The following is a 144,179-nucleotide window of genomic DNA, read 5'->3' as shown; positions in this document are numbered from 1 at the left end:
TGTAAAAGAAACCAACAGGTTTTGATAGCCAGGTGGTCTTGAAGGTTGTCCTGGTGCAAGGGATCTGTGAAGTCATACTTGTGTTTGTTGCTGGAACAATAAATACGATAAACATGTGCGATTAAAAGTTACGAGTCCATTGTCACAAGCAAAACAGCCATACATTGTATCTATTTGTCTTCATGGCCTCCTTAATGTTTTTCTTTACATATGAGCACCAGAATATCTTCTCAAAACTAAGATCTTATTATTAGTTTATTATTAGTTTTATCCAAATCACTGACTTTTCTGGTCAATCGATCACTTGATTGTCTGTTTTTTTGTTTGCAGGCCGCAGTCGAATGACAGGAGTGCTGTTGTGCAGCTACAGACAATACATACTTACCTTCTGATGTAAATTGGGTGAATGAAAATTTTCGCGAACACCTCCTGTCGTCACTGATTTTCAGTGGTCCAATATTATTTTCACAGCCATTTTGCCCTTTACGTCAAATGTAATTTGTTTCTTAGGAAAATCAAGCCAGGTTATTCTCTTGCGTTAACGTTTTACATTCAAATGTGAATAATCTTCCAATAGCGACACAGCTTTGTAATTTATGATTATACCCAGGAATCTTCAGAAACGATGCTAAAATGTTTTGGTCATCATGACACAAATAAATCCAGATCCTGGGGGCTCCAAGAGGGCCTTTATCATACCTTATTTTTGGTTAAAACGGTTACTAGGATACAGTCATGAGTATTATGAAGGTCAATAGATAATAGTCACACTGCTAAATACACAAGATGATGATTAATGTCACCTGGTAATATCAATCAAAACTATGGCTGGTCCTTAATCTTGTGAGACTCTAAATTATGATACATAACAAAGTACAAATTAAAAACCACATGGTCAAGTATATCTAAGTACTTCGGATTTGATTACAAATAGTGATGATGCCAAGTGTTGCGAAAGTGAGTGCGTATCCTGCCCCACCGTCGGCTAGCACCATTTGTTTAACGCTGCATTTAGCAATATTCCATTTGTATCATGGCAGTCTGTTAAGAAGACAAGGGGTAAACCAGTAATTAATACGCCGTCTGGTACATAACTGCCTTGTCTATCAAGTCACAGAACCTAAACCCAAACCATTAAGTCGACTCGTTCGAAAATAATTTGTTGCTGGGGCCAATTCTAACCCGTCTCCTCGGGGTTTTGGACATACACTGCATACTAAGTGATCTTGACCTTAAATGTTATACAATTACAGCAGATAACTTGACGTGTTGCAAACATCAGTGTTCTTTGATTTTAACAAAGACCCCTGAAAAACGTCGTCTCAAAACATAAATGAAGACTGAAATGTGGTGGGTGGAATTAGCACCAAATGTAGTTACAGGTGGAACATGCATGTATACTGGGAGCTCAACATATATGTTCCTTATTTTATGAATATATAATGTTTGATCTTGTTTTGCCCAAATGTCTTTGATTCCATCTAATCTTCTGATGTTGCAAACCGAGCGAGCTAAAGGTTAGCTTGTATATGAATGTCTCGCCTTTTGATCATCAGATTTAAGTGTTAGTATATAGTCATCAATATAGTTTTTCGACCTTACTCTTAAATTTCCCCAAAAACGTGCCAGACAGAGGAAGCTTAACTTTGACATTCATGTCTCTTCGTTAGATGACATTATATTTTGTGGATATCTGTAGAACTTAGTCATCAGTATTTATGCAGAAAATGTCTACATATCAATGCTGCCTGCAGCGTTTGTAAATATGAGTTATGCATGTTATTTAGGATGCAGCCTATATACCAGAAGAAACGGTCACTGTGACATTGCCTGGAAGAATCCCTGGGCCGGCTGACCTGAAATAATAGAATATGGTTTTATACTACCAAAACATCCTGACACCATATATGCACCAACAAAAAGACAATGATATTCTGCTTTGAATTGAGATATATGTAATGGTGCTCATAATTACACATGATATATTATATAAATACTTACGAAAGATACCATTTGTTGTCAGGCCTGGCTGGTATCGGCAAGTTCCTCTGTGAAGTGATCCCAGTCCAGTCGCTGCACTGTATTTCTTTCTTCTTAGGTTTATAACAATACAATGGAACACCATAATGTTTGTCTGTTAAATTACAAACTTGTCCCATTTTCACAAATGTGTTATCCATATATCCCAATGTAGTCTCTGTTAAGTTGTATACATTAAATAAGCATTCGATTCTCTTTCCAGTATATCCATTGTTAAATTCCCTGTATACAAAAGCCATTTTTTCTCTCGAAGATAATATCGCTGCACGGATGACAGCTTGTCCGGTCCACAAGATGCGCAGAACACCAGTATATGTCCCGTTGTCATGGTCAATAACAGTTCCGGCTGAAGCAGCTCCCTTACCATTGTCTCGCATCCATACAATTAGCATATCGCCACCTCGGGTTTTTGGTCTATTCCTGTGGTCAAATAGCACAATCTTCAAACTGATTGTTTCATTTAGTGCATACACAACTTTTGGCTCTACAAGTGACATCGCTGAGGTTGTTGCAGACGCATGACTATTTGTATCATTTATTTCGGTATCGTTTATTTCTGGAATTATTTGTGTTTCTACTAAGTGAGTTTGCTTTTGGCTTCCAGTTCTTGAACGGTATGGGGGCTCTGGTAAGATTTGAAATCTGCAAGAATAAACCTTCTTTGTTGAGTAATATGCCATACAAAACAGGTAAACATGTGCTAGACATTGTGACATGATGTACATTTTGATTTCATATATGATATCCATTTATGTAACATCAAGTAATGATTCCGGGTCAGATATGGTTCCAGTAACCCATGCTTGTCATATAGGAACACATCTCGAGCTTTCTGTCTGTACTTGTAGTCAAACAGACTGACATTCACCTCTTCTGTTTTTCGATCCTTAAGCACAACACACAGTGTATCATCTATGTAAGGCATCAATAGTTGACTTTAAACAGTTATATGTACATGCAAACTATACTAAAGTATATGTTTAAATAACTCCTGTGTTCAGAAAAACATACCACCCCTTGCTTAAAAAAAACCTTGCCCATCAATTTTTGACCAATAATATGCTTCTTTATTTCAAGTTGAGACCACGTATGCTTTTTACAAGCATCTCATACACAGAGGATATTATATGAGTGTTCATGTCACACTATGGTTACGACATGAACAAGTATATAATGTTCTATTATTACCGAAGAAGATGTCTCCATGCAGTATCGAAATCGAGTGTTTACCAAGGAGGACAGCAAGTCGCAACAGCAGCGAAACCACAATTTGTCGAATGACGTCAACAATCGTCAACTATGATGTCGTTTCTAGTGTGACGTCATTCCGACCTCACGTCACAATAAGATTCGAATGACGTCAACAATGCCGACCAGAGGAGGGAAACAATACACTGTTGTCTTGTGACGTGACATGACTCTAGGGCACATATAGAGAATACTACACTCATTTCGCTCGGTCAGATACCATTCCACTCGTTTCTTAAAAATGGTATCCAACGAGAATGAGAGTGGTATTTTATTTATTACCCACGCTAAATATATATTTAAGTGTAAAAACATAATAACTTACGTTCGTTGACAGACCAAACTGAAACCGGTAGCAAAATCTGGTTGCGCATGACTATTGACAGGTGTATGCCCAAATATGGACATTGTTGGCATTTCTATGCATACGCATTAACAACATGCTCTTGTTTGGAAACATAACAGCACCGTCGCTCAAGATCCTTTTGGAAGAACTTCTTCAATTTATGGATATTCAAGCGCATCGTTGTTAGTACGCAGAACAACTATAAGAAGATTTTGAAAGTCACATTAGCGCCGCGCTTTGAATATCGGACAAACGGTCGGTTGCTCGCACTGCCTGGGTCCCGGCTATGCAATCAAAATGGTTCGGTTCTTCTTATATCATGTCCGTACCATTTTGGAAGAGGGAAATCAGAGTGTTCGACAAAAACGTTCATGATAACTGTACCATCCTATGCTGAAGACGTGAAAATCAACAAACTCAAGTCTGTTTGCATGTCAGTGACAGCTTCGAACGAAGGGCAAGGTCACCACCGGAATAAGAAAAGACAACCGTGATCTACTCACAGCGTTTTACGCTAGAGATAGGGATTGTTATTGTTCACATTTGGGATGTTTCGGATCACATAATCAGAAGTCAGGCACACTTCTATGGAGTTTTCGAATGATTTGTATCGGAAATGTTCACCTTTAGTGCAGTCATGTATATTCATTCATGAACAAACTCCTCCGGAATCAATGTCACGAAATACGCTGCGAATGGAGATACTGGTGGCACAACATGAGCATCGAACGTAAGTCTAGATATCTGTCCAGATAGTTTAAAATGACTTCATTTCACCACGCTTAACCTTTTACGTTAAATCAAATTGAAAGTCGCGAAAGTGGTCGGCTGCGTCACGCTAATTGGGACCCTCTATCCATCGGTAGACATTGCATATGGATATGCATGGCACGATTTTATAATGTCTGCAATAGCTCTATGCATAACTGACCCGTGAATATTTCCGGGGAAGAATAGATCTTAAAAAGTGACCACGCTTGTCGTAAAAGGCGACTAACGGGATTGGGTGGTCAGGCTCGCTGACTTGGTTGATGCATGTCATCGATCCCAATTGCGTGGATCGATGGTCATGATATTAATCACTGGTCTGGTCCAGACTCGATTATTTACGGACCGCCGGCATATAGCTGGAATATTGCTGAGTGCGGCGTTAAACAACAAACCAACCAACAAACCAACTATGCATAACTAATATAATGGGCATAGCGAACATAATGCGCGTGACGATCTTCTTTGGTTTAATAAAGTGTGTGCTTTCATGAGATTCCTTTAGTTCTGCTTTGTAGTTGAGAAAGCGAATAACGTCTCGCGATATTTTTTATGAATGAAAACAGAAGTTCTGGTGTGACAGAGGTCACGGTTATCCAATCAAGACGAATAAAACGATGTCAACCTTGTACAACACACGTGTGACGTACGGATTTAGTATCTTACCTACTGTATCTTCACAACGTGGGTAATAAATTATTTTTATGAACCCTGATATGTTTGTCATCGTAGGTAATAAAAACACTAAGGGTGATTCAGTACGCAAAGAAGCAAAACTCCATACGAATGACCATTACAGTGACCTAAACTTTAAATGACGGTTGCCTTACTAATTAAATGCCTAATCCTAAGAATATGTACCAAATTTCATCTTACCTTCAGTATTTGACACAAGTATGTCAAAATTAATCCAAATTATTGTCCAGCAAATACTAGTATCATGTCCCTACGTGGAATTCAGCGTAACATTGAAAAAGCACGTTCCACATTAACAGTAGACAAGGTCCCTACCTCTGATGTCATTATTTCATCTTGTCATACATAGGAAATATATTCGGGTCATTCATAAATACATGCTCATGATATAGTCGGAATGGTAATCATTTCTGCTTTTGGCAGATATTTCTTATGTTTTAATCGAGTGGACCAGACAATCCAGTGATTGACATCATGATCATCGATCTACGCAGTTGGGATACAATAACATGTTAGCGAGCTTTACCACCCGAGTCCGTTAGTCGCTTTTACGACAAGCATAGTCACCTTTTACGGCAAGCATTGGTTGCTGAAGACCTATTCTACCCCGGATCTTCACGGGTCGATATTATATATGAATATGGGTGGAAAGGATGTTCTTGCTTTTAATCAAGAACGATGGTGGTTGGGTTACTTCCATTTTTTAATGCAGCATTGGAACACCTTCCTAGTTCATTCATACAACAAATGAAGATGTACAGACATATATCATTGAGTACTGAAGAGTTGTAATATAAACTAATCTAAGAAGAAGATAAAGAACCCCCTATATTTCGTATGACTATAGCTAATCTGTCCTTGGCTGGATGATGTTGCAACACACAGCATTTCAATTGTGTTTTTTGTAACTTGCTTTACTTTGTCATTGAATATCATATCATATATACTTACTCGTCATAGTTGCCCCACAATAAGAACAAGGATGTGATCAGAAGGACAATAAGTAGATATATCTGACGTTTTGTACTGTACATCTGAAACAAAATGAAAATGTAAAAGTCATGACAGATATGTTTTATGAGCATTTCAAAATAGAGAAAGCAAAAGATCCTCATGTGATTGGGTATGACCATATTTAATGAACTAAACTCTTCTGTGTTTGCTATGATAAGTGAATATGATTTGTTCTTGCATAGTTTTTCATTATGTTGTTGATTGTGTTTGTTTTTTCACCATACCCTGAAAGGCGGTGTCAAAGCAAACTTTCTCACTTTCTCATTACAGGGTGCCGTCGCACAGCTGGAGTGTAACCTGAAGCAAACATCAACATGGCAGTTAAATAAACCTCCTTTGATAGCAGAAGAAGCATGGACTTTGCATGCTAGTACTTGCATAGAAAATCTCAACAATTTCTGTTTAAGTTTAATTTACAAAGTGTCATAGATCGAAAGGTCGAAACGCTTGATATCAATTTAACGTAAAACAACATTCACCAATAATCATATAAGGGAGCTTTAAGATTCACATTTACGGAATATTTCCAAAATATATTCAGCGGCTAAATGCCCGTTTCCTTAAGGACGCTACTTTAAATTGACAGCCTACTTGAGGTTCTCTTCGAGTAGACGACGCAACGGCACGGAGTACATATGTTCACGCACAGGTTACGCCACACCATATACCCCACGGGATCGGTTGGCAACGAATTTATCTCACCGACATCCTTTCAAGCAGGTCCGCAATATATGCCCGCAGTTTCGCTGAGTTAGCAAAACTCATAGCAGACGACGCAAACGAATCGAGTTACTTGTATAAACATCGGTTCATTTCAACTCAACGATACTTGTTCGAGATATGCAAGTTGCCGTCATTGTGTTCCAATTGATTTCTCGTCGGGCTACATGAGCAGGCTACATGAAAAATAATTTCCCGCTCGTTAACCAATCAGAAGCTAGTATTTTCGTGTGAGGCGAAATAAAGGAACAGTCAATATCATACAGCTGGGTTGATCGTGAGTAAAAGTGAGTGCAATGTCACGTGCGCTGAGCAGCTGATTAAATATCGCGTAAATTTGTTGTTATTTGAGCTGTTTCATAAAATGGTCACCTGCAATTAGTTGTGTGTTTAGCACTTAATAACTACTGCGGTGAGTTAGTTAATGCAGAGGGCATGACATGGTTATAAAATTACCAAATGCCAATAAATGTATGCAGAGTTGGTTAGATTTCGTCTTCATCATATCAATCATCAAATTCTATAGCATCAGATCTTTCAGCTCGCCTTCGCCATGGAACCATGACATCTATATGCCTTGAAACACTTAATTGCTGTTATTCATAAGATGCTAATCCTAATTGTTAATCCCCATTTTTGTGTACATCGACCGTCTGCCATCCTGCTGATGAATTACTGTTTACATTTATATTTATTACTCACTAAATGTCAGGTGACCTTGGCTATATAAGCTTTGGTCCAGGAAGGAAAGAAAAAAAGAAGAAAGAAAGGTCTTACCCTTAGCTTAGCTAGGGTTAGGCTGGGTGCTCATAACTCCCCGTACAAAGCTTCACTTGTTGGTCACACGATGGAGTTGAAGTAAATGGATTTCTGAAAGACCTCCGAAATTGTCCCTCACTAGTTAATATTTATGCGAATCCCATTTGAAGAAGGAGCCCCCATTTGAAATGATAAACTGTTCAATAACACCTAAGGGACAAGTGCACAAAAACACTCAACGCTGTCTGTATGCTGATTCCATAAGAACATTATATATACTAGGTTACCTGTAGATTTAACCGCGCTAAATTGAATTGGGAACCGAACGCGCAGCATATACATATTTGTATAATACCAAGAGACCTACCATGTTTTGTTCCCACTATAGAGCAAGACCATGTAACATATATGCATAATAGGCCTACCATTTTATGGTTACACTGTAGAACATGAAATATTTATGCATGATGAGCTTACCATGTTGTGTTTACATTATAGAACATGATCATGAAACATGTTTGCATAATAGGTCTACCAGGTTTCTGTCTACGTTATATGGCATGACCATAAAACCTATATGCATAATAGGCCTACCAAGTTTTCTGTTTATATTACATGCCTTGACCATAAAACCTATATGCATAATAGGCCTACCATGTTTTCTGTTTATATTACATGCCATGACCATAAAACTTTTATGCATAATAGGCCTACTAAGTGTTTGTTTACACTATAGACTACAATGAAGAAACATATATGCATAATAATCCTACCAGGTCTTTGTTTACAATATATGGCATGATCAAAAACCTATATGCATAAGAGGCCTACCAAGTTTATTTTTATATTTTATGCCATGACCATAAACCTTATATGAATAATAGGCCTACCAGTTTTTGTTTATATTACATGCCATGACCATAAAACCTATATGCATAATAGGCCTACTAAGTGTTTGTTTACACTATAGACTACAATCAAGAAACATATATGCATAATAGACCTACCAAGTCTTCTGTTTCTATTACATGCCATGACCATAAAATCTATATGCAAAATAGGCCTACCAGGTTTTTGCTTACACTATAGACTACAATGAAAAAACATAAATGCATAATAGTCCTACTAGGTTTTTGTTTACATTATATGGGATGACCACATAACCTATATGCATAAGTGGCCTACCAAGTTTTTGTTTACACTTAATGCTACAATCAAGAGACACATATGCATAATATGTCTACAACGTTTTCGGTTTATAGACCATGGCCATGAAACATATATGCATAATAGGCCTACCAAGTTTTGCTTACATGATAGACCATGACCATAAACATATTAGCATCATAGGCCTGCATTATGCTCTGTTGACATTACATATCATGACCATAGAACGCATACACAACGCAGGACAACCAAGTATTGTTTAAATTACAAACTATGGCCAAGAAACAAATATGCCTATTTGCCCTGCCATGTTATGCATAAGAAACCTACAAAATCTTGTTTACATTATATGCCTGAACCATGAAACATATATGCACAATTGGCCTACCAAGTTTTCTTGTTTAAACTATAGATTATGGCCAAAACACATGTATTCTTATTTGCCCTACCTTGTTTTGTTAAACATTATAGACTATCGACATGAAAACCATCTCCATGTTTGCCCTGCCATGTTTTATTTTTATTATTGATTAGCCGTGATAAAGCTGGAATATTGCTAATCTCGGTGTAAAAACATACTCATGAATATCATGATGTACGCGTTCCTGCAATATTTAGCGTGTTGTATGTTGTACAAAGAGGTATGGAAACATTGAAATATTATGTGTACATCTCACTGCAAACACATTGTTCAAGTCATTTATTGATATCTAAATGCAAACTATATGCTACCACACTAGTATATGTTTCAATGCACTTAGCACATGTTGAAGTAAATTAAACAGAAATAATATAAATGTGTCACCTCCAATAAGTAATAGCCACCTCAACAAGAATCCCACCAATCCACACATCCAAATAGTATAAACACAACATGCTCCATAAAAATAGATATTCTTCCCACAGCATAGTTATCAATACACAATATATGCATAAATTGCAATAGAATAGATGCTCTTCAGCTTACAACAGTAAATTGATTTCCACACATCATTAAAGGTGGTGAAATGGGGTTTAACGTCGCGTCCAAGTTTATTGCACTTATATAGCGACGTGCATGTACGTGTGTGTGTTTGTGTGGCTGCTTGTACTAGTCCGGACTGATGCCGATTTATAGTGCTAGCTCACTGAGATACCATTCCGCAGTTTAACATAAATACCCCACTCAGACACAGTATACTGACTCCAAGCCGACCAGTCCTTGTTCAAGCACTTTCATGCCGAGCGCCAGACAGGGTAACAACAAGTACCATCTTTTAACGTCTTTTGGTATGACGCGGCCTGGGATCGAACCCCGGACCTTCCGCTCTCCGGGCGGACGCTCTACCACAAGACCACGGAGGCGGTCCACACATCATTAAAAACTGTACATATAACACATGAACAACATACACATGGCATGGAAACTCCACACACGAAACATCCTAAACATACAATACAACTCTCCTATAGAACCAAAATATATGAAACATATTAATTAAAAATATACACAAATAATATGAATAATTGCATGTAATTTAATACCAAAGCATGGTACTTGGGGATAATATTGTATTAAATGTTGCTTACATTTCTACTGTAAAAATCCTTTTATTGCAACATGCATGCAAAACACCATGACTTACACAGATATTAATATGAATAGCAGACCTGCTTATATTGAAAAAACATAGGCTAAACATAATGCTTTAACAACATAAACAATCTAAGATATCAAATTCACTTTAATCACATTATTATTCATAATTATTGTCCCTTACAATTGGCAAGACCAATGTATGGAAGTATGCATAGAAATGTTTATGTATGTAATAGGTGTGTGTGTGTGTGTGTGTGTGTGTGTGTGTGTGTGTGTGTGTGTGTGTGTGTGAAGGCATATTTTTTATATGTATATGCCAAGAGGTAAGCTAACCTAGATCTGAGACGCACGTGCCGTACCTTTTCCTCTGGATCTGTATTCGTGCGGATCTGATCACTCCACTCTCACTGAGCCTGCACTTAACTATAACAACTACGCCGCCTGTTTCCCAGTGTCCAACAGAACTGTCAAAGACTCTGGAAAAACTCCAACTCAGCACCATGGTAGATCATATTAACTTGTGATTAAACGTTTTTTTTGTGTCCTATCTGCTTCTTACTTTCCTGTTCTTTCATTCCTTTCTTGTTACAGAATATACCGTGTACACAACATACTCTTATATATCGAGTTCACATGCAAAATTATGACATTGCAAGATCAGATAATGGTTGACAATATAAAAATAATCAGCACAAACTGCCAAGGCCTGAACAACAACAAAAAATGTATAGATGTGTTTCAAAATTTTAAAAAGCAAATATATATTGCCTGCAGGACACGCATTTCACTAAGAACATAGAAAATATAATTAAACAAGAATGGGGATCAAAACATTGTATATTTAGTTGTTTTAAAAGTAACGCCCGAGGGGTAACTACCATCTTTGAAGAAACCTTTGAATTAAAATATTAAAAGAAGTCCATGATAATAAATTTGGTAATTTTCTTGCTCTTAAAATGCAATTAAGAGAGAAAAAAAACCATTTACTTTAATCAACCTGTACGGTCAAAATACCGACACGCCAGCATTCTTTGAAAAAATAATAGATATTGTCAATGTGTTAGAGTCTGATCACTGCTCCATCTGTGGCGATTAGAATTTTATCCAAAACCCAGACATTGATTTGTATAACTATAAAAACGTCAACAACCCAAACGCCAGAGATAAAATATTAGATTCATAGATAAACAATCCTTTTTTGAACCCTTGGAGAGATATGAATCCAGAAGAGAGACGATATACGTGGAGACAAACCAAACCCATAAAACAAGCCAGATTAGATTTCTTCTTGTTGTCAAGACACCTTGAAAAAGCCGTAGATAAAGTTTGTATAGACCCTGCTTACAGATCAGATCACTCTATACATTGGATCTCGTTAAAACTTAATAGTATCGAGAAAGGAAGAGGCTATTGGAAGTTCAATAATTCCCTACTAAACAACAAAACTGTTGTTGAAAAAACTGAAGAAGTAATTAAAAATACAATAGAACAATATAAAACAGGTGTCGATGAACAAGGCAATGACATATTTAATATATACAACCAACTTTTTTTCGAAACACTAATGTTGATGATAAGAGTTCAAACTATAACATACTCCTCGGAAAGGAAACGAAAGCGAGAACAGAAAGAAAATGACTTACAAAAACATATCGAAGCATTGTGAACCAATCTAGACACATCAAAGGATATAGAAATTAAAAACGAAATACTAAAGAAACTTAAAGAGGCAAACACTGAACTGGAAGAAATAAATAACATAAAAACAGAAGGAATAATCATGCGATCTAGGGCAGAATGAAGAGAAATGGGAGAAAAACCAACAAAATACTTCTTATCCTTAGAAAAAAAGTACTATCTGAAAAAGGCAATAGCTAAACTAGAAACAAAGAATGAACATACCATAACTGAAACAAAAGATATCAACGAAACCCAGGTATATTACCAACAGTTGTACACGACACAGACATGTAGAAACGTAGACCTAGATGATAATTATGCTTAAAGACTTTAATATTCCAAAACCAAGCACACCACGACAATTAAGCCTCGAAGGTGAGTTACAATATGAGGAAGTTTTGACATCTTTTAAAAATATGAAAAATGGACTTACTGTAGAATTCTACAATTGTCAATTTTCATTGGACGACGGGACAATTTTTCGGAATACGAACCGTCTACTCTGAAAGGGATTAAGGCTAGCATTAAGCGTTGCCTCAAGCGACACGATTACAAAGATCTGCTGGCGGAATCTATCTGGCAGAAACTGAGGGAGGTTTTGCAAGGAAAAGGAAACTTACCCCAGCGAGCTGATCCTGTGTCCGGTATGGAACTGAGGACTCCGTGAATGCGGACAGCTTGGCACTAAGTCTCCAGATGATGTGTCAAACACATTGTGGTGGAACAATACAGTCTACTTTGAACTGAGGTCGGCCACGCCCCACAGACGCATGCAGTGGGGCGACGTCACACTCAAAACTGATTCTGATAATAAGGAATATTTACAGTATTTGGAACGTCAGTCAAAAACACGACAAGGTGATCAATCCTGTGACTTGGCACCAAAAGCGTGGGCTCAACCTGGGGACGAATGTTGTCCGGTGGTAGTTTACAGGTTGTATCGGGATGTTCGCCCGCGAGACTTTAGCAATGATGAGAGTCCATTTTATCTTGCACAGTTCGGGGTAAAATCTGAAGTTAGGCTCTCTCATGAAGACCATGGCATCCAGGGCTAGACTGTCCTCAGACAAAAGGTTGGCGAACCACAGCACTAGAAAACGAATGATCCAAACTTGATCCGACATTGGTGTCCCAGCGCATCAGATTATACAGGTTTCTGGTCACAAGAACGTCCAGTCCATCAAAAGTTATTCTACAATTAATGAATCACAACATCTAAATATCAACAAAATCCTGTCATCTTCTATGTCCACTCCACAAGCGTGTTTGTCAAGTCCTCCCAGAATCCCAGATGCACTAGTTTCCCATCAGTCACACTTGTCACAAATCACACACGACGTCCATTCGCTGCACATAGTGCACATCCTGTTTTCGGGGCCCATATATGGAGGGTTTTTTTTATTTTCACCATTTCTCCTTACGACGCGGGTCACTCCACTGTCGACAGTCATCTACCGGCCCCAAAGAGAAGACTACTCATTGATACTGACTCTAAGTAGTCTATAGAACTTGTTGTCCGGAATAAACTTGCAACTTGGTTTCAGCTGTCTCAAATCTGGGTCAAGTCGGGTCATTCTTTCCGACACTGACAGCTATCGTATTTTTCAAAGTTTACCTTCTTTTCGTAACTTTTCTCAATCACACATGACTTCTGTACATTCCTTCTGTGTTGTTGATACATGTTTTGGCATTTTTATCGAATGGCACATGAATTTTTTTTGACAGGTTTACCGTGTTTCCTCTTCTCAATGTGAAATTCATGTTCATGCTAATGCACGACGGCTGTTGTCTTGTCAATGAGAGGTTTTGTCAAAACAAGCCTTGATTAAAAAGCCTGTTGAACCTTTTTGAAAATTGTCTGCTTTTATAAATGCTTGATAGTCTACGCAGTGTAACTCAGACAGAAATATAACTGCAATAATGTGATCTTTAAAGTTTTGTTAACAGAACCATATTTCTACGCGTAGCAAGACGTTGATTGAGTAATGCGGTTGGAGTGAGTGGACAGTGTTTTTTCACACGCGGATTGATACAAAACAGCTGATTCTTGATCGGCGACACGTGATTGTTTTTTTTTCTTGAACCATCTCTTTAATATGAATATGGGTAATAAATAGAATAACCCACTCGCTATCAAACAGCACCCTCACTACCAAACACCACCCTCACTACCAAATACCATCCTCACTACCAAACAGCCGCCTCACTACCAGACACCGACCTCTCTAGCAAACACCACCCTCACTACCAAACACCCACCTCACTACCAAACACCCACCACACTACCAAACACCACCCTCACTACCAAATACCATCCTCACTACCAAACAGCCGCCTCACTACCAGACACCGACCTCTCTAGCAAACACCAGCCTCACTAGCAACCACTGCCTCACTACCAAACACCCACCTCACTACCAAACACCAGCCTCACTACCAAACAGCACCCTCACTACCAAACAGCACCCTCACTACCAAACACCCACCTCACTACCAAACACAAGCCTCACTACCAAACACCCACCTCACTTCCAAACACCCACCTCACTACCAAACACCTCCCTCACGTCCAAACAACCGCCTCACCACCAAACCCCACCCTCACTACCAAACACGACCCTCACTACTAAACACCTCCCTCACTACCAAACACAAGCCACACAACCAACACCCGCCTCACACCAAATACCCGCCGCCCCAGGCTTGGGTTTAGTGATTAAGAGGCTGACAAGGTTAATAGTTGTTCATGTGGTCACCAAATAGAAGACGTCACTCACTATCTGTTCACGTGTAAAAATATACAAATGTTATGCACGATATGTATTTTTACTACTTTGGATATAATTTACAAACAGTTCTTAATGGTGTCCCGAACCTGAATAAGTTGACACACACTAGCATAATTGCATCCGTTCATATGTTCATTTATAACTCGGTTAGCCATCCATACAGTGTTCTTTAACGGTCTATATGTTAACTACGAAAGTGTTTAAGGAAGTAATATTTTACTTGTTCTGTAATAGTCGTGGGGGCACGGGTGGCCCAGTCGTCTAAGGCGCCGCGATTCGCTGTGCAGAGTTGCGTCCCTTTGGGCACGCCAGAAACCTATGATTTTGGGTGAATCCCGGTTCGCTCCGATTATGTTTCTAGGTTTGTCAGCACCATAGCCATGCTCGTGGGTTTCACCGAAGTGGTAAACGTCTGAGACCCGCATCACTTCGGACTTTCCTCCCACGTTAAGCTGACACGCTGTGATATAACTGGAATACTGTTAAAAGCCGCGTTAAACCCAACTCACTCACTGTAATATTCGTAAGAGACGCCTAACGAGATCGGGATGCATGTCATGGTATCCCAATTGCGTGGATCAATGCTCATGATGTCTGTGACCGGATTGTCTGGTCCAGATTCGACTATTTACAGATAAAGCTGGGATATTGCTGAGTGCGGCGTTAAACAACCAAACAATAACAAAACAAAACAAACGTTGGTGGTACATGAGCTGATCATTAAGTAAACCGTTCTGTTATGTTGTTACATCGGGAGCGGTATTGATCAAAGCATTGATGCTTGTTTTACAATCCCCATTTCATTCTGCATATATGTGATGAAATAAATACGTGTTTAAACCAGAAAAACATAAATGAATAAAATCACGTGTGAGAGTTAGTAGTTTCCCTCCAGGTTACTTTCCATGGGGCAGGCAGGTAGAAAACCTTTCCCTGTTACCATTTAGCTTATCTATTAATTACCTAGAACTGTATCTTGAAAGTCTTAACCGTGAAGGAACAAATTTATCCTCTATGTTAGGAACCATCCACATGGACAGGTAGCACATCCTGTCACACGATAGCGCATTTTACTGGGGTTTTTTTAAACGGAAAACGATATACTTAGTATTAATTTTGAATAACGTGTGCTGTGTACAAGTGCTGAGATTTTCAACTTGTCTTACGACCGACTAAAATTATGACAATAATCAGAAGAAGTATTTTTTAAACCAACGCGTGACTTTATGTCATCATTCAGGTTTCTTATCAAGTTTTTTTTATCAAATTTATACTGTAAGTAACCCAAAAGACGTTACCTAGTGGCTTAAAGGGGTCATAAAAACACAAATATGTTTTAAACATTTTCCATCGTTTGCATGAGTATAAGCATTTTATCAAAACTTAATAAGCCATCTGCACCTATTCGACTACCAATATTATCTTCTATGGCAGAGGTAAACATTGGATTTTAATCTGAGCATTACGTAATTTCAATGTAAACAGAAAAGGACAGTGAACATCCGAGAACATAGCATTAGATTCCAAATTTTCTCAATTATTAAATAGGGATAATAGCGGAGGTGATGGAATAACATATTCAATTGTGCTCTTATCCTTACAGCTTGTCTCGCCAATATTTACACTATTCAAAACAAGAAACGCACAGGTAGATTTTTAGTAAATTTATTGTACCAAATAAAGTCGATATATTTAATTTAATGTCATAGATACAAACATGAAATTTTGGAGCTTGATAGTCACATGATGTCGTTGTACAAAGGCAAACTCTTCATTGTCATGTCACATAAGGCCACAAGGTTGTGCCGCCCCGGGTAGCAATCACAGCTCTGCATCTCAGCAGCACTGATTGGATAAGTGTACGAATTCTGTGCTGCCTAATTCTGTGCCATTCTGCTTGTAACGCTGTGACCAGTTGTTGGAGTGTCTGCGACGTGTTTTGACGTTCACGTACACGTACACGTGGATCGAGTTCATCCCAGAGGTGTTCGATTGGGTTGAGATCTGGAGACCTGGAGACGGCCAGGGCAGAAGGTTGATGTTGGCATTATGGAGGTAGTCTACCGTGACACGAGCTGTGTGCGGTGGAGCGTTGTCCTGTTGAAATAGCTTCTTTTGGTGGTCAATGATTGGAAGATGATGAGGTTGAAGTATTTGAAGTATCATATAGCGATTTGCTGTCAAATTTCCCTGAACCACAACCAAGTTAGATCTCGTGGTGTAGGTTATGGCCATCCACCCCATAACACTACCGTCACCGAAATGGTCGAATTCACGTACACAATGTGGGGCAAAACCCTCATTTCGACCACGATAAACACGTTGTCTTCCATCTCGCCGGTGATTCATCGCTAAACCACACTCGTCTCCAGTTTCGCAAATTCCAAGGCTGTAAGGTATAGCACCAACGCAAGCGTCGCTGTCGATGGATCTGTTGCAAAACAGGGAAGATACCTGGTCTTCTGGGTCGGATTACAGCCTCGCGAAGATGGTTCCTGACTCATGACAGTCTGGTCCGTAATCCTCCTCAAACCAGGGATACGCCCTGCAGTCTCCGTAGCTATGGCGTTGCGATCATCGTATCATCATTGCGATGATAGCTCTTGGTCTGCCAGTTCTCGGACGGTCTGCAGTGGAATTGAACTGTGTGTATCGGTCCCAAAGGCGGCAAATGGTGCTGTGGTGGACGTTGAAGTGGCGTTCAACAGAAGACAGCGATTTCCCTCTTTGGATGCGTCCTATGGCGATGTTCTCGGCATTTTCGAACTTGAAAATTGTTGTTAATTGAATGACAACTTATTGGCTTATGCTTGCCTTTTTATAGCCACTAGCACGATTTACGAATGTCATTACTTGCACGTGCATTTTTCTTTACTGTTTTCTCCAAGACATTTTTGAACAATTGTGAAAACAATGCCATTTAAGACATTGCAAATCGACAATGGCTGCGTTTTGACGCACTATGTGTCGAATATCAGGCCACCAACATTTTCCAATAACATATACTGAGTCAAATTACAAACTTCACATTTTTAAAAGTAATCCCATATATGGTATACAACGGACAAATGTATCAGAAAAGGGAATTTTTAATCATTAATGTCCAAAGAATGATTGTAATTAACGGTGGTAATCTATAACATACTATCACCATCGACGGTATACGGGACCGAAAGTTTACACTTATAAATATAGCAACTTTCGGACGAATGATCACTGACCAAACACAATGCAATGAGCGTGTACCGACTCTCAGAAACAATGTAGCACCGGTGAATCATTGTTTACAACTGATTTCATGGACGGCAGGCATATTTAAAATGTGTCAAATTGCCAACGTAGGTGTTCCGTGCACTCTATTTTCCTTGTAAAAAACAAAATCTATATTTCCTGCAATTTGATCCAAAATAACAGTACAATTCAAATTTATCTGTATTTGAACCTATGCCACAATTTCACTAAATCATCACACCATCAACACAGAAAGCTGTGCTCCCCGAAAGGGGACATCGCTTTCTCGCCCTCAGTTTCGGCCGCGAGAAAACGATAAGGCGACAACAAGAGACGAGAGAGTCATAACACGTGACGAGTGGGTCATAACACGTGACGAGTGGGTCATAACACGAGACGAGAGAGTCATAACACGTGACGAGAGAGTCATAACACGAGACGAGAGAGTCATAACACGAGACGAGAGTCATAACACGAGACGAGATTCAAGATTCAAGATTTTTTATTCAGTATTTTGGGCCATGAGGCCTAGAGTACAATTACAATTACAATAATTGCTGCGTCACGTGATGTCAGGAAAATAAATACAAGTAGTCTTATTTCACATTAAATACATGATTTAAGTATAAGGCCAAAGCCTTTACAATGTTGATCTTTTTGGAGTTAAGTAGATTACATAAACTGTGATTATCATGATGGACATTGGATAACCAAGGCAAATAGTGGTTTCTGACAGAAGAATATTTTGAACATATAAACAAAACATGAAATTCATCCTCTAATTGCCTCCCTGTACAGTGGGTACATAGATATAAACTCAAGTCTTCATTTGTATGTTTTGACTTTCGTAGCATGTTAATCTTAAAACCGTGTAGCGATATTCTGAATTTACAATATGCTCTCCTGAGTGATTTATTCGTGAGATTACTGATGTAAAATTCTGGCTGTAAAAGTGATTTCAAATTTGCATAATGTGACAGATATTTTGATGAAGAAATAGAGACATGCCACTCTTGAGAATACATATCACTCAGCCTTTGTTTTATTTTTAGCAAAAAGAGATTTTCATCGCCAATATGTTGAGAGATCCATACAAATGAAAAGCCTGAAGAAAACAAAATATATCTTACATCAGACACCCAGGTGTGTTTATCATTATCATCTAATTGTTTAAGTAGATTGTAACATTGTTTTGGATATCGACATTGATTCATACGTAGCAATCTCAACCAGTATTTAAGTACCCTTACTTTGCTAAACACGAACATATTTAATCGTCCAGTTTCACCAAGAATAGCTTTATTAGAGGCATATTTTCCGATACAAAGATAATTTTTAAAATAGGCGTATGTACTTTTTCTATACATTCATAATATTTTGCCCCCCAGATTTCAGCCCCATAAAGTAATATAGGAGCAATCTTACAATCAAACATTGTACAAGCTGTTTCGAATGTTATATAGCTATTTCTTTTGAAAACATGATAAATGGCTCTAGTGGCTTTAGAAGCCTGTGATGCTAGGCTTTTACAGGCCATTGACCAGATTAGCCTTGAGGAGAAAAATACTCCAAGATACTTGTAGTAAGTGACAAGTTTTACATTTATAGAACCATAGAACCATTTTTCATTTTTTCGTATAATGCCACTGTTTCGGAAAACAATTGTTTTTGTTTTATCAAGATTCACACTTAGGCCCCAGGTAATGCAAAATTTTCTTAAGATATCTAATTGTCTTTGTAGACCAATAACTGTATATGATAACATAGTCACATCGTCGGCAAAAAGTAGTAGCATAATATCTTTAATACTTTCTGAAACAAACACACCATGCCAGCACGTTTTACAAATGTCAGTTACAGGCTCATTAATAAAGAAGATAAACAGAAGCGGGCTTAAGATACAGCCTTGTCTTACACCGGAGCTAGTTGTAAACAAATCTGTTCTGCCTTTGTCTGTTTTACACAAGCCTTAACAGCAGAATACATACTAGCTAAGACATTATACAACTTGCCATGGCAACCTTTTTGTAAGAGCATATATAATAATTTTTTCCTTTCCACAAAGTCAAAGGCTTTCTTGAAATCAATGAAAGCACAATAAAATCGCCCCCCTCGCTTTGATAAATATTTAGTACAAAGAGCCTGGAGTGTGAAAATGTTGTCTGTTACTGAATAGTTGGATCTGAATCCAGCTTGTGCTTCATGTATTAAATCGTTTATATCCATCCATGATCGTAGTCTTTTTTCAAGTATTGACGTGAATAATTTCCCAGTTGCATTTAGCAGGGATATTCCTCTATAATTGTTGAGGTCAGAGGTAACACCAGATTTATGTATAGGTATTATAAGTCCAATGTTCCATGCTTCAGGGAATATACCGGTATCTAATATTTTATTAAATAAAGGTCTCAAGTATTTAATAAGAATTGTTTCTGAATGTTTAAAAAATTCTGGAGGGATTCCATCTTCACCAGGAGATTTCCCGAGATTAATCTTTTTAACGCTTCAGCTACTTCTTCATCAGTAATAATATCTGATAACAACTCATCTGTAATGGGTACTAAGCTATCACAATTATCACAAGAGTGACTGTCAATGAATTCATTTACAAGTACATTAAAATCTTCATTCACTTCTGTTTTGTTAGAGTTTAACAAATCTTTAAAATATAACTGAAGAATATCAGGAAATATTGCACATTTAGAGTGTTTGCTACATAAAACCCGTTTAAGGGTGTTCCAAAATGTTTTACAATTACCATGTTTTGCAGCATCTTTCAAATCTTCAACTATTTTACCATCAAATTCTTTCTTTTTCTGACCACAGCATATTTTGAATTTTCTTTTGGCTGCAACATATTTTTGCAAATTTTCATTACATTTGAACTGCTTAAATAAATTAAGATACCTATATTTTTCCTTTTTCAGTTGAGTACATTCATGGTCAAACCAAATTGGTTGATTTCTGGATTTATTGTTGAATAGTGTACAAAAACCTCCAGAAGAACAAGCAATGTGGATCAGTATATCTCCCAAAGTCTTGACTGCAGTATTTACATCTGTTTGTAAAGCTGTGTAAAATTCTTCAAATATATCAGTAGACTGTAGTAATTGTTTATATTTCAGAGCATGTTGATCGGTTAATTTATATCTAGGAATGAGTGATACTGTTGTTATATGGTCAGTATTAGTAATCACATTATGAAACATGTGAGATATAGTACAGATCAGAGGCATGTGGTCTGATTCTGTTCTTGAACACACTTTGAGATCTACTAGTTTGGGGAATATGTCTGTTGACACAAGGAAATAGTCTACAACACTTGTGCCTAGATGCGAGACAAACGTGAAATTGCTTGGAATGTCAGACTTCATTCTACCATTAACAATATGAATACCAAATAACTTGCATAATTCAAGTAGACAGATTCCATAAGCATTTACATCTTTATCACAAACATCCCTTGAAAGGTTAAATGAGTCGCTAGTATAGACGAGATAGTCATAACACGAGACGAGAGAGTCATAACACGAGACGAGAGAGTCATAACACGAGACGAGATAGTCATCACACGAGACGAGATGGTCATAACACGAGACGAGGAAGCGAGAAAGCGATCGAACGAGACAGCGATAGAGCTTGAATGAGATAGGACTATACGAGAAGGCGAGAAAGTGAGTGAGTGAGTGAGTGAATATGGTTTTACGCCGCTTTTAGCAATATTCCTCCAAAATATCACGTCGGGGGACACCAGAAATGGGCTTCACACATTGTACCCATGTCGGGAATCGAACCCGGGTCTTCGGCGTGACGAGCGAACGCTTTAACCACTAGGCTACCCGACCGCCCCTGAAAGCGAGAAAGCCATAAAAAGCGACAGAACGAGATAAAGCGAGAAAGCTATGGAGCAAGGAAGTGATATTTCCTATAATTCCGTACACTAAAAAGGTTTTTGCTGATATTCAGTGTTCCATTCATGTAAATTTCCTTTTTAACATTTTGTAGTAGAGATAAATTTGTTAGATATAGATACAGAAAGCTATCACGTTTCGTCTGCATACAAGTATGCCTTTACTTTCTTGTTTTGTAGTAAATTAGAAAGATTCACATACACTACAGCGACAAAGTGTTTTACTCCGCGGAATTTTTGCGAAACTTAGTTGCTCCTTACATACGCACGCACGCACGCACGCACGCACGCACGGACGCACGCATGCATGCATGCATGCACGCACGCACTTACATGTATTTCTTTTAATATTTCTGTGAGTTTAATTTCACTGACTGTCCTTTTGCCACTCTAGCTATGTGTTGAGGTGAGGTGAAATGGGGTTTAACGTCGCGTCCAAGATTATTGCACTTATATAGCGACGTGCATGCACGTGTGTGTGTGTGTGTGTGGCTGCTTGTACTAGTCCGAACTGATGCCGATTTATAGTGCTAGCTCACTGAGATACCATGCCGCAGTTTAACATGAATACCCCACTCAGACACAGTATACTGACTCCGAGCCGACCAGTCCTTGTTTTAGGCCCTTAATGCCGAGCGCCAGACAGGGTAAAAACAAGTACCATCTTTTAACATCTTTTGGTACGACGCGGACGGGGATCGAACCCCGGACCTTCCGCTCTCCGGGCGGACGCTCTACCATCTAGCTATGAGATGAATTGAGAAACCTTAATGGTGTTTGAAACATCATTCAGCCCATGGGTGGCCACCAAAATTAACTGTGCAGAGCCGCTTAATCGTGTCAGGATTATTTAATCGTTACTTCGATTCCAAGATTTGCCCTGATAATGATATATGGTTTGTCAGCACCGCGTACGTTTCATGGGCTTTAACAATGTGCTGAACGTTTAAGACCTGTATCGCTTCGGGCTTTCCTCCCTTATTGAGGTGACAAGCCGCTCTATAACTTAAACATTTGTCGGCGTTATATCAAACTATCTCACTCAGTCTGAACTGCTGAATTTCCTGATCATTTCTCATCCGTGAAGATCCGGGTTCGAATTGGTCTCAGCAACCCATGCTTGTCGTAACAGGCCACTAACGGGATCGGGTTGTCAAGCGCCCTGACTTTGTTGATGCACAGTTGTGTAGATCGATGCTCATGATGTCAATCGCTTGATTGTCTGATCCAGACACGATTAGTTAGTATTTGCAGACCACTGTCATGTAACTGGAATATTGCTGACTGTTGAGTTAAACAACAAACCAATGAAAGCAGTTTCACTTGTAGTGTTAATGTCGTTGTCAATGTGAGTGAGTGAGTGAGTACGGCTTTACGCCGCTTTTAGCATTATTCCAGCAATATCACGGCGGGAGACACCAGAAATGGGCTTCACACATTGTACCCTTGTCGGGAATCGAACCAAGGTCTTCGGCGTGACGAGCGAACGCTTTAACCACTAGGCTACCCGACCGCCCCCGTTGTCAATGTAAACAACGACGTTTTCGGACTATTTCACATAGACATTGGTGGTATCCTTTTTTGCATCCAAATTCCCTCCTTCCGTTGAACTAGGGCCATTCGTAGGGATCAGTGTTGTTCAACACCGTACGAAGGGCAGTTACAGTTGAGTCAACGGGGGGGGGGGGGGTTAATAACATTAGTGACGTTAAGGCTGGAAGGAGGTAAGAGTGGGGCGGTTAAGGCTGGATTTTAGTCAAAATTGTGCACTTTGGGTTAAAAGCACCAAACTTGGCACACTTATACATTGAAACATTCCGAACATTTCTGGATATGGATCCATCTCAATATTAGTCATTTATATCAAATTAATTGCGTCAATATGGCGACGAAAATCCAAGATGGCCGCCAAAGTGATTTAAAAAAATGTCAAATGTTTGTCCACAATATCAGTATCATTTGCTCATTGCAATCATTTCAATCAAATCTTTGTTTAAAACAATTCCAAGTAATGCTTTACTGAATGTATAAGCTTTGGGTACTAAAATTCATTCATTTGAAGCAAGATCTGTATTCCGTAAGGCAGATTTGGGGAATTTATTGGACTGCATGAACTTGGTTAAAATTCTGTAACTGAACTTGGAATGTGATAAAGACATTGGACCAGCACTGAAACATGCCTTTTTGATTCTGAATCATTAAGGCTAACTAAACGAGCAACACTTATCCACAGACGTGATTTAAGGTTGAAACAAACTTTCAGAGGAACATTTCCTTCATACTGTCTCTCCCACTTTTGGGGACGGTCGGGTAGCCTAGTGGTTAAAGCGTTCGCTCATCACGCCGAAGACCCGGGTTCGATTTCCGACAAGGGTACAATGTGTGAAGCCCATTTCTGGTGTCCCCCGCCGTGATATCGCTGGAATATTGCTAAAAGCGGCGTAAAACATACTCACTCGCTCACTCACTCTCCCACGTTTGGATGCGATCGTTCGGCCACTGCATTGTTCTGCGTTGCCCGGCTCAATCCTCAGGGAACAACTCACCAGACACTTCCCTCTCAAAATTACGTCGTCCAATTTAGGAGGTCGTCAAGTTGCGAGCACATGTTCGAATCTCCAGAAATGACGTCATGATAGAACAATATTTTATCGTAAAATAAACCAGTGCTTCCTTCTTCGTTGTTCTTTGCGATTTATCGCGTAGCTGTCTTATATCAAATAATACTAACAATACACATGAGGGAGTGGACCGAAAGGCAGTGTGAGATACCACTTCAAGTCCAAATGGATCGTATCCTGACAACCAAATGGCAGTTTCTGAAAAGTGTTCAACCACGTGCAGCAACACATTTCTTCTTCACACGTGCACATGTATTTCCACACAAATGAAATCCTACATAAGCAATTTTAAACAGCCTAACGTGAGAAGAAAACTAACAAAAGATAAATTACCTGAAACCACCATATCAAAATTAACTCCTCTGTTGTGACGTGCCTGCTGGCGTCCCCCCCCCCCCCCCCCCCTTCCCTCCCAAGATGGCTGAGTATGATCATCATCTGTGGTATCATTCCGCGTTTTCTTACACATACCTCGCTCTTTAGTAAACACTGACAAGAAAAGAAAAAAAACATTTATTGAATGTATATGTAGGTGAGTGCTTTAAATATATTCCAAAGAGAAATGCTAAAACTATAGAAAAGTGCATTGATATCATGGAATGACAAACTGAAATATACGTGTTCGCCGATTCATAAAATATAAAACGTCAACGCCCGAGAATAACCAGTCTCGATTATCCGTCGAAACATAATCCATTGGGCGTAAAAGGCAAAATAGGAGATGAAAAGTGTGTTAATGGAACACTGAAAATCAGTGATGACACCTGGTGTTTGCGAAAAGCATGACATTCACACTTCTTTTGTGTAACTGTAATGTGACTACAAAGTGTTTGAGAATGGATACATATTTAGAATCATTTGAGAGTGCAGTGGAATTCCATGTCCTGTTATCAGATCAGAAGAGCGCCATACGGTACATGGCAAGTGAAATAAATGAGGTTTTGTCACTGAACTACCAAACATACAGCCATCGTCGCGACAAAGATATTGCATTGCTTTTTTCGAAGGTGCCGCAACTCGCTATCCAGAGTGTCTTTTGGGCAAACCAGAAACCGGTGTTCGTGGGTTCGAATCCCCGGTCGCCCGGGTTACGTATCTGGGTTTGTCAGCACCATACCCGTGCTCGTGGCTTTCACCAAAGAGGTAAAGCTCTGAGACCTGCATCACTTAGGGCTTCCATCCCACATCAAACTGACACGTCGTCATATCACAAGAATACTGTTCAAAGCGGCATTAATCTCACCCAATCCCCCTTTGCGCACTACCAATCAGACAACAAACACCTCGTTAACTTCACACACTCGTTCATTAGCGGCCGTCTTGCATTGTAGGCGGAGATTGGGTTTGTACTGCAAGGCATTACTTATAAGCTCCTAATCATTGACACTGAAACCACACGTCTTTCTCACTAGGAGGCTGATGAACAACATTATACACAATTGTCATTACTGAAAGCAAATTTCTTAGACCCAGGTGAGAGGAAAGTCCAGTAGTGATACAGGTTCTCTGGTGTGGGTAAGTGTCTTGACGAGCGGCACCGTCAGACAAAGTGCATGTAGAGCTTAACACTATAAAACCACGTTTGTAAAAGACAAATCCTCGATGGCGAACCAGACAACGACGCTCCCTGACAGGGAGAGTAACCCTGTCCTTGGTGCTCTCTACATCAGTCTGGCTGTAACTATCATGGCCACCAATGGAATCATCATTTTCGTTAATGTCAAGTCACTGCATCTTCAAATACCAACACTACATGTTCTGACGGGTATCGGTGGTACTGCTTTTGTGACGGGATTTCATCTGCTCATGTATGACGTTCCATTATGTTTTTCTTCACAATTGACCTGTGACAACACGTTTATTACTGCTGGAGCAGTCATGGCAGGTGTTCTTCAAGCATTTAACTTATTCCAGGCCATGTTGGCTGTACTTGATCGTTACGTTGCTGTCTGCCACCCTCTCCACTACATCGCCGTAGTCACAGGGAGGAACATTGTGGGTGCAACAGTTGCATATGCTGGATTGTGTTTTGTCGTGTTTTTATGTGCGCTTACAGTGTCATGGACAGGATTACATACACAAGGATTCCAATGTGTCCTCGTTATTTCTAACCACTATGTTAAGTTACTGTATACCATCCTTCTACTTGCCATCCCGGTTTTTGTCATAGCATTGTCGTACATGCTATTGTGTAAGGAGTACAGAGCCAAACGTCATACCGGATCGTCAGTGGCTCAAGGTGGGGCACCAATCAAATTCCCATGGCTGATCACGAGTTACCTGGCTTGTGGAGCCATATCTTTCTTTCCTGTATTTGTGGTAAGACTGTCTGGTTTAGCTCCCGAAGATTCCCCTATGAGCTATGGTTTGCAGATTATTCAACGATTAAGCTGCTTCATGAATATTTTCATCTTCACTGGAACATTCAGACCATTCCGGGACCAGGTCTCGAGAATCTTCTGTCCCTCTCACTACAGACGTCAACGTCGAAACAGTGCACTTAGAGCGGCATTGGAACACAACACAAACATGCACGTCACCCCTCCACAACCTCCATGTGATCTCTCCACAACACGCACAACTGACATCCACGCTGATGTATTCAGTGCAGTCTCTTAAGACACGGTGACACGGTGTGGTGCGAAGTGGAAAGAAGGTAAGTACTGCTGGCTAAATATTTCCGTATTATCTTGCGATTATATGAAATTGTATCCTGTGCAATTGTCGTGGGAAACGCATTAATACAGAAACAGGAGTTGATAATCTGATAGGTTCTAACATTTAAATGAACATTCAAATTTAGAATTTTACTCCTTTATAAGGTCAATTTTCACAATGGAAACGTATTTACTTCACGTACACCAAAGCGACCAAAGAAGATATTTAACATTTTAAGTGAGTGAGTGTGGTTTTACACCGCTTTTAACAATATTCCAGCAATATCACGGCGGAATTGGAGACTTACAAATTATGAAAAATATAGTTAGGTGGGAGGGTGTAGCTAGAAACCTTAGATTCTGTCCTTTTTGTAAAAATATTATAGAAGATGAGTTACATTTACGTTCTTCTTTAATATAACTTAAATTTGGACTTTAGCTGCACATTGTTCCTCTTGTTATTGTACCACCACTTTATATATAATACATGTATCTGCATTGTACTTGGGCCTGTGGCCTTTATACTTAAACAAACGTATATTAGCTGTGTTCTACCTATTTCATCATCAGAAGTCTTTGACTTTCCTTTCAGTGGTTTCCCCTGCTTCCTTACAGCATATGCCATGACTGTCATGCGCCCACCCGTAGAAACATACAGCGTTCAACATTTCCTCATATTGGTTTTAGACCCGTGAAGATCCGGGGTAGATTAGGTCTTCGGCAACCCATGATTGCCGTAAAAGACGACTATGCTTGTCGAAAGAGGCGAATAATGGGATCGGGTGGTCAGCCTCGCTGACAAGATTGGTGTATGTATGTCATCGCATCCCAATTGCGTGGATCAATGCTCTTGATTGTACAACAGACACAATACAATCAAACAAAATGTTACAAATACAAATTATTAACTAAGGGGATTTGAATACTAATGCCTTTACATAGATACTTTTCAAAACAAGAAACTGACACATTGACGTATTAAGATTTTATTGATATCTATTTACTAATGTAAATGCAAATTGTTGTTTTCTGTTTCCTTATCTACACTTCCATAAGGCACAAAACAAGCTTAAATTTAAAACAAATTTTCAATAACTATAGTGACATACTCTGGTTATTGCCAAAAAAAAGAATAAAGTGCCTATCGAAGTGAACAGTATGCAATCAAAAACATTAAACTTGCCCCAATGTTATGCAAAGCAATCATATGGTATGTCGCAACTGATAGTTAAGAATCAAGCCGTTTGTCAACATAATGATATCAGTGGTATTAAACTTCATACTTATATACTGTTATATTTGCACAGTAATTGAGTTCATGCTTTCATTGGCAGCTTCGAGGTGTTGAATGAGATACATTGTGTCTGATTAAAATAGATGAGAGAACAACAGTATCGCTATTTCGTGCATATTTACTAAATTACCTCCCGTGTCGTACCTATTTTAGTAAACGAGTGAACAGTATCAACTCAATGTTTTGCGAGGTTCATAAAACATGGTATTACAGACAAGTTCGTTTCGTATTTTATTACTTGCCTTGTTTATGCAAACTCAATTATCGAAATCAAAGGAAAATTCCATGCTTGTTTTTCTGCGTGTGAGAAGATACATTTATTTATTTTTTAATAAATTAGATATTAATTTATCGTCACACCAGAAATCACAAATTACATACGTTAGAATAGTATCTGCAAATGTTGAAAAAGACATGTTGATGTACCTGCAAATGCTGGTAATACCACTTTATGTGCATCTGAAAATGTTGAAAAAGACATGTACATGTATCTGCAAATGTTGGAAAAGCCATGTTGATGTATCTGCAAGACGAGTGGTTAGTGCCAGAACTCATTATCTTGTAAAATATTAAAATTGACTTTATGACTTTCAAAACATTGTATGACCATATGTAATCCTACGCCAAAATATCTATGTACTACGTTGTATATTTTAAAAGATATTCAACAAGACATAAACATCTTATCACCTAGCTCGTGTTGCGCCAGGATGTTCTATACTAAAATACTACATGCTGGTACGCACAACGTTAAAGTTTTCACTCAATTCTATTAAGCCAGAAAAACGTATCAAGAATTGACACATTCTAGCACTCTGATATAGGCTTCAGACTCCTTTAATTGGAGAACTGTAACAACTGATAAGCATTTGAGATGTGCTGGCTGTTTGTGTTTACGATTGGAGATAAGCGCTCCCCCGCACCAGACGATGTTAACTGGTGCTAGCCTTCTATGGCCCAGGATGTTTATATCTGATCTCCGGGCTAAATTCCAGTCAGCTTATATTAGTGGTCATTACTTGGTCCTGGCGTCGAAGATAAACCCGACTACACAAACGTCTTACAACGGAAATATTATAGTCCAAATTATTTTCATCAACATAAATACGTTTAAGGTAAGTAAAACTGTAAATTGAATTAAATTATCAGTTATTTTACTCATTTTTTAAATTTGATCTCTTATATTGTTATAAATTTACGACGCAACAACACGTCTGATGATTTGTATAACCTATTTTTATGTTTAAGTCATTATCAAATCAGTGTTCGTTACTTTTAGTGCGTTCTTGGTTGTTTTCAGATAATCGCAGGGAAAAAATAGTTAATTTTGCTATAAAACAGTATGTAAATGACATGGGTGAGACTAGTGTTTTTAACATAAACATCTTTCATAAACACAAGTAAAGTTTACATAAGAGTAAATATATGATACATGAAGTTAGATTGTAAATTGAGAAATAATTTCACATACACAAATATTTCAAGACCAGTGCTATGTATTGTTTTCTTTAAATTTATTTTTTGTTTTCTTTCTATAGGCATTGTAAAATGAGTGAGTTTGATTCTGACCTCGAAGATCAAGACATTTTGGAAGCTTGCAATATTATCGAGAACAATCAGATATTACACCATAATGTGCCACAACCACCCACCAACATGGAACCAAATCCGCTACCAACCACTGACAATGCAGATCCATTGATGGCAACCAACATGGATGCTAATCCGCTACCAACCACTGACAACGCAGATCCATTGATGGCAACGAGCATTGATGCTAATCAGCTACCAACCACTGACAACACAGATCCATTGACGGCAACCGACATGGATGCAACTCAGCTACCAACCACTGACAACCCAGATCCATTGACGGCAACCAGCATGGATGCTTATCAGCTACCAACCACTGCCAACCCAGATCCATTGACGGCAACCAACATGGATCCTAATCAGTTACCAACCACTGACAACGATGATCCATTGACGGCAACAGACATGAATGCTAATCAGCTACCAACCACTGACAACCCAGGTCCATTGACGGCAACCAACATGAATGCTAATCAGCTACCAACCACTGACAGCGCAGATCCATTGATGGCAACCAACATGGATGCTAATCAGGTACAAACTACTGACAACCCAGATCCTTTGTCGGCAACGCATATGACAGTCCCTCAAGAGTACATAGAGCCACTTCCCAGTTATACCAGTAAGGATCGAAATGAACATGAATTTGACAGCTCTGATGACGAACCTTTAATTTATTTGGGGAAATATAGACATACACATGTTGAAAGTAGCATCGAAACATCATCAGAAGAGTACCTTCCGATTGAAGTAGATTTATACTCGTCTGACACCACTGAATCGGAAACAGAATTGCCAATACCAAATCAGAAGAATATTGTTCATAGCAAATTTCATGAAAGCTCAAGTGGGGAATTGGAGGAAACTGTTGTTCTGAAGACATTACATGAAAATCATACCAACTACATGTATGAATCTAAAATGAAAAAGTTTCACACGGAGAGATTAGAACAACTTCTGCATTGTAATGGATACAAGTTACTGAAGGTACCGGCTGATGGAAATTGCTTTTTTAAGGCTTCTGCACTTCAACTTAATGTGAGTGAATGTGAACTGAGGAAACAACTGTGTGATCATCTTGATGATAATATCATCACTTATTCTGATTTCTATGCTGAAGTGGAGGAAAACAACCTGGAAACATGGCAAAGTTATTCGCTGGAAGTGGAACATCTTCGCAGCAATGGATATTTCACCAATAAGGTTGCTGATTTCCTGCCATTAGCACTTGCTAACTGGTCAGGTCGTGGTGTCCGTATTTTCTCGAGCAAGGCATCAACTCCTGTAATTGATGTCCAACCTACAATTCGTCAACAATGCACTGAGAGAAGAATAATCCTCGCATTTACATCAATAAAAGGTATTGAAGATCATTATGATGCATGCACACCACTGGCTAACCATTGTCAAACACAATGATAGAAAATAACATCACAAAATCTTCTCAGTACTCAAGTACTCAACATGAAACAACAGAAGCAGGTGCTTCTAGAGCTACCTGTCCTGGAACGTCCACATCAGCTGCAAGTTGTCTCCAGTCCATCAGCATCTTTCCTGCTGTAAATGAACGCAACCATGTAATGCCAGAAGGTCCCGTGATAAGTTCAAATACTTCAAGTCCAGTTCCAAGATCTTCACAGCATGGTGATGACACAGTGTCATCAGGTAATATTGCATCAAACCCAAACAAACAGAACCCATCTCGATCTGCAACTCCAAGAAAGTCGGCAGCCTTCCATACACCTCCTAGAAAGGTGCTGTTTAGAAAGAGACGTGCGACGCCCGAGACATGGTTAAAAAATAAAAGGAAACAGTTGAGATTAGGTGGAATGGAATATGTAAACCAGCAAGGGAAGACCATGAAAGGAAAATCGGTTAAAGCAGTCGACTGCTCAAAATGTAGATATAAGTGCTCCCAGAAGATCACCGAAGAAGCTCGACACAGTATATTTAAATCGTTTAGAAGCTTGACATCATATGCAAGGCAAAAGGATTTTGTTTGTTTGAACACTGATGATAAGAAAACCCGTACATACCTGATGACAGTGAAAAAAAGGTGGAAAAGAAACGCCAAGTCTATCGGGCATTTAATCTACAGTGGGGAGGAACAAGACATCTTGTTTGCAAGAAGTTGTTCATGAAGACTCTTGACATTGGGGAGTCATACATCAGCCGTGCCTTACAGCACAAGAGCCAGGGAACCTTTGGGAGCACTGAACGTCGCAGTAGACATAAGCCACACAATAAAACTGCCAGTGATCGCTTGACGAAAGTGAGGGAACACATTCGGTCATTTCCTAAGATGGATGCCCACTACACAAGAAAAGATATAAACAGGCAATTTTTAGGCCATGAATTGAATATTAAAAAGATGTATGAACTTTATAAGGAAAGGTGTGCTGAAAACAACAAAGAACCAGTGTCCTCATCACTCTACAGAAACGTCTTCCAAAGAAGGACCAGTGTTCGCTTTGTCAGCAATATTACAGAGAAAGAGACACTGGTTGCCCGACAGAACAATTAACAAAGGATTTCAATGAACACCAAGCCAGAAAAATCAGAGCTCGAGAGGCAAAGATTAAGGACAAAGACTTGCCTTGACAGAGCCCTCTGTCTTTGTGGGAACATTTGACCTTGAAACAGTATTGTACACGCCATGTTCGCTAGTTAGCGAAATTTTATATATGAGAAAACTGAGTTGTTATAATTTCACAGTGCATGATGCTGTTCACAAGAGCGGTACATGTTTTCTGTGGTCAGAGGTTGATGCCCAGAGAGGTTCATGCGAAATTGCATCATGTTTACAAATACAATTGAAAGAACTGCCTCCTAACATCAAACATGTTATCCTGTATTCAGATACATGCACAGGGCAGAATAGGAACCAATATGTTGCTGCTTCCCTACTTCATGCTGTCACTACCACTGACCACATTGATGTCATTGACCATAAATTCTTGGAGCCAGGACACACCCAAATGGAGTGCAATGCAATTCACTCCAGTATTGAGTATTGAGAGTTAACTGGCTAAATGTTCGCTGGCTGCGGTTTATGAAGACTAGCCCTGACAGCGTTTACTTCAAAACTGAACACAATGATGAGCAGTTCAGAGAAATTAAGGTTACAGCAGGCAGTAGACGAGGTAGACCTCTGAACACAATCAACTCCCTTACTTGTAGGTACATTGAAAAGCAAGAAATATTACATGCGAAGAAGAAAGACTTGTTATCTCTTTGTAGATCTGGCATTATTCCTAGCGAATATCATGAGTACTACAAAGCTCTCCCAACTGGTAACAGATCTGATTGTCTACCGGGACCAGATGCTATGGAGGAAGACTATGACACAGACATTGCATAATATGATGTGTGACTGTGGTGTTGTGTTCATTATCGCACTAATATAGCTATGTGTGCCTACGCGCGTGCGTGTGATTGTACTTGTCCGTCTAATGCCAATGTTATTGTGCCAGCCCGCTGAGATGCTATGCCGCAGTTAAACATGAATACCCGACTCAGATTTGTGGAAGTCTGACATTGCTGAAATGCTGATCCTGGCTTTATTATATCTGACAAGTTCCTGCATTATTTCCTTATTAATTTCCTTTTTACTGAGCCACAAAAATCGCGTGAATGATCAAGCTAAGAATTCCATTTAGGAACGTAAAATGATTGTAACCACATTAAACTGTCTTATGACAGCTAGGTTGGATATCCGAATACAATCTGAGATAACTGATCTTAAGAATTGCAGTATTTGTATGTTCATAAATTGACTTTGAATGAAGCTGATCTGGAAAAAGTATTATATTTTTTGTGAATACTGCGAGTTATGTCACCATTTTGAAAATTGAACGTTTGGTACAGATCTGTCTATCTATTTATCTATCACTCTGTACATATTATATACTGGTATATAGATAATAAGCTAAATATGTACCCACTGTTATATACATGAATATATATTTACATAAACAAATAATTGTTCAAAGGTTTTAAAAGGATCTTCTATTCATCTATAATTTATAGAATGACGTTTCTCCGTTAACTTTGTGTGAACACATTTCCAATCATTAACATCACAGCCTGACATTAACTTAATTTTGCAGACTATTTAGCATTTTAGTTTTGAAACAAACAATGCAATGTAAATGTGCAGCATTTAATTAAATGAACAATGTGTAAAGGCAACACTGACATTCCTTTAGTTCTTTTAGGCAATGCCAGATAATCGTTAAAGCTGGTAAGTGATTATAACCACGTGTTTGTAGCAAGCGATGCTTTAGAGTGTCAGCTTACACCAGGATAATGGTATCCGCCTGTTTGTCACGCAGTCTCTGTGGTTGAGCCATTACCAGCTGTCGGGAGATAAGCTGTTATTGCTATTAATTGGCTTGCTCATTGAGAAAGTTTCTGAAGCATAAACGTATGTCCTGTGTTTGAGGTAATTTGACACAAGCAGAAATGTTATCATTTATCAGGGCCACAATGTATTACTTCTGTTTACAAGGATCTGGGCCTCACATTTCCCCTTTCCTGTATAATGTTTATGCTGCCAGATAGAGTTGCCTTTATTTACTTCGCTTTGGCTGAAAGTCTAGCTGAATTTCTTTGGGGAAGAGATATGCCAGAACATCGTATATATTTCAGGTTGTCTTTATTACATGTTAATATCTATGTTATGTTGAAAAAAAAAGATATACTGTTTGGCACACTTACTGACAATGGCTGGAAACAATATTGTTAATAAAACTTCAAGTGGTGCTTTTTATCACCATTTCAAACTTTTAAAGTGGGATTTCTCACATTTAGGGAAAGTGTCGAAGTGTTGGTAATACCAAATTTACATGTACCTGCAAATGTTGGAAAAGACATGATGGTATAGGAGCAAGTGTTGGTAATACAAGTACATGTTTCTGCAAATGTTGGAAAAGACATGTTTATGTGTCTGCAAATGTTGGAAAAGACTGAAAACAAGCCATCATGTCTCCGAGTATTTACAATTTCTGTGTTATGCCACACCACACGTTATAATGCAAGTATTCGTGATAGAAAACGTATGATGTCCGAAAACCTATGCTGGTGAAAGCTCTGATCGAAAACAGGACAATCCGCGACAGGTGTCTGGTTTTCGATCATATTTTTCCGAGTGTTTTCTTTAAAAATATTATTAATTTTTTACGCGGAAGATGATTTTTTCCGAGGACTACGGTTTTAAAAAACGCGATTTTCCGCGTTTCCGCGGAGATTTCACATCCCTGTCTTATTAAGACATGTTTAGGTGTCTGCAAATGTTGGAAAAGACATGTTTAGGTGTCTGCAAGTGGTGGCAATCCCACATGTACATGTAAATTCCACTCTGTCGTGGCAACAGACATTTTGACGATCCCTGTAATCTCTGAAACTCGGATTATTTCACGATCCCTGTAATCTCTGAAACTCGGATTATTTCACGAAGAATTTGGTGTGATTAACTCTGCAGAGCCAACTGCGGCACCATAGATTTGGCCAACTGTGACCAATAAAGAAAGTATCACAATTTAGAACATGATAAATAATAATGAAAACTTGTCTTAGTGTTGGGTAGTGTGTTTTTAAAAGTATCCAATTTAGCATACCCCTAAATTATATAATGAACATTAAAAGGTGAGCTTAGCTCCTCTTGTGGTCATGTTTATATGTAAGCTGAAACACAAGGTCTTATTTTTGTTTTAGTCAGAAAAATCCATAACCTTATCCACAAAATTCACAACAAAAAGCATTCTTTCATCATGTTTAATTGTTCATATCTAAAAAAAACAAAAACAACAGTTATCATTGTGCATAATTCTGAGAATACTACCTCTATAACATCCTTTATGACAGCAAGACACTATTTTCTGTACAACTGTTAATGGATAGTTGACACTAAAGAGGACTTCTGTTTTATAGTGTGATGACAGCCCAAATACAGGATTTATGGCAAGGATGAAATAGAGGTAGGATATTCGCAGGAATTATATATATGCAGCCATATTTCATTACATTCAAACAATCTATCAGCGAAATGATAACTGATGAAGATATCTTTGATGCAAAGTAGATGCATTTGTGGACATTGAAAAAATATGTACCTTAAAGACACTTCAGACAGGTTCCCTGTTCCACAAAGCCATCTTAGTGTTAACAAGTTCGTAACACCTGCAATTAAACATTATCTTATGATAATCATAGCAACAAGATTGCTTCCTGGATATATGGAAAACAAAATTTAAATGTTGTAATAGAAAATATGGACATTTGTTACCATCAAAGCCAAATGTTACCAAGATCATGTTCTTGTTATGATATTGGAACTTTTCTAGAAGCACTTAATTCAAAACTCTTCTCTTTAAAGTTTAAATTAGTACTGATGCTTAACTGGGTCGAGGATGGATCCCATTGACTTTCTTTAGATTTTACATTTGTTTATCAGAATGTTTTAATCCAACTACTTTCCAAAAATCATGGTGAATGGTCCATTATAGATAAACATGTACCAGTACATCATTTGGAAAAGGAATGTGTTGTTAGGGTTGGACTTCCTCCCCCTAAAATGCATTATAAAATAGCAAAATCCATATCATACTTAACAATATAATTACTATTAATTAGTATTTTTATGTTAAGACATTGTTATCATGGTCATAGAAAAGAAACTAAAAAATTAACTTGGCGAAAATATTGTTGTTTTCTGCAACGTGAAGCATTTACTAAGAATATTTGAATGTCTGAGGGCTGGTTAATTCTATGCAGGGATAATTCACTGCATATCTTCAAATGTTACAAGGAAAATGGCACCATCTCAAGCAGATGTGTTGGCAGCATACATTCCAGCCATTTGTCAGTGTAGCACTTGCAAAGAAACAACATCAATAATAATGAAAAACTCAAACATTCTACAATCATACAATTTCATGATTGTGGAGAAAATTGCAAAATGTGTTCTTGCCTGTGGAATTACAAATGTAATAGGTGAAATTGGGTTTAAGTTGGTTGGTTGGTTGGTTGTCTGGACCAGACAATCCAGTGATTGATATCATGAGCATCGATCCACGCAATTGGGATCGATGAAATGCATCAATCAAGTCAGCGAGCCTGACCACCCGATCCCGTTAGTCGCCTTTTACGACAAGCATAGTCGCCTTTTACGGCAAGTATGGGTTGCTGAAGGCCTATTCTACCCCGGAATCTTCACGGTTCGAAATTGAAATTGGGTTTAATGTTGCATTCAAGATTAGTGCACTTAAATAGCAATGTGCATGCACATGTGTGTGGCTGCTGGTACTAGCCCAGACTAATGCTGGTTTTATATTGCTATCCCACTATAAGATACCATGTCCCAGTTTAACATGGATACCTCACTCAGAGTATGCTCACACTGAGCTGGTCAGGCATGGATCAGGAAATCCATAGGTTGATATTGTGAGCAACATCCTTAAGTGTCATGGCGAAAATCGGGTCCAATGTATACACTGATCTAGCTCATGAGTACTTATTTAAAACTGGATGCCAAGGCAAATTAAGTGGTATGCCCTGATGTGTGTTTGTGTGTCAGTGTGCACAAGTGTGTGTGTGTGCATGTGTTTGTGTGTGTATGTGTGTATGTGTGTGTGTGTGTGGAGAGTGGAAAGAGAAAGAGGAGTTTTTTGCACCCTCAACAATATGACGCAGGATGCGATCTCAATTAAGTGATGTGATGCACATATAGATACTTTTCATATTTACACCTCAGGTCAAGATCAATGTCACTATCTTACATTAAACTTGCATGACTGGTTAATTTAGGCTGGTTCTCAAAGAAGCCATTATATCTTTTGATGGCAGTAAGATATTTAAACCATTGATTGCTTCATTGGTAAGCATATCCTGTTGTGAAAAGCCAATTCATGATAACACTGTCAAGCATTTAGGCAGCACTGTCAAGTATACAGCTTTGTATAGCCAAGCATACAGTATTCTACGGCAAAGCATACAGCATTGTATAGACAAGCATACAGTATTGTATAGACAGGCATACAGCATTGTATAGACAAGCATACAGCATTGTATATCAAAAATCATTTCCCACCAGATGATAGGTACCTTTCTGAATATGGCATTAGAAGAGACATCGTAAAGGATCAGGTGGTTGGTCATGCTGGTGACTTGTCATCACACTCCAACTTTCTCAAAACATCAATCACTGGATTTCCTGGTTCAGACTCGACTATCTACAGGCCCCCATCACACAGATGGAAAAGTATTGATTGTGGTGGGAACTTAACAAAAAATATGATTTGTCCTTCGGTTTCACCCCCCAATGTTACTTGTTAGCTGGACATGTCCTGGAATATTTTGTTGGGACAAAAAATATAAATTGCTCAGATCCTCCTTTTATAGAAAAGGTTGCGTACATTGACACAGGGCCCACACATTATCCAGTGTCTAACAAAACTCCCAGGTCCTCCTCCAGAACTTCAAATGGTGGTTGCCTGGGCAATATTCCAGTTATGCAACTTGTAAATAATCGTGTCTGGACAAAAAAATCTAAATTGGTTTTCAGATTTTGATGTCTGTGACAGAATAATATAACACCCTTCCATTTTTATGTTCAGTAATATGAGAAAACAAATAAATTCAAATTCTCTTATCTTCATTTATTTTTTTCTGAGAAATGTGACAGTTTTCATAATTGTTAAAGTTACTGATAACACTACAGAGTGAACACGCCAGAAAGGTTTGAGTATTAGATAAAGTAAAAGACATTTGTGGATCACTGAGAAATCACTTGTCTGGATCAGCTGGTTATAAAATTTGTGATTTCAATTTTTGAACGTGTAATTATCATGATTATCATGATTGGTGGTAGTAAATAAAGCTGTACAAATGAATTATGTTCTTCTTCCACACTCCTCACGTACATTAGGTTCATTACAACCTCATCTGTAAACCAAAGAAATAAACATGAAATGCCCTAGGTTACCCAATCTCATTAAAATTAGATTTTAGTGCCCGCCACCACGACACCAAAAATCCAAAGACATCCCATTCCTCCAGGTCACATCAGAATGACCATTTGCGAACTTTGACCAACTAATGAAAAACCAACAGGAAAATCAACATTAGCCAATCAGTTAGTAGTTTTCTCGAGCTTTAAGGCACTAGTTTCAAATGGAGACTTCTATTCCAGACTACACTCACAAAATGTTTTCACAAACTTTCCTGATCTGGCAAGTGACACTCTGATTGTTCGGAGGACAAGTCGTTCTGATGGGACCTGTAATGGGATATCCTCAGATCTTTGTTTACCGGTAGTGAGAGCAAAGATCTAATGTTAATGACATTGAAGGCAACTCTCAAATTGTTGTCTTGACTTTTCCCTCTGCAATCCACTGTTGTTTCTTCCTGTCTTTGAGGTTGGTGAGAAAGGACTCCAGCTCACGTAGTGACTGTCTTTTCTCCTCAGTCATTACTTCATCATCTGCCTCTAACACAGGCTCTGCTGCATCAGTGGCAATTGGAGGCGCTACAACAGTGCTGGGTATTGCTGGTCTTGCAACATAAGTATCAACTTTCGTGGGTTCTTCTTTCCTCAATGCTTGCTTCGGCGAGGGTCTACTTGCTTGCTTTGACGAAGGTCTTCTTAGCGGCGATCTTTCGCTTGACCAACTCCTTGATCGGCTCCTTGACGACGACAACGACGATGACAACGATGATGATGATGATGATGTGTATGATGTGTATGACCTAGACCTCCTCCTTGGAGGACTAATTGATCTACTCCTATCTCTGTTTTCAGTATTACTTGCACCGATATCTTCACAATGATTTTTTCGACAGTATCTATCACATCGCCGAGTTCGACCGATTCGTGGTCTACAGTCTTGTCTAGTGTAATCATAACTATCATCGTCAAACCACTCCTTGCCTTTATTTCGATCATTCCCCCTTCGTTTATCCAAAGAATAGTCTTTACGACGATGTTCATCATCGTATCGACTTCGTCGACCATCATCATATCTGTCTTGCCATCTGTCACCATCAGGATAATGATCATCTTCATGATCATCACGACTGTGTCGATGATACTTTCCACGATGATAAGAGTTCCGTTTATCCCTTCCATCACGATAACGATCAGTTTTATATTTGTCATATTTATTGTCATCGCTGCTGCTGTCCTCCTCATAGCGTCCCTTTCCCTTCGTCCCTTTCCCTGGCCTGAATATAGCATCATCTTCTCTTTCAGACTTTGACCTGTCTTTGGACACTTCCCGGCTACCCCGACTGTCCCTCCTTTCTGAATTTCTGTCGGAACTTTGTCTTTCAAAATTCTCACCAACCAAAGCCAGAGATTCATCCTTCTGTGAAGGTTCTTGAATCTTGGCTTTGGCTGCTTGCAATTTCTTCCCCTTTGGAACTTTCTGTACGCCCTTCTCCTTGAGAAACAATCGCTCAAGCTCATCATCATCTGAATCATTCTCTTCCACATGTTTATCAGCCCGATACTTTGACAGCTGTTTCCCGGAAAAGATATGAATGCCACTGGGATCACTTGGAGTGACAGACTTCCCACTGGTGGTGATACTGATCTGGATATTCTCATACTTCTTCCCCTCTGGTTTGATCTTGATGTCGACGGGTGGTGAGTCGTCCCACTTGGAGGCCACATGGAACAGAGATCTGCTGGACAGGGCTGATGGTGGGGGACCTTCACCCTTGCTGTCGTCTCTGGGCAACTCATCAATCTTCCCAAACCCACCTATGGTAACAGAAGGATCTTCCCCTTGAGCCTTTTCTAACTTCTCACTGAAGGAAGACACACTGGAGTCTTGAAGCACCTTCTCGGGGGACTTGGATCTTTTGGATTCTTCTGTCCATCTTTCTTTTGAAGTAGAGCTTCTTTCTTCACCAGATGGTTCTTTCTTTCTCTTGCCATCCTCGTCTTCTCTGTCAGACATTTTCTTTGTATCAAGCATTCTTTTCTTCTTTGAGCTATTTTTGTCAATACTAGAACCCCTGTCATCCCTTTCAACTTTCCCTACCCATTTGGAGTCATGTTTACCTTGGTTCCTTGACTTTGCCAATTTATCCTCTTTGTCCGAATATTTTGCTGACTTAGCATATTTACCCTCACTATACTCCCTTTCTCTTGCTTTCTTTGGTTTCTCATCTGAAAAAGATCTGTTATAGTCCTGGTCCATGAAACTGCCATCTGTTCGAAGTCCCATGGGTATAGAAACACCACGTTTTTCATAACGATCCCCCATTGGTTTGTCTGCGAATGAAGAAGAGGAGGAAGAGGAAGAAGAACTGGAACTAGAACTCGAACTGGACCTGGAACTAGATCCGGAACTGGAATCTGAGCTGGAGCTTCTAGCCCGGCGGGCTTTTCCTTTCCCCTTTCCTTTTTTATAAGCTGGGGATTCTAGTCGTACAACCTTACCCGCTTTCACATGTTCCCATTCAGGGGACTCAGATGAATGTGTTTTTAGTTCCATATCCTCCATGCAGTAGTTCCTACATCTCTTCTCATCCCCGCTTCTCTCCATTTCTCTCTCTTCCCAGTCATCTGACCGTCGGCCTTTTAAGCCACGTTGAGACTTTCTCTGCAAAGTGTCAATTTCACTCTCACCATACAAGAAGGCTTCTTCATCAAAAGGACTCTTCGAGGATTTGGTGCTTTTGGGGCTGTGACTCCTCTCAAGCTCACTGGGTGAGGAGTCCCCGTGGGACATCCTCCGTAGCTTCAGTTCTCCCCAAGCTTGTTGTCTGTCACTATCAGACGGTACTATCACTCTCCCACCTGCATACTCCTCTTGGGGTCTTCTGGACTTGGGAACAAAGTTTGGATCTTGTGGGTTGCAGAATCCTTCTGGAAACACATTAGACTCTAGGGAGTGCCCAGCTGCCTTTGTGTGAGCCTCTGGAGACCCCAGGCAGGGTATGGACACCTCCTGTCTGTTGAAGATGCTGGCGTAAGGGTTGTTGACCATTTGGCTGTAGCCCCATGGTCTGTGGGAGTCCTCGACCTCCTCCCTGTCCTCAAAATCACGACGGAGTTTCGGTTTCGGTGGTGACTCCATCCCGGACTTGTACTTTCTCTTCCTCTCATCTCTCCTGGAAATAAAACTCAATAAGTTTATAACCACAGCAGGTTTATGTCAATAACCTCAGAAAGGGTATAATCGGTCAATAACCTCAAAAGTCATTGTTAATACCAAAGTGTGTTTGCGTTAATAACCTGTAGAATAATCTGTAAGTTTGTGTCAACAACCTCAGAATGCTTGTGTCAAGTACCTCAGTCAGCTTGTCAACAACATCAGAATGTTTGTGTCAAGTACCTCAGTCAGCTTGTCAACAACATCAGAAAGTTTATGTCAAGTATCTCAGTAAGCTTGTCAACAACATCAGGATGTTTGTGTCAAGTACCTCAGTCAGCTTGTCACACCAACCTCAGGATGTTTGTGTCAAGTATCTCAGTCAGCTTCTCACACCAACCTCAGGATGTTTGTGTCAAGTACCTCAGTCAGTTTGTCAACAACATCAGAATGTTTGTGTCAAGTACCTCAGTCAGCTTGTCACACCAACCTCAGGATGTTTGTGTCAAGTACCTCAGTCAGTTTGTCAACAACATCAGAATGTTTGTGTCAAGTACCTCAGTCAGCTTGTCAAAAACCTCAGAATGTTTATGTCAAGTATCTCAGTTAGCTTGTCAAAAACCTCAGAATGTTTGTGTCAAGTATCTCAGTCAACTTGTCAAAAACCTCAGGATGTTTGTGTCAAGTACCTCAGTCAGCTTCTCACACCAACCTCAGAATGTTTGTGTCAAGTATCTCAGTCAGTTTGTCAACAACATCAGAATGTTTGTGTCAAGTATCTCAGTCAACTTGTCAAAAATCTCAGGATGTTTGTGTCAAGTATCTCAGTCAGCTTGTCAAAACCTCAGAATGTTTGTGTCAAGTACCTCAGTCAGCTTGTCAACAACCTCAGAATGTTTGTGTCAAGTACCTCAGTCAGCTTGTCAACAACATCAGGATGTTTGTGTCAAGTATCTCAGTCAGCTTGTCAACAACATCAGGATGTTTGTGTCAAGTACCTCAGTCAGCTTGTCAAAAACCTCAGGATGTTTGTGTCAAGTACCTCAGTCAGCTTCTCACACCAACATCAGGATGTTTGTGTCGAGAATCAATAGGCAGTGTATTTTTCATGTCCTTGTTCAGATTTCGATAAACATTCTGTGATTGGTTAATCTTAGTACCATATAGACAATTGCGCCACATATTTCTAGAAGTCATGGTAGGTCACACTGGCTTCTTAAAACGGATGGTTTTCTTTTGATTACGGCCAAGAAATGGATGAACTATTTACGGTGGGAAAAGCCACGGAGATATAAAAACTTTCTTCATTCAGGGTCTTACATGTGCACTTGAGCGTAATGCATTCATCCCAAGTTTCAGGAGCAACTGCTATTTCAAATTATAACTTTGGTGCATGAAAATATATATCAAAATGTCATTTTTGTGATAAAACGTCACTAGACGTGATAGTGGAATGTAACAGGAACGTACACATAATCTTGAAGCACCCACAGTGATAACGTTAAACCTATTAAGCATGAAAAATTACATAAATGAGTCATTTTCAAAAGATGTCACTATTTCTGTCCGAACCCATTACAAAATTTAAAAATATATATTGACTTTTCAATTTGTACAGATTATCACCTGCAAAGTAATGCATCTAGTAAAATGGTTATTTTCAATCATTGTGTCATATTATGTGTTTTTGATGCGTTTTAAATGGGTAGAAAGTGCATTTTTGGCTGTCCCAGTACATTTAGCTTCAAATTTGAGAAACTGTCATTTTATAAATATTGGCATATATATAATATTACTGTGGTTATCTTATAAAAACAAGATTCATTTAGGAATTTCAGTGTGTAATTTCAATCTAACTGATATAATTCCTGAATTATGATTATATATAACACCGTCCTTAGATTTTGTGTCTTTCCTGTAACACTTAATAAAACTTTGGAATAATCAATGATCCCCAATGCAAGGATATCAGTACTTTCTGTCATGTCTAGTACTATTTCCTATACAATAGGAGTGTGATGTGCCATGTGCACCAGGAGACAAATAAGCACCAAAAGTTAACCAAAAAGGTAAGGAAATGATGAGTATTTTCATTTCATGTCTTTCCCATAACGCTATGATTCAATGGAACAGATGCAAAATAGTTATTTCAAGATCCAAGATTATGTGCCAATTCATGAACAGAAAATTGTGTGAACATTCAGCTTCATGAAGGGACCATTAATTAGTCAGTATAATTTTTTATCTAATGATTTGTCTTACCTGTAACAGTCTTTCCTGTAACACTAAATTTTGTTACAGCTAAGACAGATTTTGTTATGGTAATGACTTTCTTCACTTAATAAGCTATAAAGTAAGAAAACTATTACTTTCTGTTCTTTTTCAACATTTCAACTGAATATTTTAATTCAGCAGTTTGAAAGACAAAGTTGTATTTTACTATTTTGAGCAACATTGTCAGAACATATGGTTTTTATAAGAAATGTGTTACAGTAAAGACATATTTTGTTATTGTAATGACATTTTGCAATTGAAAAGTTATAAAGAAGCAAAGTAAATTACTCTGTTCTTTTTCAATATTCTAATTAATTATTTCAATCAAGCAGTTTGTAGGATAAACTTGCGCTTCATCATTTTATGCAAAATTATTGAAACACCTAATTGTTATAAGAAATGGGTTACGGCAAAGACAGTTTTGCTTCAGTAATGACATTCTACATTTCCATAAGACAATCAGAATCAAAGTAACTACTCTCTGTTATGTTTGATGATATATTGTACTAAAGGGATCAATGAGATTTTAGTTACTTGTTCCTAAGCTTGCTAAAATAAGTGTTTATGATTTCGGAGTTAATATGGTACCATGGTTATAGAAAAGACAAACTTTACATTTAATATAGAATCATGGCAGTGATCATGAAGTACCTAATAGCTTATGGGTATTTTCTATTTTAAAAGGTCAAACAAGTTTTAGAATACGAGTTTTGGAGAAAAACATTTCTTCACTGCACTAAAATTCAACTCTCCACGCTTCTTTATTTTCTGAAAAGGTCTTTGTTGGCAAAGACAAACACTCAAGTATGACAATGTATAGATTTCATTACATCATCAAAATAATTTGAAATTCACTAATGCTGATTTCATGAAGGTTTACTGAATAGCAATGTTTGCTTGACTGGAATACAAAGCAACTTCAAAGTGGAATTTCAGAGTGGAACTGTACAACTAAATTAACCATGGCAGTGACAAATGGTGAGCTGTATCCTTGTACTATGTTATCAAATGGTAACTGCTCACCATAATGTGGCAGTGTACTTGCTTTTGGGACAATTGACAGAGCAGACGAAATGACAGTGAAAGTAATCTCTGAACTTGTTGCCAATGAAGCCAAAGATCTTGATGGAAATTTCCAGTCTCAAGGCATAAAGGAAGGATGTCAGTGTAAAGAGACATAACTTGCCACGTCATTATGCTCAGTATTCTGACATATATGTTCCAGGAACTTGTCTCACAGACAACATAGTCCAAAGCATATTTCGACTCAAAACCCTCAAAGTGAAGAGGGACAAGTCTTTTATGGGAATCTGGCAAATTCACACTTTGGCCAATGTTTTTAACAGACCACCATACACAATCTACCCCAAACGTGGTTAGTGAAGGAGAGAAGGTGAAGGCTGAAGATGCTGTTAGAGATAGAGAGAAAGTGAAGATGAAGAGGCTAGTGATGGAGAGAAGGTGAAGGCTGAAGACGAGGAAGCTAGTAATGGAGAAAAGGTGAAGGCTGAAGATGAGGAGGCTAGTGATGGAGAGAAGGTGAAGGCTGAAGATGAGGAAACTATAGTGAACGAAAGAAGGTGAAGGCTGAAGATGAGGAGGCTAGTCATGGAGAGAAAGTGTAGGTTGAAGATGAGGAGGCTAGTGAAGAAGAGAAGGTGAAGGCTGAATATGAGGTTAGTGATAGAGAGAAGGTGAAGGCTGAAGATGAGGAGGCTAGTGATGGAGAGAAGGTGAAGGCTGAATATGAGGTTAGTGATAGAGAGAAGGTGAAGGCTGAAGATGAGGAGGCTAGTGATGGAGAGAAGGTGAAGGCTGAATATGAGGTTAGTGATAGAGAGAAGGTGAAGGCTGAAGATGAGGAGGCTAGTCATGGAGAGAAAGTGTAGGTTGAAGATGAGGAGGCTAGTGAAGAAGAGAAGGTGAAGGCTGAATATGAGGTTAGTGATAGAGAGAAGGTGAAGGCTGAAGATGAGGAGGCTAGTGATGGAGAGAAGGTGAAGGCTGAATATGAGGTTAGTGATAGAGAGAAGGTGAAGGCTGAAGATGAGGAGGCTAGTGAAGGAAAGAAGGTGAAGGCTGAAGATGGGGAGGCTAGTGATGGAGAGAAGGTGAAGGCTGAATATGAGGTTAGTGATAGAGAGAAGGTGAAGGCTGAAGATGAGGAGGCTAGTGAAGGAAAGAAGGTGAAGGCTGAAGATGAGGAGGCTAGTGATGGAGAGATGGTGAAGGCTGAAGATGAGGAGGCTAGTGATGGAGAGATGGTGAAGGCTGAAGATGAGGAGGCTAGTGATAGAGACAATCATCCCAAAGTTACAGAAGACTCCAGAATCATCTCATTGTGAGGTTGACAATAACATTTGGTCTACAGTTAAAAGCCACTATGAAGGGGTATAATGTCTTGGGAAGACAGCTATAATCTTTCAACTTTCTTCTTAGATGGCTTGATGTTTCAAGTGTTGCATTCCAGGTTGTAGTTTAGATTCTTACTTGCAGTTGAAAGTTGTGTTCTAATTGTAGGTCATGTGTTTTCTGACATTTTCTGAATTGTTCATTCTACAAGTTGACCAAGTCTTTATTGTCTCAAATATACCACAATTCTTTTACCAAATACTTTCAGTGTTTCACAATATTAGTAAAATTTATACTCAACCTAAAAAACTTTGGATTTGATTGTTGATCATAGAAACCATAAAAAGACATGAAAACTATTCTCTAAATGTCTTTCATTAACAAAATGTTGTCTTCACCATAACTGTCTTCTATCACATCAATCTGGAGATTTCACAATGAGATGGAAATATAACTACATGTATAACTACATCTAGTGGTACCCCTGTTTGGTAAACCTTTGTTTACTTATGATAGTGAACTAACTAGGCTGACCAAAACTTTGTTTCACATTGTCAGTACTGTAACGTCTTAGGTCTTTCCTGTAACAGTTATAATGTAGGTCATAGGTAACATTCTTCATATTAATCATTTAAAAATATAAATATAACAAACATGTGCATTGTTATTCAAAGTAACACATTTGCTATTACAGTAAAAATGCGGAAACTGCTTTGTGATCTAAAATGTCATTGTATGGTAATTTGTTCTGTCATGTAACAAACTATTGTCCTTACTGTAACAGATTTTAGAATTTATCCTTTAAAAAGTTGGAATAAATTTATCAATATAACTGAAAAAGATAATGACTGGTATTACTTTTGCAAGCATTATTATGTACATGAGAAACATTTAAGATAATCTTTACCACTCTTTGCATACTGATGATATGAATTTGCAATGTCTTTTCTGTAACAAATATAGTCAATCCTGTAACATGCATGTCTTTCCTATAACGCACTCATTTAAAAAATATATATATCTTAATATGTCTTTAGTTTCCGCAATGAGACATAAGTTAATCACAGTTTATCTTTGTTCATCAAATAAAAAACCTCCAAGAAATCTTGAAAATTTAGAAATCATAATATTTATGTTGAAGGGGTAACAGTATTTCATAGAATTGACACTGAGTACATATTGGTCTTTAAGAGACTAAATAAATGCCCTTCATCCTCACTTCAAGTTTAATATACAAAAATATGAAGAAATAAATATGTTTCGTATGTGCTTTTTGCATTTTCATGAATTTCAAACCAAAATAATTCACACAAACATTGTTATGGGAAAGACAAGCCAAGTTTCAGGAGCCATGGTAACTGGTTATTCCTCTTTCTAAAAAGCATCATTAAGACTTCCATTTGATGTTACTGACAGCCTTAGATATTTGTTACTCCATTTAAACCAAAAAAAGATATTATATCAACCATTGGATTTTGTAATTTTGGAAACTCAAAAAGTGACATCTTTTGAAAATGACTCAAATATGTATCCAAGATGGCACATGAATCCAAGAGAAAACATACATAACGAACAACATGAAAATAATGAACAAAGTATACAACAAACTGATTTCTCTTGTCCAGAAACCCTGTTCTACTGCATGTGACAAAGAGAATATTGCCCTGGTGTGTTTGTGTGTTATTAATGACATATACTCCACAACAAAAGTTCCTGTGACACCAATATTTTAGTGTATTTTTCAAACAAGTTAAGTTTAGTTTTCAATATTGTAGTACATGTATGGAATCACGTCACAAAAACAAAACTGCTACAGAAAAGCATGCATTCCATGCAAAAGTTGACTTTTATGCAAGCCCCATGCATTTCACTATCCATGAATGGGTATAAAAACATGTGCGTTTACGGGATTCCATATGCATTGTTTAGCATCGTGCTGACAACAATTCCTCAGAAAAACAACAAAATTACGCATTTATTCAACATTACGAAATGCCACGTATGTCAGAAAATAAGCGTCTGTGAGCCATTGGTATGCTTGAAGCAGGATCGAGTCAACATGATGTTGCAAGACAATTTAACGTCCACAGAAACACCATTTGGTGTTTATGGCAACATTGGCAACAGACGAATGGAATGCAGTCAGAGACCATCCTCGGAGTGGCAGGCCACGCGTAACCAATAATTGACAAGACAACTAGATTCGAACAACACACCTACGAAATCGATTCCAGCCAGCAACAGTGACTGCATGAACCACCTCTGGGCTTTGACGAATATCTTTACAAATCGTACGTCGCCGCCTCAGATGTGCAGGGATTGTCACCAGCAGACCCGCCACACGTCCCATTTTGACAGGAAACCACCGTCAAGCACATCTACAGTGGTGCAGACAGTGTCTACGCTGGACGGCCATGCAGTGGGGACAAGTTCTATTCACTGGCAAGTCTCGTTTTCACCTCAGCCACAGTGATGGATGGATTCGAGTGTACCGACGCCGAGGTGAACGTTACGTCAATCATTGTGTCATGGAAGAAGATTGGTTCAGGGGCAGCAGCGTTATGGTATGGGGTGGGATAACAGCAAGACAGAGGACCCGTTTGATAGTGGTAAAGGGAAATCTCAATGGACAGCGCTACCGCAACAAGATCATTGGCCCTGTTGTTCTACCGTTTTTGCGTCGTTATGGCCCAGGCATTACATTTCAACATGACAATGCCCGGCCTCATATTGCTCGACTTGTTCGGGATTCTCTTCAACAAAACAAGGTGAATGTCATCCCCTGGCTGGCTTGCTCCCCTGATCTCTCACCAATCTAGCACATGTGGGATGAGATGGATCGGCGCCTTCAACGTCAACCACGTGTTTCACAGACACTCCAGGAACTTCGAAACATGCTCCAGCAGATATGGACAGATATCCCACAGGACTAAGTGCAACGCCTGGTCCATTCCATGAGACGAAGATGTGTTGCTTGCATCACAACCAGAGGTGGACACACACGCTATTAATTTGTAAATTGACATTTTGGCATGTTCATGTTTTTATGAAATCACTCATTTTCTGAAGTCAGAATGGCAAATTAAACCATTTGAACACTTACAGGAGTCTTTTATCTGTTGCAAACCAAAATTGTTTCAGATTTGGTAAAAAACATAACTTTGCATTAAATCTTATTCAATGTCACAGGAACTTTTGTTGTTCAGTACATATTAGGACAGACTTAATTTTTGGAGGATTTATCTATTTTTGGCCCCCAAATTCCTGTCAGTATGTTGAAAAATGTTAATATCTTTCACATTTTCATTGTTTCAGTTGGTGCATTTGTAAACCAAGCTGAAGATAAAGATTGGCCTCAGGAACAATAAGTATATATTACGCTATCCTTAGACTCTCATGACACAATTTTAGTCATGGAAAAAGATATGATATTTATGAGACAGAAACATACTCGGCTAATAACCACTTTCGCCAAGTGAACCATTCCCTTGGTGGATTACCTTGGCTCCTGCTGCTCTTCTTCTATAAGACGTCTTAATTTATCAGTTGCCCTTTCAAAGACAGTCTCATCATGTCGACGACGGGGTGATGCTTCCCTGTGTCGCCGTGGTGAACAATCTCTACGTCGCCGTGGTGACTCTTCTCTATGTCTGTGCCCGGACAATTCCCTGTGGTGCACTGGTGACTCGTCTCTACCATCTCGGGAACGGCTTCGTTGAGCTGGCATGCCAGTGGTGACCTGAACAAAGTGACACTGTACTTATTTTTCTGTTTGCATATTGAAACATCAAGCCATAATGTGAAATAAATGAAACTTCTTGTTATTTACGCCATCACTCTTTCTTTGATGGATTTGAAAAAAAGATAAGAGCACAGAAATCTAAAAATACGTTCTTGCACTCAGCAATAATCCAGCTATATGACGGCGGACCAGACAATCCAACGACTGTGCATGAATGTATGCGAAGCAAGACAGATAAGTTTTACAGCCCCAAGCTAACGGTCAGTGAGTGAGTGAGTATGGTTTTACGCCGCATTCCAGCAATATCTTGGCGGGGGACATCGGAAAATCAGCTTCACACATTGTACCCCTGTGGGGAATCGAACCCGGGTCTTCGGCATGACGAGCCAACGCTTTAACCACTAGGCTATCCCACTGCCCCCAATGGTGAAATATATGTACCTTATGCAGTCTAATCAAACTTGCATGTTTATTTCAAATCTGGGAAGATTACTTTGTTTGTTTAACACCGCACTCTGCAATACTCCCGCTACATAAAGGCAGTCTGGAAATAGTCCAGACAATCCAGTGATTGATATAATAAGCAACGCCCCACATCTTTGGGGTACGATGACACACAATCAACCAAGTCACCAACCAATTGGTTGCCTCTTATGACAGGCGACCAATTTGGGACTCATTTTAACCCAAAATCCTTACTAGGGCATTGTGGAAGGATATTTTGAAAATCTTAAATAAATTGTGTATTTAGATTATTATCCTAACTCACTTCTTCTTTCAACCCTGGTATTGAAATGTCAGAACAAAGCTTCCAGCTTAAAAAAACCCATTTCACCTGAACACGTCCCAGCATCACCATGGTTACCACCTAAACAATGGGTCATGCCACACTTCAATCCCATGCGATACAACCCTACTCATTACCTGACAGTGGGCACGGGTGGCCCAGTCGTCTAAGGCGCCGCGATTCGCTGTGCAGAGTTGCGTCCCTTGGGCACGCCAGAAACCTATGATTGTGGGTTCGAATCCCGGTTCGCCCCAATTATGTTTCTAGGTTTGTCAGCACCATACCCGTGCTCGTGGGTTTCACCGAAGTGGTAAACGTCTTAGACCTGCATCACTTCGGGCTTTCTTCCTACATTAAGCTGACACGCCGCGATATAACTGGAATACTGTTAAAAGCGGCGTTAAACCAAACTCACACACACACACACATTACCTGACATACCTCTTCATAAACTTTCTCATTGACATGGTGTGCAGACATGTTTTGAGTAAAATACAGAATACAATTTTGTTATTTAGGTGGAATCTTCGCAGATACCAGATCAAACCATTTGCATCCTTCTCCAGACACATTCCATCTCTCCGTTTGGCCCATCTCAAAAAAAACCTTGTGGCCAAAGGATTTCCAGAGCTATAAGCAGGGTTTTTACGTAAAATTCCCCCCCAAAATATTCAAAACCCAATTACTTTCAATTGACTTGCATACAGAAATGCATGCAATAAATGAGAAACTCAAATGTATAAAAACAGCACTCGTAAATACCCTAGGAAGCTTTTTCATCATGCGTACAAAGGGGCTAATTTCCCAAAACACAATAATGAGCTTATTTACTTTCCAAGTCAAGCCTTTATATCATGAGATATTTAGAACAGTTATATACATCTAAAACATTATTTCATATTTTTTAAAATCTTATAATGTTTACTAATTTTGGTAAAAACCAAAAAAAAGTGATGAATAGATGAGTGAAAAAATCTTGGTTACCCAATGAAAAATGTAACAATCCAAATAAAAAAGAGACCCTAGAGTTTAAACTCAATTGCTCAAAAAGTTATCTGGAGCTTTGGTATTCCAAAAGAGTGGCCAAAACTGTTACTGAGGCACATCGCACTTCCACTAAATCATTATATTACAATAAGTGGAAAGCTCTTGAAGGATAAGCCACAGATACCACAAGCCCGACCACTCATCAATCAACACTATGTATATCTAGCACTTGCATTCTACAAGGAAACCCAATGGAGTTTTGAAGGTGGAAACTTTGTTCTAGGACGTTTCCACACCAGCATCAAAAGAAGAACGAAGACAAGTTTTGATATTATATTTGATATATTTTGTAATAATACCATCCTGTGCTCCAAAGATCTTAGAAAGGTCAAGGCCTCTTCACTGGTCGGGTCAAGGGCTACAGCTTGGCGGTAACACTCCCGTGATGTCACATAATCCTTCTGATCTTCAAATCTGAAAAATGTTGTCAGGTTTAGCACAGTAAATTTTGATAATATAGTGTTACTTTTCTTATATAAACATGATAAAGGATGGTGGTTTATTTTTTTTTTTTTTTAAATATTTTTTATTCAATTCAGTACAATGTTACAACTTACATATTTATACATAGAGTAGCACGTCATGTAGTATACTTATTAGGTGTAGGTTATATACCTATACAGCTGACAGCCAATTTTAGTTTGCTACAGGTGTACAACAATGTTCACAAATGGTGAAAAAAGCAGGCTATATTTGCCATGCTTAAAAACTAAGTGTGAAGCTAAATCCTTAAGAATAATGGATGGTGCTATCCACGCAACAAACCAATTAAATAAGTTTGGTATTAAGCCGCAACAAATATGCAAATGAGGTCACCCGACCAGAGGAAGTACTTTTAAGCCCCATACATCGATTCAATATCTACTTGATCAATAGATTATTGACTAACGTTTCCGATAAGTTGAGATAGGGGTTGCCTGATGTGAGGGAGTTCCTGTAGTTTGTTTGTTTGTTGTTTAACACCGCACTCAGCAATATTCCAGCTATGTAACGGCAGTCTGTAAAATAATCGAGTCCGGACCAGACAATCCAGTGATTGACATCATGAGCATTGATTCACGCAATTGGGATCCATGACATGTATCAACCAAGTCAGCGAGCCTGACCACCTGATCCCGTTAGTCGCCTTTTACGACAAGCATAGTCGCCTTTTACAGCAAGTATGGGTTGCTGGAGACCTATTCTACCCCGGAATCTTCACGGGTGGGGGGTTCCTGTAGAGCAAAATGGTTGCAAATCATTAGGCACTACAAGCTGAATGGGGTGGTTCACTCAAACATTGTATATTTCAGTGGTTTTTAAAAAGATTCTAGACTAGTGCAAACAGTTTTCAAACTTGTGGGTGGTTTTGAGAATGTCAGTTTTTTAGACTTGTGGGTGGGAATAACTCACAGTTTTCCATGGGCCAGCTTGGTTTCCAACAGATATTTCCTGGCATTGGTGTGTGTTGGGTTGATCTTGAGAGCCTGTTCAAAGTCCTCAATTGCTCTTGTGAAACTCTCATTGTTGGCGTACCTTCACAGAGATAAGTTCTTTTTTTGGACAATGACATGTATAATACTGTTACAAAACTCCGGACAACTTATGGACATGATACTGTTACAAAACTCTGGATACAGCCTGGACAAGTCTGGAAATATGTACTCACATACATTTCACCGTTTTTTTGTAAGTATCAATATATAGTGTTGATTTCAGTTGTCAGCCGACGGTGGGAAGATCACTTGCTGTAACACTGACCTACGGTCTTTACAAAGATATTGCGAGGACGAAACCAAAATGATAACCAGGACTAATCTGGCATATGAATCCATATCCATACGATTCGGTGACACCTTAGCAACATAACACCTTATCCACAAAAATAATGTCTGGTAGCATAGTGGATAAAGCATTTGCTCGTCACGCCAAAGACCCGGGTTCCATTCCCGACATGGGTGCAATGTGTGAAGCCCATTTCTGGTGTCCCCTGCCATGATATTGCTGGAATATTACCAAAAGCGGTGTAACACCATACTCACTCACTCACAAAACTAAAATGGCATAGACTTTATAATTTACATTCAGAACTGTCCCTTTAAATCCTTTTCATGATACTGCATTCAGGTATGCCGGTTCCATGAAAATGTTCACTTGACCTCGCATTAACACAGATCCTCATGCAGAGAGGTATAATATCGGAGTAAAAGATCTGAATTTAATGAGATGGAACTTGTCTCACAATGCTCCGCGAGCCACAAGCGCCTCAACGTTGGTCTCATCGATCTGTAGAGCCTTGTTCAGATGCTGCATGGCTTCCATCTGCCTCCCTTTCTTGAACAGCGACACACCCTGGGCCACACTGTCAAACAAACACTCTTTTGTAAATAAGAACTAGCAGACCTTTGTTACAAATACACATTTCAAATTATTTTCTAACATCAAAGAGACATTGTCAGATACCTTTTTCCAGTCCATGCCTACAAAGTCTAGATGAAGAAACTGACGATGAAAACAGTCTCTGTGTAATTTTGGTTATCATTTAATGTTAGGTTGATCTACGTAATAAAATTTGAATTAGCTGACAAAGATTGTGATGTTTGAACAGATTCTTTACCAAAACCTATTGTGTCAACTAGTTAACTAGTATAATTTTAAGCAAACTTTATAATACTTTATAATATTGATCGCCCATTTCAAATGCGTTGGCAAGCCATATCAGCCCAGCAGAGGTGTAATATGGGTCTGGTTATTACGCCCCTGTGATATGACTGTCTCCATGTTGGCGTTATCACACATGCAAAGTGCGTCTTATCAATGATAGGTATATGAAAATTATTAGCTGAGCTCACCAGAACAAACCATCTGTGCATCGGACTAGTGGCTAAAATTGCAAATTGAACTAAACTTGCTGTGACTGGCAAATCTAAATGGAAAATCAATAAAACAAAAATATACACTTAAAATAGAAACTATACCGGTACTATGCCCAAAAAATAAGGGATAGTGGGAAACATCAAGACATTTCTTCTGAATCTAGATGGTAGCGAAAATGTACGTCTACTCACAGTCTAGTCTGAGTAACAATGGTAAATCTGGCATACCACTTCTTGCACATGCCGTCGGATGTCACATGATTCATGACTGTAACATTGTTGGGTTTGGGAGCTTGATTTCTTTGGATATCCCTTAGTTTCATTGCTAGATATTAATGTATTTTACTGTAGTACCTCAAAACATCCCCTACTTTCTTTGCACAGAATATCTTAAATGGTTCCTAGAAAAATAACATACTTCTAAGAAAACAATTTTTCTCATGTCAAGATAGCATTACTTATAAGGAAATAAAAACATTCTTGATCTTCAATGCTGCCTGATCTTTTTTAAAAAAAGGCCGACTGACTTACCTCTGCAGGGCCAGCCGCTGACACTGCCACTTGCGCAGATTCTCCGCATATTCCTTCTCCGGCAGCTTCAGACTGGAACACACGAATCAGTGTTTGGGGATTATTGTCAGCACTTCAATTTAATTTCACTGAAAATGCCAAACACTTTATTCTAGTATAAAGGAGTTAGGGACTACTTGATTCGTCCATGTTACTATAGTTATGGACACACTACACATTATCAATCAGAAGATACACAAGGATACGTTTGTGTGTGACGATAAACTTGAGAACAATTTATAATTCAGCATTCTCAGGAACAGATTATTTTCTTAAAAAGAGATTCATGTAAACAAACACTTTTGTGAGCTCTTCACTGGAGTAAAGATAATGCATACATACATTTTTTTAGAATGGAGATAAACATACTGTGTTTTCAATGCAGAGCTAGGTTACATGTAGATATAACCACTCTAAATTATAACAGGCAACCTTGTTCTACAATGAAAATACAGTGTGTTTATCTCCAGATTCTACTGTGAATTTGGAACTTACACGATTCTGATTGATCAATCAGAGGTTATAAAATCATAATAAACCCACTCTGATTGAAATAGCTGATTTGACAGCTGCATCACTGCAGAAGCTACTATTTAGTAAAATCTAAATATTTTTTACATTTGTATACTTATCCTGCATTACTCCTTAATGCATTCACTGCTTACTTACGACAACTAGAAGGACAGCGCTGCGAAGGTCCTGGGTGAAGAAATAAAGTTGTTGTTCTCAAGTCCCAATCAGTGGCCTTCCGTCGCTGTCCTGTGACCTTGATGACACCTAAGGTCATCTTCACATCACTGCCTGTCGCCCAAGCTCTTAGAAAAACATACTTTTGAGGTTTCTGAAGCCAAAGTGGGGAGGCAAGTCTAACGACGGGTGGGCCTTAAGCGTAGTAATGCAGGATAAGTATACAAATGTAAAAAATATTTAGATTTTACTAAATTTTTTACTTATCCTGCATTACTCCTTAATGCATCTGTATCGGACGGTTTGGAGGTGGGTAAACCTTCAGAATACAGAAACCTCAATAATTCACACCCTGCAATACGACACCAGTTGGTCGCTAAACCGTGAAGCGGAAAAGTTCCGACAAAAACGCCATTACGGTAGGGTTGTTCAAAAATCAAAAAGATTGAACATAGGAATTAAAGAGAAATTCCCTATACACGCTTAGTAATAAAGAAAATAATAGCTATTCATCTAATTCTTTACTTACTGTGTCATAGAGCCGTCGCTGACAAACAAGATTGTCTAATATTCTTCCACTGGTGACGACTGAGTGACTGCACATGGAAGTTGACTGGCTCTGTATAGGGCGAATTCATTATTTGCGTCAGGGGTTGGCAATCTGCAGGATAACAACCAGAGGGCCAAACTTCGAACGTCTTCGACATCCTCGAGAGCCCCAACGCGAAGGTTATGACTAACGAAAATATGTGTCGAATCTCCAGAAATATCCTTCCGTGATTATTCCAAAACCACAATTGCCGTGTTGAGCCCTGGTAAGGCTGACACCTTGAGATCTTGAGGGTAATTCGCTCTCGAGTTGGTCACGAATGCGAGTTCCGTTTGATGATCTCGTAGGCCTGAAGGATTACTGCGCGTAACCATAGAGATATGGTGTTTGCGATTATGCGACTAACTTCTGTCGTGGACGAACCACGCCTAGTCTTGGAGCGTCGAATGAAAACTCGAACTGCTCGCACCGAGCCCAGGAGAACTTCACCATGTACGATTCCCACAATAGTCGATATCGGTGGGATGGTAGAAGGAACGGTCGGGTTGGCCTGGTAGTAGATTTTAGCAATAAAATCCCAGCATAACCCTTGATGTCCCGTTCCGTGCGTCCCATGCTCAAAACGGATCCGGGTTGAGTCGATCACATGAAGTTCGCTCACCCGTACCGCCATTGCTAATGCCAAGAGAAACCATTGTTTCCTTGGTGATGTCCAAGCTCCTCACAGCGATAGCACGTTCGCGGAGCTCTCTGTACTATACCGAGAGTGTAACGAAGGTGTCACGTGCTGGGAAGGAGCTTGAAAATGAGGATGCAATGAGGGGCTCGAAGGGGGCCCTCGCAAACCTCGAAGTACCACGTTCAAGTCCCAATCAGGTGGCTGGAACTTGGCCTTCTGATCCTCAAACCTGAATGAGCATAATATGGCCTGTAGTTCCGTGACCTTAATCACACTGTGATTTTCCTGAAACGGCCAACACTAAGATAATTGCAGCCAATTACGTAGTAATGGTGCTACCTTCCAAGTGTTTTTGGGTACGCAATGTAGGAGGTATTCCTCTAGGAATTGTGACGCAATCGTAGGGTCTTGATTCTTTTCTTCCCTGTAAAAAGTCTCAAGTGATCCCCACTTGTCATCGTCGTCTCTGGGAGAGTAACGATGAACTAAAGCTATAGCTTTGCTGCCCGTGTCGAAATAACCCTTCGCACTTAAACGCCTTTTAAAGACGAACCATGCGTGCAGACGTTGGGTGAGGCAATTTTCTGTTGAGGGTGGATGAGTAGGTTGGACCACTGTGAGAGGGGAAGTGAATCGTTTTAGATTTTTCCGAGCTTGACGAACTACCCTCTCGCCGGTTACCAGGGTGCGACCAAAGGAGAGATCGAGATACCTTGTCGCCTTGATCCCCTGTAGCACCTTGGGAAGTAAAAGTGGTGGCAGAAGAGTGTTAGTTCTTTGCCCTTCCCAAGTGATACTGAACTCGTCCACCGCCCAAGTCTGCGGATCCGGCAACGGGGAGATATACGTCATGAGTTGGTGGCCTAGGCAAGTAATAAACAAGTCAATGTTTGGTTGCCTGAATTCCTGAAGCAGTAACTGGAATGCTTCTGTGAGAAATTTCCACTCGGTGGGAGCCACCCTGTCTGGACGTGATAAAGTATCGGCCAGTATGTTTCTACATCTGGGGATGTGCTGAACTATGAACCTTAGTCACAGCCGATCCACTAAATGGAAGAAATCTGAATGTCCTTAGAAGTGGAGAGTGGGAGTGTGTTGTTCCCCGATTGCACAGGCACCACACCGCAGTGCTGTTGTCTGTGGATATAGCTAGTCGGGCTATTTGTAGTTGATTCTGCCAATGTGATATAGCCAGAATTAAAGCTTCCAACTCCAAGTTGTTTATGTGCCACTTCCATTGTGCACCGGGCCATAGCCCTGAGCTTATCTGGTCTTGTAAGTGAAGACTCCACCCCTGAAAGGGGACGTCCACAAACAGGTGTGTATTCGGGGAAAACCCGAATAAAAAAGACTCCGCAGACATTCAGCGCCACAAATTGAGGCAAGGCTCTAGCTTAGTCGGTAGAGTGATGGCCTTGAGTGGATCCTGACTCCTGATGTAAGGGTTCAGGAAAAAAATGAATTGGTCGCAGTTGTAAGCGGCCCATGCTAGTTAACTCCTGTGCCGAGGTGATTAACCCTAGCAACACTTGCCACTGGCGAAGTGTGTGTGGTTGGTGTAGAGTAGATGACAAAAGAAGTAGAAACTTGTGCCATCTGCCCCTCGGTACAGATAGGATATCCTGGTCTGTCTTAAACAGGTCTCCTATGAACTGAAGTCAATAGGAAGGAGAATACTCCCGACTTCGCCTCGTTGATTGTCTATCCCAGTTATTGACATGTGTTGATGATACAGTAGATCGCCCTCCATCTACGACTCGAACCAAGTGTTCGTCACGTGTAGATAGTTATTGGCTTCATTACTCCTGTAAATAGCCATAAGTGTCACTGACATGTCAAATGGGAAATACTACCATTGGTAGTGAACCCCAATGAACCGGACCTGAAAAGTCTACGGATGGGATGGATAGTCGAGACTGATCAAGAATCAAACGTTCGTTGAACACAGAGATTGTGGATCATTCTCATCTTGTCTGGGTCCTTCATGAGTACCAGGTACGTGTGAGGATAAAACCCCGGAGTAAAGACTGGGTTGTGAACCCACTCTACAGCTCTTCTTACCAACAGTATGTCTATGTTGGATTTTCCCAATCAAACTGTGGTCAACGATGGGGTTATCTCTACCCTTATACGGACACCATGATATAGTGCGATAAGTACGAAATCGTCCTTGAGACTTGTCTCTGCCACTCCCTTTCTCAGTAAGGGAATGCTGGTCTTCCCTGAGAAACGCGCGTCTAGGCTTATAATTCCCTGACTTGCCAGCCCGCTTGGACTTTCCAAGCTATTTGGGAACTTGACGTGCGTGTCTGCGATCTGTTCGTTGAACAGGGGAGTAGATGACCAAGGTTGAAGTAATAGACTGCCCTTGAAACCAGCATCTCAGTTGGAAACGCTATAAAGTCTTGGGTGTAACGGTAATCTCCGTCAGAACGGTCTCAAGATGAATTTTCCTGAGGTCAAACTGACGCTGTAGGAAAAACACCATAGTTTGGAAGTGATCTAATCAGATATGGTTATCCTCTAATAGATTCTGATCCACTGCAAACATTGACGATATTGGTCGCTTAAATCACGGAGCAAATGTGAGTTTTGGAGAAGTCTTCCTCTAATGACCTTGTGGTGTCCCTCTTATTTACCCTGTTATCAGGGGAAGGCGTTACTGACATGAGATGGTGTGCTTCCCAATTGGGTACATGTGCTAAGCTGATCATGTGCTAAGCTGATCATGTGCCGGTTACGTAACCGAGTACACTGTAAGCCTTGGGCTAACGTCATTGTAGAGACCTTGATTGGTACGCAGGCGCTGCGCTCAGCGCAGGTCTGGAATGTTGGAACAGCGCTAAGCTGATCGTGCGACGTTTGCGTAATAGGAGCGCTTTGGGTAGCAGTCAGACGCTGCGCTCGGCGCAGGTCTATGCTGGATATGTTGGACAGCGCTAAGCTGATCGTGCGACGTTTGCGTAATAGGAGCGCTTGGGTATCAGTCAGACGCTGCGCTCGGCGCAGGTCTATGCTGGATATGTTGGACAGCGCTAAGCTGATCGTGCGTCACTTGCGTGATAGGAGCGCTTGGGTATCAGTCAGACGCTGCGCTCGGCGCAGGTCTAAGCTGGATATGTTGGAACAGCGCTAAGCTGATCGTGCGCCGCTTGCGTAATAGAAGTGCTTGGGTTGTAGTCAAGTGCTGCGCTCGGCGCAGATAAATCAGACACAAAGCTCAAAAGTATTGACTGGATCAAGGCTTGCGTCTAATCTACCCCCATCATAGCATCTCGATACGCTGGTGCTGGTGCTGTCGCCGACGTCACAGATTATCATACATGTATCTGGAAGTGTCCGGCGGCTGAAAAAATAGGAGCAGTTACGATACTCACAAAATCCTCCGGTATTGTTGATTTCGGTGGATGGTGTACTTCTGCAATCACAGGCGTCATAATACCTGCCGATAATAACGGTTGGGTGGTAATGACAGAACCATATGTCATTCGCTATTCTGCGATAGTGACATTCCTCTCGTCTCACGACGGAATAACTGCAAAATATGATTGTGAGTAATCTGCTTTTATATAGTAAACTCGTTGGATTAGAGATTTACACAAAAATTACATTTTGAATTTTGGCGAGCACATCTACGTGCATTCCTATGACCGTGGATAAAGAGCTTTGGGCTATTATTCCACGACAATATGTACACCACGCAAACATAAGTTACGCAATTAACCCATTGAAGAAATGGTACTGAAAGAATGCCGTAGAATTGAACAGTAATCTATCGGCAAAAATACGAATTGCAAGGGTATACAATATTTTTATATACGCAATTCAATGTAAACCAAGGCTATTTACATTTAGAGATTGGAGAGCACATCCGCGCGCAAACCAACCAACGTGGATGATAATCTTTGTAAGGTTTTTCCCACGACAATTAGTACCACGCTCAATCATAAGTTACACAATTACGCCATTGTTGATGAAGCGGTACTGGAAGAATGCCATAGAATTTGAACACTAATCTATCGGCAAATTTATGAGTTGCAAGGGTATACAATATTTTTGTATGCGCAACTCAATGTAAACCAAGGGTTTTTTTGTTTTTTTTTCATTTAGGGTTTCGAGAGCACATCTGCGCGCAAACCAAACAACGTGGATGATAATCTTTGTAAGATTTTTCCCACGACAATTAGTACCACGCTCAATCATAAGTTACACAATTACGCCATTGTTGATGAGGCGGTACTGGAAGAATGCCATAGAATTGAACAATAATCTATCGGCAAAAACTACGAGTTGCAAGAGTATACAAAGTTCATATACGCAACTCAATGTTAAACCAAAAATACCAACAAAAAACTATTTAATCGCATAAACATAGGTACGCAATAAAAGAATTGTTGATGAAGCGGGACTGGAAGAAAGCCGTAGATTTGATATTAATCTATCGGCAACCATATTTTTAACAAGTTGAAAAAGTATACAATAATTTTAGTATACGCAACTCACTGTTACGCCAAAGCTAGTAGTATTTAAAAACATAAGAATATGTTATACATACGTAGCTGAGAATTGTAAACAATATGACTACCTTGGCAGGCAAACGATTGTAACACAATTCAAAATGGCGGCGAACAACAATATTTTGGCGGGAAAAAAGACAAGAGTCTTTTCACGCCTAATTAATTCACATAAAACTACACAACATGGTGAAAGTAATATGAAAAGAATACATCACCCATCGCAGATCAATTTTTAAGATTGTAGACAAACTGAAGGTCTAAAATTAATCCAAAAGGAGAGCTCCGCTTGGACACGTCCTAGCTGTGCTGCGACAAGCAGTGATGTGAAGATGACCTTAGGTGTCATCAAGGTCACAGGACAGCGACGGAAGGCCACTGATTGGGACTTGAGAACAACAACTTTATTTCTTCACCCAGGACCTTCGCAGCGCTGTCCTTCTAGTTGTCGTAAGTAAGCAGTGAATGCATTAAGGAGTAATGCAGGATAAGTAAAAAATTTATAGAATACATGTAGTACTTGTTTTGTTTGTGTCAGCCCTGTTTAACCCTCTTCTGTGTTCCCCTCATCAGGGAGAAGTCAATCAGGTAGTGGAGCTCTGTGACGCCCCTGTTTAACCCTCCTCTGTGTTCCCCCTCATCAGGGAGAAGTCCTTGAGGTAGTGGAGCTCTGTGACGCCCCTGTTTAACCCTCTTCTGTGTTCATCACATCAGGGAGAAGTCCTTGAGGTAGTGGAACTCTGTGACACCCCTGTTTAACCCTCCTCTGTGTTCCCCCTCATCAGGGAGAAGTCCTTGAGGTAGTGGAGCTCTGTGACACCCCTGTTTAACCCTCTTCTGTGTTCATCACATCAGGGATAAGTCCTTGAGGTAGTGGAGCTCTGTGACGCCCCTGTTTAACCCTCTTCTGTGTTCATCACATCAGGGAGAAGTCCTTGAGGTAGTGGAGCTCTGTGACGCCCCTGTTTAACCCTCTTCTGTGTTCCCCTCATCAGGGAGAAGTCAATCAGGTAGTGGAGCTCTGTGACGCCCCTGTTTAACCCTCTTCTGTGTTCCCCTCATCAGGGAGAAGTCAATCAGGTAGTGGAGCTCTGTGACACCCCTGTTTATCCTACCTGTGCATGCCTCTCATCAGGGAGAAGTCCTTGAGGTAGTGGAGTTCTGTGTCTCCCCTGTTTAACCCTCTTCTGTGTTCCCCTCATCAGGGAAAGTCCTTGAGGGAGTGGAGCTCTGTGACCCCCCTTTTTAACCTACCTGTGCATGCCTCTCATCAGGATGAAGTCCTTGAGGTAGTGGAGCTCTGTGACCCCCCTTTTTAACCTACCTGTGCATGCCTCTCATCAGGGAGAAGTCCTTGAGGTAGTGGCGCTCTGTGACCCCCCTTTTTAACCTACCTGTGCATGCCCCTCATCAGGGAGAAGTCCTTGAGGTTGTGGAGCTTCACCAGAAACTCCACGTTTCCAGAGTTGTTGAATCCCATGATGGACTGCAGCAGCTCATCGAATGTCAACCCGCGCACATGCAGCTTCCGTCTGAAACAAGCACAGGTAAAATGAGTGAATGTTGCAGAGCTGCAGTCTTCAATATTCCAGCCCAAAATCAAGTTCTGGTTAAGTATACCAGTGGCTGACAGTATGAGAATTGATTCACTGTATCATTCGCCCAACTCAAGAGAGTGTCTTGTTTTGTTGCCTTCAGCAATGTTTAAGCTATATGATGACAGCCTGTATCTAATAAAGCCTGGGTCACACAAAGCAGGGATTGATATTGTGAGCAACAAGTCATGGCTGCCCAATTCTAGAACAAAAGAGTGTTACGAAATAAGCGCCAGCCCATTGGCCTGTGACATGTAGAATTCATATCGGGCCGATAGTTTCAAATTTGTATAGGTGCTTATGGCCTGCAGTAAACTTGTCTTGATTTACTGCAGGTATTTTTTAGATGGGGGTTCTAAAGAGTTTAGTCGTGGCCTGCAGCTTCTGAAGTTTGTAGGTCTAAAGAGTTTAGTCGGGGCCTGCAGCTTCTGAAGTTTGTGGGTCTAAAGAGTTTAGTCAGGGCCTGCAGCTTCTGAAGTTTTTGGGTCTAAAGAGTTTAGTCAGGGCCTGCAGCTTCTGAAGTTTGTGGGTCTGAAGAGTTTAGTCAGGGCCTGCAGCTTCTGAAGTTTGTGGGTCTAAAGAGTTTAGTCAGGGCCTGCAGCTTCTGAAGTTTGTGGGTCTGAAGAGTTTAGTCAGGGCCTGCAGCTTCTGAAGTTCGTGGGTCTAAAGAGTTTAGTCGGGGCCTGCAGCTTCTGAAGTTTGTGGGTCTAAAGAGTTTAGTCAGGGCCTGCAGCTTCTGAAGTTTGTGGGTCTGAAGAGTTTAGTCAGGGCCTGCAGCTTCTGAAGTTCGTGGGTCTAAAGAGTTTAGTCAGGGCCTGCAGCTTCTGAAGTTTGTGGGTCTGAAGAGTTTAGTCAGGGCCTGCAGCATCTGAAGTTCGTGGGTCTAAAGAGTTTAGTCGGGGCCTGCAGCTTCTGAAGTTTGTCGGTCTAAAGAGTTTAGTCGGGGCCTGCAGCTTCTTAAGTTTGTGGGTCTAAAGAGTTTAGTCAGGGCCTGCAGCTTCTGAAGTTTGTGGGTCTAAAGAGTTTAGTAAGGGCCTGCAGCTTCTGAAGTTTGTGGGTCTAAAGAGTTTAGTCAGGGCCTGCAGCTTCTGAAGTTTGTGGGTCTGAAGAGTTTAGTCAGGGCCTGCAGCTTCTGAAGTTCGTGGGTCTAAAGAGTTTAGTCGGGGCCTGCAGCTTCTGAAGTTTGTGGGTCTAAAGAGTTTAGTCGGGGCCTGCAGCTTCTGAAGTTTGTGGGTCTAAAGAGTTTAGTCAGGGCCTGCAGCTTCTGAAGTTTGTGGGTCTAAAGAGTTTAGTCGGGGCCTGCAGCTTCTTAAGTTTGTGGGTCTAAAGAGTTTAGTCAGGGCCTGCAGCTTCTGAAGTTCGTGGGTCTAAAGAGTTTAGTCGGGGCCTGCAGCTTCTTAAGTTTGTGGGTCTAAAGAGTTTAGTCAGGGCCTGCAGCTTCTGAAGTTCGTGGGTCTAAAGAGTTTAGTCAGGGCCTGCAGCTTCTGAAGTTCGTGGGTCTAAAGAGTTTAGTCGGGGTCTGCAGCTTCTGAAGTTTGTGGGTCTAAAGAGTTTAGTCAGGGCCTGCAGCTTCTGAAGTTCGTGGGTCTAAAGAGTTTAGTCGGGGCCTGCAGCTTCTGAAGTTTGTGGGTCTAAAGAGTTTAGTCAGGGCCTGCAGCTTCTGAAGTTTGTGGGTCTGAAGAGTTTAGTCAGGGCCTGCAGCTTCTGAAGTTCGTGGGTCTAAAGAGTTTAGTCAGGGCCTGCAGCTTCTGAAGTTTGTGGGTCTGAAGAGTTTAGTCAGGGCCTGCAGCATCTGAAGTTCGTGGGTCTAAAGAGTTTAGTCGGGGCCTGCAGCTTCTGAAGTTTGTCGGTCTAAAGAGTTTAGTCGGGGCCTGCAGCTTCTTAAGTTTGTGGGTCTAAAGAGTTTAGTCAGGGCCTGCAGCTTCTGAAGTTTGTGGGTCTAAAGAGTTTAGTCAGGGCCTGCAGCTTCTGAAGTTTGTGGGTCTAAAGAGTTTAGTCAGGGCCTGCAGCTTCTGAAGTTTGTGGGTCTGAAGAGTTTAGTCAGGGCCTGCAGCTTCTGAAGTTCGTGGGTCTAAAGAGTTTAGTCGGGGCCTGCAGCTTCTGAAGTTTGTGGGTCTAAAGAGTTTAGTCGGGGCCTGCAGCTTCTGAAGTTTGTGGGTCTAAAGAGTTTAGTCAGGGCCTGCAGCTTCTGAAGTTTGTGGGTCTAAAGAGTTTAGTCAGGGCCTGCAGCTTCTGAAGTTTGTGGGTCTGAAGAGTTTAGTCAGGGCCTGCAGCTTCTGAAGTTTGTGGGTCTAAAGAGTTTAGTCAGGGCCTGCAGCTTCTGAAGTTTGTGGGTCTAAAGAGTTTAGTCAGGGCCTGCAGCTTCTGAAGTTTGTGGGTCTAAAGAGTTTAGTCAGGGCCTGCAGCTTCTGAAGTTTGTGGGTCTAAAGAGTTTAGTCAGGGCCTGCAGCTTCTGAAGTTTGTGGGTCTAAAGAGTTTAGTCAGGGCCTGCAGCTTCTGAAGTTTGTGGGTCTAAAGAGTTTAGTCAGGGCCTGCAGCTTCTGAAGTTTGTGGGTCTAAAGAGTTTAGTCAGGGCCTGCAGCTTCTGAAGTTTGTGGGTCTAAAGAGTTTAGTCAGGGCCTGCAGCTTCTTAAGTTTGTGGGTCTAAAGAGTTTAGTCAGGGCCTGCAGCTTCTGAAGTTTGTGGGTCTAAAGAGTTTAGTCAGGGCCTGCAGCTTCTTAAGTTTGTGGGTCTAAAGAGTTTAGTCAGGGCCTGCAGCTTCTGAAGTTCGTGGGTCCTGATGGCAGCCTGGCATTTTTTTTCTTTCAAACACTGAACTACATCATGGACCTCTTACTGAATCCTGGGCAGGTAAACTGGTGGTTGAAAGCATGGGCAACAATCCACTCTATCATCAGATCTACCCCACTTTGGTTTGCTCGTATTAGTGAGTGTCTGTCTAGTTTGTTGTTTAACACCACATCAGCACTCGGAGTTAATCCAGTGAACCATCAGGGACTATGGTTGAGGTACGATGAAACACAATCAACCAAGTCACCCGACCCGTTTGGATACCTCTTACAACCAGCATAGGTTGCTGGGGACTTTTTCTTACCCAGTTGCTGGAGTAAGAATGAGAGATTAAGTTGAATAAACACCAATGTGAACATCTTCCCGAGGCAAGGGAGTTAACTAAACTTTAAAAGTCCAGTTAACACCCTTGCTGAACTATGCTGGAATTCCTGCGCTCGATCGTAGCGCCACCAGTAACTATTACGAGTTATGTCCCTTCTATAACTCTCCTATGGACAAATCAGATTCCATCGTATCATTTGCATTTGCTTCAAACAAAATGGCGGCACCCAGTCAAGACGATCTGATCAATAATCAAGATCTATATATTGTGATAAAACGAGTCTTACATCGTGAAGTGCATTAAATCACGTGGGCACCTTGAGTAAAAACGTGAATAGATTTAGAAAATATCTGCTTGCGAGTTAGCGGTGCACATGCTTTGCAAATCCTTCAATCTACTGAAATCTGCATGACAGTTTGCGAACAGGATTTGATTTTGGGGCACAATTTTGATTTGACTATGCATAGACTCGTTAGTCCAGCCAAAATGTAACTCCATAATACCAGCCTAGTTCGGCAAGGGTGGAAACTGGACTTTTATAGTCAGTTACCTCTCTTGCCTTGAGAAGATGCAGTGTGAACAGCAAATACATTAACATGGTTTACAAGCTTTATGTGATAATGTGATAATGTTATAAAGTTATAAAGTGATGCAGTTTGGGTGAGGATCAGGAAATGCAGCATGGTAACCAAAGATTCAGAAGAAATGAAGCTGTTCTTACCTGTAATGTACAGGGAAGTCATCTTCACTTATGAGTCCCTGGAAACAGAGCCATCCAGTAAATAGAATATTTCCTTTTTTTGAAAACAAACGGGTAGTCTTTGTCAAAATATCTATTCAAACATTCATACCTAAATTCAATCACCAACTCATAGCTTTGTATGTGTTATTAGAAACCACATGAATAATATCAACATACAATAGCACACAGAATTAAAATTTCCTAGAAAAGTAGAAACAGGGACGGAGAATCCATCCATCCATCCATGGATTTAGGGTTGTTGGGTTTGGAGTCTTTTGTTTGCTGTTAACAACTCACCAGTTTACGGTTGTTGGATCAGAGATGTATGCTGCTATCAACTCACCAGTTTAGGGTTGTTCGATCAGAGACGTATGCTGCTATCAACTCACCAGTTTACAGTTGTTGGTTCAGAGACGTATGCTGCTATCAACTCACCAGTTTACGGTTGTTGCTTCAGAGACGTATGCTGCTATCAACTCACCAGTTTAGGGTTGTTGGTTCAGAGACGTATGCTGCTATCAACTCACCAGTTTACGGTTGTTGGTTCAGAGACGTATGCTGCTATCAACTCACCAGTTTAGGGTTGTTGGGGTGTCCGGGGTTGAGAGACTTCTCATGGAGTGAAATGATGATCCTCTGTGTCTCTGGATTCACATTGAGCACAATTCCTGGTAACAGAAACATTCCACTCAGGACACGTAACCGCACACTCCCACCCAGGGTTGGTAACAGAAACATTCCACTCAGGACAGATAACACTCAGGGCAGGTAACACTCGGGACAGTTAACACACAGGGCAGGTAACACTAAGGACAGGTAACATTCAGGGCAGGTAACACTCAGGACAGGTAACACTCAGGACAGGTAACACTCAGGACAGGTAACACTCAGGACAGGTAACACTGAGGGCAGGTAACACTCAGGACAGGTAACACTAAGGACAGGTAACACTCAGGACAGGTAACACTCAGGACAGGTAACACTGAGGGCAGGTAACACTCAGGACAAGTAACCATGGATAGGTAACAGAAACAATCCACTCAGGACAGGTAACAGAAACAATCCACTCAGGAAAGGTAACACTGACACCTTCTCAGGCCTGACTTACCTCTCACAATGTCTTTGACATGGAAGGACTCCAGAGCACTCTGGTCTGGAACAATCTTGGGAACTTCCTTGACAGGGCAGAATACCTGAACAAGAAAAACAATATCTGTGTGAGAAAGTGAGATTTGGTTTCAATTTGGTTTCATGTCACATTCAGCCATTTGACAATTTCACAGCTGCCACATAGTCAGCAATATTCCAGCAGTATCACAGGAAAGGGCAAACCAGTGGTTGATAGCATGAACAACGTTCAACACTGCCAGGGCACCATGACACATGCCCAGGTCACAGAGCCTGACCACCCTGCTGTCGTCTTCTCCTACAGGAGATAGCATGAACAACCTCAATACAATACACAATGTCTTTTCCATATCGATACAAGACGATACACTTGCTAAAAGATATTACTTACTTCTAGTTTAATGACACCAACGTTTTTGTCAGTCAAATATCGCAAAATGTGTTGTAATTAGCATTTCAAGTTCACTACGAAAAAAGCTGATATGAACAGGTGTCTACAGCTAGCTTTTCCTTTTGAACTTGCTCTGAATAACAGTAAGAAGTTTCCACATGATTTGGCGTAAATATGCGTGTTGCGATACATATTGTATCATGAAATGTATCATTTCATGACCTTGCTATGTCGTTTCACCCCAAATATTTGGGATCTATTCTCAATAAACTCGTATAAACTACATGTGTTGCAATCAACAGTTATCTCACACTGATCGGGAGTCACCCCGGGACAGAACAAGACGTGGAACGTGAAAGCTTGTGATATCTGTTAATTATATTACCTAACCATGTACACCAATCAAGTCACCCAAATCATTACGTTTCCTTCATCAATCATTAAACAAATTTTAACCAATCATGTGGCAGGCATCATGTGACCAACATTAAAAAGATCATATGATCTCTAGCAATCATGTGACCTGGGCCAGGCATGTGATGCAAGGACCTGAGATGATCCAGTCAAGAGGTACTTATGATGGTCTTCAAGTTATCTATAGCTTAGCTGACCCCTTTCCATCTTCCCTTTAAAAGTCCAGTTTCCCCCCTTGCAGAACTAGGCTGGAATTCCTGGGCTCGATTGTAGCGCCACCAGTGGTTATTACGAGTTATGTCCCTTCTAAGCCTCTCCTATGGACCAATCAGATTCCACGTCTCGTATCACTTGCATTTGCTTCAAACAAAACAGCGGCGCCCAGTCAAGACAATCTGATCGATAATCAAGTCTATTTTGTGATAAAATGGGTCTTACATCGCGAAATGCATCAAATCATGTGAGCACCTTGATTAAAAGCATGAAAAGATTTGGGAAATATCAGTTGACAATTAGTTGGCGGTGCACATGCTTTGCAAATCCTGCAATCGACCGAAATCTGCACGACAGTTTATGAACCGGGTTTCGATTTTGTTGCGCGATTTTGATTGCACTATGCATAGACTCATTAGTCCAGTCAAAATGTAACTCCATAATACCAGCCTAGTTCGGCAAGGGTGGAAACTGGACTTTTAAAGTCAGTTAACTCTCTTGCCTCGGGAAGATGACCCCTTTCCAGGCCAGATGACCTGCATGTACACACAGAATATAGATACTTACAATGATCTTTAAGTCGTCTATTTCTCGAGCTCGCCCGGAGTCCAGACACAGAAGAGATACGAGCAAGCCGCTCTCCAGCACTGATGTGACCACGCCGATCACCACCTCACGCTTCTCCAGGCCCTGTGACATGATACAGTCAGTGTGTGAATGGTCTCTGACACGACACTTGGCAATATTCAAGCTTTATCACAGCAGACTGTTAATACTTAGGTTTGGACCGGACAAATATGTGGTCTAAAGTTTCCAACATAAGACTTATTTTCAATATTTTTTTACATCCAGCACACTATATAGTAGTCGCAAGACCTAAAAAGCAGTATGAACATCACAAGGTTTGTAACAAGACTTTCCAACAAGTAAAATAATTAAGCCTATCAAGAATCTAATACTTTTATGAAGAAGCAAGCTTTCCAAGGTTGTCAACCAAAATCAAGGCTTTTGTAGAGGGACCTTAAACTTCAAGGCCTTTTGAAGCCTGTATGATCCATGCCATGAGCTGGGATTGGTGCTGCCATCTAACAGTGAGTGAGTGGGTGGGTTGGTGGGTGGGTGGGTGGGTGAGTGAGTGAGTGAGTGAGTGAGTGAGTGAGTGAGTGAGTGAGTGAGTGAGTGAGTGAGTGAGTGAGTGAGTGAGTGAGTGAGTGAGTGAGTGAGTGAGTGAGTGAGTGAGTGGGTGGGTGGGTGGGTGGGTGAGTGGGTGAGTGGGTGGGTGGGTGGGTGGGTGAGTGAGTGAGTGAGTGAGTGAGTGAGTTTTAGTGAGTGAGTGAGTGAGCGAGTATGGAGTACTGATTTACGCAGTATTTGAGCAAGGTCCAGCATCATAGGACACAAGGATTTGGCTTCACACATTGCACCAAAGTGGGATTCAAACCTGGGCCTTCGACACGACCATGAGGCTACCCATCTCCACTGACTTACATTGAAGAAGTGATCCTTACAGATGTGGGCTGGTATCCCCATGAAGGACTCCAGGGCGGGCATGATGGCGTAGTTGTCTGCAACAAGCCACAAGAGGAGTACAACACAGACCCAGGGGCGCTGCAGGCTGCCACTGCAGGCTACGATTTCATTCTGTTTTACCACCTGCACCAGGTGCAACCAAGTGAATTAATCAGGATGCACCACCAAAATATTGGCTGCACCCTTTTTGTCATAAATTGAAACACTGAATTTTCAGTTATTTTGAATATCAAATAAATTCAAAGAAAAAATAAACTTGTGACTGTTCTAGTAGTAATTGTAATGCATTAGATGTGAGTTCACTGCATGCAGACCTATTTACTTCACTATTTCAATGAACTTTTGTTTCCTGGAGTCTAAGAGTTTTGCATCCAGTTCTAAACGTATTTAGTTTTCTACTTTATGAAATAAAACTGCTGCCATTCACTTGTAGTGGAAAATGTTGCCTGCACTGGGTGCAACATGGCAATAAAACTACCAGCACTAGCAATGTTTTACCTGCACGGGTGCAGTTTGGATACAGCAAAGTCGATCCCTGCACTCCCCTGCATCACAAGGGGTACATTATAAGTTGGAGCAGGATCACGAGGGGTACATTATAAGTTGGAGCAGGGTCACGTGGGGTACATTATAAGTTAGAGCAGGATCACGAGGGGTACATTATAAGTTGGGGCAGGATCACGAGGGGGACATTATAAGTTGTAGCAGGGTCATGAGGGGGACATTATAAGTTGGAGCAGGATCACGAGGGGTACATTATAAGTTGGAGCAGGGTCACGTGGGGTACATTATAAGTTAGAGCAGGATCACGAGGGGTACATTATAAGTTGGGGCAGGATCACGAGGGGGACATTATAAGTTGGAGCAGGATCAAGAGGGGGACATTATAAGTTGTAGCAGGATCACGAGGGGTACATTATAAGTTGGAGCAGGATCACGAGGGGTACATTATAAGTTGTAGCAGTATCACGAGGGGGACATTATAAGTTGGGGCAGGATCACGAGGGGGACATTATAAGTTGTAGCATGATCACGAGGGGTACATTATAAGTTGGGGCAGGATCACGTGGGGTACATTATAAGTTGGAGCAGGATCACGTGGGGTACATTATAAGTTGGAGCAGGATCACGAGGGGTACATAATAAGTTGGAGCAGGATCACGAGGGGTACATAATAAGTTGGAACAGGATCACAAGGGGTACATTATAAGTTGGAGCAGGATCACAAGGGGTACATTATAAGTTGGAGCAGGGTCACGTGGGGGACATTATAAGTTGGAGCAGGATCAAGAGGGGGACATTATAAGTTGTAGCAGGATCACGAGGGGTACATTATAAGTTGGGGCAGGATCACGAGGGGTACATTATAAGTTGTAGCAGTATCACGAGGGGGACATTATAAGTTGGGGCAGGATCACGAGGGGGACATTATAAGTTGTAGCATGATCACGAGGGGTACATTATAAGTTGGGGCAGGATCACGAGGGGTACATTATAAGTTGGAGCAGGATCACGTGGGGTACATTATAAGTTGGAGCAGGATCACGAAGGGTACATTATAAGTTGGGGCAGGATCAAGAGGGGGATATTATAAGTTGGAGCAGGATCACGAGGGGTACATTATAAGTTGGAGCAGGATCACGTGGGGTACATTATAAGTTGGAGCAGGATCACGAGGGGTACATAATAAGTTGGAGCAGGATCACGAGGGGTACATAATAAGTTGGAACAGGATCACAAGGGGTACATTATAAGTTGGAGCAGGATCACAAGGGGTACATTATAAGTTGGAGCAGGGTCACGTGGGGGACATTATAAGTTGGAGCAGGATCAAGAGGGGGACATTATAAGTTGTAGCAGGATCACGAGGGGTACATTATAAGTTGGGGCAGGATCACGAGGGGTACATTATAAGTTGTAGCAGTATCACGAGGGGGACATTATAAGTTGGGGCAGGATCACGAGGGGGACATTATAAGTTGTAGCATGATCACGAGGGGTACATTATAAGTTGGGGCAGGATCACGAGGGGTACATTATAAGTTGGAGCAGGATCACGTGGGGTACATTATAAGTTGGAGCAGGATCACGAAGGGTACATTATAAGTTGGGGCAGGATCAAGAGGGGGATATTATAAGTTGGAGCAGGATCACGAGGGGTACATTATAAGGTGGAGCAGGATCACGTGGGGTACATTATAAGTTGGAGCAGGATCACGAGGGGTACATAATAAGTTGGAGCAGGATCACGAGGGGTACATAATAAGTTGTAGCAGTATCACGAGGGGGACATTATAAGTTGGGGCAGTATCACGAGGGGGACATTATAAGTTGGGGCAGGATCACGAGGGGGACATTATAAGTTGTAGCATGATCACGAGGGGTACATTATAAGTTGGGGCAGGATCACGAGGGGTACATTATAAGTTGGAGCAGGATCACGTGGGGTACATTATAAGTTGGAGCAGGATCACGAAGGGTACATTATAAGTTGGGGCAGGATCAAGAGGGGGATATTATAAGTTGGAGCAGGATCACGAGGGGTACATAATAAGTTGGAACAGGATCACAAGGGGTACATTATAAGTTGGAGCAGGATCACAAGGGGTACATTATAAGTTGGAGCAGGGTCACGTGGGGGACATTATAAGTTGGAGCAGGATCAAGAGGGGGACATTATAAGTTGTAGCAGGATCACGAGGGGTACATTATAAGTTGGGGCAGGATCACGAGGGGTACATTATAAGTTGTAGCAGTATCACGAGGGGGACATTATAAGTTGGGGCAGGATCACGAGGGGGACATTATAAGTTGTAGCATGATCACGAGGGGTACATTATAAGTTGGGGCAGGATCACGAGGGGTACATTATAAGTTGGAGCAGGATCACGTGGGGTACATTATAAGTTGGAGCAGGATCACGAAGGGTACATTATAAGTTGGGGCAGGATCAAGAGGGGGATATTATAAGTTGGAGCAGGATCACGAGGGGTACATTATAAGGTGGAGCAGGATCACGTGGGGTACATTATAAGTTGGAGCAGGATCACGAGGGGTACATAATAAGTTGGAGCAGGATCACGAGGGGTACATAATAAATTGGAACAGGATCACAAGGGGTACATTATAAGTTGGAGCAGGATCACAAGGGGTACATTATAAGTTGGAGCAGGGTCACGTGGGGGACATTATAAGTTGGAGCAGGATCAAGAGGGGGACATTATAAGTTGTAGCAGGATCACGAGGGGTACATTATAAGTTGGGGCAGGATCACGAGGGGTACATTATAAGTTGTAGCAGTATCACGAGGGGGACATTATAAGTTGGGGCAGGATCACGAGGGGTACATTATAAGTTGGGGCAGGATCACGAGGGGTACATTATAAGTTGGAGCAGGATCACGTGGGGTACATTATAAGTTGGAGCAGGATCACGAGGGGTACATTATAAGTTGGGGCAGGATCACGGGGGGGGGGGGGGGGGGGGGGTACATTATAAGTTGGGGCAGGGTCACAAGGGGTACTTTGGGTTTTATGTGTCCGACGTTAGGTTTTATAAAACCCATGTACCCCTTCGGCGCTTCCCATGTACCCCTTCAGGTGACCACCTCACGGGTCTGGTCCTTGTTTTCCCATATTGACCTCATCAAGACTAATTATTTGCATGACATACAGGCCTCAGTTCCAATAAGTGAGACCCTTTTGTACATTATTCACTGCAGTAGAGTTTATGTGTAGGTGATGCTGCATTCAATCAGTGAATACAGATTTGTACAGGTATCCGTGTCCGCATGCTTACAAGACCACATCCGGTAATTACATTCAGTTATAATACAGGGGTTTTGACATTTTTCATGTATTTTTGTATGCATGCACTTCCAAATTAATTGGGTGTTGGTGATTTATTTTGCATATTTTATGCAAATATTCAGCTTATTTATCATGATCTATAGGTCTGCATACATGTAAAATACTTGAATTTTACTGGTCAATGATGTTTGGATAAATATTCATGTACCCTCCACAGCGGAACAAATATACCCCACCATCATTGTAACCATGGTAACAAACATTTTCCTGATAGCTGTAATCTACACAATTGAAGCTCCTTACCGCGAAAAATGGCATTGTGCAATGTATATTGACATTACATTAAATGTAAGTCATGAACACAGCTAAAAAGATAACCAAATTGTTATCTGGCGATAAACAAATGCTTTGCATCTGAACCTCAATTTGTTTTCAAACTCTGGTAAAAGATATCAGTGGCTTATCCCTCAGGGCATAGGGTTTGACACAAACCGTACTTTCTGTGTGGCCGTGTACACGGAGCCGACAGACTCAACGTGACATTCCCTACACTTACCTTCCAACTCCTGTTTGTTCGGAATGACCTTGACCTCCTCATCCACACTGCTGAACAGAAGGTCAGCCTTTTTGGCGATGAACCGGTTGACCGATTGAATAAATCTCTCATCTCTGGAACAATTAAAAGAAGAAGGTAACAGAATATTTAATAACAAAGTTATGTTAGGACCTGCTACCTGTGAGTGCAGATTAGGGCTGGGATGATACACCAACTGTACGATCCCATACGTATCACGATACGATATGCATGTGCGCTTATCTGGTGCGTAAGCCATCTTTTTATAAACAGGATGGCCAAATACCTGGCCAAACACCTTAGGAAAATATTTATGTTTTCACTATTAAGGTGCACTACTGATTAGTGTTTAGTGGAACAGTTATGAAAGCAAACATTTAAGGACAGAATCAATATGTTTTTCTTAGTGTGTGACTGTGATCGATACTTGTATCGAGATATAAAAAATTGCGATCCTCGAATACATCCACTTGTGCAGATGTATAGATTGACTTCCGTTCCAGAAAGAAAATTACTCTTACTGGAGTAAAGATCTGGGATAATGATGTGCAACAAGCCCAAAGTCCACTGCAGAAAGCATGCTCAAAGTGCTATATAAATGACCTGATCAAAGGATCACTGTTTGGACTTTACTTCTCAGCTCTTTTTGAAGTATACAACCCAAGCTGCCTGTGAGGTAGGATAACCGTCTCATCCAACCGCGTACCCATTGATTGCTGGGTGCACAGAAGCATATGCCACTTCACACATTGCAACCACCAAATCCTTGTTTAAATTAACACTTACAACAAGTAATGGGATGCTCAGCTCTTACAACCAGCAATGAGATGCTCAGCTCTTACAACCAGCAATGGGATTCTCAGTACTTATTCTGCCCCCAAATACCATTTAGTTGACCACATGTTAACATTAATTAAGGGCGCCTTCTGTCTCAAATATACATCATCGTCCACCCCCTTTGAAACAGAATCAGGAAATATCACAATGATTAATCAACAAAGATAGCTGCATGTGTGCTAATACTTATACAGTAGAACACGGATATAACAAACACGGATATAGAGAACAAACGGATACAACGAACTGTTAAAAAATCCCCGATTTATCTCCTATATAATATCGTATAAAATTTACGTACATAACCAACTCTCTACAGCGAACTAACAGATACAGCGAACTGATATCTGATCACCAGCAAGCCCATCTATCACTAATTAGTGACGTGTATAGCGAACTGAGAAATCTCACTCAGTGTCAAGTGTCACTGACAATTGGCTGTATGCAATCAGCGGCGAATCAACACAATGGCGGCGAATCAATACAATCAGCGGTGACGGATCAACCTTCTTAAATTTGCATTGTGTTAGTCTTACCTGTACATGTAATCTTGTCTGTGAAACAAACATTAAACATATACACTGCTAATACAAATCAATGCTGCAACTACGTGTATTGTGTTTTGTCTTGTCCAAGATGGCGGACGTTTCCGAGCGAAAACGTGTATAACGAACAACGGATATAACGAACTGATTCTCTGGTCCTTTCTAGTTCGTCATATCCGTGTTCTACTGTACTGCCAAAGATTACCTGGATACTAACCATATGATCAAAACTTAATGATGGTGTTTATTGCAATCGAAATGGATATTTTTTTAAACACACTCTTTGCAATATTTGTCATTACTGTAAGTAATCTTCCTTATCAGCTAAATGGCTTGTTTTCATTTGATTAGTATCATCACACACACAGCTATCCTCGTTAATTAATCACCACGATACTTCATGATTCTATTTCAAGTGGTGAGGACCATAGGCACATTCACCTCAAAATATTGGTTTCGAGTCTGGTTCAAATGACTACAAACTGAAAACAGACGTCAGTTTAACCAATCCAATTTTGCATTTTATTGTTTTATTAACTGCAATTTGTTTATACTCATAAAAACAGGTGTCAACCCTCCATTTTTTATACATTAGTTGTTGTTACTATAAATGTGTGTGAAAATTCCAAAAACAATAATAGTAAAAAAACATACTCTAAAGAATCTGATTAATCAGTGCATTATTGAAGCAGCATTACAGTTAATGCCGTGCAGACACTATTGAGGTTGTAACTGCAGTTTGGATGATAGATATATAGGTAGATTGGATGTATTGTGCAAGTAAATGTACCCACAGGGAACAATCAGGAGCTTTAAGCATTAGCAAGGTAGAAAAGACTTCATTGTTTCCATGGAAACACACGAAATGAAAAACTTAAAAACTGAAAAATATGAAACTATGTTGCACATGTACAGTTTCATACTAAAATATTTATTACTTTGAGAGTTTATGGAAGCCTGGAGTTGTTTGAGAGGGAAACTAAGTCAAAATTGTTTCCACTGGAATTTGAAAAATTTCACAATAGCAAATGGCACCAATTCTGCTGATGAGCAATACATATGCCCAGCTAATGTCGAAAATATCTGAACGGTTTTCAAGTTATGGCCTGAAATAGGATGGGAACACCAACGGGAACCAAGCCAAATTTATGTCTCCCCTCCCATGGGGATGTCGGGGTGTGAGTTTGTGTGGGGGTGGCGGTGGGGGAGGGAGTCTGTGTCAGGGCGGGGCTGTGAGTTTGTGTGGGGGTGGCGGTGGCGGAGGGAGTCTGTGTCAGGGCGGGGCTGTGATTTTTTCTGGGGGTGGCGGTGGGGGAGGGAGTTTGTGTGAGGGCGGGGCTGTGAGTTTGTGTGGGGGTGGCGGTGGGGGAGGGAGTTTGTGTGGAGGCTGGGGTGTGAGTCTGTGTGAGTCTGGCGGTGGGGGAGGGAGTTTGTGTGGGGGTGGCAGTGGGGGTGGGAGATTGTGTGGGGGTGGCGACGGTGTTGGGAGTATGTGTGAGGGTGGGGGTAGGGGTGGCGAGGAAGATGATTAGAGAAAGTACATGACAGCTCATCTGAGCAGTTTTCAGTGTGGTTTTGCATACATTATCTGCAAAACTTTCATAGAAAAATAAATAAATATAGAGAGACGGTAAAGCAAATCCTGTATGGAACAAGCAGTTGCAAATTAACAATGTTCTCAAACATTGGAAACATGTGACATCACTGACCATGATGGCAATCAAATCATTTTCTGCTTGAAACCAAATGTTCATTTTGTGAATTCAGTTTTTACATTGAGCATGTTGAGAAATCAATTTTTAACTTGACAAATTAATTATTACTTTCAGAATTCAATTTTTACAATGAGAATTCAATTTCTACTGCCTACTTTATATCCGGCTCCGCTGGCTGAAATCTCTGACTTTCCACATGTTCGACCAGTCCGACTGGCAGCTTGCCTTCTTGTTCTGTCTGTAGACATCGAGCCAAGGCCACGCCCCGATGTGCGATCACCTGGCCTAGCAGTGAAGACTCCATTGTGAGCACCTCTCACCTTCAGTCTACAAATAGATAGTCAGACATAAACCTGATGTTCCCAAACTCACCTATCCAGTGTTATAATCCTAATAAATTAAAATTTCAGTTAGTGACGCTGTGCTCACAATAAACAATGTAATTGAACGTTTTAAACATTGCTCACAGCAGTACAGCAAAAACACTACTCATTTAAGTTCCAAGGATTGCACTGACTTGTCCAACAACACTAGGAATCTGTACAATCGTCTTCAGCAACCCGACCTGTCTCATTTGAATATTCGTTATTTAGAACGTTCTGCTTTTGATTTCATGGAAGTTACATCACATGTCAAGCAGCTAAAGTAAACTTTGTGAAGACAGCAAATGATAGGAAACAATTGCAGTGCTATCACAACAAACTATATCACAGAATTTTAAGTCTACAGTCTTCATGGTATTAATGTAATTGTTTGTTGAGTAGTTTAGGGCTACTTGCATTAATCTCAATGTGTTTTAGGCCAGTGGTCAACAATTGTTTTAATTTGGTGTCAGAATAATTTCATAATTTACACTTATTTCATCATCAGTCTAAATGTGCATTCTTCCAATATGGGTCCATCTTCCCGAGGCAAGAGAGTTAACTGACTTAAGTGTAGTTTCCACCCTTGCCGAACTAGCCTGGAATTCCTGGGCTTGATCGTAGCGCAGACCCGTGAAGATCCGGGATAGAATAGCTCTTCAGCAACCCATGCTTGCCGTAAAAGGCGACTGTGCTTGTCGTAAGAGGCGACTAACGGGATTGGGTGGTCAGGCTCGCTGACTTGGTTGATGGATGTCATCAATCCCAATTGCATGGATTGATAATCATGATATCAATCACTGGATTGTCTGGTCCAGACTCAATTATCTACAGACCGCCATCATATAGCTGGAATATTGCTGAGTGCGGTGTTAAACAACAAAACAACAAAACAATCAATCGTAGCACCACCAGTGGCCATTACGAGTTGTGTCCCATCTAAGAGTCTCCTATGGACGAATTAGAAGCCACCTCTCGTATCACTTGCATTTGCTTCAAACAAAATGGCGGCGCTCAGTTGAGACGATCTGATCGATAATCAGTATCTATGTTGAGATAAAATGGGTCTTACATCGCGAAGTGCACCAAATCACATGAGCATCTAGATTAGAAACATGACAAGATTTGGAAAAAATCTGTTAGCAAGGAGTTGACAGTGCACACGCTTTACAAATCCTGCAAACGACCGAAATCTGCATGACAGTTTACGAACCGGATTTTGTCAAATAAAGTGAGTGAGTGAGTATGGTTTTACGCCGCTTTTAGCAATATTCCAGCAATATCACAGCGGGGGACACCAGAAATGGGCTTCACACATTGTGCCCATGTCGGGAATCGAACCCGGGTCTTCGGCGTGACGAGCGAACGCTTTAACCACTAGGCTACCCGACCGCCCCTAAGTCAAATAAAAACAAGTCAAAAGGAACGTGTGCACTGTCAGAAAGAATGCCAATACTAGCGACTTGTATTGTAACCACTGATCTATAGTGAGTGTTTGTCATTAAACAATATATCACATGACTAACCACGGGTCCGGGTAGTCCTGTGGGTACCCGAGTCCTACTCAGGACCCACCCGTCCCGAGTTACCCGTCCCAGGCCGAGACTAGTGCCAATTTCTAACGCTGGGCGAGCAAACTGCAATGTTGCAATAGTCTGTTTATTAAGCCAAGAAAATATTTTATTTTTCACTTTATAACCATATGCGACATAACAATGTCTGACAGACGGCGTGCGATATCATGCCCCGATCACTTTTCTGAGAAAGCAAACACGAAAGAGCCAGTATGTGTTTCCTTGTCCAATATATGATCTGGAAATTGTCTAGAGAAAGATGAAAGTTTGTATTGTGTCAGTAAAGATCTAATCAGCATTTATTTCTGATAAAATATGAATGTCTTTACCTGTGTCATGCATAATTACGGCATATCAATAACCACAACCTGCACGAAACAAGCAACTGCACCGGAAGTAGAAGTTATAATCCGGGCAACACTGAAAATCTGCATATTTCATTGACAAAGTCGTTCCGTTCTTGGACTGGCCGAATGTTTGTAACGAAAAGGGACGAGTGATGACAAATGCAATATGTGGGGTGAGTCTTCTTGCAGGTTACGCAAAAGACTAGCGGTGACCAAAATATGTCAATGAAGCGTATTTAATGTAAGTAAAATTTGTTCGGTCTGACCCGGATATCATAAGTGACCAACTGGGTTAAGTTTAACAAAAATATAGGGTGGACTGTGTGTTGCATTCTGAATGGTTTTAAGCGTTGTTAAATGGGTTTTGATCTCGATAATCTTGTGAACTTTACACTGCCGTATAAAACTTTTATTAAGACGGTGCTTTCTTTCTCAATCCAAATTTTAAATAAGACTCGCCTTTCGGATTGACACCGCACATAATCTTGTTTGATCAATATTTATCTGAAGTAAATTCTAGATAGATCTAGTTGTTTCTGTCTCTACTTTCGACTTGCCAGGCGGATTTAGTTGTCGCGGAAGCTTACAACTGATAACCTCCACAAAGTCGATGAATATCACGAGAGTGTTTTTAGATTTGCAAGTGTTATTGAATATTCTACCACAAATTTGGAAAATATTTTGATTGGTCAATCAGAGATATTTAATCACAATAAACCCCCTCTGGTTGCAACAGCCGATTTGACGGCCGCAGAAGCTAATATTCATAGTATAGTATTTTTTTAATTTATTTTCGGTGGGCATATATAAATAATATTATACCTACAATTATATGTTACAAAATGCAAAGTTGCGGTTACTACAACATTCAAAGGGCGTGTGGCAATACATTTCGTGCAGTAAACATGAAAGAAATCTATAAAGAGAATGTATTTTAAAGGCGCTTTTCTATATACGGCTGTGACGTCATATCTTTTGCGTCACAATAAGGGATATGACGTCAAAATGCGCTAAAAACATATCACAATGTGCTAAATTTAACATTTGAAACCTCACGTTGCGCGTTCGGTTCCAAATTCAGTTTTGCGCGGTTAAATCAGGTAACATATTTAGCTCTACATTGAAAACACAGTATGATTATTTCCTAATTTAATGCCCGGTTAATGACGTCGTTACCAAATGAAATGACCCTGCAACGAATATTTACAATACCCACAGATCTGTAAACACGTAGACAATAACATTGGAGCTACGACCAAAGAGATCCGTGTTTGGTCTTTAGCAACCCATGCTTGACGAAAGAGGCGACTATCGGGATCGGGTGGTCAGGCTCGCTGACTTGGTTGATGCATGTCACTGTACCCCATTTGCGTAGATCGAAATGCTCACGATGTCAATCTCTGTATCGTCTGGCACAGACCCGATTATTTAAAGGGACCGCCATCATATAGCTGAGTGTGCCCTGGGGTTGATGCGGAGGCGAGGTGAAATGAGGTTTAACGCCGCGTCCAAGATTATTGCACTTATATAGCGACGTTCATGCACGTGTGTGTGTTTGTGTGTGTGTGTGTGTGTGTGTGGCTGCTTGTACTAGTCCGGACTGGTGCCGATTTATAGTGCTAGCTCACTGAGATACCATGCCGCAGTTGAACATGGATACCCCACTCAGACACAGTTTACTGACTCCGAGCCGACCAGTCCTTGTTTTAGCTCCTTAATGCCGAGCGCCAGACAGGGTAACAACAAGTACCATCTTTTGGTACCGACTTTTGGTATGACGCGGTCGGGGTTCGAACCCCGGACCTTCCGGTCTCCGGGCGGACGCTCTACCACTAGACCACGGAGGCGGTCTGTTGATACGAGGGGTCTCGGGTTGATATAAACTGATTCCACTGTTGGTACGCGACGCAAGCTCAGCGCGATGTGGGATATGATATGGAATGTGCCACATAAACCTCTAAGTATTCATCGTCGTTGACAGCTGCTTCATAGTGAGGTTTAAGATTTGCGAGAGATAGTCTTGTTTTCTGAGAAGATGTAGAAAAAAATGAAGTGTAGAAATCATTTCAATTACTCTTTTGTTGGAACGTCGCATAAACTCTTTAGTGATACTCTTTTACAGACCGCCGTCATATATACAGTAAACTACGGTTATAACGAACACGGTTATAACGACCTGACGGATATAACGAACTAACTTTTTTGTTCCCGACTATTTGCTGTAGTTATGCTGTATATATGCTTATAACGAAATACGGTTATAACGAACTAAAATTAGTAGTCACTTTGAGTTCGTTATAACCGTACTTTACAGTAGTTGGAATATTGCTGAGTGTGGCGTTAAACAACAAATAAACAAAATAAACAAATCATGTTGAGAGCTGCGGGGTAATTATGATAACTCATTTACAATGTCGATTTGCATTATGTCTTTACATTTACGGGTGTTACTGACTATTTACCGCGTGGAAACTTTAAAATCTGAATCTCCCAGCTTACGCCGCTGAAGCGCCAGCTTGTTGACAGGGAACCAATCAGAGCGCTCCTACTATACGACTCATGGTAGACAAACAACATGGAAGAGAACAGCGAGCAATATTCAGACAGTTCCAGTCAGAAATTACTCCGAACAATTCTTCACGAGGGCAACGAACAATGGAGGACAAACCAGAGCCCCATGTACACCACACGGAAGAGGGTCAGTGCATGTGTACTTCGCCCGAAATACATGAGCGCTATTATAAACTGATTATCATATAGATATGGGGATTAGGGTGATGGGTCAGGGCAAGGCTTTAGACAATAACATTATGGCAGTCCTCTCAACCTTGGTTCAGGATCCTAAACACCACAATGTTTCTCTGCTAGCTCACATCGTCAGAAGTAGTTCAGGTCCGGGTGCGTTGTTCAACACGCTATAAATAATTAAACGATAAACTGGTTCCGTGGTTGCTTTGCGCAACAAACTTAACGGTATTGCTCGGTGAAGGTAGACAGGGGCCAGTCAAGAGTGAATGGAGACTGTTGCATCACCTGGGGCACGGGGTAGCGTTTTCTGTGAATACTGCCAAAGGATGTCATTTGGCAGTTATTCACCCAACATAAAGTGTGTTTTTGTTGTATAACGCCGCACTCAGCAATATTCCAGCTGTATGACGGCGGTCTGTATATAATCGAGTCTTGACCTGCCATCGATTCGCGCAACTGGGATACGATGACATGCATCAACCAAGACAACAGACCTGACCGCCGATCTCGTCAGTCGCCTCTTAGACAAGCACTTCACACATGTCACTGAACAAACAGAGCCAATGTCTCAGTCCACACAAGTATATAAATACACAGAGCCAATGTCTCAGTTCACACAAGTATATAAATACACAGATCCAATGTCTCAGTTCACAAAGGTTTATGAATACACAGATCCAATTTCTCAGTTCACTCAAGTATATAAGTACACAGAGCCAATGTCTCAGTTCACTCAAGTATTCAAGTACACAGATCCAATGTCTCAGTTCACACAAGTATATAAATACACAGAGCCAATGTCTCAGTTCACACAAGTATATAAATACACAGATCCAATGTCTCAGTTCACTCAAGTATATAAGTACACAGATCCAATGTCTCAGTTCACACAAGTATATAAATACACAGAGCCAATGTCTCAGTTCACACAAGTATATAAATACACAGATCCAATGTCTCAGTTCACTCAAGTATATAAGTACACAGAGCCAATGTCTCAGTTCACTCAAGTATTCAAGTACACAGATCCAATGTCTCAGTTCACACAAGTATATAAATACACAGATCCAATGTCTCAGTTCATACCAGTATATAAATACACAGAGCCAATGTCTCAGTTCACACAAGTATATAAATACACAGAGCCAATGTCTCAGTTCATACAAGTATATAAATACACAGAGCCAATGTCTCAGTTCACACAAGTATATAAATACACAGAGCCAATGTCTCAGTTCACACAAGTATATAAATACACAGAGCCAATGTCTCAGTTCATACAAGTATATAAATACACAGAGCCAGTGTCTCAGTTCATACAAGTATATAAATACACAGCGCCAGTGTCTCAGTTCACACAAGTATATAAATACACAGAGCCAATGTCTCAGTTCATACAAGTATATAAATACACAGAGCCAATGTCTCAGTTCACACAAGTATATAAATACACAGAGCCAATGTCTCAGTTCATACAAGTATATAAATACACAGAGCCAATGTCTCAGTTCACACAAGTATATAAATACACAGAGCCAATGTCTCAGTTCACACAAGTATATATAAACACAGAGCCTATGTCTCAGTTCATACAAGTATATAAATACACAGAGCCAGTGTCTCAGTTCATACTACCAAAAGACGTTAAAAGATGGTACTTGTTGTTACCCTGTCTGGCGCTCGGCATTAAAGGGCTAAAACAAGGACTGGTCGGCTCGGAGTCAGTATACTGTGTCTGAGTGGGGTATTCATGTTAAACTGCGGCATTGTATCTCAGTGAGCTAGCACTATAAATCGGCATCAGTCCGGACTAGTACAAGCAGCCACACAAACACATACTCGTACATGCACGTCGCTATATAAGTGCAATAATCTTGGACGCGACGTTAAACCCAATTTCACCTCACCTCACCTCAGTTCATACAAGTATATAAATACACAGCGCCAGTGTCTCAGTTCACACAAGTATATAAATACACAGAGCCAATGTCTCAGTTCATACAAGTATATAAATACACAGAGCCAATGTCTCAGTTCATACAAGTATATAAATACACAGAGCCAATGTCTCAGTTTCACACAAGTATATAAATACACAGAGACAACGTCTCAGTTCACAAAGTACTCAGGACCCGTGAAGAACCGGGTAGAGATTGTGTCTTCAGCAACTCATGCTTGCCGTAACAGGCGACTATGCTTGATAAAGGCGATTATAATCACCGGGTTATCTGGTCCAGACTCGATTATTTACAGACCGCCCTCATATTGCTGAGTGCGGCGTTAAACAACAAGTAAACAAAGAAAAAACATCTAATTACACAGAGTCAATGTCTCAGTTTATTCACAGGTCACGCCAGAACGACCTTTCGTCCCACCAATCGAAGCTTCGTTTACGAGACATCGAAAGTGAATATTCGGAAAGTGTTGTCTAATCATTCAGCCTCGGAAAGGTTAACGCGGGACATTCCGAACTACAGTTACGGGCAGTAAGTCTGGAATCCACCAAAACCATCGTTTATCTCTCGCTTCAATGGTATAAACATTCGAAACGGCAGATACTTTCCATAACCCGTGGGAAGCACTGCCATAAAATCTCGGTCATGTACTAGACATTCCAGAATTTTTATTTTGTTCAGTTTTCTTATTTATTTTTCAAAGTTTAGTCTGGAACAAAAGTCGCCAGATTGAAATTAGCGCCGTGATGCTCGAGAAAGCTGCCTTTTGATTGGTTGATATGTTATATGGTCATTTCATTAGAAGGTCAAAGGTCGTTCTGGCGTAAATTTAACCTGTTATGAGATTTCCACAGATCGTTTTTAGCGGTAGGGAGCGCTTAGCTCTGATACCAATGAGAGTGTTAGATGAGGGCAGGCACAGTCTAAAGATTGTTAAGACTACCCATATATGACTATACATGCTATAGACACAAGGCAAGACAACACATAAAACTCGGTCGTAGGTGCTTCATTTTTCAGATTCTTAGATTAGTGATAGTTTAATTTTGTAGGTAATTATATGCGGCGTAGTAGTCCATTTTTAATTAGGAAGATGCCTAATGCTTTGAAGATTTAGAAGTGTTGGTCGTGTCAGCTGAGTGTTATAGTCTAGTTTGGTCTGGAGCGTTGTTCTGTGTTGTTTGTAGTGTGTACAATGTAGTCGTACGTGTTTTTTGTGCTTTTAGTTGGTGGCAGTGTCGGCATTTACCTGTTTGGTGTTTCTTTATTTTATGTTTGTGGGAGTTTAATTTTGTGTCACCTGTTTGTAGTTTGGTTATTGTCCTGTCAATATTGTTGGATTTTATGGTGTGTTTTCACTTTTTTGAGTGTCTTTTTGAGCATATATTTTATTTTACAGATTGAGTTTTGGTACTTGGTTTGCTCCGACATGGACAGGGATCGATAGAAATTCTATCTGTTTGCCTAGTTTGCTGAGTTGGTTTGAGCTTTGAAGTTTTTGGTGTATTAATTTATATCGTTGTTTTTGGTTTTCGTAGCTTGAAGTCCACTTAGCGAGTCTGTGAAAAAAATAGGATTTTCCTTTTCAATTTGGGGGTTGTGTAGGGCTGTAGCCATCCCCAATAGCTCGGCCGTGAAGATTTGTCATTTGGGAGCCTTTAAGATTTTGTTTCCTTTTTCGGTTGAGAAATATGGATGCCACATCGTGTGTTTTGAGCCCAGGTCAGATGTGACAATAATTTGGCCATTTTCCATGTATGTATTCTAGTGTGGTGGGTTTAGAGGTGTTTGGGTCAGTGGGCTTATATATTCTTGAGGAGAGTGTTGTGTCTATTTTGAGGGTTTGAAGTTTGGGTGTGAAGATGGTATTTGGTTTCGTGTTTTGTTTTAATTCGTTTAGGTTTTGTATGTTTATATAGTCTAGTATGCGTTGTGATATTGGATAAAGGAGTGGGTTTTTGCGAGCGAGCGTTTCATGGATTACTCTCATGTTATCTTCAGGTATTTGTTTGGGTGTTTGCCTGGGTTGAAGCCAAGTCATTTTTATCTCTAGACCAAGGTTTATATACCGAAAGTCACTTGACGTGTAGTTAGTCATAAATATAAACAACACTAATTAATCCGTGACATAGTTGCACAGCTCGTTCAGTATGACAGCCAAGTACAATACAATGGGGATTAACAATTGGGATTAGCATCTTATACATAACGACAATTACCTGATTCAAGACATATACTTAACCAAATTAAAAACTTCACAATCCTAAAAATTTAACATTTTGACCAGTTATCATTGTGAGCCCTTATTGTGTATTTAAACAGTAATGGCCACGTATTGTCTTCAAATAACACCCGTTTTGTGCAGGTGAATCGATCAAAATCATGTGCACAGCACTATAGTGGCAAAAGTGTTTTTTCACGTGCAACTGGTCACGTGGCCATAATACCTCACGTGTTTTCAGCCATACTTGTTAGCAGCCATTAACAAAAAAAGAAAAACACAAGAAAACAAAAGTCTTTACGGCCATTTGTCATGCCACGCCTTTCAAATGTGTATTGTGAACGTGCCATCGGCATGTTGCAGACGGGAACGTCCATAGCTGAAGTCGCAAGGACGATGGGTTGTAGTCGACGGACTGTTTATGATTTACAGACGCGTCTACAGCAAACGGGTACCACCGCTGATCGCCCTCGGCCGGTCGACCACGTGTGACGTCAAACGCAGAGGATCGTCAGATTGTCTTACGTCACCTCCGTAACCGATTTTTGACGGATACATCAACCAGAAATGAACTGTTTAGAGGAAGACTTAGTGCGCAAACTGTTCGAAACCGTCTGAGAACTGCTCACCTTCAAGCACGACGGCCATACTGCGGGCCGATTCTGACTCAATTACACAGACGTTAACTTCAATTGTGGGCACAGCGACACTTACGATGGGCTCAGAGAAATTGGAATCAAGTCGTCGTCAGTGATGTATCCCGATTTAATCTTCGATTTGCGGATGGTAGGGCGAGGGTGTGGAGGCGGCGTCATGAACGTTACGCCCAGTGTTGTGTACAGGAAGTTGACAGATTTCGAGGCGGAAGTGTCATGATGTGGGGTGCTTTCTGTGACAATGCACGTTCCAGGCTTCTTGTCATCCGTGGCAACCTCAACGCTGCTGCTTACCGCGACCAGGTACTGGCACCAGAACTTCTGCCTTTTATGGCAGCACATGGACCCGGTTTGATCTTCCAACACGACAATGCAAGACCCCACACAGCAATTTTGACAAAGAATTTCCTTCAGAATGCGGGAGTCAACGTCATGGACTGGTCATCAAGGTTTCCCGACCTCGATCCCATCGAACACGTCTGGGATGCTCTTGGCAGAAGTCTGCGCACTCTCCAGAACCAACCACAGAATTTGCAAGATCTTGGCCCCATTTTGCAGCAACAATGGCGTCGTCTTCCCAATCATGTGTTCACGAGCATTACAAGGTCCATGCGGAGGCGTTGTGTGGCAGTTGTCAACGCACATGGTGGCCATACACGCTACTGAACTTGTGTGCCATCAGATTCTCGTGCTTTGGACTTATGATTTAAACTGTTGATGTTATTACCGAATACCGTAGGTGCTTGGAACAAATTATGGTTACCACCGTTAATTAAAATCCTTCTTTGGACATTAATGATTAAAAATTACCTTCTCTGATACATTTGTCCGTTGTATATCATATATGGGATTACTTTTAAAAATGTGAAGTTTTTAATTTGACTCAGTATATATACGTGTCATCGCAACAGGGTAATTAACCCTTGTTCATTCAGACAAAGGCTGTCGCTATGACAATACCGACCAAATCAGTCGCTATGACAATATTAATTTATTTTACAGCAACATCGACGTCGACACCCATCCCCCAACAAGAACCTGGTTCAGATCTCGACATCCACACGGCATGTTTTTTTGGAGACCTGGTCCGTGTGAAATACATCTTGTCTCAAGGTCAGGAGGATATCAATGGCACGGCTGGAAACTGTTTAGGGAAAACACCGCTAATGCAGGCTGCACATGGAGGGCGCAAAGAAGTGTTTGATTTCCTCGTGAGTGAAGGAGCGGATATATCACTATTGGACGAGTACGGTTTCAACATACTTCACTGGGCCTGCAGAGGAGGAAGTGTTGAGATGGTGAAATATATCCTCTCCCTGAACGGCATGGACGTCAACACTACAGGGACTGACGGAACGACTCCAGTGGCGTCGGCAGCATGGATGGGACATAAAGATGTCGTGGACTTCCTCGTTGGAGAAGGCGCTGACGTGACACTCGTGAGTGATCTCGATGAAAACATCCTTCACTGGACCTGTCAGGGAGGGAATGTGGAGATGGTGAGATATATCCTCTCTCAGAAGTTTGTGGATATCAACGCAAGGACTAAGATGGGCCAGACAGCCGCAGATATTGCAGAGGTGTGGGGTCATAAAAAAGTGGTTAGACTCCTTAAAAAGCCACGTTGTCATGTGATGTAAGTGCATTATTTGTGGCACGTTGTCCTATGTGCAGCCCTCAGATCTCACACAAGGCGAAGTCAAGCAATGTTGGTAGGAGAGTAGTGGGATGGGTGACAATAATCTTTCTCAGCGGGAGAATAAATCACGTATACCCCGCCACGAAGAAGAAATTCGTGGATTTCTGAGCGGAGGAATAAATCTCTGATCCCAGCTTTTTCAGTGTCAATGACAGTCATGTGACATAGCACAAGTTAACCTTAGCTCAATATGGAACAGCTGTTGTCCATCAATTTGCTCCTAAAACCCACATACCCCTCGTGATACAACTAATAATGTTGAATTAGAAAACATATTTAACTTGATTGTAGAAGCCTCGAAATACTCCATTCGTTCCCGTTCCTTTATTTCTTTTTTATGGGATGAATGTGACGTGAATTTGTTTCATATAACCATGTAGTATTATAAAGTGTTTGATGATCCAACATGTATTTATGTCGGCTGTATTTGTCTCTCAGGAGCGTTCTTTAATTGCAACTATGTTGCAATGTTTGTAGACCCGTGAAGATTCGGGGTAGAATAGGTCTTCAGCAACCCATGCTTGTCGTAAAAGGCGACTAACGGGATCGGGTGGTCTGGCTCGCTGACTTGGTTGATTGATGTCATCGATCCCATTTGCGTGGATCGATGCTCATGATGTTAGTCACTGGATTGTCTGGTCCAGACTCGATTATTTACAGACCGCCGTATAGCTGGAATATTGCTGAGTGCGACGTTTAACAACAAACCAACCGCGTGGGTCGATGCTCATGATATCAATCACTGGATTGTCTGGTCCAGACTCGATTATTTACAGACCGCCGTCATATAGCTGGAATATTGCTGAGTGCGGCGTTAACCAACCAAGCAACTGTGATATGGTGGACTCGCACTATGAAACAGGCATTAATCCCGACACACCTTACACGCAAGACATACCCCATTTCTCCTTAAACAGAGTTTCAATCATGGCCATACTTGTCTAAACTACATTTAGATTTGGTTGGTTTGTTGTTTAATGTCGCACTCAGCAATATTCCAGCTGTATGAAGGCGGTCTGTAAATAATCGAGTGTTGACCAGACAGTCCAGTGATTGATATCATCAGCATCGATCCACAAAATTGGGATCGATGACATGCATCAACCAAGTCAGCGAGCCTGACCACCCGATCCCGTTAGTCGCCTCTTACGACAAGCATAGTTGCCTATTACGGTAAGCATGGGTTGTTGAAGACCTATTCTACCCCGGATCTTCACGTGTCTCGTGACCATCGATCCAAGCAATTGGGATACGATGGCATGCATCAAACCATACTCTCGATTATTTACAGACCGTCATCATATAGCTGGAAGCCTGTGCAGATTCATTCAAAACTGAGGGAATTGACTGATTGACAAGCAGAGATATATGATAAAAACACTGAACACAATGAGCTTTATACACTTTATTAAACATTGATACTGCTTTCAACTGCACACACAGAAATAGCGAGTCAGTGAGGGAGTTAATATTTAACGTCACATCGGCATTATTTCAGACATATCGTGACGAGAAAAAGTATTATATTCAAAAATAGATATATTGAGACTGTATAAGAGCCTGTCGTCGAAGAACAGTAAAATTTGTAGATTTATCACAGATTTTATTTAAAACTAGTACATAACCATAAAAATATAATACCATACGTAACAATACAAGATAAAAATGAGCTATAGATCGCCAGCTACAGAAGAGCGATCACCATGCTGGGTCCATGGGGACTTACAGTACTTTTGCTACTTGCATGGACCCCAGCCGGGTTTACATCATCCCCTCAGCTGTTGGGGATTATTGACAAATTTAGCAAACATTAAAACAACACATATGCTACGATTAAAAACGTGGTAGAAATAAATATACTTTGAAAGACGTAGTCTTACATACCTTCTCAGGGGGACAATTAGACTAACATTTAGTCTCTGAAATCTTATATTACACAATATCCTTCTTGACTCTAAAAATAAGCTAGCTTGAGCTGGCTAGACTTGCTTTTGTATGCATTTCTAGATTATGTTTTTTTCATAAAATAAATATATTCCACGGTCATGGTGCAGGACTAGGGGACAATAATTTACACTACTTCAACCCCCTTCGAGGATATAGCCACAAACATTGTCAGTTACAAATTATAAAAGTGAACTTATGAAATTTATGAAAAATTCAATATCCTTTAAAAAAACAAGAATAAAATGAGAACTTGAGCGATGAAATATTTATCCCTAGTGATGGAAAAATCACTGCAGTCAAGCAGGACATGCTTGACCGTGATTCTTTCATCACAAGGGATAAAAAATGGAGGACACAGAAATATATACCCCCCCCCCCCCCCCCCCCCCTATATATCTTAATCACTGGATTGTCTGGTCCTGACTCGATTATTTATAGACTGCCGTCATATAGCTGGCATATTGCAGAGTGCAGTGTTAAAAAATAAACCCCCCAAAATAGTAAGAAATCGGGTCCTCCGGAACCACTCGTAAAATCTCCAACATCATCCTCGTCAACACATGTGTAGGATGGGGTGACATCAGTTATGGCAGTTCTTCACATGAAACCTAACCACTGAGAGCGAAAGGTTGGTTCGATCCCCGGCCGCGTCATTCCAAAGACACTAAAAGATGGTACTTGTTACCCTGCCTGGCGATCGACATAAAGGAGATAAAACTGATTGGCTCGGCGTCTGTGTTGGGTATCCATGTTAAGCTGACCCATGCTTGCCGTAAAAGGTGACTATGCTTGTCTTAAAAGGCGACTAACGGGATCGGGTGGTCAGGCTCGCTGACTTGGTTGATTCATGTCATCGTATCCCAATTGCGTGGGACCCGTGAAGATCCGGGGTATAATAGGTCTTCAGCAACCCATGCTTGTCGTAAAAGGCGACTAACGGGATCGGGTGGTCAGGCTCGCTGACTTGGTTGATGCATGCCATCGCATCCCAATTGTTTAGGTTGATGCTCATGTCAGTCACTGGATTGTCTGGTCTAGACTCGATTATTTACAGATCGCCGTCATATAGCTGTAATATTGCTGAGTGCGGCGATAAACAACCAAACCAGCCTACCAACTCCACTGGTACGATCACTCAAAGTAGCAAAGGGAACAGAAAGAAACTTTCTTCACCGACCAGAACTGGGATAAACAGTCCATAATTTCGTTGAACCCCATTTACTGTGGTAATACTTTAGGTTAGCTCTAAAACGTAACCCAGCTGACAATTTCACGTTGTGATAACGTTGTGGTAACGTTGTGGTAACGTTGCGGATGTTACGTCCATATAACGTTATTCTGTGGCTTACGTTGTGTTACGTCATATTCAAGTCGTGACAACGTTGTGATGACGTTGTGGGAACGTTGTATTTGACGTGGTAATGTTGTATTTTACGTTGTGGCAATGTTATAATAATGCGTCCCTACAACGTTATTCTGTGTACTACCATGGACGTTGTCACAACGACGTGAAATAACTGTTACAAGGATGAAATACGTTGTGAACATTCCTCACTTAAATGTTGTAAAACCAACCCAAAAACATGTTCCGGAAATGTTTTAGAATATGCTTTAGTCACGTGAATGTGTATGATTAAAACCAGGGCGTCGAATAGCCTAGTTAACAGTTAGATCTTGTTTTGCTGACAATGTTCAAAAAGTAAAAACACCACTGAGCTGTTAACTAGATACATATGACTATAACAAAGGCAGACACCATTACCCTTTAGGCAAGTACTGCAGGAAATAAAATAAGAATGGCAGACATTGAAAGGGGTTGACCATATGATATTTTCTGGGGCGGGTCGGGTCGGGTCCTGGAATTGTATCGAAAAAATATATTGTCACCGAAAAAAATGCCTGCCACAAAAATGACATAGATCTAGTTGCAAGGTGCTTATCTTCAGGCTCATAGAGTTAAATAAAATCATATATCTGATTTTGTAGCTGTGACCGAAAATATATGTAACCTCCATAGAAAAGTTCCAGGTCCCCACCTCCTTGAATATTAAATGGTCGGTCTCTAATCAAGTCCATATAGTATACTTCAACTTTCAGTCATGCGGCGTCACCATTCAACCAAGAACTCCAAGACACATTTGTGTTGACATTTTAATATTTTTAGATAATTGAAAATTTATACACTTTTCGAAATTATTGAATGCCAGAATCTTCTTTCTTTGGTGTTCACTTCCACATCCCTGAAATACAAACAGCTTAATAAATCTCGGGCAGGTATTTGAAAGATACTATATGACGAGAAACTAGGGCTGTTACGATTCACTCGCGTATTCGGTGAATCGAACCGTAACCATTCATGAATTGAATTCGTTATGCATGGCCACTAGAATCGAATATTTATGAATATGCTATCATATATATTTACATACCCTGTACATAAAAGTATCCATAACATCATATTGTATGCATAGATTCTTTCAATGACAACACTCTAATAATATTTAATTTGATAGTATTGTTTTCACTGGTCATTGTCGCATTTGAGCAGATACTAGTACCTGGATAAGTGCAGTATATAAATGTATAATTTATTAATAATTAACAAAGCATGTCAAATAAATTATGTTGTTATTGTTTCACTGAATATAATAAATAATACATCAACTGCTGACTTGTTATTGTAATTGTTAATTAATATTCGTATTCGTTACCCTATATTCGTGATATGAATCGTATTCGCCTCATAGTGTATTCGTTGCAGCCCTAATTTGGAGATAAAGCTTTATCAATATTCAAACAATGTATAGGCCTAATGCAAGTGTCTGATGGCAACACATTTTAACATTCATTCAGAGACATCAAGAATCAGGTTGAATACAAAACGTGGTACGAGCATAGATTTATATAAATAGATCTACATTCTTAGCATTCATTCAAAGCAAAAAAAAAAATTAACATGGATATAGACAATGGAATGTAATTGTAAACAATTGTACTTACGTTAACATAATTCACAGCCCAGGGTTTATTTTGTGTGTTCCTCAATGATTCAACATTCTTGATTTTATCTCCTGGAATGGTCGTGTAACATTTTCCCTCTTGCTGCAACGAAAACATAAAAAAGGGTCAAAACTAGAACTATATTCAATAAGCATACATTTAAATCTATAGTCTATCCAAAAAGATAACATACATTGTACAATTGCCTAAAATTTAGGAAAAACTGTAAATCTAAAGCCCCCATGTATAACGTCCGATCGGAAATATCTCAGGCTACAGATATAAGAAACAAAATTATGAGTACCATCATAAAACAAACACCTAATGTAATTTGATTTCCATATACACCGGTCTGACAAACCAGTGATTGTTACAGTGAGCCACGTCTCACAACCTCTGTCAGAGTACAATGACACACAATCATGTTAGAACAAACATGGTTTGTTGGGGACCTTTTCTCAAACGGAATCCAAACGAGAACAGATATATTAGAGAGGCATTGTAAATAATTACGACTCTTCATCGCAGCGCTGTTTATATAGCTACAGTACGATTTCGTAGCGAACACTGGATCTTACTCGTTCTGTTTTCGATCACCATCTCATTGTCAAAAAGTTTCAGAGAACCAAGTATCATATGATATTTATTTCTTACTACGTTTATTAACATAATACAGTTCAATATCGTTAAATATAATTCTGTAGTGTGGTAGCCTACGTGGCAACATATTGAGATCGAAAACCGAACGAATATGGTTGCTATCAATTGCATTGTATTTTTCATTGGTGCACATTGGCTACACCAAGATAATCAACAAACGATGACCAACTCACTGACAATATATGGTGATATTTAACTATTGACTGTCGCCTAGCTTATCATCACCAGCGAGGACAATACAGCAAACACCCCGTTATAGTTCGCGACGAGAGACTCGCTTTACTTTTGATCATTTTCATTAGAAAATATAGATCTAGTTATCGGAAAATGATGAATTGATTCTTTTTTTTTTGAAATATTAAAAATACACATGATAAGCGCCTTGCTAAAATAAACTTTATAGACAGCACCAACAACCAGATGATCCACATTTAGGCTACTTCAGTCAGTGCTAATTAGGCCTTTTCGAAAACAAGTAGAGGTCTAGGTTTCTGTCTCTTCCCGAAAATACAATTTTTCATAACATCATTGAGCGCCTTAGACTAGGGCTATAACTAGCAGCCTACAGAGAGTCGATCTGAAATACTTCCATTGTTTTGATTCCCTCTCTTCGCTGTATAAGGGAAATCTACTCAACCTTTCCCATCGCCTGAATGAGCCACATTGTTTCACAAAAATCAAAGTCAGAAGATTAGTAAACTTTAAACAGTAATGATTTCAGAAATAACAAGGAAGAAATGGCGATAACTGTCAGTGGTCAGAAGGCGATGCATAAGTTAGGCCTATTTACAGACCTATATGCTTACAATCGAAACCCGAACATAATATAACGGCCACAAAACGCCGCCAGACTGAATTCTGGTCAAACATATACTGCTTGCCCTTGGTAATTACCCTTGGTATCCATAAAATAATAAAATGGAAAAAAGTCTTAGGCCTCCTTCACCTCTATATACATCATGTTCTGTGTATGAAATATTAATATCAACACTGACGCTCAGTCAAAGTGACCGGCAAACTGCATTCTAAACCCCGCCACTTCTGAATAATACGATACATTTAAATCACTTGACTGTCTGCATGTACAGAAACATATCAACAAGCGGAGACTGCTTTTGAAAAATTAACTTACCTAATCCGAATTCACAGATCATCTGTCCAGTTCCAGTTGCTGCACAATCTCTTGGTTGTAGACTTCTAATATGTCTAGAGTGAGCTTGAACTAAGATGGCTGGTGACAACAAATCTTCCGCGACAATGGGACGTCACTTCACGAGGCAACAGGCTAAACTTTTCTGCAGTAATATTACAGTTAAAAACAATTTGCGCGCATTATATTATATTGCTTGTTGCAACATTTAGTAGACAGATAACTTCGTTAATAGATATATATGTTTAAAAAAAATAAAACTTAGAGATGGTAGATCTATAAGCGGTTTCATAAACATCATTTACAAAAAGTGTTGTAATGTCCAAAGCACAACGTTATCACAGCGTTAATTTGCAACGTTGTTGTTACGTTGTGGAATAACGTTACAATATAACGTAATACTAACGTTGTCATAGAGATACGCAATTACGTTCTGGAAATTTTAGTATTAAGAGATGAAAATTCAAATGCCGAATATACAGAAAGGTAATGCATTATACTGTCTTGGTATTCTGACAAATTCATGTTGATTTTTATAAAGCAGTTCTATTCCTTTATGACTATCGAGAAGCAAACTCTATAACGTTGTATATCACGACGTTACCAATCCACAACCTTTCCACAACGTTGTGACAACGTCGTGTGTTAGCTGGGAAGGCGATATAAATGCGGACTATGATTTAGTTTGTTTTTGGGGGGGACCATACTCACTATGATCTTTTGTATATTTTCATGTTCCGTTCGCAATAAATAACCAACATTAAATTCTTCACTATAAATTGGAAACATCTTGAGTGTTTTGTTATTTTGTACTTGTCAAATATTCACACGCCTTCACGTGCGGCAATTCACATTCATGCACAAATGTCACTGTGTCTGTACGATATTTCTTTTCACAAATTATGTTATAATTAGTTCAAAAATTGAAATCAGGGATGTGTTTTTACATCACATTGTGGTCACAATAGTATATGTAATAGAATTGTCCATATTACAATAATAAAAGCAGTAACTTAAGGCTTCTGAAATATGTCTGATTGTGTCCATGGAATAAATGAGCCTGGACTAGATATGCAATCCATTTTAAGTTTTTGTTTTGTTTGTAACTGTAAACAATTTTCCGTATTCAGTTCTTCGTGGCCCAGTTTAACGTGCAGTCTCCTCCAAACTTACGATGTGAATAGAAATGCAAAACATTTATCCTCACTAATTTATTTGATATAACTGTGCTGAAGGGAATCCTTGTAATTCACATATGAGTAGATGTGATAAATCCTATTTATATCATTTTTCAAAACAATTATTTCACTTGTCTCTACATTTAGACATGTTCTTTCTACTTCTTTAAATTGACCCGTACAGAGTCCGGGGTAGAATAGGTCTTCAGCAACCCATGCTTGCCGTAAAAGGCGACTATGCTTGTCGTAAAAGGCGAATAACGGGATCGGGTGGTCAGGCTCACTGACTTGGTTGATACATGTCATGGATCCCAATTGCGTAGATCGATGCTCATGATGTTAATCACTGGATTGTCTGGTCCAGACTCGATTGCTTACAGACCACCGTCATATACCTGGAATATTGCTGAGTGCGGCGTTAAACAACAAACCAACCAACCAAAACCTTATGCAGTTGTCAATCAAGTCTTGCTTGACAAGGGTATAAGGATCTATACCGAAACGTCGCCTTTACAGTATTAAAGAAGTTAAAAATGAAAGTTGGTTGGTTGGTTTGTTGTTTTACGCAACACTCAGCAATATTCCAGCTATATGACGGCGGTCTGTAAATAATCGAGTCTGGACCAGACAAACCAGTGGTTAATATAATGAGCATCGATCCACGCAATTGGGATCGATGACATGCATCAACCAAGTCAGCGAGACTGACCACCCGATCCCGTTAGTCGCCTTTTACGACAAGCATGGGTCGCTGAAGACCTATTCTACCCCGGATCTTCACGGGTCCGTATACATATCGGATATAAAATATATACCACTCAGAACGATAGATAACGATAGAGAGTTTGTATTGGATGTATTATATTATACATGCTTCAGAATGCTGTAGATGCAGACTAATGCAAGCTTTGAAACATTCTAAAAAGTAACATATCCAAGCTGGATGTTGACGATTGTTTCAGAGTGGCAATCTATCCACATATACAAGTAACTATTAACCTCAAATACCTCCTTAACTTAACCCTATCACATAAACATGATGCAGGTAATGCAAGTTTGGTGTGCAAATATAAAACGAAGAGATATAAGCGGTAAGAAGAATATGACTGCTCATACATGCATGCACCAGTAAACAAGAAGTGAGTATAGTTACTTCAGTGTTTTAGGAACCAGACAGCTTCAATGTGAAATTGCAGTTTGTCTTGTTTGGAAGATCTCCAAATGACAGGAACGATATATAGAAGCAAGTCTAAATAATATATTTAGCCTAAAATCAAGATGATCCATGGACAGTGCAGTGTGTATGTCTATGTTGGACATGGCTTAAAATATACGCACAGCTACGCTTGTCGTGGGAGGCGACAATCGATGGACCGGGTGGTCATGCTTGTATAGTGACCGTTGATTGTATGTCATGTACCACGATATAAATACATGTAATCGTGACTGGGCCAGAGAAACGAGTGGTTTAAGTATGAACACATCCCACGCCGACATGTATGATGTCGCAATCAACCGAAAAACGAACCTGACTCCCCGAGTCTCTTTAGTCGCCCCTCATGACACGATTCTAAGCCCGACTCAAAGGAATATTACCTGCATGCTCATCTTTGATGTTACTGGTACTTGCAGTAAAATGTTGGTCCACATGGGCAGAGAGCAAAATAGTGATTGATATTATAAGCAAACATCCAGCACGTCGGAGGACCAACCGATCCATGAAGTCACCTAGTAAGACAACTAAGTATGTGTTGCTAGGGGACCACTTCTACATGGAATCAACTGCCTCAGTGGCCTCAGAGACCATATATTATATGGTCTCTGGTGGCCTATAGTGGATAGAGGTCGGCAGAAGGAGTAAGTTTGTTTGTTGTTTGAAGATCTATTCTACCCCGGGTCTTCACGGGTCAGAAGGAGTAAGTGGGTGAATATGTATTTACACTGCTTTTAGCAGCATTCCAGGAATATCATGGCGCGGAACACCAGAAATAGACTTTACACACTGAACACATGATGGGAATCGAGCCCGGGCCTTCGACGTGACGAGCGAACTCTTTGACCACTACGCTAACCCATCACACTCCTGAGAGTGGAAGTTAAAATAAACGGGAAAAGGTAGTACCCATGCTTGGCGATTGGCATAAAGTTGATAAAAGAACTGTACACAGTACATATTCTGTTTTACAAAACTCATGTAAGAATCCATGTATTACCTCCACCCTCCCTTAGTAAATACAAGAATTTCTGAATTCTGACACTCCTTGTGTGACACACAAACTGGTATAACAATCGCTGTACCAACCATGACCTGTCTCAATATTTGCGAAGTCTGTAGTCCTAATCACTATCAAAAGCTAAAATTAATTATAAATATTCAACAGTTGACAGATTTTCAAGGTGTTATGCCGCTTCTGCACAGTTTGATAACGGTAATACAAAGGTAAATATATAATCAATAATTAATAAAAATCCAGTACCGTAGCCAGGCGGGGCGGTGGGGTATATAGAAAAAAGTTTTATTTGAATCAAGTTGGGGACAATTGATACCTGTACAAATATTTGCACCCCCCAATATGTGCTCATAAGTTGTATTGTCAACAGCTAAAAGAATTCCATTAATTGTACATGTGAAAGGGCTATCCCATTTCTGGTCAAGGGGACATGAGTGTTAATATGGTAAAAGATCTCTTAAAATTAGCAGTATTGACCCATTCCATTCATATTCTGCTCACAAGTGAGAAATGTTATTTACTATCATCAGCCATGAAGAAATTTTAAGATTCTATTAATTGTAGATTTCATAGGCTTTATATCATTTCTGGTCAAAGAACATAAGTGATATTAAAGTAAAAAAATCTCTTAAAAATGAAAAAAATATGTATTGACCCATTACATTAAGATTCTGTCCACAAGTGCGAAATGTTATTTACTATCTGCAGCCAAGAAGAATTCTTAAGATTCCATTAAGTGTAGATTTAAAACATGTTAAAGGCATTATCCCACTTCTGGTCGAGGAGATATGAGTGATAATATAGTAAAAAATCTCTTAAGATTAACAGTATTGACCCATTACATTAAGATTCTGTCCACAAGTGCGAAATGTTATTTACTATCTGCAGCCAAGAAGAATTCTTAAGATTCCATTAATTGTAGATTTTAAACATGTTAAAGGCATTATCCCACTTCTGGTCGAGGAGATATGAGTGATAATATAGTAAAAAATCTCTTAAGATTAACAGTATTGACCCATTGCATTCAGATTCTGCTCACAAGTTTGAAATGTTATTTACTATCATCTGCCCCCCAAAAATCTTAAGATTCCATTAATTGTAGATTTTAAAGGCATTATCCCACTTCTGGTCGAGGCCATAAGAGTGGTAATATAGTAAAAAATCACTTAAAATTAACTGTACTGACCCATTGCTTTCAGATTCTGCTCACAAGTGAAAAATGTTATTTATCATCATCAGCCAAGAAGAAATCTTAAGATTCCATTAATTGTAGATTTTAAAGGCATTATCCAACTTCTGGTCGAGGCGATATGAGTGATAATATAGTAAAAGATCTCATAAAACTAGAAATATTGACCCATTACATTAAGATTCTGTCCACAAGTTTGAAATGTTATTTACTATCATCAGCCGAAAGAAAATCTAAGATTCCATTAACTGTAGATTTTATAGGTGTAATACCTTTTCTGGTCGAGGCGATATGAGTGATAATATAGTACCTGGCAAAAAAAACAAGAACAAAGGAGTCCTGCTTATTATGGTACTTAATGTATAGAGATCTACTTGAATGTTGAGGTAAAATGTACATGTTGATAATCTTTGTCAGACAGAATAGTTTGTTTTTATCTTTGCTGCAGGAGTTCAGACATGGTGTACAAAGAAAAGACATCTTTAAATGTTCTATAACCTCTGCAAAAGCCAGCATGGTTTTCTGACAGTATTTCACTCTAACTATGCATCCCACAACAGATTAAGTACATTGAACAAATAGGTTGGTTGATTGGTTGGTTTGTTGTTTTACGCAACACTCAGCAATATTCCAGCTATATGACAACGGTCTGTAAATAATCGAGTCTGGACCAGACAATCCAGTGATTAATATCATGAGCATCGATCCACGCAATTGGGATCGATGACATGCATCAACCAAGTCACACGAGACTGACCACCCGATCCCGTTAGTCGCCTTTTACGACAAGCATGGGTCGCTGAAGACCTATTCTGCCCCGGATCTTCACGGGTCCGTATACATATCGGATATAAAATATATACCACTCAGAACGATAGATAACGATAGAGAGTTTGTATTGGATGTATTATATTATACATGCTTCAGAATGCTGTAGATGCAGACTAATGCAAGCTTTGAAACATTCTAAAAAGTAACATATCCAAGCTGGATGTTGACGATTGTTTCAGAGTGGCAATCTATCCACATATACAAGTAACTATTAACCTCAAATACCTCCTTAACTTAACCCTATCACATAAACATGATGCAGGTAATGCAAGCTCAGAAGTTTGGTGTGCAAATATAAAACGAAGAGATATAAGCGGTAAGAAGAATATGACTGCTCATACATGCATGCACCAGTAAACAAGAAATGAGTATAGTTACTTCAGTGTTTTAGGAACCAGACAGCTTCAATGTGAAATTGCAGTTTGTCTTGTTTGGAAGATCTCCAAATGACAGGAACGATATATAGAAGCAAGTCTAAATAATATATTTAGCCTAAAATCAAGATGATCCATGGACAGTGCAGTGTGTATGTCTATGTTGGACATGGCTTAAAATATACGCACAGTTACGCTTGTCGTGGGAGGCGACAATCGATGGACCGGGTGGTCATGCTTGTATAGTGACCGTTGATTGTATGTCATGTACCACGATATAAATACATGTAATCGTGACTGGGCCAGAGAAACGAGTGGTTTAAGTATGAACACATCCCACGCCGACATGTATGATGTCGCAATCAACCGAAAAGCGAACCTGACTCGCCGAGTCTCTTTAGTCGCCCCTCATGACACGATTCTAAGCCCGACTCAAAGGAATATTACCTGCATGCTCATCTTTGATGTTACTGGTACTTGCAGTAAAATGTTGGTCCACATGGGCAGAGAGCAAAATAGTGATTGATATTATAAGCAAACATCCAGCACGTCGGAGGACCAACCGATCCATGAAGTCACCTAGTAAGACAACTAAGTATGTGTTGCTAGGGGACCACTTCTACATGGAATCAACTGCCTCAGTGGCCTCAGAGACCATATATTATATGGTCTCTGGTGGCCTATAGTGGATAGAGGTCGGCAGAAGGAGTAAGTTTGTTTGTTGTTTGAAGATCTATTCTACCCCGGGTCTTCACGGGTCAGAAGGAGTAAGTGGGTGAATATGTATTTACACTGCTTTTAGCAGCATTCCAGGAATATCATGGCGCGGAACACCAGAAATAGACTTTACACACTGAACACATGATGGGAATCGAGCCCGGGCCTTCGACGTGACGAGCGAACTCTTTGACCACTACGCTAACCCATCACACTCCTGAGAGTGGAAGTTAAAATAAACGGGAAAAGGTAGTACCCATGCTTGGCGATTGGCATAAAGTTGATAAAAGAACTGTACACAGTACATATTCTGTTTTACAAAACTCATGTAAGAATCCATGTATTACCTCCACCCTCCCTTAGTAAATACAAGAATTTCTGAATTCTGACACTCCTTGTGTGACACACAAACTGGTATAACAATCGCTGTACCAACCATGACCTGTCTCAATATTTGCGAAGTCTGTAGTCCTAATCACTATCAAAAGCTAAAATTAATTATAAATATTCAACAGTTGACAGATTTTCAAGGTGTTATGCCGCTTCTGCACAGTTTGATAACGGTAATACAAAGGTAAATATATAATCAATAATTAATAAAAATCCAGTACCGTAGCCAGGCGGGGCGGTGGGGTATATAGAAAAAAGTTTTATTTGAATCAAGTTGGGGACAATTGATACCTGTACAAATATTTGCACCCCCCAATATGTGCTCATAAGTTGTATTGTCAACAGCTAAAAGAATTCCATTAATTGTACATGTGAAAGGGCTATCCCATTTCTGGTCAAGGGGACATGAGTGTTAATATGGTAAAAGATCTCTTAAAATTAGCAGTATTGACCCATTCCATTCATATTCTGCTCACAAGTGAGAAATGTTATTTACTATCATCAGCCATGAAGAAATTTTAAGATTCTATTAATTGTAGATTTCATAGGCTTTATATCATTTCTGGTCAAAGAACATAAGTGATATTAAAGTAAAAAAATCTCTTAAAAATGAAAAAAATATGTATTGACCCATTACATTAAGATTCTGTCCACAAGTGCGAAATGTTATTTACTATCTGCAGCCAAGAAGAATTCTTAAGATTCCATTAAGTGTAGATTTTAAACATGTTAAAGGCATTATCCCACTTCTGGTCGAGGAGATATGAGTGATAATATAGTAAAAAATCTCTTAAGATTAACAGTATTGACCCATTACATTAAGATTCTGTCCACAAGTGCGAAATGTTATTTACTATCTGCAGCCAAGAAGAATTCTTAAGATTCCATTAAGTGTAGATTTTAAACATGTTAAAGGCATTATCCCACTTCTGGTCGAGGAGATATGAGTGATAATATAGTAAAAAATCTCTTAAGATTAACAGTATTGACCCATTGCATTCAGATTCTGCTCACAAGTTTGAAATGTTATTTACTATCATCTGCCCCCCAAAAATCTTAAGATTCCATTAATTGTAGATTTTAAAGGCATTATCCCACTTCAGGTCGAGGCCATATGAGTGGTAATATAGTAAAAAATCACTTAAAATTAACTGTACTGACCCATTGCTTTCAGATTCTGCTCACAAGTGAAAAATGTTATTTATCATCATCAGCCAAGAAGAAATCTTAAGATTCCATTAATTGTAGATTTTAAAGGCATTATCCAACTTCTGGTCGAGGCGATATGAGTGATAATATAGTAAAAGATCTCATAAAATTAGAAATATTGACCCATTACATTAAGATTCTGTCCACAAGTTTGAAATGTTATTTACTATCATCAGCCGAAAGAAAATCTAAGATTCCATTAACTGTAGATTTTATAGGTGTAATACCTTTTCTGGTCGAGGCGATATGAGTGATAATATAGTACCTGGCAAAAAAAACAAGAACAAAGGAGTCCTGCTTATTATGGTACTTAATGTATAGAGATCTACTTGAATGTTGAGGTAAAATGTACATGTTGATAATCTTTGTCAGACAGAATAGTTTGTTTTTATCTTTGCTGCAGGAGTTCAGACATGGTGTACAAAGAAAAGACATCTTTAAATGTTCTATAACCTCTGCAAAAGCCAGCATGGTTTTCTGACAGTATTTCACTCTAACTATGCATCCCACAACAGATTAAGTACATTGAACAAATAGGTTGGTTGATTGGTTGGTTTGTTGTTTTACGCCGCACTCAGCAATATTCCAGCTATATGACAACGGTCTGTAAATAATCGAGTCTGGACCAGACAATCCAGTGATTAATATCATGAGCATCGATCCACGCAATTGGGATCGATGACATGCATCAACCAAGTCAGCGAGCCTGACCAACCGATCCCGTTAGTCGCCTTTTACGACAAGCATAGTCGCCTTTTATGACAAGCATGGGTTGCGGAAGACCTATTCTACCCCGGATCTTCACGGGTCGAGATAAGCATGGGTTGCTGAAGACCTATTCTACCCCGGATCTTCACGGGTCAATAGGACTCAAACTACTTATTGTGAAATTTCTTATTTCATATGTACCACTTTGCTATCTTAGGTCATTCCATTGTAGCATTACTATAATTAATTGGTGTCCACAATCATGTGTCCTCATACAGGAAGAAGCTGTCAAGGGAACAGCTATACTGTGAATGAACTGCCTGGCTGTCCTGGTGCACAAATACAAGGTTCTACATGCTCCTGGTACGCCTTACAAACATCTTATCAAGGAATACCAGCCAACCATCTCCCTGTTTATATTTTAAGAAAAACAGTATAACTTCACATCCAAGACCTTTGCTTTCAGAGAACATTTGTAGATTCTTCAATGTATCACTTTGTTGCTACACTTCATATAAAAATTTATTCCATTTGACCTTATATGCTACCTGTAAAAAGAGCCTTAAATATTTTTAACACTACTAACACTATCATGGTGCTTGGCATCCTTCTAAAGTTTCAGGTTGCTGGTTCCCAGAAGTTGAGGTTAAAGGACACACAACAGAGGGATGGAAAGAATACAAAACAAAATTGCTACCATCATCTAACAGACCCTTCGGTGAGCAAATAATATACTGGAAGTAAATTTCTTCTCAAATAAAAATTATTGTCCTTTTGCCTTGAAAGCAAGATTGTAATGGAACTGACTATCCTCAAACAAATGCAGATTCAAACAGTTGATATATTTTAAAAAGGTTATATCCACTTCTTGACAGAATAATATATTTGATAATATTAAAACTTTATGGATGGGATGGTTTTTAAAATAAAGATGGTAAAACATATCTTACACTTGTTGCTCACCTGTTTTCATATATCTTTCTTTAAGCTGTACTATAACCATATGTCACATGTATGAATCCCTGGATTGTTTGGTCAAGACTCGATTATTCACAGGCCACACACATGCAGCTGGAATATTGACAAGTGTGGTGTCAAACAAGAAACAAATAACCTGCTTCATTTAGTGACACATTACTTGGAACAGTACTTCAGGCATATCATGGCATATCATGGCATATCATGGCATATCATGGCATGTCAGACTAATAGGAGAAGAATGCCCAATGTGATGCAAGTTGTAGACGTTTACCACTTTGGTGAAACTGGTATTCTGCTGGTATTCTGCTGGTATTCTGCTGCCGAACCAAGAAACATAACCTGGACAATTCTGTGACTTGAACCCACAATCATCGTATTCTGGCATGTACAATGGACACAACTCTGCACAGCTAATTGCATGCCTTGGATGACTGGGTCCAGTCTGCCACACAGACCCTGTAACAAATATATCCAAAAGAGTCTCTCCTTTTTATTATTTTTTTTTAACTATAATTTAACAAACATTTTGATCTGTAAAATATGTTCATGTAAGAGACTTGGTGTTAGTCTAGACTGGGCCATATGTGCTTTAAACTTTTGAGAATCTGAGCTACTACTCAAAGTATACCGTTACTTTAAAGAAGTTGTCCTGAGGTTATAATGTGTTGTTTTTTGGTTGGATCACAAGTAACAGGTATCCATATTTACAGCTTTCCATATGCCTGTATCTGATGATCTGTTGGTGAATTGCCATGAAAAGAAATTCACCAACAGAGCATCAGATACAGGCATATGGAAAGCTGTAAAAATTAATTTCTTTTCATGGCGACCTGTGAAGATTCCAGGGTAGAACAGGTCTTCAGCAACCAATGCTTGCTGTAAAAGGTGACTATGCTTGTCGTAAAAGGCGACTAACAGGATCGGGTGGTCAGTCTTGCTGACTTGGTTGATGCATGTCATCGATCCCATTTGCGTGGATCGATGCTCATGATATCAATCACTGGATTGTCTGGTCCAGACTCGATTATTTACAGACCGCCGTCATATAGCTGGAATATAGTGCGCCGTTAAACAACCAACCAACCAACCAACCAATCTTTTCATGGCCAATGGCCTTCACATCATAATAATATCTATCAGCATTGAGAAAATGTGAATGGTTTGTTCATAAATGATGAAGGTGTAACAGTATGCTACATGAAGATAATATTATTATTGTGTTGTCATTTAGTGCTGTCTGCACCACATAATCATCACTGTATAGCAGCAATATGGTTAGCTAATCAACTTGAAAACTCTTCTTGTTATCTAATTTGAATCCTGCATATTGGCATATTGTTCAATAAAACATGGAACAAAAAGAAAACATGCCTTATTTTGAACAGGCAGTTATTCTCATTGTCGCTTAGCATATAAGTTTTGAAGATATCAGCTTAAAGACTGCATGCATGTAACTTCTTGTATAGAATGATATGAATGTTGTTTTCACAGCCAGACTCTAAACAGAATTTTGCGCAATTGTTGATCGTTAAAACAGTTTTCCAATACAGCTACTTACTCGTATCCTAGTATACATATTCACGACAATTCTCACTTTATGCCCTATTGGGTCAACTTAAAACTTTTCACAGATTAACAAATTATTATTAAATCTTCTTTTGTGTACATTTCCATAGAGGAATTCAAATAATTCCAGTAAAATCAAATCATTTTTTCACTACAACATTAACTATATGAGCTAATCACCTTGCTTAAATTTACACTGAGGTTCTCACACCCTTCATAGAGCCAGTTCCTCCTTGGAATTCAAGTATCAACAATCTGGTGAGCAGCAAGAGATCTGAACAGACAACTAGTCAGTAGTAATTAGGGAATCATCTGGTGACATGTTTATGGCTAGCTTGTAGAGTCAGTGCTAGCAGTAGCTAGCCTGTATTCAGTTGTTTGAGCCCTCAACAGACCAATGAACCCCTCAGTATAAACTATGAGTTTCCACTTTCCTCAGTTTGGCTTTAGCAAGTCTAGAAACAGACAAATACCCACTTCCAAGGAAGGTGGTAATACATCAGTCTATACAGATATTCACAGGTAATAATCAACCTATGACATTTTATGCATAATATCATCAGATTGTTAATATTGATATTTTCTTTAAATGATCTGTTTGTGTTTACATGTTTGTATTTACATATATATATGTATGAATTAAAATGTTTAACATTTAAATATTGCATCTGTACCGTAATGTTTTCTGTAATTAATATAACATAGTATTAATTGTTTGCAGTAACTACATGTATAAGGAATACATCATAGATATGACTATGTAATGATATCATTAAAAGGATTCCATAACATAGAGTTCATAAGTAAGGTTGGTTTGTTGTTTTACGCCGCACTCAGCAATATTCCAGCTATATGACGGCGGTCTGTAAATAATCGAGTATGGACCAGACAATCCAGTGATTGATATCATGAGCATCGATCCACGCAATTGGGATCGATGACATGCATCAACCAAGTCAGCGAGCCTGACCACCCGATCCCGTTAGTCGCCTTTCACCACAAGCATAGTCACCTTTACGGCAAGCATGGGTTGCTGAAGACCCATTCTACCCCGTAATCTTCACGGGTCTACAATTTTAGTGGCAAATCCTATATATACATGACATGCCTTAACCAAACTAAGGACCATATGGGAACTAAAACTGTATTTGTTGTAAATACTTGCACAATTACTGTCAAAAATCAAAATGCACTCTCGGTCACTCAATCACAGTTGCCTAAAATGCCACCAAGTTACATAACAGTCAGCAGTGTTTTAGCCCTATGACAACAAACAAGTGGTTGACAGCATGAGCTATGTATGGTAGGATCTAACACACACTTACCATCTGATCATGAAGTACTGAGGACTTCTTTTGATTCACAGTGTTTAGGCAAAGCAATCAATCTAAATAAATGTTTACAACTAACATAAGGGTGGCCAGTTTAGGTACATGCTGCTGTTTTTTTTAAATTATGTAAATATATAATCTATCATGATATCTAATTCCAAAAAGAAATGGAGGTGAGGTGAAATTGGGTTTAACGTTGCGTCCAAGATTATTGCACTTATATAGCGACATGCATGCATGTGTGTGTGTGTGTGTGTGTGTGTGTGTGTGTGTATCTGCTTGTACTAGTCTGGACTGATGCGGATTTATAGTGCTAGCCCACTGAGATACCATGCTGCAGTTTAACATGAATACCCCACTCAGACACAGTATACTGACTCCAGGCCGACCAGTCCTTGTTTTAGCCCCTTAATGCCGAGCGCCAGACAGGGTAACAACAAGTACCATCTTTTAACGTCTTTTGGTATGACGCAGCCGGGGATTGAACCTATAAGAAATGGAACTACACTAGATGAATGTAACTGTCTCTGGCTCCATGTTACATGTGTCATGCAGTAAATCAGTTTGGACCAATTTGACCTATAACGGAACTCAACAGACCTCAGTGTGTTAAAATCAGTAGCCTGTCGGAATAGAAGTTATACATGTGCATATCATTTCTACCATTAGGCACTTTGGAAGAATAAAAAAAAAAGTGTTCTGTTATGTCTTTTTGTACTGTTTTCAACCTACTGCTAAGTATTAGTCACAATTAAATCTTAAAACCAAGACAACACTAGTCTTGTGATATTTCCACTCTGACCATGGACAGTTTGTTTCATTCATGCCATTATTACAGAAGAGTAGAGTGGGCATTTTCTTGTAAATGTTTTTGGTTTAGTAACTTTGCTCAAACATTGCTGCTGATAGTAAATAACATCTCGCACTTGTGAGCAGAATCTGAATGCTAAGGGTCAATATTTCTAATTTTAAGAGATTTTTGACTATATTATCCCTCATATCCCCTCAACTGGAAATGGGATAACGCCTATAAACTCGACAAATAAAGGAATCTTAAGATTTTTTTTGGCTGCCAATGGTAAATAACATTTCAAACTTGTGAGCAGATTCTGAGTGCTATGGGTCAATATTTCTAATTTTAAAAGATGTTTTACTATACTATCCCTCATATCGCCTCGACCATGGCCAGAAGTGGGATAATGCCTGTAAAATCTACAATTTATGGAATCTTAAGATTTTCTTTTGGCTGCTGATAGTAAATCTCATTTCAAACTTGTGAGCAGAATCTGAGTGCAATTGGTCAATATTTCTAATTTTTAAGAGATTGTTGACTATATTATTACTCACATCCCCACGACCAGTAGTTGCATAAATGTAATGCTTTCAAGAATGAAAGGAATCTTGAGAGTTTTGTTTTCTGATGATTGCCATTCACATTTCAAACCTATGAGAAACATGTACTTTGATAATAAGCTTTGTATATGAAACAACATAGTTTAAAAAAATGCTTTGTCCCCTTCACAACTATAATAGGCTAACTGATCATCATGGAGGGACTGACTGTCTGTACCTGCATAATAGAAACCACAGAAAATAGTAAAAAGTAAAGGTATAATCACTTACCTTGACGTTCTTGCTTTAAAAGAAAAATTACCTTAGAAGCTCCAGCCACTAGGCCTTCTACTGCAAGGACCAGACGACCATTTTGATCAAGTTGTGAAGGGAGGATAACTCTAACTGTTGTTTTGTTTTGCAAAGTTTAATGTCAATGATGTCAGAGCATGAGATAACAAGTTCAATTCTCTATTAGTAATGGGTTTATGAAATATATGTTATTTGTCTTAAGTTGGTAATTTTGAAGCCTTTCTTATTATTTCAATCATATTAAATGATATTATTTAGATTCCATATGTATCAGAGATCATAAAATATTCTGTGGTCTCCATATATATGAGGACATTTTACTGGCAAAACGGTTATGAAAGCTCCAATGTATATATGTCAATAAGCTACCAGGAATGGTTCAATGAGTTTCCCAGTTAACTCTCTCACATTCCGCATCTGCTATGCCTTGAAGCAGTTACATGCACCTCCAACATTAATATAAAAATAGTTGCTTTTATCATCAATAATCAAATGGAGTGATTTTGAATAATTGTTACCACAAAATTCTTGCAATATAGTGATAATATTTACAAAATGACTTTGGGACTTGAGAATACATACAAAAATACACACATCAGTTGCCAGAGGGCTGTGAGGTATTGGGGCTTAGAAATCCCTTGAATAGTACAAATTTAACTGTACCCCTTTTAACTCTGTTGTGTATCATATTCTTTGTTTGATGTGTAGTGACACACTCAGTAATATTCAAAATAAATATTATAATTATGTTACTGTACACACCTACATATATAGTGTGAACATCATCGCCTGTTGTACAATGTCATGAGAGTATACTCCTAGACATTTCCTTCTGTGTTTCTGTGTATGAGAAGAATAATTAAAATAATCTTGAAAAATAGCATAACACAAACATCCTAGGAACTTGTATTATTACACTTATATCCCCACAAATGAGTGGCATAACATCTTTAAAATATATAAATTAGAGAATAATTTTATTTTCATTTAGCATTTGCTATTTCGTAGGAAAACATTGTTCAGAAGTGGCCAAGAGAGCTATTTTACAGAAAATTTATTCCATACCATCTGGGGTATTTCCAAATGACGACATCCGATGAGCTCCGCCGTTCTTTTTGTCTGTTTGTTTAGGCTGAAGAAATTAATTAACATGCGCCCTTTGTCGAAATCTTTATAGAGCACGGTTAACCAATCAGTGTTTATGCAAAAATGCGTTAAACAAATATTGCCTCCAGCCTCCAAGTTTATTTAGCTGTCCTTGCAGACGGTAGCCCAGTCTCTGGTCACGCTCAGTTGCTTTGCGTATCATCCGGGTACTCACGGGGAAAAAACAATAATAAAGGCAACAACCAGTCCGGGGAATTGCGTTAGATCAGTGCCCCTTTAAACATGTCACCACCTCACAAAGGTTATGACAATCAAATAATACATTTGGGATTGATATCATGGTTAGAAATTAAACATGGCAATGGCTAAAAATTGCAGATAATAAGCAACACGACCATTTTATAGGAATTGCATATTTTTCATTAGCGATCTGTATAAAAAGAAGAAATTGTATCCGCTCTAGTTCCGCATTACCACTTTATGCGCTGCTATATTTAGCTACAAATGGCGGATATCGAGTCAGTAGCACTGCCATTGACGCACTTCGCAGAACGGAGTAAAAATAAAAAACACAAGAAGTGCAGATGATTTTGCTCTTATTAAATGTTTGTCAATTAAACACAAAGTTGCATGTGACAGATATAATTCTCTATAGTGTTTATCTCAGGTCTGGTCTATCCCACTTCTGGTCGCCACAGGCGTTGGATAAGTGAAACGACCTTGCGTGAACAGACAATCAGGTCACAAGAAGCGGGTAAGGCCTTTCATTATCTGTGGGCGCTTTGAGATTCAGTATATTTATAGCTGAGGACTCGGGATGCTACGGCTAGCCAGGTAAGACATCGGGGTGATCTGCTGTACCGTGTTTTTTTTGTATATTATAATATCAGCGTGTGTATTAATAATTATAAGAGTGAGATGTCGATAAGAACGTCGTCTTGTGTGGTCGATGACGTGGGAACAAGACGGATGACCAACGGTCATTGATAAGCTCATGCTTACACGAACACCTAGCGGTATTTGCGAACTAGGTGTGTGTGTGGAATGCCCTAGTTATTTGAACAGACACTTCCTACACTTGAATTACTATGCTCGTGGTAAGAGGCGACTAACGGGATCAGGTGGTCAGGTTCGCTGACTTGATTGCATGTCGTATCCCAATTGCGTGGATCGATGCTCATGATGTCAATCACTGGATTGTCTCGATTAATTTTCAGACCGCCGTCATATAGCTGGAATATTGCCGAGTGTTAAACAACAAACAAACAAACAAACAAACAACCTGTTGGCAGGCCTCTTTTCACTGACATTTATTGCATGACTATTTGATCTCACCTTATGTGCAAATAAGGTGTGTGTTGACTCCATATTTGAACAGATTTCGATATCTTGTTCCACCTATAGTGAAGGGTTTTTTTCACGTGTAGTTTAGCTTACATGGCCATTTTATCGATTGTATGATCTCCATAGCCCATAGCGATTTAGAATCTTTGAATTCTTAAACGATTTAACTTGCTATTATTAGGATGTGCGCCGCAGTTCGCTGTATATCGGTATGTCCTTTAGGCGGACCAGAAATCGTGGACTTGAATATTCACCCAAATGCCCCTTGATTATGTTCCTAGATTTGTCAACACCATACCCGTACGTGCTCGAACCGGTGAAGATCCATGCTTGTCGTAGAAGGCGACTATGCTTGTAAGAGGCGACTGACGGAATCGGGTGGTCAGGCTCGCTGACTTGGTTGATTATCATCGTATCCGAATTGCGTGGATCAATGCTCATGATATCAATCACTGTTGTGTGGTCCACTATTATTTACAGACCGTCGTCATATAGGTAGAATATTGCCCAGTGCGACGTTAAACAACAAACAACCAAACGTGCTCGTGGGTTTCACTTAAGATGTTATAGTCTAAGACCTGCATATCACAGCGGACTTTTCTCCTGTGCCAAGCTGACACGCCGTGATATAAGCGAAATTCTGTTCAAAGCAGCGTTAAACCAAATTCAAACTCTTTGACTGAGAAATATGAACCTGTAAACGGAACCTGTGCAAGTCTAGTTATATCGGTGTTGAGTATTACTCAGCAGTTGATTATGGCGCCAGATGCCCGGTGTGTTGTCACAGGAAGAAACCGTCAATGCAGACAACGAACCGTTTGTTTGTTTCTTGTTTAACGCCACACTCAGCAATATTCCAGCTATATGACGGCGGTCAGTAAATAATCGAGTCTGGACCAGACAATCCAGTGATTGACAAAATGAGCATCGATCCACGCAATTGGGTTTCGATGAAATGCATAACCAACTCAGCGAGCCTGACCAGCCTGACCACCCAGGCAATGATATGAATGAGTGAGTGAGTGAGTTGTGTTTAACGCCGCTTTTAACAGTATTTCAGTTATATCACGGCGTGTCAGCTTAATGTGGGAGGAAAGCCCGAGGTGATGCAGGTCTCAGACCTTTACCACTTCGGTGAAACCCACGAGCAAGGGTATGGTGCTGACAAACCTAGAAACATAATAGGGGCGACCCGGGATTCGAACCCACAATCATAGGTTTCTGGCGTGCCCAAGGGACGCAACACTGCACAGCGAATCGCGGCGCCTGAGACGATTGGGCCACCCGTGCCCCCGCGACGAAATGAATATAACGCAGTTGACGGTGGTGAAATCATAAGGCAGTATACAGCGATCACATCATGAAGCAGTAGACGGCGCGGATAATGAAAATATGATATACACCAGTTCGTGGAAAGTGAATGATGGGCGATATCAACGATTCAGGGGAAGAGGTAAATATAATTTATAACATCATGGAAATGTTAGTATAAATCGATGAATAATTGAAGCAACAATAATTGAAAAATAAATTATGCAGATAACAAATAACTAAGAAATAAATGATACCAAGACCAATAATTGTCGTAAAAGGACTAATATATGTAATATATTCACAGTACGTATTCAAAAAGAAAATAAAACCCAACCCAGGTCAGCAAGTCAAGGGGCAGGATGCAATCTGCAAGGAACACCATACAGGCCAAATTCCCATTGTATACAAGACGGATGCCAAGGCTAGGAGTGGGAGTCAGTCCAAGCGGCTGACAACATTGTATACAAAGGTAAACGGACAGCATAAAAATACATGTAAATAAATACAATACATAATTAAAACAAGTATTTGTCACAAAGTGACGAAATGTCCCCCGCCTGTATATACACTATAGTACCAAATATGAAGACAATCAAGCGATTAGTTCTTGAGATATCGCGGCAACACCGTTTTCCAACTCCAAAAGCAGATTTGGCTGCTGTGACCTTGAAAATGGGGTCAAGGTCACCAAAACCGACTGGTGTCTGCGGTGTCTGTATATACATCATAGTTCCAAATATGAAGACAATCCAGCGATTAGTTCTTGAGATATCGCGGCAACACCGTTTTCCAACTCCAAAAGCAGATTTGCCTGCTGTGACCTTGAAAATGGGGTCAAGGTCGCCAAAACCGACTGGTGTCTGTATATACACCATAGTTCCAAATATGAAGACAATCCAGTGTTTAGTTCTTGAGATATCGCGGCAACAAACAGGTGGGACGTACAGACGTACGGACGTACGTACGGACGGTCGTGATACTATATACCCCGCTTCGCGCTTTCGCGCGGCGGGGGACAAAAACATAAATAATAAGGAATTGTGCTGATAAATGACATAACATAGAATACTATAACATGAATCACCTTCCACAGGGTAGGGAACTGTCCATAATTACTGGCTCCCAAGTTTATATAGAAGTCAAGACAAAGACGGAACGGCACTGTTACTGGGGAACAGAAGGTATGGTGAAATCTTACAAGGTTTGAAAGTTGAACATTATGTACATAATGAATCTGTATGAATAAAGTTTAAAGTAAATAGAAACAGGAATGCCATTGCCATAAACGTTGATTGCGATAACTGTTAAGTAACATATGCTTGAAGTGACGAAGTGAAATAGATATACAATGATATATGTTAAATGAATATGACATACATTGACCGATTGCCAATATTTTAGAATACATGCAAGGAAAAGACAAATAAGGAGCCCCAGCCGTCCACTTCAAGCACAGACGTAACGTTCCCATCCCCCGGAAAAGAAATGGTACATTGCCAAGGGACACAAACTGACGAATCAACCTTCAAGGAGAGTGATGAAAACCACTGCTCAATATGCGGTGTGCAATATGGAACAACAGAGGATGAAGATAAGGGAATGTGGGTGGGTTGCAATAATGAAGATTGTCACTACTGGGTGCACCTGTCGTGCATAGGATTTAAAGTAAACAAAAAACAATCAAATATAATTAAAAAAATCCCTTTTTACTGTGCACGACATCAATAAATATTATAAAACATTATCTGTGTTTGTTGTGTATACTTCACTTTTAATGTAACATTGGAATCGTCAATATTACCAATTACTGTCATAGGAGTATATACGTTGTTTGTGTTTATACATTTACACACACTGTTTGGTTACATACGATTGTTCCAATAACGTAAATAATAAAACACTTATACCCTAAAACATCCATTAAAAAAAGGGATTACCTCTAGTCGATGGGTGTGTCATCTGAAGCGGTCAAACCTGATGATGAAATAACATTATTGCAATAAATCATACATGTTATATCCTTTTTGCAACATATTCTAATTATCGACAAGTAACACAAAAAGATGTAATTATTTTATATTACACGTATAGGCCTTGCCAACAAAGTAAATAATAGTAATATTAAAGCATGATTAAAAAGTATAAAATCTCACCAGATTCACCAGCTTCAATTGTTTCTAGAACGTCCAGGATAGTTTCTTCAACATCAGACAGATGTGTTAAATACATCAGCTTTGTTCCGAGTCTGATATCTTGCTCAAACAGGTGGCATTTGGCATCTGCTATTGCAGTAGCACCCAGTGAGCGTAAACGGTTGTGAGCAGAGGAAATTAAGTCAGAAAGTTCGGTTTACGTCTTGTTTGATAGAGCGTTATGCTGATCCCTATCCCCTGGCAGAACGAAAACGGGGTGGAGTTTGTGGGACTTTCCCTAACTGGATGCCACTGTCCAGTTGACGGAAGTACTCATCCCTATTGGATCTGCATGTGCTGGCGTTATGCACGAGCCCTGCATCCAAAGATCTGTTAGACAGTGAGACATGTGGAAGTTGTGCATGGGGATAAGCCACATATTGAGATGCGCGGATATCGGTGCGCCATTGTCCTATCTCACTGTCTATACAGACCTCATATCCGTTATTGTCCTCGGCCAAGTCAGCACCAATTACATCCATCAGGTGTGATCTTGCCTGAAAATGGTATAACATACATCAGTAGTCTGACAATTATAAATATATTAGTATTTACTTATTGTGCATGCTCAATTATTACATCGGAGGCATTAAATCAGATTGCTCATAATAATAATATTTAAAACGCATATGTGGTTTTATCGCCAAAATACACCAAATTATTTTTTCATGAAGATTTGCTTGCCGTTTCTTATACTTGTATGAGCGAATGGGAAAACAGTATGGCTACACCTTATAAACATATAGTGGCATTTGTGAGTGAAGGATGAACGATTGTTGAAAATTCACATACCATTATTAACTGTAAATGATGTATTTGTACGAATGTTCACTGGTTTATGTACCTGTTCCAAATTGTCGAGATTGCGACAGATGGTCTCCCACTTTTGAGTTGTAGGGAGGCCAGGAGGCATCCACATCTTGATCTTTCTGTTGTAGTTCTCCAAAATGAAGTCACCTCCCTCTCCCTTGCTATCATGGCCTGATTTAGACATTGTGTTTGTTTTGTCTATAAAGTCTTTCACAGCATCAGGCGCATTGACGTACATGTGCAGCTCACGAATGGTAAGCTCCTGATAATTATACATGTTCAGGCCAAAGAACAGTTCGCTGTATTTCAGGTAAGCATCCCTTGCCAAACGTGAATCGCCCCTACGACTAGCAACACGGTAAATATAAAGGGCGAAAACGTGTGTGAAAATGATGTCTGAGAAACCTGACATTTGGGTTGGTGATAGAATTGACCCATTCCGTAAAGGAATGATAGTCAGGTTTCTTGCCACACATTATACTTAACAGTATTTCAACCATTTGCCACGACTTGTGATGGTCAGAGACATTTTTACAGGAGGCCATTGCTTTGGGGGATCTGAAATGCATTATATGGGCCATGTCCTTCAATAATACTTCCCACAATATTTGTAACTACCCCTTTACCCTGTTCATTTCTTTATGACCAGGTACAGGGACGAGGAGTAGATTACCAAAGCTTCTGAGGTTTGTTACATGCTTTCAGATGCTCCACACAAGCCTCACTTCCAGATAGTGATTCTTCACATATGTCGCATGTGAACTCTGACGTCACTAATCTGGAAGCAAGGTTGTATGGAAGACCGTCACAACCAATCACTGTCCAACAACGAGGAGTCTCGTCTAATGTTTGTTTTTGGATGGAGTGAGTGAGTGAGTGAGTATGGTTTTTACGCCGATTTTAGCAATATTCCAGCAATATCACGGCGGGGGACACCAGAAATGGGCTTCACACAATGTACCCATGTCGGGAATCGAACCCGGGTCTTCGGCGTGACGGGCGAACGCTTTAACCAATAGGCTACCCGACCGACGTTTTTGGATGGAACCCATGACCTCCTTAACTGCTTTGTAAGAACATGGGTTCACCATAACAGGATTACCAACATCAATTTTAGGTTTGAACATTAGTACGGCTGTCATATTTGTTTCTCATTTTACACTGGCACCGCTTCCACATGACACAGCAGTGTAATGTTGTGTGGATGATGAAGCATGTTTACTGTCTGTAACGTTTTTGTTAACTTTGGCACTAGCTTTACCCTTGCCCTTACCTTTACGATGGCTGAAAATGTTATGAGATCATAAACAGTGGGGCAATTTATGGGAGCAGCTGCTTGATCATTTAGCCAGTTGCAAATGGTGGTGTATGAGCCTGATGGGGATGATTTTGAATTTAACTGACATGCATTTTTGCTGCCAGTACAGAGATAGGTAAATACATTTGTCATGAACGAAAGGGGAGCAACAACTGACAAACAACAGCATAACAATAACTGTTCAACACAGAGTATCATTGACAATGCTTTTTTTTGTTGCAATCGCCTTCCTGAAGGTTGCATAATCCACTTAGGAATGCAATAAATATTGGGTTTCTGTCATTCAGCCATTTTTGGGCGTCATTGTTCATAAAATCGTCAAGTGATAAACATACCATGCCACGTGCTTCCTTTTGCATTGCATCATGTTGACCATTGCCTAACGCTGATGCAATGGCTGCTTGTTCGTCCAGAGTACATTTGCCGTTGTTTATTTCGTCGATGATGGTTGTGACACTTTGTGAATATTCATTGAGTATATTATCACGGCAATAATCAGCACAGGCAGTGCAAAGCAGATTTTGTTTTTCTGTCAACAATTTTTTTCAATTAATTTCTTCACAATGAATTTGGGTATTTTTTTCCCAAGATAGTTTTAGTACCTTAAAGTTCTTTCCATGTGAAAAATCACTATGATTCTTGCACCCGCATTCCATGTTGCTGTGTTGTGTGGGAATGATTATTCCCAGATCGGTCCCTTTTATATGGTCTCAAGTAATTGTGTATTTCTTGTAATCAATCAATGACTTTAAATTTCATGACGCCTCAATTTCATATTTCGTTTTGTCATTGTTTCTTATTTCCAAGTAGTGCATAACTACACTTATGTCAATATCCACCTCCCATACATTCCTCAAATCAATTTCTGTGCATGTATATTGTGCATATCCGTTTTTTTACGTATATGTCGCTTCCGTTCATGCGCAGTTGCATCCCAATGGCCCTCAGCAATAGTCCAGCTATATGACGGCGGTCTGTAAATAATCGAGTCTGGACCAGACAATCCAGTGATTAATATCATGAGCATCGATCCATGCAATTGGGATCGATGATATGCATCAACCAAGTCAGCGAGCCTGACCACCCGATCCCGTTAGTCGCCTTTTACGACAAGCATAGTCGCCTTTTACGGCAAGCATGGGTTGCTGAAGACCTATTCTACCCCGGATCTTCACGGGTCCTATGACAATCTCCACGGGTCGTGTGCGCTGGGGATGCGGGATGCACTGCATAACATTCAAAAAGAACCTTTAGAAAGGTCAGCGAAATACCGACACAACCCATGCATCTCGGTTTAAAAGCACACCCCAACACCCCTCCCCGCTCACTCAGGCAAACACGTCATGGGTGAGTAACCCATTTGAAATCTGGGTGCTGAGCACAAAACACCTAGTGAAGCTCACAATAAAACGTTGTGGACCCTTGCTCTATGTAGGCTAGCTCAGCCACGCTTACCGACCGCTCGACTTCCTTATTTTCAAGCGATTTACTCCCCACAGCTTAATAATGTTGCACGTTTGTAGCTTGAGATTGTTCATTAATGTCATGTGTGTATGTCGCAGTATTTACATGTAGGAATGGTCGTCGGTTATGGAGTTTTTAGTCAATACTAACGTTGGTCCGGACTGGCCCGGCTGTTGAGGCAATCCCGTTGACATTGATAAATGCTCTACCTTATGAGTATCACTTTTAAATGCCATTCAAAGACTTCATTCATTATGTTTTATGAAGTTTTTGTGCATATAACATTTTATGAAACAAATAAAATTGCGCTCAATATGATTTCATTTTCATTCTATACCTTATTTATCTATATATTTCCTCATTATCATAACCCATTAAATAACACAAGTTCGACAAGAAACATCAAAGGGCGGCGCGATTCATCTTCCTGCTAATACATAAAAATAAACCGCCTGCGTGGGAAGACCCCAACAAACCGTCTGTGAGTATTTCCGCATCATTTAGCACAGGGTGAAGGACGTGATATGTGGGAGCACAAACTGCGTTGGTCATGGCGCTGTTTTAACAACCTCCTCGCCGCATTCTAACCCAGCTTATCAGTATAACATGGGCGGGGGTCGAAGTCCCAGGTGCTCAGATTCTAGGTGCATAACTCATAACCCAGAAGCACAGATATGTTGCTGATAGACCATAAATCACCGGAATATACCCAGCAGAGAAAAAGCATAAGGTATCAACCCCAACTCCTTCGATCGGATTGATAAGGGCAGACCATATACAGCTAAACCACGTGATTAATGGACAGGTATTGTGCAGTCAGGTTATCACTGGAAAACCTGTTGTTTGTATGAATACAGGACACCAAGTCGCATTCAGGACCAAGAGAGGCAACACTTGTTCCCGGTACAACGTGTGAAACTAGGTCACGACTACATGTACAGGAAGGGCATCGTCCTACCGTCAGCGTTAACATTGTGAGTATTAACTACAGTGAAATCAAGGCCGTAGTTAACTTATTTTGGCAGGGGGGCAAATATTTGTATAAGTATCACTTGTCCCCAACTTGTTTCAAATAAAACTGTTTTCTATACAAAATCTAGGGGGGCAACCCCCCCCCCCCCCCCCCCCCCCCCCCGGCTCCCCAATCCGGTATACGTTTTCGAGTATAATGGATCGGAATAACCAATTAATGGATTAACATCATTGTTATGAAGTAATGTTCATTTAATGAAGACATTCCTTAAAGTACACGTCACAGATCCGTTTTCATATCTCCCCGCTGTTGTCACGATTTAATCTGCCACTCACACCCATGCAAATGTCGCACTGACAGGTAAAACATGTTTGTTTGATGGTGATTAAAAATGAAACCCGTATTTGATACGGGGATATTAGACAGAAAGACAGACAGTTTATTCGGAAATTTAGACGTCAAGGCCCATAGTACACTGCAGACTGGATATTAACATTTGTCACGTGATGTACATGATTAGATTTTAAATCAAGTTACATATTCCTCTTTATAAGGACATGTTTTAAAAATACAGAAACAACTTGTATCATGTCAGGATTTTCAGCGTTTAGCAGATTTAACATTAACTGACGGTCTTTAAAAATATCTTGCAACATAGGGAGAAATTTATGCCTTAAATGGGAATTCGTTTCACGTATAATATAAGTAAGACATGGTATTCATCCTCTACTTCTCCTGATAAACAGGTGGTATTACATGAATCATGTCCATGAGTATCTTTCCCGTGAAAATTCCGGGGTAGAATAGGTCTTCAGCAACCAATGCTTGCCGTAAAAGGTGACTATGCTTGTCGTAAAAGGCGATCGGGTGGTCAGGTTAGCTGACTTGGTTGATGCGTGTCATCGATTCCAATTGCGTGGATCGATGCTCATGATATCAATCACTGGATTGTCTGGTCCAGACTCGATTATTTACAGACCGCCGTCATATAGCTGGAATATTGCTGAGTGCGGCGTTAAACAACAAACCAGCCAACCAACTAACCAACCATGAGTATCTCACAACAGGCGGCTGTTTTCAACCTCGTAATATTTGTAATGTGTTGTTCAAGTCCAATTGACTCTTTAAGAGAATCCCGGGTAGAATAGGTCTTCAGCAACCCATGTTTTGGCGTAAAAGGCGACTATGCTTGTCGTAAGAGGCAACTACCGGGATCGGGTGGTCTGGCTTGCTGACTTGGTTGAAGCATGTCATCGTATACCAATTGCGTGGATCGATGCTCATGATGTCAATCACTGGATTGTCTGGTCCAGACTCGATTATTTACAGACCGCCGTCATATATAGTTGGAATATTGCTGAGTGTGGCGTTAAACAACAAATAAACAAAACAAACAAATCATGTTGAGAGCTGCGGGGTAATTATGATAACTCATTTACAATGTCGATATGCATTATGTCTTTACATTTACGGGTGTTACTAATTATTTAACTTGGTTGATGAATCATCGTATCCCATTGCGTGGATCGATATACATGATATCAGGCACCGGATTGTCTGGTCCACACTCTATTATTTACAGACCGCCGTCATATAGCTGGAATATTGCTGAGTTAAATGACAAACAAACAAATCAAATCAAATTTTCAAATGTATATGCTTTCGCCCGGCAGTTAATATCTGTTGTTTTCCTAAACGTGATACGTAGCAACAATAAAACAGCCGTAATATGTGTCATTCTTACGTGAATGTATGCGATCCCCAACGGCTTTTAAAGCAGCACAGAGATTAGCGAGAGGTCATTTCTGCGTACGTGATGATGTCATCGTGACCTCGCCGCGAACTGAAGATGTCAATGATTATATAATTTGGTTTAAACAGTACATTATTTAAAAAAGAAAAAGAAAATGGATTGTCCAGTAGACCATGCCAGTAGTATATAATACGTATCCCGTCTCACTCTCCTCAATTTCTCCTCACCATATTGAATTCCTAACATGTGTCGGTCAGTTCGAAGGCGTGACCTGATCGCCTTGAGGTCGCCAGGCTCATTTTCTCACCTGACGTACCTCACAGAGGATAAATGAGAAGCTGTAGACAACCAGAGGGATAACCGAAAACGTGCTAAACCTGAAGTCACTTCCAGGTGTGACAAATGTCACACATCGAAACAATATCGCTCACTATGACTATAGATTATCTGTTTGGCATCAGTAATGTTTCACGTTAAAATCTGTTCAATCTTAAATCCTTCCATGTGTAATGAGGTCGTTCATCTACCATCCCGAAAAGACATGTCGTTCAAATGTAAGTCTGTATTGCTCCGCGCAATTGGGATCGATGACATGCACCAACCAAGTCAGCGAGCATGACCACCCGATCCCGTTAGTCACCTCTTACGACAAGCATAGTCGTCTTTTACGGCAAGCATGGGTTGCTGAAGACCTATTCTACCCCGGATCTTATGGTCACATACAAATTTGATATAACTCAATGTTTTTTGAGCAAATGTTATCACTTGACGTGAGCTCAGAATGGACAGTGCGGGTGTTACCTTAAGTAGATATTTGCTAGCTTTAAAATCCCTCCGCGACCACAAAATCCATCCGCGACCACAAAATCCATCCGCGACCACAAAATCCGTCGACGTGGGTTAATTGACGTGGCGAGTGAGAGAGAAAGAGCTGTGACCTATGCGACCTGGAGTCTCAAATATGTTGCCTGAGCAAACATTGAAACCCGTCTTGGTGAATCAGTCACGTAAGAATCCATCACTAAATAGACGAGAGAGATAACAGAGAGAAAGAGAGATGTTCATTTTTGTGTCACGTGCACAAGCGGTCATGGTTAAAAAAATTGAAATAATACACATTAAAATACATGTGTATTCATTGTGAAATAATAATAAATAATATATATACTAGCCACATAAAGAAACTGTGCACGGAGAAAATAGAGATATAAGGGCACACCGTCCATATATGAAATATAGGTTTGAACACAGCAATTATTGGAGACATTCAAACGCTATATGACGTCATTGATGGGGGCCTAATGGACTTGCAATGTGTTACTGCACGTGCATTCTGTGCAGCTGTACACAGCATGTGCAACTCAAAATTCGCTGTCACTTTGGAAAGCATGATCTGTGGTCATTCAAAAATTCAAAACCTCTCAGGCGCAGACACAAGCATATCACAAGCAAATCATGCCAAGATTGACAGCTGCACAGCGTCATGAAGCCATTGGAATGATCCGAGCGGGAATGAGGCAACAACAGGTGGCAACACATTTCCAATGCCATCGTAACACGATATCAGCATTGGCGAAGCGTTATCAGAACACAAATGACGTTGCCGACCACCCACGTTCAGGACGTCCCCGAGTAACGACGCCAATACAGGACAGATGGATTCGAGTTACACATCTCCGACACAGGTTCCAAACGGCAGTAACGACGTCCCAGACAATTCCTGGACTGCGCCGTATCCATCCCAACACTGTCAGGAATCGTTTACGTCAGTTCGGGATTCGACCACGACGCCCTGCCATACGTCCCATCCTGACACACCGTCATCGAGTCAACCGTCTAAGATGGTGTCTAAATCATGTTCGCCAACCTCGAATATGGTGGAGAAATGTTGTCTTTACAGATGAATCGAGGTTCAACATTTCCCACAGTGACGTGCGCCAACGTGTCTACCGGCGTTTGGGAGAACGTTATGCACGCAACTGTATTGTGAAGAGGAATCGTTTTGGAGGTGGCTCTGTGATGATTTGGGGTGGGATAACAGCACGGCACCGAACCCCTTTGGTGGTTGTTCAGGGCAATCTCATCTGATTGGCTACAGAGATCAGATTCTGAGGCCTGTGGTCATTCCTTTCCTGCAACGTCATGGCCCGGGATTGACATTTCAACAGGACAACGCTCGTCCTCACACGGCTAGGGTCGCAATGGATTTCCTTCACCATAACAATGTCATGTTACTGCCATGGCCTGCAATTTCTCCAGATCTCTCCCCAATAGAGCATGTGTGGGATGAAATGGAGCGCCGTCTGCGTCGTCTTCCACATCCTTCAGATAACGTCCGTGACTTGGCACAGGATTTGAGGAGGATATGGCAGGCCATTCCCCAGGCCTTCCATGCCCATTTGGTGGACTCCATGCGTCGCCGATGCACTGCTGTGATTCACGCACAGGGTGGTCATACTTTGTGACTTTGTCGTTTGACCCCCTACTCCATTTTGATTTTCTGACGTCATCGTAACAGATGTTGTTCAGGTCCCGTTGACATTTTCTTATGGTCCGATCATTCAGCTGCTACAGCGTCTGCATCATTTTGTTCTTGCTGTGTTGTATTTCAATCCAGAATATATTTTCTCCGTGCACAGTTTCTTTATGTGGCTAATATATATATATATATACATATACATAATAAAAATCAAAAAAATAAATATATACTAATATATACACTATAATATATATATATATATATATATATATATATATATATATATATATATATATATATATATACTGAACAGCATTGAAAACGCACCAGCAATAAATCTTGAAATATTACAAAAACAACTTTAGCAATGATCGATTGTAATTAGAACAGACATGGACGGATTATTAAGGAAGACGACAAAGGAAACAGGAATACCACACAGTAATTACATTTACGTCATCAGTGTGAGGAAGACACATAGGGTTAACATGAAAAGTCAATATCTGGTATGTCCGCCATTGGCAGCAACACAGGCCATGCAACGTCTTTTCATTGATCGAATAAGTCTGCGAATAGTGTTCTGTGGGATAGCATTCCACTCTTGACGTAGTGTATCTTCAAGTTCTCTCAGGTTCCGTACTTGCGGACGACGTGAGAGGCGTTGACCCAGGTAATCCCATAGATGTTCAGTTGGCGATAGATGGGAAGAGCCACATTATTGTTCGCTAAGTACTGTGTTGAAACACGTGCCGTGTGCGCTCTTGCATTATCTTGCTGGAAGGTGTGCATATCCTGGTGCTGATGAAAGAATGGGATGACGTGATTTGCCAATATGTTATTCCTGTAGTAAAGGGCATTAACTCTTCCACGACAAACATGGAGCTCTGTTCGATGGTTATGACTGATGCCGCCCCACACCATGACACTCCCCCCCCCCCTCCCTCGATCTGTCTGTACAACGCAGTCATTGTGGTAACGTTCTCCACGTCAACGCCACACTCGCAGTCGACCGTCAGCATTCAGTAAATGAAAACGGGACTCATCAGAGAACAGCACACCATGCCACTGCCGCAATCTCAAATGACGATGCCTTTCGGCCCAACGCAGACGTTTATTCCGATGTCGATCAGTGAGTATGGGTCCAACATATGGACGTCGAGCACGTAGCCCAGCTGAGCGGAGACGTCGATGTACGGTTTCAGCGCTGATCAAACCCCGTCGGCCTTGTACGGTTGCTGCAGTCCTGGTGTGAAGTGTACGATCACGAAGATGCCGACGAACAATATGGCGATCCTGACGTGGTGTAGTTACACGACGTTGACCCGGACGTGGTCGATCTCTGGTGGTTCCTGTCTGCTGGTATCTGCTCAGTAGCCTGAGGACTGTTGCATGATGGCATTGAAACCGTTGTGCAACGGCTCTACTTGACGTACCAACTTGAAGCATGAAGCATTTCTTGTGTCAGTACCCTTTACGTCTGCAGCAACAAGTGATGTGGCTTTTAAAAGTCTGTCTTTTATAGCCCTATTCTGCATGCTTCCCGTGAAACAAAACACGTTCCATGATGCGCACGCAATTTGTTGCGTTTTGGCGTTGTCGCTCACAAAAAATTTAGGTATGTGTTTTGACGAGCTGTTCTTCATGCTTCGTCCAGAACGTCGTATATTACTCATTCAATTATATATTTTCATATGACATAAGCCCGGATAAAAATACATCCATTTTCATGGTGGAGCGGTTTCAATGCTGTTCAGTATATATATATATACTGAGTCAAATTAAAAACTTCACATTTTTAAAAGTAATCCCATATATGATATACGACGGACAAATGTATCAGAGAAGGTAATTTTTAATCATTAATGTCCAAAGAAGGATTTTAATAAACGGTGGTAACCATAATTTGTTCCAAGCACCTACGGTATTCGGTAATAACATCAACAGTTTAAATCATAAGTCCCAAGCACGAGAATCTGATGGCACACAAGTTCAGTAGCGTTTATGGCCACCATGTGCGTTGACAACTGCCACACAACGCCTCCGCATGGACCTTGTGATGCTTGTGAACACATGATTGGGAAGACGACGCCATTGTTGCTGCAAAATGGTGCCAAGATCTTGCAAATTCTGTGGTTGGTTCTGGAGAGTGCGCAGACTTCTGCCAAGAGCATCCCAGGTGTGTTCGATGGGATTGAGGTCGGGACACCTTGACGGCCAGTCCATGACGTTGACTCCCGCATTCTGAAGGAAATTTCTTGTCAAAATTGCTGCGTGGGGTCTTGCATTGTCGTGTTGGAAGATCAAACCGGGTCCATGTGCTGCCATAAAGTCCATCGTAAGTGTCCGTGTAATTGAGTCAGAATCGGCCCACACTATGGCCGTCGTGCTTGAGCAGTTCTCAGACGGTTTCGAACAGTTTGCACACTCAGTCTTCCTCTAAACAGTTCATTTCTGGTTTTATTAGCCGTCAAAAATCGGTTACGGAGGTGACGTAAGACAATCTGACGATCCTCTGCATGTGACGTCACACGTGGTCGACCTGACCGAGGGCGATCAGCGGTGGTACCCGTTTGCTGTAGACGCGTCTGTAAATCATAAACAGTCCGTCGACCAGAACCAATCGTCCTTGCGACTTCAGCTACGGACGTTCCCGTCTGCAACATGCCGATGGCGCGTTCACGTTGCACATTTGAAAGGCGTGGCATGACAAATGGCCGTAAAGACTTTTGTTTTCTTGTGTTTTCTTTTTTTGTTAATGACTGCTAACAAGTATGGCTGAAAACACATGCGGTATTATGGCCACGTGACCAGTTGCACGTGAAAAACACTTTTGCCACTATAGTGCTGTGCACATGATTTTGATCGATTCGCCTTCACAAAAACGGGTGTTATCTGAAGACAATACGTGGCCATTACTGTTTAAATACACAATAAGGGCCCACAATGATAACTGGTCCAAATCTTAAATTTTAGGATTGTGAAGTTTTTAATTTGGTTGAGTATATATATAAATATATATACACACACACACACACACACACACACACACACACACACACACACACACACACATATATATATGTATATATATATTATTACTAATATGTCCTTTTGATAAATCCAATGAAATAATTTATATTATTACATTTTCTGTCCCTTTTGACACTAATGTGATTGTCAAGATTAAGGAAAAACATGTCAAATATGCGGATCTCGCTTTGGAAATGTCATGCTTGTATCCAAGTACCAAGTTGTCTGACTCCCCATTGTTCTCGTGCCTTTTGACTGACATTGGGAGAGTACCCGGGTTTGCTACCAGGAATACAGCCCTTCTGACAATCTGGGTAATTGCAGAAGGCTGCAGTGTTGGGGAGTCTTCACATTCTCCGAAAAGTTCTGGGTGGAAGAAAACTGAAAAAAATATTGTTCAAAAACTCAATATTTACACTATGTCGCCCATGGGCCTGCCCATGGGCGAAGTGTGGCCCATGGGTAAGCCCATGGGCAGGCCCATGGGCGAGAATATGTTCCTTTACTCAAAACTCATGTTTTTGTTTCGCAAATACATAAATGTATTTCTTTCAAGAATCATGACACAAAATTTAACTCATTTTAACTTAATTCAATGATTTTATAGCGATATTGAAATATTTCGCCCATGGTTGGTTGGTTGGTTTGTTGTTTAACGCCGCCTTCAGCTATATTCCAGCTATATTACGGGCGTCTGTAAATAATCGAGTCTGGAGCAGACAGTCCAGTGCCCATGGCCGAGAAAAAGGTTTGGCCCATGGGCGAGAATATGTTCCATTTACTTAAAACTCATGTTTTTGTTTCGCAAATACGTACGAGTATATGTATATCTTTCAAGGATCATGACACAACACTTAACTCATTTTAACTTAATTCAACGATTTTATAGCGATATTGAAATATTTCGCCCATGGGCGAGAAAAAGGTTTGGCCCATGGGCGAGAATATGTTCCTTTTCTCAAAACTCATGTTTTTGTTTCGCAAATACGTACATGTACGAGTATATGTATATCTTCAAGAATCATGACACAACACTTAACTCATTTTAACTTAATTCAACGATTTTATAGCGATATTGAAATATTTCGCCCATCGGCGAGAAAAAGGTTTGGCCCATTGGCGAGAATATGTTCCTTTACTTAAAACTCATGTTTTTATTTCACAGAAAAATAAATATATTTCTTTCAAGTATCATGACACATAATTTAACTCATTTTAACTTAATTCAACGATTTTATAGCGATGTTGAAATATTTCGCCCATGGGCGAGAAAAAGGTTTGGCCCATGGGCGAGAATATTTTCCTTTGCTCAACAGTTTTAGTTTCGCAAATATATTAAGGGATAATAAGCATGACACATGATTCAACTCATTTTAACTTAATTCAACTAATTTTTGGCGTTATTCGCCCATGTTATCGTCAGTCCATTTAAAGAATGAACTAATTGTGTACAAAGTATATTGTATCATGTGAAATATACTTTATATTATATCATTACATTACTATTTCAAAAGGGCCTTTGGTTGGATTTTTCCTTTGCAGAAGTTTTACAAATTTCACCTTTTTAACATATTGCAACGATCTTTAATGAACCCGGCATTACCTCTCAAAACGTTTTGACAGTTTATCATACGAATTCATGCGCGTGTACACCAATTCATTGGCGTTATTTTCCAACGAATTAAAGTTAAGTTTGTTTCTTTTTCATTTCCCATTTTATGTCTCATTGATAAATCACACTGGGAAGTTAAAAGGCACTAGATATGCAATATACAGGTACACGTGCGCGTATTTTAATGGGGGAAAAACCCGATTCGTCTTTCATTGCATAACGTCTTGCTGAATATCTCACATTCTAACGAAATCGCGAAATAATTATCTAATTATATGCGGTGCGATGTTTACAGGCCATTGAGGAAAACCTGAGTGAATATTATGACACTAAAGCAACTTTTAAATGCATTGTCACTTTTGGTATGAAAATGGTAACAGTTCCGAAAAAACAACAGCCTTCTTATGATAATTTTCATATTCTCATTAGTACGTTGTATCTAATTACAGTGTCGGCCTTATTTACAGGTGATTCTACATGCCTGCTCTCGGTCAATTACGATCTACCACACCACGCGTGAATAAACGGTTATGCAGGTGTTGCTGTGGGCAAATACCTAGCCTGTATATGTATATTTTTGTGTGGATACATGTATTACATATTTTCGTTGATATGTGGATATATTAAGCACACAGACAAAAAATGTTTATGAAAGATGAATTAGTGCCTTGATATATTCAACGAAATGTGTATCATCGTTTAATGGGTCATTCAATAAAAGTATGTTTGGAGGAAATATCAAAGGAGCCGCCCAATATACACAGTGTCGTCCAGTGAACTACCACCCCACCCTGTCCGTAAGAGTTATGTAATCGGTACACAAATATATTTGATGCGGTGTCAGTGTGGAAGGAGTTTGAATTACGTCCGCCACTGGCCACAGAAATCCTCAAAGTATAGTAACAATCAACAAGGTCAATGCCGTACTAATTACCAAGTGACGCACGTAACATCGACTGTCAATATGTCTGCTACAGCTACCATACCATCATCCCTAGGCCTGTCACAACTGGCATATTAACGGCTTATTCAAAATATTAATTGTAGAAACGTCGTTAAGAGACTAACGTATGTCGTATACACGTACAGTCCTCATATTTGATAAAAAAAAGTAAATACGTCAACTGGGAATTCAACTGGATCTTACCTTCCTTATATCAGCTAACAGCCCTTTTTGTGAAAATATGTACTAGACATAAGATTTAAAATCAATTGTAAGACCGCATAGACCATAAAACCGAATTAAATATGTCTTGGTATCATCTCTTGTGTATTAGATGATGGTAATGACCTGAAATGTTTTAACGTTAGATTAAGAAGGAGAAACATTAAAGTGTTTTATAACACTTGGGAACATGAGCAATAAGATGTAGTCACATAAATATGCATGGAATGGAATAGGGAAAATGGTGAAAACAAATTGAAATAGATTTTAATAAAACATTATTGTACTAAATAACTTGCAAAAGCGGTGCCCAAAATTGTTTGACCGTGTTATGTGTGTTGTAGACTGACGACTAGCAAGTAATTGTCATGTTGTACGCATGGTTCCATATACAAATTCAGATATACAACCGGTATAAAACTGAGAACTGATATGCCATGTATAACCTGCATTCACACATGGAAGCAACATACTTGTGTGTATGCCCTCTCCTCTGAAAAATGTATCACTAAAGTATTTGCATTGTAATAAATATAGTAATAATTAAACTTGGTACATTTGGTAGATCTCCGACAGATATGATTTTCAGTTATTTTACACCTTTGATTGATACGGATTACGTACATGTAGTCTAGTCACTGTCTCTAATGTATCTGCTTGTCAGAAATTTCAAATGTCCTGTTATAGCACTGTTCCTTAAATAAGGCAGTTTCTTTTATCGGGTATAAATAGTTTATTCGTCTTGTCACGTAGTCATTTTTACTTGATCGCATGGTTTCCACGAAAAATTCCGACAAAGAGTTTTGTATTGTTAATTGTAGAAGATGCTTACATCACTGTATCTCAGAACGCAAAACAGATAACATTCAAACATGTTATTAGTACACAGTTAATTGTTACAGAAGAAGAAGAAGAAAATATTTTATTAAGGTGTCGCATTATATGCATACATAAGGACAAACAGTTAAAAACATTTATTGCATATCATCCGGCCGATACGGCCTATGGGACACCAAATATCTCATAAGTACAAATGTTAGGCATTGCCTAAAAGTCGGGCCGGGCCGGGCCAAGACGGGCCAAAGTGTTATTGGCTAATTACTTCATTAACGGCGATCATACCTACATATTATTGATGCAACATACACACATGACATAACTGAACAATCACCAACCAAAAACGTGCAACATAATTAAGCAATTCGGAGTAAATCGCTTGAAAACCAGAAAGTGAAGCTGTGTGTAAGCGTCTCTGATCTAGGTAACATGTAAAAGAGCAATCGTTAAATGAAATAGGATTTGAAACGTATCAAAAACTTCAAGTTATCGCGATACAAATTTCCATCTGTCGGCATAGCGTTTATATTTATAGGATAGTACTATATCTATGTAAATACCACTTAATAATATCATTGTTCATCGTGTATAAAGCAGACACGTTGGTTAAAGTAGACCTCTTTTCTCCATACTCTCAACAGTCTCACAAGTGTTCGGTCCGACTTGGCCCGGGCTGTCAAAATCAACTTAAACCTCACAGATGTAACATGAAATGGATTCACACCTTTAAATTGGTATTATATCTACCTAAATATCTCTTTATAGTGTCTCAGATCGCTGTACTTAAAGAAAACAAGGTGCTCAAAGTGAAGCCCTTTCCCTCTACATTCTCAACATAGTCTCTATCAGAAGTGTTTGGCTTGTGGTCGGTCCGACTTGGCCCCTGCTGTCAAAATCAACTTTAAACACACAGATGTATCATCAAATGTATTTACATCTATTGACCAGTGTTATATCTACCTATATACCCCTTTATAATGCCATAGTGTACCGCATTTAAAGAAAACTGAACCGTTAAAGTCAAACACTTTTACCGTATTTTCTAAAGAAAATCTCTGTCAGTTGTGTTGGGTCCGACTTGGCCCGAGCTATCAAAATCAACTTAAACCTCACAGATGTAACATGAAATGGGTTCACATCTGTCGATTAGTATTTTATCTACCTATATACCACTTTATAGTGTCTCAGATCGGGGTATTCAAAGAAAACAAGGTGCTCAAAGTGAAGCCCTTTCCCCTCTACATTCTCAACACAGTCTCTATCAAAAGTGTTTGGCTTGTGGTGGGTCCGACTTGGCCCGGGCTGTCAAAATCAACTTTAAACACACAGATGTATCATCAATGTAGAGGGAAAAGGGCTTCACTTTGAGCATCAAGTTTTCTTTACATACCGCGATCTGAGACACTATAAAGTGGTATATAGGTAGATATTATATTATTTTCTCTTGGAACATCTATAAAATGTACAGCTACATGTATTTACCAAAAGAAAGAATCTACGTTTTTACTTCATTAAATAAACATTCACTCACTGAACATCTCCAACAGTTTTGTCCATGTTGAGATCCACTGAAATGGTTAGTTCACTTGTTACATTTATGTAGAACAGAACGATATTTTCCTGAATAACATGTTTTTTGCATGTAAAATAAATGTCCCTGTTCACCTATTTAGAAAGTCAATAAGCGAAATAAAACTGAGTAACAGACTGTGTATTACGGATCCATAGAAATACGATTGCATAGACGATTAACAGGTGTTAGGTGTGGCTAATTGAAATGTATCTCCATGACTAATTGAAAAATAATTTAATGTATTTCGCAGGTAATAATCAATAAACATTGTGACAGAAAAACAAGTGAAGGATTGAGTTGAATTTTAGTTTTGCGAAAAAGGTCCGTGGTTTCTGTGGATGAAACCAAGTTTGACAATGTTGCAAATGATCACTTTCTTTGACTTCATTACGGATTCCTCAACCTGTATCGAGGAGAATTGTTTACAGTTAAGTAAAATTCTAATTAAGATTTCTTAAAGCTGTCACGGTGGCAAATTCAAACTTCGATATCATGGTACACAGTTCTATTGTAAAGTCAGATTTGGAGTTCGAGATGGCGCTACGTATTTTTATCTCGAATTTGAAATAAGCGGTTAAATTTATATGTTTTGTTTGTTTGTTTTTTTGTTTAACGCCACACTCAGCAATATGCCAGCTATATGACGGAGGTCATGCAAATAATCAAGTCTTACCTCACAATCCAGTGATTGACATCACGAGCATCAATCCACACAAAGATGACATGCATCCAATCAACCAAGTCAGCGAGCCTGACAACCAACCCGATCCCGTTAGTCGCCTCTAACGACAACCATAGTCACCTTTTAATACAAGCATTGGTTGCTGAAGATCTGTTCTAACCCTGATCTTCACAGGTCCAAATCTATATGTATTTTTATGGTGAGGCGGTCGTGATCGGAGAATAGGTTCGAGAGTTCGGTACACACATTCGTGGTCAATATCTCTCATGTTGTGGATGATAGGGATTTTGTCATGTTTTGAAAAAATGTCATCACTGTCATGCTTTTGATGGTACACAAAACGTAAGCTTTACCTCGAACATGCTAGTTCCGGTCACAAAATATATGCTTTACCTTTTACTGATTTTTGTATTAATAACATTACAACGTTTCTCAAGGTTACAGACTCCAAGGATTCATTAAAGTGCATTTTAAGCACCTAAAATTGACAACTAACACCCTGATCGCAAAACCCCTAACGATTTTAACTAAAACTAGATACGAAAACTTTTGCTGAACCCGAGATTTGAATGACTGACAAATCCGTACTTTCTTGTGTTCTCATACATAAAACAGCAGTGAAAACATGATCTAACATGGCTTAATGTCTAGGATTGTAAAATGTCCATATTATTCCAAATTGTATGCATACACATGTGTCATGTCTTTATTTGGTTTTGTGTCTTCGAAACCATAAAGCAATGATTTGTCTAAATGAATAGTTACGTATGATATCTTATCCCTAATAACATGATGCATGAAATATAATAATGTGGCAAGGAAACTTACTCAGAAGAAAACAACGTGTGTAATAACAAACTCAGCTGGAACAACTGGAAACCTTATCAAAACAGGAACCAAAAAACATTCTTCAAACTAATAAATAATATTAGAACTGATTTGTCCTGATCCTGAGAATACAACAAACCACTTCAGGAATATTTACAACAGTAAAACAAACAGATATGCATATATGTGCCAGTCTTAAAAAAATAACAGCTTATGAAGTTCTTACTTTTATAAAACAATTTAAAACAAATAAAAGTCCAGGCGAAGATAACATAAGGAATCAATGTCAATATCAATATATGGTACATTGATAGACCAGTTTAACGTCTTAATTAGTGGTCACTTCCCCAGAGCTTAATCTTGCACCAGGACTGCGGACTATATCATTTTATGAAAATATATCTAGATATGTATACAAAACCAAGTCTAGCCAGCTCCCGCTAGCTCTATTACAATGAACTCTTACATGAGAAGGATCCACGATGATTCGGGGTAGAATAGGTCTTCAGCAACTCATGCTTGCCGTAAAAGGCGACTATGCTTGTCGTTAAAGGCGACTAACGGGATCGGCTGGTCAGGCTCGCTGACTTGGTTGAAGCACGTCAACGATCCCAATTGCGTGGGTGGATGCTCATGATATCAATCACTGGATTGTCTGGCCCAGAATCGATTATTTACAGACCGACGTCATATAGCTGGAATATTGCTGAAGGCAGCGTTACACAACAATTTGCAGAGCATGCCGGACGTCTGCCAGACATTTTGCAAATCTTTTTATGCTCTTAATCAAAGTGCTCAAGTGATTTGATGTTCTTCGCGAGGTACGGCCCGTACACCCATACACAGCATTCGTGGTGAATAGGTTACCCTGCTTTTAAACCGATATGCATGGGTTGCTCCCTCTTGCGTCGGGATGTCGTTGACAGTTCTCAAGGGTTTTTTTCAAACTCACGTAGTGCATCCCGTATCTCCAATACAATAAACCTCTCCTGCCTTCAGATCGCTGATTGTATACTGCAACCACCATCGGGGCGTGGGAAGAAATCTCGAATGTGATGCACATAACTTCAGCAAATTATATATAGCTGTAAGGAGCAATGGCTTGTTCCATGTGACGCGCGTACAAACGTACGCAAAAATATTCGGCCATATTCAAATTCTCAAATGGTTTGCTAGTACCGACGCCGTCAATAGTAAGGCACTGCATGCAGTATATCGCTGCTGTGAAGTTCGCATATGCCGGAGTGTCCCTGGGTCTTCTATATCCATTTCAATCCTCAAATGGTTTGCTTGTACCAACGCCGTCAAAAGTTAGGCACCGCTTGCGCTTACATCGCCGCTACGACCTTGGCGTGTGCCGGAGCATCCTTTGGTGTTCTTAACCCATTTCTGACCTCGTCCATAATCAAAATACGTCAAAGTGCACCGCGATTCGCCTTCATGCATTTGACCTAGGACTTTACCATGGACACCAAAGTTTGTCCGATGCGTTCGGATCCGATTTCAAATAAATGCCAATTATATGCCAAATTATGTCACCTAATGTCAATTTGTTTCTACGTTTCTTTAGAATTATCATAGATAGATAATCTTTTTTTCCTCCCATAATTGAAGATACATGAAATGTCAAAGTAACACAATTTTCCAATGTCTGTAATCGTTCTCCATGTTTGGCTTGTCTTATCATACAGTTATCATTCTTCTCCGCCCTACGCACAAAGCGGAAGATATAACCAAATGTTTCCAATAGGTTTTCCTTCCTTTTTCATTGGCCCTTGTAGACACATAATATCGTCCATTGAATAACTTCTTGGATATTACCAAGGATCTCTTCACATCTTTCTGTGCCAGATATTGAACGCTGTCAAACACATGTGGCTTCTTACCGCGATACGGCTGAATATTCTTTGATTTCATGATGGTAGTTTAAGGGTAGATATTTGCTAGCTTTATATTCATACGTGACGTCACAACCCATCCGCGTCTACAGTTGAACCGAATGTAAGAGGGGAAAATATATAGACGTTGTGGGACACTCAGATCCTGAAAGTCAAACTTCTGATAACTTTTTTTTGACAGTGACACATTTGCTATGTCCATTCTTGATAGGTTACTAACAGTAAAGTGTCACTTTAATACAAAGATTGTTTTCGTTCTTACTTACTGATGGTTGCAACCTCTGCATTTATAAATTTCAGTTTGTCTCTCACGTTGATCGTGTCGTTTTAATATATCTGTCAATAATAGGTTTTACTTTACCAACATGTCCATGTTCATTGTTTTTCTCTGTTATTCATATTTCAATTACAGTCCGTTTGACTCCAAATGAGAACGATGAATTGCAAAATAACGCGAAATCCAGAAAAGTGTATGAAACATCAATATGGTACTTGACCATGAATACCCTGTACCCAACAAAATCTGAATTTTGTTTATTTTAAGACCCATGACGGATGAAATTCTTTAAGAAACTATCATGTAATTTTGTATAGAAATGTGTACATGACACGTAGGGGGGACAAACGGTGGAAGGCACAGCGCAAGCACGGTCTTGATGTTTCATACACTTTTCTGGTTTTCGAGTTATTTTGCAGTTCATCGTTCTCATTTTGAGTCAAACGGACTGTTTTTTTTGTTTTTTTTGTAGTCTATTGTTTGTATACAAACACCAACTTTCCCGTATTGCGATAGACTATTGATGCTTACCTATTCATACCTCACATACACGATCTAAAGAGGTAACTCACATCCATACCAGAAGAATACTTTCTTTTCTGTTTAAAAAGGGCTAATTCATACCGATAGCGAGGATTTATACTCTTTTTTCTAAACGTGCATCATACTCGTTGAAAACAAACATCTACACACAGTTCGTTAAATTGTTTAGATACATGACCTTTCAATGAACATCGCTGACACTACCGTTGTATTACACGATGGTCAGATGTGTGACATTTGTCACACCTTGAAGTGACTTGAGGTTTAGCACGTATGTTTTATTTTCATCCCCACCTTGGCTACACCTCTCGTTTATCCTCTATGAGACACACGTCAGGTGAAGGAGAATGAACCTGCCGACCACAATGCGATACGGTCACGCCTTCATACTGACTGACCCGTCTTTTAGGATTCAAAATGTCATCTGTCAATACCTCAGTAATCTTATCTACATATTCATGACAACGTCTGTATTCATCTTGAAGCTCCTCCCCTTCCTGCATCATCTGCATCATTCATCTGTCATTAATTATTATTCATATTGTCATAGGACCCGTGAAGATCCGGGGTAGAATAGGTCTTCAGCAACCCATGCGTGCCGTAAAAGGCGACTATGCTTGCAGGCTCGCTGACTTGGTTGATACATGTCATCGTATCCCAATTGCGTGGATCGTACTCATGATATCAATCATTGGATTGTCTGGTCCAGACTCGATTATTTACAAACCGCCGTCATATTTAGTTGGAATATTGCTGAGTGCGGCGTTAAACAACAAACCAACCAACCAACCAAACAATCATATTGTCATAGTGCGGAAACTTGCTTAATAATTCATATCAAAATATAAAAATAATATTCAAAATTTATCAAATACACTTTGCAGTCAAACCACGGACATCTTCCATAAATGGCAGTGACTCACTTAGGTTGTAAAAACATGCCGCGAGACATAATTTTCAGATCTCTCAAATAAGGTAGGTAAAAAGTCACGTGACTTTTTGATTTCACTTTAGAGTTTTCTCATTAAAATCATATCAGGGTTATGTCAAACCTCGAGGCAGTTACATATGTCGTCTTTCAAAGGTATTCATGTTTCAAATAAAATAATTCAGATCCAAACAGTTCATTATAAAGCGAGTGGTGTGTCGTGCTGTGCCTGTTGTTTGATTTTCGATATTGGTATTGAAAAAAAACAAATAATATGAAATATAAAATTTAAGATTCAGCTAAAGGTACGTGCACGTGTAAAAAGTACATTTTGAAGTCAACTAAAGAAGATCGTCAACACCTTAAATTGTATATTCTTTTGAAATGAACACGTTCCTTATTTCAATATCGTATTCAGTCCCACACAGTACTATACAAAGCATTTGTCTATTTTACATGTATACTACCCCACGACCACAACATGGTTTATTTCAAAACATTTCCCGTCTCGATGAACACAAGTACACCGGCAAACATGAACTTTTGTTTGTTAAACATTTTTTGTCCATTAAAACACGTGTTTTTTTAAAGGGGAAATTTAAATATTTAGTTGTCTGTTCAGGTAACTAATTTTAGCTATTTTTACTGAATAAAATATTATTTAAACCACATAAGCTTACTTCGTGCTGAAATGTGTGGCTGGGCTAACTTCAAATATTCATATCAAATAAAATCCAGACATCTGAGGCATATTTATTTAACACCAAATGCTAGAAAATAACCAGTCTCGATTTTCCAATGAAACAGATTTCTTTGGGCGTAAAATGCGCACACGTGCTGGGGGAGGTACAATGCATAAAAAAATATTTACCTGTCGAAGTCAAGTATAAATAATGTAATATATACACATGAAAACAACCAAAAAACATGTCTGGTACAAATAGTTTTGTATACAATGTCTTAAATATAAATGACATATCTTTTCCTTAATGTAGAGTCCATTGTTTAATTACGTCTGTATATTGTTATAATTGCTTTGACTATGATACTTTTGTGATATCCATATATAACTAAGGCCAAGTTCGTCAAACATTCGTTTCATGCATTACATCCATATATGTTTCCATGTTCCCTTTAAATATAATTTAGGGGGCACGGGTGGTCCAGTCGTCTAAGGAGCCGCGATTCGCTCTGCAGAGTTGCATCCCTGGACACGCCAGAAACCTATGATTGTGGGTTCGAATCCCGGTTCGCCCCAATTATGTTATTAGTTTTGTCAGCACCATACCCGTGCTCGTGGGTTTCACCGAAGTGGTAAACGTCTGAGATCTGCATCACTTCGGGCGTTCCTCCCTCACCAAGCTGACACGCCGTGATATAACTGGAATACTGTTAAAATCGGCGTTAAACCCAACTCATTCACTCATTAAATATAATTTAAATAAAATTATCATTGTTGCCCTTCTTTGTCTGGTTTCTATGCAGGCTGACATCGCATGACAGGAGTACAGCTATGCGTCGTCAGCAATGAATACTTTCTTTTTTATGTAAATTGTATGAATGGCGGGGGCTACCGATAGGGCGTACCGGCATGCTTACCCTTGTCGCGAACACCTGGTGGTCCATTCATATAATTTCCACAGCTTTTGTGCCCTTTGCGCCAAATTGAATTTGTTTCGGCAGCAAAGCTAGGCTAGGCATTGCCACCTGATATTGTTATCGTTCAGGTCTTCAAGTAATGAAGTTAACGAAGTTCAAGGCATGCCGGAATGACGCTCACGCCTTGCTTATCACGATCAAAGGTGACGTCCGCCGTGGACTGTCAACAACAAGTTGTTTAGAACTGTAACTATTAACGGCTTCCGAGATGTATCTGGGAAACAGGTGGCCAAGTCGGTAAAGGCGCCGCACCACATATAGCATATTAGTATTCATACATTATTAAGATTATTAACCATAAATATTAATGATGATAGGGTCATGTGAATGTTGACGCCCTTCATGATACCGATGTGTATGTGTTTGTCATGTTAATGTTGAGGTTTTGTATGAAGCCGATGCATTCCAAGCCTGTGATTAAACGCCAGTTGTGTCCTGTAAGTAAACAACGACCAGTTATCCATTACTTTCATCTTGATTTTTTTTCAGAGATAACAGTTCAAGGCACAAGAATGAATCTCAGGTCTCGACGTCAGTGTCAACTCGTTGCATTTTGCAGTTGCCCGTTGGTTCTGATAGCACTCGCCTACTCATTTCTAGGAATCAAGGGAACAGTACATTATAGTACATTTCAAATCTTGAGCGGAAAAGGCCAAGTTTCCTATGGGAATAATGACAGTGCTTCAGGAATACAAACCCCTCCTGAGGAATATTTTGTCAGGCCTCGGTGGGAAAAGAAATATTTCATCTATGACTGTGCCAACGGTAACTGTGGTGGTCTAGGGGACAGACAGGAAGGAATTGTCGGTGCTTTCATTATTTCACAAATGTTAAGCCGGAAGTTCAAAGTGAAGATGTTAGTACCATGTGATATCGGTAATTTCCTCCAAGCAAACAAAGTTGACTGGATTCTACAAAGTTCTGAAATTAGTGACCTGAAAAGTAGCGCATACAAGCGAATTGACGCTGATGCATTTAAGCTACGAGATAAAATTGCAAAATCTCTTGATTTAGAGAAGGAATTTCCTTCCGATGTCACACATTTTACTGTTAATCAAGAAATGGTTAACTATCTAAAGTTACATCCACTATTTAAGTCTCTTCGGTGGGCACATAATCAGACAACAACTGACATATACAATATTGTTTTACGGCGGTTGTTTAGAATGAAACCTGAAGTCCAGAAAAGGTTTGATCTTTATCAATCTTCAGCCCGTAGCAACGGGAGGAAACTCGTGTGTGCTCATGTGCGTGTGAGGGGGAATCCTACAATTCCAAATGATTGGTACACCCCCACACCTTTGAACGTAAGTGTTGTTTGGAACTTCCTCCGCCAGTATAATAACAGCGCCCTCTATCGGATGTTCGTAGCCACAGACTCACAGAACGTGCGACAGGACGCCAAGAGGCTGTTTCCAGATGTCATTCAAGATTTGGAGGGGAATATAGTTCATGTTGATCGTGACAATCATGCAAAAGATTACGCATGCGCGGGGTTTGGTAAAGTGATTCTTGATCAACAAACGATGTCATCATGTGACGTATTCTTTATGACAGACAGCGGACTTGGACGAATCGCATCCATGATGCGAGGAACAGATAAAGACCTGTACTGTATGGCTAGCAAGTCCACCTACAGAAAGTGCTCTTTTAGTGATAAAGCTTTCTTTCCACAGTTCTGGTAGGTGCCATAGTTGCAAGTGTGTGCATACGCCTGGTGTCTGTTGTAGGATAGGCCCCAAATCACACACGGCTGTACGACGATTATAATATTGTAATCATCAAATGTTCCCAGGGAACACACGTCTTTATTCACATTACTGTAAAAATATGTCCTAACGGTCTAACATCTTCTTCATTCTACCTTGCAACGCATCCCCTTCGTCCGCCATATTCGTTCTACATTCCTTAAGAGTTATCCCCCTTCACTGCCCGTACATCAAGCTCCTCACAGCGATAGTCCGTTCGCGGAGCTCTCTATACTTTCGCTGCCACCAGTCAAAATTCTCCACTGTGATAGGTGGCCCCAACCATTCTTGGAGCCGAATGACCGTTATGTTTACAAACATGTGACGACTGTTGTGACGCCGAATACACTTACCGCTGATAAATTACTTTCTTTGTTTGTCAGTTTGAATTTATATATCATTAAAACTATCATGTAATTGATATAGTAAGAATGTAAAGGAGAAGTTTGTTGATTTTCCGTTAGTCTGCAATCTCGAACCAATCTATTCAAGTTAATTCATCTGGAAACCATGGTCAGTCGTAAACCTTTTCAAATTGAAATATGATGGCATTCCCAAAGACATAAACAAAAGTATGAACGTTACTACGTTTGGGGTCAGAGGGCAAATTTCAAGATTCTTGTAATGGCCGCGCCCACACTGGTGGCAGCGAGGTTACCGAGAGTGTATGGTAACACAAGTTACCTCCCCTTATACTACACTATCAAGCACTGGCCGTCGTGATATTAGCAGAGTTGGAGTTAAACATCAAACGCAAAACACGTAATATCACCACATCCCAGAGCGACTGCCCGGAGAGCAGAAGGTCGGTGGGTCGATCCAGTGACAGCATCATTCCAAAAGACGTTAAAAGATAGCAATTAATGTTACGCTGCCTGGCGTTGTAATTAAAGCAAAGGTATATATTTCCTCCACTGTGCGTGTGTGGAATGTGTGTACGGATAAACATTGCACTCTTTACCAACACGTGTTTGTATTTTTATTGGTATATGATGCTGTATTAAAGGCTAAGCAAAATATTGAAGCAAATCATTGATATTCGCGTATATGCCAACAGCAGAATTGAACACGGTTCATGAACAAAAATCAAAATATGGCG

General features: G+C 40.0%; 4 protein-coding genes and 1 long non-coding RNA gene across 6 annotated transcripts; 3 read left to right on the top strand and 2 right to left on the bottom strand.

The window, feature by feature from the left end:
• Window positions 1-1,777: 1,777 nt before the first annotated feature.
• Window positions 1,778-6,132, bottom strand: LOC125377411. The gene is made up of 3 exons (XR_007219567.1): window positions 6,050-6,132; window positions 2,002-2,682; window positions 1,778-1,856 (listed from the first exon to the last, which is right to left on the bottom strand). It is a non-coding gene; the product is annotated as an uncharacterized LOC125377411 (long non-coding RNA).
• Window positions 6,133-30,175: 24,043 nt separating this feature from the next.
• On the top strand, window positions 30,176-31,675 carry LOC125377363 (protein FAM186A-like). The gene is made up of 2 exons (XM_048390419.1): window positions 30,176-30,646; window positions 31,589-31,675. Exons 1-2 carry the CDS (start codon window positions 30,176-30,178, stop codon window positions 31,673-31,675), a joined length of 558 nt encoding a protein of 185 aa, XP_048246376.1.
• Window positions 31,676-37,320: 5,645 nt separating this feature from the next.
• Window positions 37,321-78,716, bottom strand: LOC124111060 (serine/arginine repetitive matrix protein 2-like). Its single transcript, XM_048390418.1, has 15 exons — window positions 78,294-78,716; window positions 76,415-76,497; window positions 75,764-75,876; window positions 71,357-71,433; window positions 70,436-70,558; window positions 68,831-68,915; window positions 68,296-68,390; window positions 67,702-67,739; window positions 63,665-63,802; window positions 55,802-55,873; window positions 54,637-54,756; window positions 53,808-53,930; window positions 52,715-52,829; window positions 50,340-50,578; window positions 37,321-42,232 (listed from the first exon to the last, which is right to left on the bottom strand). The coding sequence occupies exons 1-15, from the start codon at window positions 78,714-78,716 to the stop codon at window positions 39,469-39,471; spliced, it is 4,608 nt and encodes a 1,535-aa protein (XP_048246375.1). The 3' UTR covers window positions 37,321-39,468.
• A 5,003-nt stretch (window positions 78,717-83,719) lies between these two features.
• On the top strand, window positions 83,720-90,847 carry LOC124111061 (inversin-B-like). The gene is made up of 2 exons (XM_046470608.2): window positions 83,720-83,859; window positions 89,744-90,847. The coding sequence occupies exons 1-2, from the start codon at window positions 83,721-83,723 to the stop codon at window positions 90,379-90,381; spliced, it is 777 nt and encodes a 258-aa protein (XP_046326564.2). The 5' UTR covers window position 83,720; the 3' UTR covers window positions 90,382-90,847.
• A 22,552-nt stretch (window positions 90,848-113,399) lies between these two features.
• LOC124111063 lies at window positions 113,400-143,367 on the top strand. Of its 2 annotated transcripts, XM_048391473.1 has the most exons (3): window positions 113,400-113,487; window positions 121,953-122,069; window positions 141,821-143,367. In XM_048391473.1, exon 3 carries the CDS (start codon window positions 141,845-141,847, stop codon window positions 143,015-143,017), a length of 1,173 nt encoding a protein of 390 aa, XP_048247430.1. In that variant the 5' UTR covers window positions 113,400-113,487; window positions 121,953-122,069; window positions 141,821-141,844; the 3' UTR covers window positions 143,018-143,367. The 2 variants fall into 2 exon arrangements, with proteins under 2 accessions (XP_048247430.1, XP_048247429.1); XM_048391472.1 differs by lacking the exon at window positions 113,400-113,487 and having other exon boundaries at window positions 121,205-122,069.
• Window positions 143,368-144,179: the final 812 nt, after the last annotated feature.

The sequence above is a fragment of the Haliotis rufescens genome, unplaced genomic scaffold (assembly GCF_023055435.1).
Source record: "Haliotis rufescens isolate VD_foot unplaced genomic scaffold, xgHalRufe1.0.p SCAF_9, whole genome shotgun sequence".
Classification (NCBI taxonomy): Eukaryota; Metazoa; Mollusca; class Gastropoda; order Lepetellida; family Haliotidae; genus Haliotis; species Haliotis rufescens.
Note: the sequence above shows the minus strand (reverse complement) of the source record. Positions and strands in the feature narration are given on the sequence as shown.

What these genes read in the sequence shown, in the direction of transcription:
- LOC124111060 (XM_048390418.1), bottom strand. Translation starts at nt 78,716, where the DNA reads ATGAGCTGTCATGTACTTTCTCTAATCATCTTCCTCGCCACCCCTACC. An exon ending in GTAAGGATCACTTCTTCAAT is followed by an intron (nt 70,559 to 71,356) that starts GTAAGTCAGTGG and finishes ATCATGTCACAG; the next exon opens with GGCCTGGAGAAGCGTGAGGT. An exon ending in TGTCAAAGACATTGTGAGAG is followed by an intron (nt 68,391 to 68,830) that starts GTAAGTCAGGCC and finishes TTCTGTTACCAG; the next exon opens with GAATTGTGCTCAATGTGAAT.
- LOC124111063 (XM_048391473.1), top strand. Translation starts at nt 141,845, where the DNA reads ATGAATCTCAGGTCTCGACGTCAGTGTCAACTCGTTGCATTTTGCAGT.
- LOC124111061 (XM_046470608.2), top strand. Translation starts at nt 83,721, where the DNA reads ATGGTAGACAAACAACATGGAAGAGAACAGCGAGCAATATTCAGACAG. An exon ending in TGTACACCACACGGAAGAGG is followed by an intron (nt 83,860 to 89,743) that starts GTCAGTGCATGT and finishes TTTATTTTACAG; the next exon opens with CAACATCGACGTCGACACCC.
- LOC125377363 (XM_048390419.1), top strand. Translation starts at nt 30,176, where the DNA reads ATGGAACCAAATCCGCTACCAACCACTGACAATGCAGATCCATTGATG. An exon ending in CCAACATGGATGCTAATCAG is followed by an intron (nt 30,647 to 31,588) that starts GTACAAACTACT and finishes ATGAAACAACAG; the next exon opens with AAGCAGGTGCTTCTAGAGCT.